Below are 121,817 nucleotides of genomic sequence, written 5' to 3'. Positions count from 1 at the left end.
TACCTTGTCTTCAGTAAGTGTTATAATGTGTTTGTATACTGTATGTATATATATATATATATATATATATATATATATATATATATATATATATATATATATATATATATATATATATATATATCTCCAGTGGAATTTAGATTGCCTGCTTACTACCTAATCAGAATTTTTCACCATAGAAAATTCCATAGACGTTTAATTGTTTTATAGTTTGGTTAATATTGTCCATCTTCCATGCTCAATGCTATCCTTTGAACTACTAGCATTTAGATGAATCTGAGCAGTTGAGATGCTTTGTAAAGTACTTTTCAGAATTGATCCAGTCATTCCGTCAGCCATATGTGTACCTAATCTACAGTATAGACAGTATGTTTGAGACCACAGGCTCTTTCTTTCTTTAGTAACCGCTTATCCTGGTCATGGCTGTATTTGATCTAAAGCCTGTTTCAGTAGAATTCCCATGATGGGATTATCAGATCAAGTAGCCTACACATACATGTTTGCATACTCATTCTACAGGCAATATAGAGCAGCATCAATATTTTACAATGGGAAGGAACCTCAAGGAAATGCTAACCACTGTACCACCATGGTTTATTCAGTAGGCATATAAATTCACTCAAACTTGATTGATATTCTTTTGTTTCAAACAAACCCAATTGTCCAGCATGCCAATTACTATAGCTTCTTTAAACTAAACAAAAGCTTTTAAAAGCTCTCTTAATTTTCTTATTAATAACTTTGGTGATTTTGAGGAATACGTGAATTACCCAAAATGAGGAATGCATATAAATTATGATTTAGCAACACCAGCCCAGGACCTCCACATCCAACATCTTCACCTCCAAGATTGTCTAAAACCAGCCACCCAGACAGCTGCTGCAACAAGTGGTTTGCATAACCAAAGAATTTCTGCTCAAACTGTCAGAAACTGTCTCAGGGAAGCTCATCTGAATGGGATCTCGACCTGACAGCAGTTCGTCGTCGTAACCGACTTGAGTAGGCAAATGCGCACATTCGCTGGCATCTGGCACTTTGGAGAGGTGTTCTCTTTACGGATGAATCCCGGTTTTCACTGTACAGGGCAAAATATGTGAGGCAAATGGTGGTCACACCAGATACTGACTGTTTTATAGACCAACCCCAGATCCCAAATACAGTAAAACTGCACATTTTAGAGTGCCCTTTTATTCTGGCCAGCCTAGGGCACACCGTGCAATAATCATGCTGTCTAATCAGCACTTTGATATGCCACACCTGTGAGGTGGATGGATTATCTCTGCAAAGGAGAAGTGCTCCTTTTTAGATTTAGACAGATTTGTGAACAATATTTGAGAGAAATAGGCCTTTTGTGTACATAGAAAAAGTCTTGGATCTTTGAGTTCAGCTCATGAGAAATGGGGGCAAAAACAAAAGTGTTGCGTTTATAATTTTGTTCAGTATTGTTTACTACTATAATTTTATTCTCCTTCAAATACATTGAAAAATCTGAAAGGTTTCGGATTTCATAAATCAATAAATCATATAATACACAAGACAAGCTACATGATAAGCTAAATGAGGTATCATCCCCTGAGGATGTACAGGTATGAATAGAGGAAATATGATATCATACATATACAAAATACAATCCAGTGCCATAAATAATCAACTACACCTGGGTTTAATGCAGATTATGTTCTGGGACCTGAGTGACATGAGAAAACCCCACAGGCTAAAAGACTGAGAGGTGTTGTCTAACACAAACATACAAAGAAGTAACATAACGTTTTACCACTCCTAGCACATCTCTGGTGTACTTTTTTTTAAGATGCACTTCTTGGTGAAGCCAATACAATATTAAACTCAGATATCTTTTGCTCAGATTTCATTAATCCTTCCTGAGTGTAAAGGAATCGTTTTAACTTTTACAAGTTCTTTGGAGCTGATAGTATTAAGACAAATATTGTTTATTCACAGCCGTCAGAGGATAGGGATAGGAGCTTAGGTTTCTTTGTGTGTTATACAATTAAATAACCATATTAAAAAAACTAAATCATAGTTAAAGATATTAAATTAAATTAAATAATTTTGCTCATATGAATGTTTCAGTAGAGATACAATGGGTAAAATATTACTTCAGTAAAAGTAAAAGTGCTCCTTTTAAACTTTTTTTTTAAGCCAAAATACTTGCCTTTAAATGTACTTAAGTATCCAAAGTACTATGGCTTATTATGGCTATAATTTCCTATTATTAATTTTGTCACAAGACTCTTGTTTAATCAACTTAATTTATGTGAAAAGACTTGAATGTTGCTCTTAGTGCACCAATCTATTAATAGAATGATATTTATTAGTAAAACACTGATTGATATCTAATAAAATTATAATGAACCCAAAACCTTATTCTCAACTACTTAAATAAATTGTGCGCAGGTGTTGTGACAAGTTAGAGTCAGGAGATTCTTACATCATTTATTCTTCTCCAAATGTTCTGCTTGCTGTTTAACTGATGATGAACTGTATGATTGTGCCAAATAGATACCACTAAGCGGCAATCAAAAAAAGTCCATAAAAAAGCACGAGCTCTGCCCTAATTGGTGGCTTGCTGTGTGCTTGACCAGTTTCACAAGACTTTTACAAGTCTTTATACACTTGTAAAAACAAAAAAAGCGAAACGACTGATTTCACAAAATGTAAAAATGTAATGAAGTTAAAGAAAAAGTCTCCTCAAATAGATATACTTCAAGAAAGTAACCCATATATTTATATATAGACGTAGATAAAACTGTGAATACCTCTCCATTAAAGAAAGAAAAACCCACAATGGTCACTGAAATAACTTGAAACTGACAAAAATAATAATAAAGATTTACTGAAAATTAACTGATGAAAATCAGATGTTGCTTAAAAAAAAAAAAAAAAAAGCTAATGAAACTAGCCTGGACAAAAATGTTGGTATTCTTAATATTTAATTGCACAACCTTTTGAGGTAATCACTGCAATCAAGCAATTTCTGTAACTCTCAGTGAGACTTCTGCACCCGTTGAACGGTATTTTGTCCCATTTCTCTGGAGCAAACTGCTCCAGCTGTCTCTGGTTTGAAGGGTGCCTTTTCCAGACTGCAGGTTTCAGCTCTTACCACAAATGTACAATAGGATTTCAATCAGGGCCCAAAGAAGGCCACTTTAAATGTTCCTTTCAGGAACTCAAACTGCGTCGAAATGCTTTGGGAACACGCATTTGGGAGTGTTCATGTTCTGAAATAATGTGTGTAATCAGTCAAAAATTGGACGCTGGCCGTCACCGGCGAGGTGATGTCACGACCAGGAAGTATAAAACGCATTTTGAGTTAAGGTTCTACAGCCCGTACTTCATAGTTCCCAGAAAGGACGTTGTTGCATCTTATTTTGGATCTACGTCAGCTGAACCGCTCACGTGTGAGACTTAGGTTCAGGATGCTGCCCCTCAAGCAGGTTGTGCTTCAAATCAGATCCGAGGACTGGTTTATCATGGTAGATCTAAAGGATGCGTACTTTCATGTATCCATCCAACCTCCTCACAGGAAGTTCCTGAGGTTTGCTTTTGGGGCCGAAGCTTACCAATACCGGGTTCTTTCGTTTGGCCTTGATTTTCACCCTGTACCTTCACAAAATGTGTGGATGTGGCTTTGGTTCCCCTGAGGTATCAGGGCATCCTCAACTACATCGACAATTGGTTAATTAGATCAGTTGGCGGTCCGGCATCGAGATGTCGTTCTCGCCCACACGAAGGCGTTGGAGTTTTGTCTGAACACCGGGAAGAGTGTGCTTCTCCATTACAGAGAACCACCTATCTCAGTGTCTTATGGAATTTAACTACTTTGCGCTTGCAGCTTTCCCCTGCCCGCATTGTGGTCATCCTTACAGCTGTCAGGTAGGTCAGAGAAGGGCAGCCTTCTCTTTAGTGGTGGCTCAGGACCCGTGGGTTCTCACAGAGGGGCATCCCCTTTGCACCATCAAAGGCAATGCCTACGTGCCTTAGATGTTTGGTGAGATCCCCGGTTCCTATCTCTAGGCCCCATGCTGGGAGTCCCCGGTCATCAATTAACGCTAACGACGGATGCATTTCTCACGGGTTGAGGAGCGATGATGAGTGATCTCTCCGCCCAAGGTCTGTGGGAAGAGCCCCATCTACGCTGGCACATCAATTGCCTAGAGATGCTGACCGTGCTTCTAGCACTGAAGCATTTCCTCACACACCTCAGGAGCCATGCCTGTACGCCTTTCCCGGCGCTGCTTCCGGGAGTTCTGGAGAGAGTTCGCCGGGACGGAGTCCATCTCCTCCTGGTAGCCCCATGGTGGCCGGGCCGACCATGGCTCACAGACCTAGTGGCCCTCCTCGAGAAGCTTCCGTGGGAGATCAGGTGGCACAATAGTTCACCCCCGACCAGAGCTATGGAGGCCTCTCCGAGGTTCAAGGTGGTAGAGACCATTCTCCAGTCCAGAGCTCCCTCGATGAGGAGGTTGTATGCCAAGAGATGGCATCTGTTTACTGTATGGTGCGCTCAGCATTAATTTGGCCCAGTCCACTGTCCGGTTGGTTCAGTGCTGGAGCTCCTGCAGGAACAGTTCGCAAAAGGGTTGGCTCTGTCCACCCATAAAGTCATCACTGGGCAGAGACCCGCTCCTGGTGGCTGAGGCCTCCGGCGCGACCAAGAGTGTCTGGGTGGGACCTGGCCGTTGTGCTGGAGGCTCTGTCTGAGCCCCCTTTCAAGCCTTTGGCCGAGGCTTCATGGAAGCACTTGTTAATAAGACTGGCTATCTGCTGAGAAGAGTAGGTGATCTACAGGCCCTCCTTTCTAAAGTTTACTCCAGGCATGGCCAGTGCTTTCCTGCACCCTAGAGCAAGTTACGTCCCCAAGGTGCCCTAAGTTGTCCCACATTCAATTCTTCTCCATTTCAGACCCCAGACCAGGAGAAGCTAAACCAAGCACTGGACTGCTAGGTCTGCAGGACAAGTCCCTGGAGAAAGTCAGAACAATTATTCATCTGTTACAGCCCTCCGAGGATTAACAGTGGAGTCCTCCGTTAAAGTCCACTTCGGCTTAAACAGCAACAGATGGTGTGATCTAACAGTGATGTACTCTGACATTGGAGTTCACCTCTAATATCTTTGCACGTTGTTTTGGGCTCTTGTGGCCACATCCAGGGAGGTTGGCTACAGCCTTGAGGATCTTAATCTCCTGAATAATATGTGCAACTGTAATGACAGGAACATCAAGCTGCTTGGAGATGGTCTTATAGCCTCTACCTTTAACATGCTTGTCAATAATTTTCTTTCTAATTTCCTGAGACAAATCTCTACTTAGCTTTCTGTGGTCCATGTTCAATGTGGTGCACAGTGGTGCACATGTTCACAGCACAGTGATTACTTTTCAGCCTTTAAATAGGCAGACTGACTGATTAAATGTTTGAGGACACCTTTGATGCTAATTACAGGGCACACTTTAACATGTCCCTATGGTCAAATTATTATTCTCAATCTTTTCTAAGCATACCATCATTTTTGTGCAGGCCAAATTCATTAGTTGTTAAATGCTTCTGTTGAACCACAATTCAACAGCAAAATCTAATTTCCTTAGTTAATCTTCAGTAAATTTTTATTTATTAATACTTTTGTTATTTGTTTGTTATTATTTTAGTGACCATTGTGGGGTTTTATTTCGTTAATGAAGGGTACCAACAATACTGTCCACAGGTATATACTGTTTATGGTACTGTCAAAGCTTTGTAATGGTTTCTATGCAGGTTAATCACATCCTACATTTTTGTTATTCCATTTTAACAAATAAATTTACTAAAGCTTCTTAAAAACAGTATTTACATTGAAAACACATCAAAGCCCATGTAATGATCTCAGTTTAGTTTTTATAGTAGCTTAAATCTGCACATAAAAACCTGCTAGATTTCATACTATGACTTCTATTGTAGTCACATATTTCATTAGTAACCACCATGTAGATATAAAGCCACTTGTGTATATTTAAGAATTGTATGTTTTTTTTTATCTGCCCCATAATTAAAACAGTTAAAAGATTATAATAAAAGTCAGAAAATACATGATTCATCCAGTCTACGATCAGTTAGGGGAATTTTAAACCCAAAACATACTCTTTATACAGACAGGATTATGAAAGAGAGAGAACAACTTGTTCAAAATGTTATTCATATGCACCAACAATTGCATGATCACATTTCTTGAAGGACCTGTGGCCATCAAACTTATGTATGATACCAGTCTAACAGTGTAAAGAGAAACCGCTAAGCCCTGGGAATTGTTAAACCAGAGAGGGAAATGTAAAACTAGATAGACAATCCACTGAGACTTCAGTCTGATGCTATGCCATTAAAGAAGTCAATGATTCTGTGACTACATGGCTCTGAAAGAGAATTCAGGCATGGACAGAGAATTTGGTGTCCTAATTTACTGTCAGTCAACTGCCGTTTGAAGCTTACACTTTGTTTTAGACTCAGGCACCAGCAAAAAACGTCAAAGAAAGCTTTGAAAGGCAAAATATCGAAGTAATTATCATATTTTTTAAAAGACACAGTTAGAAGCAAAATGGAAATCTGCAGGCAGTGTTTAAATTGTGGAAATCTGCAGGCTGTGTTTTAAGTTTTGCTCTCTCAACAAAAAGTGACATCAAGAAATGGTTTAATTTGGAGACAACACAATAGTTATAATTAATCAACTGATCCCTTATGCAACATAATAGCCAGTTTACAAAATGTAAAAAGTATTATCTTTTACATGAAAAATTAATTAAAAAAGTATTCAGATCAGTTTTTTTTCACATTTTTAATGATGCAGTCATATACTAAAATTCTGCATTGCTTTTCTTCTATTAATTTACACTCCATACCCCATAATGATAAAGCAAAAAACAAACTTATAACAAATTAACAAAACAAAGCAAATTTAATTAAACAAAACGAAATATCACATTGACATAAGTATTCAGACCATTTAAGACGGCACTTATATATATATATATATATATATATATATATATATATATATATATATATATATATATATATATATATATATATAGAGAGAGAGAGAGAGAGAGAGAGAGAGAGAGAGAGAGAGAGAGAGAGAGAGAGAGAGAGAGAGAACTCAGATGCATTCTATTTCTCATTTTGAGATGCTTTAGCACTTTCATTGGAGTTCACCAGTGGTAAATTCCAATGACTGAACATGTATAAGAGGCATACACCAGTCTATATAATGTCTAACAGCTGGAAAATAAAGGAATGGAGTAAAAACCTTGTCATGAGGTCAAAGGAACTGGTTGCAGAACTCAGAGACCAGATCTGGAGAAGGCTATAAAATATTACTGCTGCATTTAAAGAACATAAGAGCAAAGTGGCCTCCTGAATTTTTAAACAGAAGAATTTAGCCAGTGGTTAAGGTATTGGACTCTGGTCATGAGTTCTAATCCCAGCACCACCGAGCTGCCACTGCTAAGCCCTTGAGCAAGGCTCTTAACCCTCCACTGCTCAGTTATAAATTGCTCTGGATAAGGGCATCTGCCAAATGCCATAAATGTAAAAATTTTGAAACAGACAGAATTATTCCCACAGCTTAACACCTGTTCCAACTGAGCATTCGGATAGAAGGGCCTTGGTAAAAGAAATGATTACAAAGCTAGTGCTTACTTTGGTTGAGCTCCAGAAATCAGGTGTGGAGAGACAAGAAACTTGCAGAATATCAAATAGCATTGCAAAACTCCACTGATCTGGGCTTTTCTCTTCTTAAACTCTTATTTTAAGTGAGCATTTATGTGTCTTGCACTGTATTATTCAAGTTTTGGAGAAAGGAGTTGAATCTTATGTTACTTTAACTAATGTCAACTTGATTTATTCAGAATTCCTATTCACTAAGTGCTTTATTGTCAAATTTGTAACAGACTCTTCTGGGAACACAGAGTTTGATGCAGAGATACACCAGGGCATCTCACACAAAAAAAGCATTTGCATATTAATTCATATATAGGGACAATGTAAATTTGGCAGTCATGACATGGGTATGGTTATGGGTCGGAGGAAACCAAATGAAACTCACAGGGACATGGGGAAAACTACACACGTTCTACAACAGTAGCCTGAGTTTAGGATCAAATGATGGACCCTGAAGCTGTGAAGCAGAAACAGGTGCCACTGTGTCTCAATAGCTGACACTTTTTGTCTTTTAATGTGCTTTATAAATAAAGCTGACCCAAATTGATCTAATTAATAAAGTCGAATTAACTTACCAGGAAAGTCAAACTAATTGTTTTTTTGTTTAATCCAGACCTTCCAGAGGGGGGATGTAGAATATAATTTGTAGTTTATTCATTTTAAAACTGTAATAAAAACAGATATTTTCTTTTTCTGTTGAGATCAGAACAGAAATTTAATCCATATGGAAGAAGGTGGTCAAGAAATGTGCAGGCTGCCAACTTTCATATACAAATGGAAGAAGGTGGTCAAGAAATGTGCAGGCTGCCAACTTTCATATACAGTAGGTGTCCAATAATTGATAAATAAATATTTGATGAATATTGTACCCTAATAAAAGTAGCTGTTTAGTAGGATCATGATTTTGCATACCATTGAATGAATGACTGCCTGACACATATTATTATATTTATGATGAGCAATCAAATAATGAATTATTTAGAAACAATTTGCTATGAATACAGGTGCCATCAGTTGTCATTGAGTCAGTATTGCTGATGGTGTTTGGTAGCCCTTCGTCTGAATTAGGATACAATCATGTCATTCAAAAACTGTTAAACATTAAACTGTTGGTTACTTTAAAACTAATCTTCATCTGGGAGATCACAGGGATGTGTATGTGAATATTTGATCTGTTAACTGGTTGCATATATCAGATTTATTGAATGTCTTTGCCAGAGAAAAGCTGTTTCTATTAAACATTGTTTACTTAATCAACTGAATCAGGTTAATGGAGAAGGGATAGATAGAAGGTGCAAAATGTATTAAAAAATATCAATCCATTTTAATCTATCTTCACCCTGGTTCTACCAACTTATGCATTAATGCAGAATTAACAAGCACCTTGTATCCACTTTCCTGACAGAACAAGCAAGGGGGAAGAGGCCCAAAACTCTGAGGTCAAGGTTACAGTCAGAGCAGATATTTATGCTTTGCAAGGAAATGAGCAAACAGGAACACAATCTCTGAAGGAAACTAATCTGGTGGTCTGGGAAAAAAAAACCAACAAAGTAGAACAGTTGTAATTTTGCATAACTTTTTCTACATACTGGTGAAATAAGAGTGGTATCTTATAATAAAACATCATCTACTAATTCATTTCTTTTATATACAATATCTTTAACAATTTGATTTAGAAGACTGCTTTTTTATTTGAAATAACTGCACATTGAGGCTGTTCAGCAATGTGGCCTAAAATACCAAATAACATTTTGTACATTTTTCCAGGGGGGGACATTTTTAAAATATTGTTTCAAAAACTGTAAAAAAGGGTTTTTGAGACACTGTTTTCCTCTCAAATGAATTTGATATAAATATATAAATATTATAATCGATAATATATAATTATAATAATATATAATTAATAATAGTAATGTTTGCTTCACACCGTTGAATCTTGGGGTTTAAAATAATGCCTCTACCATATTCTCCCCATGATTCAGGGGCGTTGGGGGAGTTTTTTCCCCAGTTCAAAGACATGCTTTGTATGCTGATTTTCATTTCCAAATTTTCTATAGTGTGTTAATGGATGTGTGATATGTGCTTTGTGATGGGTAGTTGTCATGTCCAGGGAACTCCATGTAAGATGAGTGGTATACAAAATTAATGGTTGTATAAAACCCCATATTTAAAAACGGCCCTCTGAACAATGCCAGAGAGATATATGGAAAATGCAATTTTAAATGTTTTACTCATACCATATCTGTATTTAAAAATAAAGGTTGGCTTTCGAAAAAAAAATTTCCTTAGTTATTCAGAGAGGTCAAGGGACCAATAGTTGATTGCTGGAACTATTGGTTATTGGTAAAATCCATACCAATAGTTTTTTCGGGCCTCCGATCCGGTGTCATTACCAAATCATCCTCTAGATGCAAATTAATTAAATTTAATAATGAATAGATTTACATTTATTTTCTTCAGCACATTTTCATAAATCAGTACTGTTTCTTTAATTTGTAATAAAGTTCAGTAATATTTTACATGAAGTGGTATGTTCATTTGTTTCCATAAAAAAAAAAAGGATGATTAATTAGTTATCGGCAAGTACCAACCTAATTATTTTTATCTGTAAAATCCGCTATTGGTCGACCTGTAGTTATTAACATAATCTTATTATTTGTTTGATTCACACGTCAACCATATGCATATGCATAAGTAAGTAAATGTTTTGATTTTAATAGCAGTGAATATATAAAAAAATTTCATTATGATAGTAATAATGCTTCTTAAATAGGCTATATATATATATATATATATATATATATATATATATATATATATATATATATATATATATATATATATATATATATATATATATATCTTAAAAAGTAAAGCTCATTTGTCTGTATGGTGCATAACAATATAATTAATTAATCTTCCATTAGAAGGCATAAAGAAAGAAAATATTATGTGGTACTCACAGGAAAAGGTTTTGGGGACCTCTGTATAATAGTAATGGTGGTTATAATATAGAAAATTAACTATCAAATATTAATTACAGGTGATCAACTTTTATATTATTTTCCTAATTAATACCCACATCTGTGCACAGTATCACAACACTGTACTTCCAGATTTTACACAGCTGTCTGGTTGTTTGCTTCTTTTTTCAGAGCTTGCTGGAAACATGACACATTTCAAACTTACAAGCGAGTGTAAACCACTGGTAAGCTAAAAGCAATGCTTCCATCTAGTGGATAACTTCCATGGATTTGTTTGTTTAGATTTCTGGCCATTTGTGCATCTGATTCCGGCAACTAATGCAATAGAATGACATAAATATTTGGGTCGTTTTGTTGAAGATTCCGATTAGGGCATTTTGATGAAGTAGATGAGTGGGTTGGTTATTTGAATGTTCCTGTATGTGAATGTATTTTTAAAGAATACAGCAACTGAAGTGAAATTGATTGTTTTGTCTTTGTCCTTTGATGCACTGAGGTACATCAGATGTCAATCTAACAATCAGTAGACTGGTCCATCTGTTTCCACAGAAGTGGTCAGCACACAGGAGGCCAAACTAGGCCACTCTCCAGGACAAAGCGCAGATCACAGGGCAGATCAAAGTGCAGAGGGTGATCTAAGGTCCTTCCCACATATATATGATATTTTTGAAAGAATATTTTTTTTTCTGTCCACTGTCGTAAACTATGATGGCAAAAAATACCTCATGAATAACATAAAGAGTGTGTATAAGCAGTGGTAGAGAAGGCAAACTGCAGATACCAACATGGAGAATACAGTTTCAAAGGCAGAAACTGAACAGTAGAGAACATAGGCTGTTTATTAAGCAGTGACACGGTTCAAAACCTATACCTATACTTATTAAAACTGAGCTCTTGCGAATAAAGGGTAAGGGAAGAAAAACTGGACTGGTGTCAAAGTACAGAGGTTTTTATCATTGTAATGACTTATTAGTATTATAACATGAGTGATCCAGCGAAAGGTTGTTGGAAATAACAGAAAAAGAGGCACACTGACTGTAAGTGCCTGTACTTCTTAAAGATGTGATGATGGACACTTACGAGACCTTATGCAGGGCTTCATGGCATCCTTAGAAAACCTTTCCAATTTTGCACTGCAATGATCCAGTGAATGATGGACTGATAATCAATTGGGCTGTTTTAAATCTTTGGACTCACATTTTTAGTCAGTGATCTCTCTGATCAAGCATTCCTAGGTACCGTTTATTAGATAAGCAGATATGTTTGTATGACAATTCTGACATAAGCCCTAAACTGATCAAATATCTGTACCACTGAATATGCTTTGAGAGACAACAGAAAGGAAATGTTAGTAAACTCTAATCCAATCCAGTCCAATCCTTTGAAGAAAAATGATCCTAGGGGGATAAATCAGGTAGACTTAGTTATTTATGCAAAATGGATGGACACATAAGAGGTAGCAAAATGCTGTACCATACTTTAACATTTCTCTGGGCAGACAGTATAGAGAAAGAGGAAACTAGTGGTAAGTGGGCAGACTGATTTCGTTCAAGCCCAGACTATAGATTACTGCAGATGGTGACAACTTGTGACAATGGTGACAAGTTGTGTCATGTTATTACACAAAGTTATGACCACATTTTTCCCGTTAAAATGCCTACTGGCCCCAACTTTCCAAAGAAAGTGTAGAGGGGTCTTCATGATACACATGGGCTTTCTGCAGTCTGCTGTGTTTAGCCATGCTGAAGTTTGCCCAGAAAACTGATGCTCAGCCCATTGGTGCAGCGTAACAAGAGCGAGTTCAATTAGGATGTGCTAAGACAGTAACAGTAATGTGAATATTTTATAAAATTATCTCAAAGTATTCTAATCAGACACTGTTTGGATCATGTTAATCATTTAATTACATAAATAAAAAAAATATTATTTGCAAACTATTAAATAATTTTGTCATGTGGTTGAATGACACAGACCATACAATTATGCTAGAAAAACTTGTATGAATGCCTTTCTAGAAGAGTGGAGGGGGTCTGGAGTTCTGGAATTCCAGTCTGGAATTGGATGGAATTGGATGTTTAACAAGTGCATATTAGTGTGATACTTAGGTGTCCACAAACATTTGTTTAAAATTTTAATAGTGTACTTTTAAAAAGCAGAAAGAGAGAGAGAGAGAGAGAGAGAGAGAGAGAGAGAGAGAGAGAGAGAGAGAGAGAGAGAGAGAAAAGAGAGAGAGAGAGAGAGAGAGAGAGAGAGAGAGAGAGAGAGAGAGAGAGAGAGAGAGAGAGAGAGTATTGCATGAGATCAAGCTCAAATGACTTTGTAAAAACAATTTTTTAGAGGGAACACACATGGGTGTGATTGTTAGGTGCCAACATATTTTATGCCAGGGGTCCCCAAACTGTTTTCTGTGAAGGCCACATAATTATTCCTTTCTTTATTGGGGTCCAGGTTGGTTTGTAACAGAAGATTCCATGAACAGTTACCCTGGTAGTGTTCAGTGGGTTGTTCCAAATGTGGGGGCGGGCCTTATTTAGCCTGCGGACCGTAGTTTGGGGACCCCTGCTTTTGGTCATAACGGGTTGCATTGGAGTGATAGTAAATGAGACACGTTAGCTGCGCGCAGCATTTAAAATATATTTAAGTAAGCCAGAATTTAGGTTTGCATATGCAAATCTCACCTTTAAATTTTTATAAAAAACAGACAGATGCACATCATAACCAGACAATAGTCTGAGGAATAGCTTACCAGGTTCACTCGGTTGACTCATTTTGTAATATTTAGATTCATGAATAATTGATGTCGACTTGGTGGAACAAATAAAACATGAATGAATATTTTATTTGAAAAACATGATAAGAGGTTATACTGATTTTTAAATATACATTTAAATGTTAATTATCCTTTTTTTTTTTTTCTTTTTTTTGAACAATGGTATTTTCCCCAGCAGCAATGGCTTCAAAACTCTGTTTATTTGCTTTGTCAGCTTTAGGCTGAGAATGAACAGGACTAAAATAAACATTAAAAGTAAAAAGGATACAGACTTTATTTTTATTTTTTTCAAACCTTTTTCCTTCCTCTCCAATTTCCTTTGCTCATCTGGCTCTGTTCACTATGAGCACAAGTCACAAGACATTTATGATTCACTTTACTGCTTTGATTCTTAATAATTGGCCATTAGGTGATTCAAAAAATTTTTATCGGTTTATTTCATTTGTTTGTTTTCACGATTCTTTAATTTCCAAACTGTTGGTATGATGCAGCTCATCATTCAACAACCAATAAATTAAAGGACATTTCACACTATTACTGTCTCTATAAGCACATTATGTTAGAATTCTAACAATAAAGTACACATATGGTATGTTTTTTCACAGTCAGGACTACAGGTCAAGCAGGGCAAAATAACCCCCCCCCCCCCCCCCCAATGTATCATATTTTATCAGAGTCAATTGACTTTTCTGGATGTCAAAGCTATGTGTCGTTATTTTACCAGACTATATCTGTTATATTACAAATGCATGATTGGCTATCTAGTTTTTCATGTAATTTTAAATGTTCCTTAAATTAGAAAATTAGTTCAATGACACCAACACCAACATCTATATATATATATGCTGCATATATAAAACATAGCAACTCCAACAACAGCTGCATTCAAATGTCAAAATATAAATATGCACTTTCATCTAAAAGTTAAAAATCTCTATTGATGAGATGAAGTAAATATGAAGGTGGAGATTATTCTATAATTTAGGAGCAATTTAAGAGAACGTGCAATTACAAATTGACGATCCAACAACCTTTGATTTGTAGCCCTCAGAAGCCAAATTGCAAAGGTTTAGAACATCTGTAATATAAATTTACTGTTGATCACATGTTGGTTATTTAATGGATTAATACATTAGGACATCGCTAAGTATCCAGAATCCAAGTTTCTATAATAGTTTGATCATTTAATGATATACACAAACACTAATGAAAACCGCTTGGTGATAGCTTTAATGGCTGATAGTTTGTACTGAAAAACATTTTGTTCAGTGGGAATCTGAAAGGGACAATAATCCTGTAATCCATATATTGTACATTCATTTGTGGCACCAAGAGGAATTTTCTCCCAGCATTCCCATCTGAAGATTAAAAAAAGGCTTCAATCCTGCAAGTGTTCCTTCAACCACACAATTTCTAGGCCTTTTTTTTTTTTACTTTCATATCAGAATCAGAATCAGGTTTATTGGCCAAGTGTGTTAACACACAAGGAATTTGGTTTCAGCCGTTAGTCCATATTATTCTAGTATCCAGGAATTTTGGGAAAATTCAAAGAAATATGTACAAAATACTGTGTATTTAAGAAGACCATATCGTCATAAGGACTACATTTGAAAGGTAAAACAGAGGAAGGAGTGTATTCTCCTGCTGGTGTGCTGAAGTTGGCATACTTCTCCCACACGCTACACTACTTAGTATTCTAGTATGCAGTGCGGGAAATGAGGAGGTCTGCAGGACTTTTCTGCACCGTCACACTCTTCACTCTTTCTTCTTGTTGGACAGCGTGAAGGTGTGTTTGGACAAAAGCAGAGCGCCGAACTGCAGTCTGATGTCAAGAAATATGTGGACATGGAGTTCATGAAGCTGATCGGAACCGTTTTGGCTGTTTGTTGTCATCCAGGCTGCGCACTCAAAGGCTTCACCAGTAAGTAAGCGGATGTGTTGTAGACCGTGTGTGTTTGTGCGCGCGTGCGTGCGTGCGCGCGCGCGTGGAAAAAGAACTACGCTTAATAGGCCTGTTCACACATCACGACTGTCATGTGAGAGTGCCCGGATGTTTTTCACACAGTTAAAGGAAAAATTAAATGATCAGGGAAAAAAGTTTGTGCTGGGCTACATTGTAACTAAAAGTCCTCCAAAGTAACTTCACGTAGTCGTGGAGTAGAAGTTGTGTTTACAATGTGTGGGAGTGAAGTTTCCTTTACGGTTTGCTCAAGATTGGATTTGTATTTAATCAATCTTGAGGTCTATACTAACCCCTAAAATGTGTATCTCCTTCCATGTGCTCATGTGTACATTAATAACTACAGCTACAGCTTCCTTTGTGTAGAATTGTGGTGTGGGAAAAAATGCACAGGCTTTTGGACATCACATAATGATGCCAGATGTTCTGGGAAAGGATTGATTTTGAATCCACTTTGATTTAATAATCCGAATTGTACATCGATCTGATTTACTGAGTGATTACCTATAGGGTTGATTCTGAATCCATTCAGTACAGAAACGTGATTCCGAATCCGATCTGATTTCCTAAACAGATCAGCCATTAGATTGATTTTTGAATCTGATCTGTAAAGTAATTGATTGAGACACTGGGGTAATTTCCTAAACTCATCTCTACATGGATTGATTCTGAATTCAGTCAGAACTAGCAAACTCTTCTGAATCCTATCTAAGTTCCTGGTCTGTTAAGGAACCAGATCCGAATCTGACGTGACTATTTTGACACAATCGCTACACAATTTCTTCAAGGAGGCCATTCTGAATTGGATCTAGTTTGTTGATCCAATCTGAACTGACCCTGCTCCCATTTTCTGATCTGATCTGCATAAGATGAGAATTTGAATCCGATTTCATTTCCTGTACTTTCATGTAAGGGGGGCGAGGATATTTTTCACACAGTTAAAAAAATTACCGGGAAAAAGGTTTTTCTGGAAGATGTGCTATATTATAAGTCAAAGTCTTCCCTACTATAAGTAGTTGTGGAGTAGATGTGTGTTTGTAACAAATGGGAATAAACTTTCCTTTAGGGTTCTCCTATAATTCAGTTGGTATTTTATGAACTGTTTCCAAATAGGCAAAATAAATCCTGAGGTCTATACTCAACCCCAAAATAAAGCTCCTGCCAAGTGCTCATGTGTACCCTATTAACTACAGCTACAGCTTTCTTTGTGTAGAAAAGTTCACGTCACACATCAGGGTTAGGGTATAAATAATCTATTACATGAAATAAAAACATACAATTGGGAAGATCAAGTCCATAATTAATGCACATGTTTTTGGACACACCTCTTCATATAATAATGACCGATGATACTGAATCCGATCTAATTTCGATTTCTGTACCGGGGTTAATTCTGAATCCAATCTGAATTGCACAGGGATCAATCTGATTTAATGATCGATTTTCTCTAGAATTGATTCTGAATCCATTCGGTACAGAAATGTGCTCCCCAATTTGATCTGATTTCCGAGCAGTTCTGGAATTGATATTTGTAAAGGAATTGATTGAGCTACCTGGTTGATTTCCTAAATTGATACAGAAAACGCTTTTGTATCCTATTTAAGTTCCTGGTCCATTATGTACAGGAATCAGTCCTGAATCTGATCTTACTATTTAGCTACATTCTTTACAGAAGTCTGATCTAGTTTGTTGATCCAATGTATACAGGAAGTAACTCCCAATTCCTGATCATATTTGCATAGAAAGTAATTTTGAATTCGATTTAATTTCCTGAACCGATCTGTAAATTGCTTTCTAGGCAGATCTTTTTAGGAGATGGGAGTTGAGAAATCTAATGATCTAATCTCTAAAGAAACCAATTATATATATAATTTTACTTGATTTCTGATTTTTCCAGGAATGCTTTTAGTTTGCAAGGGATTTGGCAGTGAGTTTGTATTGAATCTATGTATATGCATTGTATTGTTCTATGATTCTGGTGTATACTATGGGCTTCAGTGAATGCATGATTAGGGTTCTCCACACAACCTGGAAAACCTGGACGTTTAGACATTTTTTTGTTATGCAATCGTCTGGAAAAAAAAAAAGAAAATAGATGAATGGCCCTATAAATAGTCAATGAGATCTCGCGCTACTGAAATAGCAGCATCTCAGGAGGAACTGTACACAAAATATTTGAGTAAATCTTGGTTAAGTCACCATAAAGTGTATTATTCTCTGAATGAATAATTCATAGTAGTTACTAAACAATTCACTTTAAGATGACTCAAACAAAGTAAAAGGAATTGCAGGACCAGCTCATGTGAGTGTTTAAAGATGTTGGCAGATGTGAGTCATTTTAATATTACTTTCCTTTGTGCAACAGATGTTATGTGTATAAGTCATGGGAAAAGATTTTCAACAAACAATCGAAAACAGCTGATATTTACATTTTTGTCTGCCTTTTCACTACAATTTTGACAACAGTCAAACTGTATATACACTATATTGCCAAAAGTATTGGGTCACCTGCTCATAAGTACAGTATGTGATTTTTGAGCATTGCATTCCACATTTAGTCTCAATTTGCTCTTATTATTCCCTCCACTCCTCTGGGAAGATGTTCCACAAAATTTTGGAGTGTGCTTATGGATATTTGTGTTCATCAGCCACAAGGGTATTAAAAAATGGCAGGTACTGATGTAGGTGAGGAGACCTGGGGTGCAGTCAGTGTTCCAATTCATCCCAAAGGTGTTCAGTAGGGATGAGATCAGAGCTCTATAGCAGACCACTCAAGATCTTCCTTTTAAAAGCATGTAAACCAGATCTTCAAGGAGCTCACTTTGTGCACAGGAGCATTGCCATGCTGGAACAGGTTTGAGTTTCCAAGTTCAAGTCAACGCAAAATTGTATTGTAACTGTTTGGAAAAGCACCACATATAGCAGTAAAGGTCAGGTGACCCAATACTTTTGGCAATATAGTGTATGTCCTGCAATTATAAAACACTGTGGATATTTCTTTGTGAAAATTGTGCTGTTTAGGTCAGCGGATATGCCGTCGGGGTACTGAGAAGCCGTGCTATAAGATTGCGTACCACCAGGACAGCAGGTACAGGGTGAACTTTGAGGAAGCCAGGCGGGCGTGCAGGGACGATGACGGCGAGCTGCTGAGTATCGAAACAGAAAGCGAGCAGAGGCTAATGGAGATGTTCGTCCGAGGCGCTCCGGATGCTAGAGGTGACTTCTGGATCGGAATGCGAAGGAATCAAGGCAACAAAGAGTCTGCAGAGTGCTCATCACAGTATTACTGGCTAGATCACAGAAAGGCCACCTACAGGTATGCATTAAGCTGCATGCCTTACTTTTTAAGTCTAGAGCTCTCAGCTTCATAGTCTGAGTACATCTGGGATTATTATTCAAAATAATTTTAAATAAACAGAAAATATTTTAAATAACTCAAGTAAATGTTCAGTATCTTGAGCATTTATTGATCAAGATGTCCCGGCCTAAATATAAGCAACTTTGTGATATTTGTCACGTGAAAAAGCAAAACCAGATGCAAGTGCAGATAATGTAATTCTTTCAAAACACTAATTTCCATGAAATATAACAATAAAAGCATAACCTGAACTATAAATTTCAATGATGGAGAGACAAAAGCAGGACAATGAGGAACACAGAATCTAGCGACACTAATGTTTAAGGAACATGGTTTGGGTGATAAGTGAAGCTTATGACTAATAATAACATGGATGAGCAGTGGCTGATAATTTAAATTGTAATACAATTTTTAAATAACATTGTCACTAGTACTTTTATCCTTTTGGACCCCAGTGTGTGGCCCAGGGTGTAGTTAAAGGTTGTAATGAAATCCCATGGTACAAATAAAAAATTGTTTTGTGAAATATGATGGAATTGAAAGATTAAGGTCTCTGGTTTCCCACTAAGGGCAGAATAAAGCAATGCAGTCAGGACCATCAGCTCAGATACTGACATAATGCATGAATGATTTATAATTAAATGTTTATTTATTTTTTATTTTCTAGTACCATTTGCCAATGTTGACGTCTTTTATCCAAAGAACTCATTTTGATTCTAATCACTTCAATATGATGGCCAATATTATATTCTGTTTTATGTAGATACCTGACATACACCATAAGCTCCACGAAAAGTTTGTGCTAAAATTTTGAAATCTTTCATTCACTTAAAAAATCAAAAATTATTTAGTAACCTGTAACGTTACAAATGACATGTAATGTGTAATGTAGCACATTAAACCAAAACGAGTTTGACACCCCTGGTGTAGCATGGCGGTAGGAGACGTAGGAGTTGTATGGACTTTGTATCTGAAGGTCATAAGTTCAAGTCCCAGCCACACCAAGCTCCTTGGGCCCTGAGCATGGCCTTTAACCCCACAGCTGCTCAGTTGTATGCATGAGATAAATGTATATCACTCTGCATAAGTGCAGCTGCCAAATGTACAGTATATCGCAAAATATATATACTAAAGAAATGAAACTTGGACATATTTTTATCAATGTGCAGCTTGTATAGCAGTACAGATTCACTGTCCTCTGAAAATAACTCAACATACAGCCATTATTGTTAAAATAGCTGGCAACAGAAGTGAGTGCACCCTAAGTGATAACAGCTGTATGTCATGTAACCATGCAAAGCCACATGTCCTATTCATCATGTTCATGTTTTTGTCTACTTTTACTGACCACTGGATGTTTCTATGTGGAGTTATTTTTAATAGAGGGTAAATTTAACGTGCCTCCGGAAAGTATTTACAGCGGATATTTTTATAGTATTGTCCCTTGATTATTATTAATTAATAAATTATACTATAATGGTTGCTGAAATGTGAGAGTTGTACTCATTTTTGTGAGATACTGCAAATGTCCCTTAAAGGAGTAGTATACAATTATTAAGCCCTCTGCTGGCTGTAAGGTGAACTGCATTTACAATGGATAAATCCACAAGACTTCACTTTTTCCAAACTATTGCCAACTTCTCTGCTGAGACTATATGTACCCTCTGATTTGTTAGGAAGTATACTGGGAAGAGCTGAGCAGCTCTTTTCCAACTGCTGGTGTAAGAAAGTGCAAAAATAGAAGTCAACTAAAACTTTTTTCATGGTAAGATTGTGAGTCGGTTTTATATAAGTATACTATATGGATAAAAGTTTGTGTTTCTGTTAGGGAAAGAACTAAATATGACTAGAAAGCAAAAGAATCATTCTTGATGTTCCATCACTTTTGAAGGGGGCTGTATATGTGATTTGTAACAATAAAATAAACAGATGTGACTTTGTCGGCTTGGTCTACTTATACTAGAAACCACAGTAACTTTAGGGACTTCAGATAAAAGTTTCAGACTTAAATCAATGCTCGCCCACAAACCATAAATCCCAATGTGTTTTGGAGAATTGGGTGTTGAACACAAAGGAAACTTCATTTTAAGACACGATGGTTGGTGTAATTATCTTCTAGGAGCTTACAATAGCAGCAGTTATTCACTGTGTTGTCTATTGCAGAAACTGGATGTTGAATGAGCCTTCATGCGGTTTTGAACAGTGTGTGGCCCTGTACTACAGACCCGATGCTTCTACTTCTCCGAAAGACCGCCATATGTTAAAATGGAGTGATATCGGATGCAACATCAAAAATAACTTCATATGCAAATATGCAGAAGGTGTGTTACATGTTACACAGATATTATTTATATCAGGGGGTCCTCGAGCACCAGTCAAGAGCCGCGCAAAAACAATACAACTTTTTTATTTTTTATTTTATTTCCACTTTATCGCATATATTGAGAAATTACCACTTCCACCTATGCCAATTTCTTGCACTTGTTTCAGTGATTTTATTTTATTTTTTTAATGCATTTGTAAATGAAGCTCCCACCAATTTTGTATTATGGTGAGTTGGGTTACATTATCATTATATAAGTAAAAATTACATTTGTATAATAGTAATACAATATGCAAAAAATGTCTTGCGTAAAACTGGTCCATGGTGCAAAAAAGGTTTGTATGATTTGTTTTTTAATGCAGGACTGTTAAGATATTCTATGAACTTATGTCAAAAAGATCCATTGTCCCTGTCTGTTTATCTTTTAGAAATATATCTGGTTTCTACTCCTGCTGGAAATTCCACTGCTCATTCAGGTAAAAAAAAAAAAAAAAAAAACAATAGTCAGAACTCAATATGAATGGTCTATTGTTGTTGTTTTTCTATTAATTTCTGCAATTGGAGTCAGTTAATCACAAAATCTAATCATCCCATCTTTAAAATATAGACCCTTTTGTATATTCCCGTGGTTTCCAAATTGTTTAGAATAAAAGAAAATAGGACTGCACTGAATCAACACTGCGCCGCTGCTCCCTACCCAAACCAAGGTTCAATGCAGTTATTTTTCTGTTCTAAAATTAGGTTCATTAGGTGTCATTCTCTGTCCAATTCTTTTTGCCTTTTACCAAGTTTGTTGCATAGAAACGAAAAAAACGTATTGTCTCAAAAACAATAAGCCTAGGTGTTTCCAAAACCTTTGACAAACACTGTACTTAAGTATTATTTTGTATCCTTTGGTAGCAAGTCAAAATCTCACAAATATAGGTAGGTATTGCTTATTTATGAGTGATTCTACTTCTGAATAATGGTTGATTAAAATTGTTAAAATTTGAATTCAAATTGTGCATAGTTTATCAAAACTAGCGGAGACTTAATGCTGCTTTCAGAACGGTTTAGTTTCCTTTTAAAATGAAAACCACCAAATAGTTTTAAAGCAGCGAGTAATAAAAAGTAGTAAAATTGACATCGACTTTTGATATTTTAGTGCATTTAAAACGAGCAACTTTGTTTACGGTCCACTTTTCAATTTGTTTAAAACACTAGCTATCGTTTCATATTTTACTTCTATTTCAACCCTGGACAAACAAGGTACAAAAATGCACCATGTGTGGGCAGGGACAAATTAACAATCAATAAAATCGAACGGAAAATAGAACCTTCGGGGAAATAGGTGTTGCAGTCGGGAAGATTTTGTGACCCATTATCAATAAGTAAAATTGCTTGCAAACATTCGATAAGAATAAAAAACCTCCTCAATCATCGCTTCTGTTGTTGTACCCAAAGCATGTTTGTTTTCGCAGGTTCGAGCTTATCTATTTACTAATGCATTTGTCACACAGAGCACAGCTGTTTAACCAATGGCTTAAACATTCACGTGGAAAACATTTTGCCGGTAGAGTGAGAACACCATTTGGAAATGGTTCATATACAATTAGCACCATTAAGATTTTATACAATTTATACCAACGTACTCTTTTGATGGATTACTGATTGATTTATATACAGTGCATGTTAATGTTACAATTAATAGAATTTACACTCGCCGTCCACACCTACATCATTCGTTCTAATCAGATCTCGTGGCAACTGTGCTGTGCATATATCATGCAGATACAGGTCAAAGAGCTTCATTTAATGTTCTTATCAAGCATAAGAATTTGAAACAAAAAACACATCTCTGTGGCTCTGTGGGCATGGCATGGTTGTTTTTGTGCTTGAGTTCGATTTGAGTTTTGCACAGTGTGCATGCTGAAACAGCTTGTTGATGAAAGACATCAGAGGAGAATGACCTGTCATGTCTGAGCTGGCAGGTATTTTATAGTAACTCAAATAGGCACTCTTTAAATCGTGGTAAATATAGAAGCATCTCAGCTTTCACAAAACATTGAGCCTGCAATAAAATGCTTGTAAAAGCAAAATACATCAGGTTCCATTCATATCATTCAAGAACAAGTTTATTATAAGCACAGGTTTATGCTTTTTCCTGTTAAAAACGAGATTGGAAATCTGGCTATTTTTGTCAGGCTGCAGACGCGGAAGCCGATATAATCCGATCATTGTCCTTTTATTTCAGGTCCCCTGGTGGTCTAGTGGTTAAGATGCAGCGCTCTCACCGCTGCGACCCGGGTTCGATTCCCGGTCAGGGAACCATCCCCAGCCACTCTCAGTGCCGGTCCCAAGCCCGGATAAATTGGGGAGGGTTGCGTTAGGAAGGGCATCCAGCGTAAAACATATGCCAAATCAAACGTGCGGAGGATCCGCTGTGGCGACCCCTAACGGGAGAAGCCGAAAGAAACTTTTATTGTCCTTTTATTTCAAAAAACCGTACAACACAAAAACACTCATAAGCCGTTGAAAACAACAAACAAAGACATCCGCTCGATATGCGTTGCCCGCTATGAGTTTGAATGTCCCAAGCATAATCCATAAAGCCTTCGGCAATGAGTAATCCAAGTCGGAAGTGGAATTCGCATATACAGCCGGCGGTCGAGCAGCCACGCGATTGTCCAGCTTGACAATATAACGACCGACAGCCTGTGACTCAAGAACGTGAGTTTATGTAGTCTGATCTTTCATGAGCCACAGCTGTCGGTAATCTTGGGAAGCAGCGTGACTGCTATCGAGGGGGGCGTGGCAGGGTGGATCTCTGACAGCTACAGATGGGGGCGTGGCAGGGTGAATCCCTGACAGCTACAGAGGGGGGCGTGGCAGGGTGAATCCCTGACAATTTTAATCCAACCTCTCATTTAGTATTGACAACTCTGTGTTTTTGTTTTTGTCAAATTCTCTGTAGAAACTGGTGTGTGTGTGTGTGTGTGTGTGTGTGTGTGTGTGTGTGTGTGTGTGTGTGTGTGTGTGTGTGTGTGTGTGTGTGTGTGTGTGTGTGTGTGTGAAAGTCTCAGGAGATCATCCCTTTCTTAAATATTCAAGCCAGCCTGATACCTACATTTATACCACAGCTAAAATAAAAGACCACCAGATCTTTCTTTATTCTAATGTTCTCTGTGAACATTATCTAAAGTCCTTGACCTATATTCTCATTGGTTTTTGCATTGCGCTGCTGCCACATGATTGGTTGAACTGCATAAATGTGCAGATGTTCCTAGTGTTCAATGTGCATATTTAACACAACTGTATATAACAACATTTCACAAAATCTAAATGAATGGGATCTAAAATGCACAAATATCTGCGTGTAATTGTTTCTTCATTTTCTTCATTTCCAGCAGTAACTCTCAAGCAACATCCTATCACACTGAGTGATGAAACGATAAAGACAGGATTTTCTGAATCAGGTGATTTAGTTGATTTTAACATTGTTTTTATTTATTTATTTATTTATTGTATTTTTTTCTGTATTGCCTGAATGAGTACTAGATAGTATTGCTGATGCAATTCTTTGCCGTTGTCTCTTCCAGATGAAACAATCAATGTTTCCTACATCCTCCTGGCTACTGTACCACTGCTCCTTGTAATTATACTAGTGGTCTCTGGGATCCTCTGTTATAGAGTCATGACTAGGAAGTGAGTGAAAACTTCAATACAATTTGTGTGACTTTTAGTTTACTGAGTGAGTACTGGCTGTAAGCCAAGTCGACTGAAGAAATCTTCAGATGGACATTTCTATAGTCTTCAAAAGATTTCTACTTCTTTCTGCAGTACCTAAATACGCACTCATCTTTTTAAAAAACCCATCGAAAATTTTTCTATTCCAACTGATAGTCGGTGTTCTAATGATTCCCACTTCATAGCACTTCTGTAAGTCATGCTGGATAAGAGTGTCCGCCAAATGCCATAAATATAAATGTAAATGTTGTGTGTAAAGGAAGCTCAATGGTTGAGGTGGTAATTTCTGATCAGAAGTTCTTCAGTTCGAATCCCAGTACCCCAACTGCCACTGCTGTGCCCTTTAGCATGGGACTTAACCGTAAATATTTATAAGTCGCTCTGGATAAGTGCTGAAGTCTCTGAAAAGAATTGGAAGCCCACACTTTACGTAGCCCACTAGGGCCATGTTACCAGCATGAAATTGATTGGGCATGTTGGGGACCCAAAGTGGGGCTCACTGGGGGCTCACACTACTTAATCTGAACCCCACACTCAGCCCATACTTTAAGATAGCATACTAGGGCCCCATCTGGGCGCTATAATGTGGCCATTTCACACCCATAACAGGGCCTACAGTGTGCTGTCCTCAGTGGTCCCACAAGAGACCTAAAGCGGCATGTTTTCTGGGCCTTTCCTTTGTGTTACATAAACAAATTAGAGAAATCAAGAGTCGTTGGGTGTAAGAGAAGGCCATCTTTAGCCCCAAAGCAGTGTGTAAAATACAGTAATACAGCTGACCTAACAGCCTCCGCTGTGGTGTGGAGAGGGAAAATCACTTAAGTACTCTAGCGACATAGGCCTGCTAGACATCTAGATAGCAGCAGGTATAGAATACTCAGAGGAGATAATGCTGAGGGAGGAAACCGACTCACTAGGGAGGATGAAATGCAAATGCTGCTTACAACGTGGAGTGAGGTAATATTGACACACCAGCACAAGTTCCTACAGTAATATATATTGATTAGTATGTGATAGCTAGTATGGTCCCCTGGTGGTCTAGTGGTTAAGATGCAGCGCTCCCACCGCTGCGACCCGGGTTCGATCCCCGGTCAGGGAACCATCCCCAGCCACTCTCAGTGCCGGTCCCAAGCCCGGATAAATTGGGGAGGGTTGCGTTAGGAAGGGCATCCAGCGTAAAACATGTGCCAAATCAAACGTGCGGAGGATCCGCTGTGGCGACCCCTAATGGGAGAAGCCGAAAGAAAGTTTTTAGTATGTGATAGCTAGTGAGGCTAGTATTCAGAGCTGAAGGCCAACTTGAAGCTGGAGTTCTGTAGTGTTCCTTAGGATAATAGCTGCTTGTATTGTTTAAAGATATGATGAAAGATGGCTGTGGTTTTTATTATAAGCACTGAATGATATGTCACTTTGATTATTCTGTTTGGTGAGTTTAAATACGTGAATATAGAATATTTGAGTTTGCATTTATGTGCTTGCAGACCTTAATGCTTAAATGAAATATCATGGCTGAGTGGTGAGCCGATACTGTACCATATGTCCAGTCACTCTGCCCTAGAAGAAGTAGACGTAGTTTCCCTGAAAATCTTTCACAGAGTTTTAAATGTGAGATTAATAACTATATCTTTCCAGGAGAAAGGAACAAAATGAAATCTACGCTGTGCCTGGTCAGTGGGTGTCTACCGGTGCCCTGAAAAACAGCCGAAGTCCGGCCCCCAAGTGCCGGAATGGGGCCCAGCTAGAATACATGAGCTCAGAAATCAACAGAACATTCAGTTCAACGGACTACGAGAACATTCCCACTAATGCAGCTGGATTTGTCACCAACGACATCTATGAGACCTGCCGCACTCCAGCTGCCGCAGAGGCAGGATGGGTGGATAACGACATTTATGGATACTGATCCTGTCCAGTACTGGGATCAAATATGAATTAATTTTAACCCACAGGGTTCGAGTTTATCACAACCGTGTCTGTGCTTAGACTTTTATGTTATCTATAGTAACCCGTTGTGAAAGGACATGGGGTCCTGGGGGTCCTGTGAATTTTCATACTTATGGCGGACAGTAAGCACACTTCTCTGAAATGGGCAGTACAAAGAAACACAAAGGTGTCATCACTTCATAGCCATTTCCCTTTGTGCACGCTGGTGTCCGCATAGAAGACAGTGCACACGGAAACTTTCACAATCTCCCTGACCTTTCTGCTCATCCGAACATTATCTTGTCCTGTCTCTTCTATTGATTCTGCCTTGGCATACCAGTTCAAAGGCACAAGAGCAGCAGTTTTGCTTAGCCTGGATATTTTAAAGTGCTAAAAAAAAGCATGCAAAAAGCGTAAAACTGTCAATGTTTTATTCTTTTCCTGTTGTGTTCGAAATGATATTGAAAGAAATATCGTCAATAATTCTGTCAACTCGTTTTTTTTATCACAAATAAGATAAGGATTTTCAGGACTTCTGCAAATAGTATGTGGACATATATACCATTGATTATTTTTAATAACTTCTACACCATGATCAGTGTTTACCTTTTAAAAATCTAACAAGTCAGGCATCTTCATCATGAACAGTGTTTACAAGTATCATCTTTTTAAGAGAAAGACTTGTGGCAAACTTTTAATGATGCACTATTACACATACATACTGTATATATATATATATATATATATATATATATATATATATATATATATATATATATATATATATATATATATATATATATATATATATATATATAGTGCATTCAGAAAGTCTTCAGACCTCCTTCATGTTTTCAGTACCTGATTTCCTCCAGACATAACGTTTAGAATTGAGGCCAAACAGTCTTGGTTTCACCAGACCAGAGAATCTTGTTCCACACAGCCTTCATTTGCCTGCTGGCACACTCCAAACAGGCTACCGTGGGTTTTGCTAGATGGTTGTCCTTTCACAACGTTGTCCCATCTCCACACAGGATCTCTTGTTCTCAGTCAGCGTGACCATCGGGTTCTTGGCCACCTCTCTTAGGCCCTTAGGCCCTTCTAATCCAATTTCTCAGTTTACCCACATGACCAGCTCTTGGATGAGTTTCGGTTGTGCCACATTTCTTCCATCTGAGAATTACGGAAGCCATTGTGCTATTTGAATCTGTAGTGCAGCAGCAATCGTTTTTATTTTTTTCTGTGTCTTGCAGCAATCCTGTCTCTGAGCTCTGCTAGTTCCTTTGACCTTATGTTTTTGCTCTGATCTGCATTGTGAGCTGTGAGACCTTTTAAAGAGAGGTGTGTGCTATTCCAAATCATGTTCAATCAATAAACTTTTTCACAGGTAGACTCCTGTCAAGGTGTAGAAACATCTAAAAACCAATCAAGAGAACTGGGAGGCGCCTGAGCTCATTTTAAAGTGCCAACGGTCTGAATAGTAATGTTATATTTCTTTTTTTATTTAAAGAAATTTCAGTTTGTCATTATGAGGTACTGAATGTAGATTAATAAGAAAAAAAAATTATTTGAATAATTATAATATCAGGATGCAACCTAAAATTGAGGGGGGTCTAAATACTTTCTGAATGCACTGTATGTGTGTGTATATAGTGCCTGGCAAAAGGCATTTTATCAAACACCTAGTCTTTGATGTTTTTTGAGATACACATGCATGTTCCTTTTGTTTATATGCTTAAAACTATGTAATTTAATGGTATGCAGATTTACTTTGACAAAAAAAATATATAATTGTACAAATTACATTTTATCCTCCCTCAGCATGAATAGCAGCGTTACACACTCTTGGCATTCAGATAGTTCGTTTCTCCAAACATTTAGCCGAAATTCATTGCCATTCCTCTTGTTAAACATGCCAGAGATGTTCTTCAGTGGTTAGATATTTCTTTCTGCAATCCAGTTCATCCCAGAACAGTTCAGTGGGATTTAGGTGTGTTTATCGGGCAGGCCATTTCATGATAGAGAACACTCCATGGTGCAGTTAGCTGCAGTCCAAACAGAATTGCATGGTGTTGAGTTACAGTATGGAATTGTAGCCTTCAATAAGTCTTAATAAATAGCCTTCAATAAGTCTTCAACCTTCCCTGCTTTAAAACAACTCTTTCCTGTTATCTGGCTGTTAGACCCTAAAATCCACAAACATTCTTCCAGTCATTTACCCTCCATTTCTTGTGTTTTTGCCTTTGATTTCATTTGTTGTAAACAAAAGGAAAATTGATGTCACAAAACCATAAAAGACGTGTTTTCAAACTTTTGACTGGCACTAATAATGAAGTTCTTTGTGATTTTAGTTTTTAGTAGTTCTGTCTTGTCAAACATACTAATAATGTATTTTTTTTTTGTAAAATACTGTTTAAAAATACTGAAGAAAAAAAAAACAATAAAGAAAAAACATTTGAACTAACAGGTTCCTTGGTAGGAATGTAATACCGACCATTTCCAGCAGATGTCCCTGTTTAATCATGTCAGTTTGTAGGTTGTGTCTATTGAGTAGGTCATGACTTTTGTTGTATTAGATGAAGCCTCTCCTGCAGGTGCATGCCAACCTCACAATACTTAACACAAAATTTTCTAGAATTAGCTTCTCAGTTATTATTCTGTCTGCTATTCAGTGTGGTATCATGCATCTTCAGACCTGATTGTGCTATTATATTGCACAATTGAACTAAAGTGAAAAGTATTTGTTGGAAGCAACTGTGGAGGAATGACAAATTTAGCACTGAGAATGTCTTGTATTTAAAGGAAAGGTCCATCCCAAAACAGTGCTTATATCTATATTCTGGGTTGTCGATCGCACGCCACACTGATGTGTTGCTGCTTATGCAGTTAAAATGCAAATGGTCCTGGTTTCTCCACTGTCTTTTTTATAGCAGCGTTAAATGTTATTCGAAAGCAGAGAAGTAATGGCAAGAGCTGGACTTTGTTCCAGCAGACACAGAAACACGGCTCAGCCACGAGACGATGGTGGTGTAAATGGTATCCAAGGTATTAAAGGTATCGCAGACGTAGCTCGATTTGCAGAGCGTGCACATGAGACGAGGTTGACAAGTTGCAATGTGGGTGTTTGGGGTGGATTTGTTTTTTTGTTGTTTTTTTTTGCTTGAGGCCACCAAGCAGGTTTTCATTCGGAGATTGCATGCACTGAGGCCTATTGTTGAGGCTGCATTACTATGATGTAAGACAGGGGGTTCTGGGAAGTGTGTTTGAGTGCACGGTGATTGTGGTTCAGTGATACATTTTGCAGATGCAAACCTGAGTTCCTGCAGTTCTAACTAAGAAACTGAGACCAAACCATCTGGGATCATGCTGGAGAAATGGAAATGAATAGAAGGTTATGGACGACACCGCTTTCCAACTCGAAAGCAAACATTTTAATTTTTTTTTTTTGCTGCCCTTTGACGTCAGCGGTGGCTCTGGTCGCCAAGGAGACCATTTTGGCACTGAAGTGTGGAAGCGCTTTAAAACCCCGCCCCTCTCCACTACAAATACCCCCCCTTCGGCTCTGACGTCAATGCACGTCAGCAGAGACAACACGATGCCTCCTGCGAGTCAGCTCGCGCACTGGCGCTCATGAGAGCTGCAATATTATAGCGCTATTGTATCGGTGTGTGTGTGTGTGTGGGGGGGAGAAAGAGACTTGCAGAAGGTGTGTGCGTGTTAGACGTTTTTTTTTGGCCTGACACGTCGCACTTTTCCCCCCTAAAAAAAAAAACAATTGTTTGTAAGGTTGTAAACAATTGTAAAAAACAATTGTTTTTTTTTTACCCCCAAACAATTTCTCTCGCGCTTTAGTTCGGCTACGGCGGCTGACCGCGGTCAAAAGTGCGCTCGCGACTTGATCCTGCTCCTAAAGGCATGCGTCTGGGTTTCACGGCTGGCGGCTCGGTGCGTTGCGTCCTCGCCGGCGTTCCGACTCGTGGCTGAAAGTCCGTGGCGTCCCTCCGGAAAGAAAGCATGGTCATGGCTGACAGCGAGCCGAAAGCGGCGCTCCGCGGGCCGGTGCGTGTGGGTTTCTACGACATCGAGCGTACGCTCGGCAAGGGAAACTTCGCCGTGGTCAAACTGGCCAGGCACCGGATCACCAAAAGTGAGGTGAGTGCACGAGCTCGAGCGCGCGCGGCGACTCCGCTGCAACAGCTGCAGCACCCGAAAACACCTGTTTATACCTGTGCAAAACTTCATGCATTACTCCTTTTTTTCTACACCACTCGGTCAATGTCACCTCATCTAACCTACGTGTCCTGTAATAACATCATCCAGAGCATCACAGTGCAGGGTTTTTGTGAGGGGGGAACTCTCGCATGCACGCGCTTGTTCTGGGCTTCTCTTTTTTTTCCCTCCATTGCAACTTCTCCAAAACACACTCATCAAGTGAACAGCAGTGAGAAAAACCCTCACACTCACCATATTTCCTGCACGCTTCTTCTATCTGAAATATACTCAACCTTACATACATACTGCCCAGTCAACAGTTTCTGTGAAATCCAGCATAATCCCTGAAAAAGATCTGGTCCCTGATCTGCTCTCCGAATCCAGTCAGTGAATGGACCGACCCTTTGCAAGCTTTTACTGGTCTGTGTTCCTGAACTTGATCCTGAGTGGTGTGTTTCTGGAATGTGTTTTTGTGTTTGTTCTTGAGTGTGATTCCGAGTATCAGCAGTCAATTGCAATTGATTTACCTGAAAAATGGGTTCAATCCACTCGAAAAGTGTCAAATCTACAAACCTGCTATTTATTGTTTATGAATTTGGGGGCTTTTCCCATAATCCCTGTCAACCGCTTGACCGGATTCTGCTCTTAAAAGGAGACTTGACCCTTTCCGAGCTTTTGCTGGAAGATTAAATGAACGTCGCACGGCCTGTGATACTGAGCGTGCGATCTAGAGTATGTTCCTGAGTGTGATCTTGAGAATGTTCCTGAGCGTGTGATCCCTGTGAGTGATCCCGAGTATGATCTCGGTCGATCGGTTGACTTGTGGGGGGGGGGAACGTATTCAACTAAAGAGTCGAAAAGCTTCTCACCTCTGCAATTTATTGTTGGTTAATTGGGCGACTGTTGCGTAAGTGTGATTTGGAGATAAAGCTGTCATTTACATCTACATTCATAAACAAACTCTTACTGCTAGCTTTTTTTTAGATCTCCATTTATTTGATAAGAGCAAAGCGCTCTTGATATCCGTTCGAAATCTTTTCTACATCAATCACGGCAGCTGTAGAGAAAGAGAGATGTAAAGAAGGAAAGAAAGAAAAAGCAGTTTGTCATGGACACGTAGCGAACTGTTGTACGCAATCTGCGTATTTCTGCGATGTTACGTGAACGCCTGTTCATGGTTCAGTCTGTCGCTCCGTGCAAGGCGTCAGCTTTGTCCATGAACCCCCGAGGTCACTCGGTGGTCAGTTGTACAAGTCACCTAACGTGGCACCGGTGATGACGACATCAACATGCTGAGAGATTTGGTGAAATGTGATTAGGTCAGGTGACCAATTTTTTTTTGCTATAATGAGGTCACAAGCTCCTTCTTTTCCTTTTTCTGTGATGAATTAATCGCTCATTAATCAACCTCAGAGCATTGCAAAAGAGTGTGTTTATGGAGCCATGTCTTTTATTTAATCTGCAGCGTTTAGCCTGAGGAAATGATTCCAAACATCAAAGCTATTTCATTAGGCATGGCAGAGAGAGGTGTCTGTCATCGCCTCTTTGTCATGTGATCTGACTTTGAGCTTCACGAGGGCATGTGTGGACTGGATCTGAACCTTTTTTACGGACAGTTCAAAAGCCACTCGTACTCACACACACACACACACACACACACACACACACACTCAGACCTCAACCCTGGGCGTTAGACTGTTTACTAACTATAGGGTACTGCTGTGTTTTTTAATAGGTGGCCATAAAGATCATAGACAAGACCCAGCTGGACTCGGTAAACCTGGAGAAGATCTACCGCGAGGTGAAGATCATGAAAATGCTGGACCACCCACATATCATCAAGCTGTATCAGGTAATTGGTATTTATTTTAACATTTTTTTTCCGTACTTTTATTTATTTATTATACACGACACGGCTGATGTTTAACGTCCCAGCACGGAGTTAACGGCTAATCCTTCACTCGGCATGACCTCACAGCCCCCTTATTTAAGATCGCGGTCGCGTGAGTCGTCAGAAATGCGTTTCGTTTTTGTACAACCTGTCCAAATGTGGCCACGTAATCGCTGTGTATCATTATTTCCAACAGCTCTTCCATTCAGGCTGCATGGGTCAATTAGTCATTTCCTCTCGGGCCACATAAACAGAGGGCAGCTCGGCAGGCCCGCTCTGTGTCATCTTAAACCCCTAGCTTCCCACAGCCCTGAAACCAGGATCCACACACACACACACACACACACACACACACACACATACATACCAGGAAGTGCGTTCATATATATATATATATATATATATACACTGTAGTTATCTAGCCAGCTTTTATTTAGACAGTCTGTTCTGTTTTCTGTTGATCTGTGATGTAATGGTGATGTAATGAGGCCACATTTATAATTGTTATGCCTTTTTAAATTTTCACTGATTTGCCTAAACATTGACTTTAGTGGTTTGTCACGTAAAACACCAGCAGGACAATTGTGTAATCTAATTTTCCTGAGATTATTCAAGTGGTTACCAGGGATTTGCATATTTGGCAGCTGACTTGGATCAGAAGTACTTTGTGGTCAGCATGTTATGAATATCTCAGAAACACAACTAGGCAAGAAAGGGCAGCAGAAGAGAATGATGCATGTGTTGGATGTTCAAAGGAAAACTTGTGTGTGCTGAACGCACACAGTGCAAGATGCACTAATGGGGCCCCTGAGCAAGGCCCTTAAGCCTCATCTGCCCAATTATAAGTTTCTCTGGATAAGGGCATCTGCCAAATGCTGTAAATGTGAGTTGACTGTTTTCCAAGGATGGCGCATTGTGAACGGTTTATTTATTCATATCATTTTGTCATTAAAAAAAAGAAATTGTACACATAATACTTCTAGGGTTATATGGGTATTGGCTCATGTGGCGTGTGTATCGTTCCAGTCATCACTCGCATTAAACCAGGTACACCTACCAGGCATAACGTTATCACATTATAACATTATGACAGGTGAAGTGAATAACACTGAGTATCTCTACATCGTGGCACCTGTTAGTGGGCGGGATATTATTAGACAGCAAGTGAACATTTTGTCCTCAAAGTTGATGTGTTAAAAGCAGGAAAATGGGCATGTGTAAGGATTCGAGATGTCTAGACGACTGAATAAGAGCATCTCCAAAACTGCAGCTCTTGTGTGGTGTTCCTGGTCTGCAGTGGTCAGTGTCTATCAAAAGTGCTCCAAAGAAGGAACAGTGGTGAACCGGCGACAGGGTCGTAGGCGGACGAGGTTCAACAATGCACGTTGGGAACGAAGGCTGGTCCGTGTGGTCCGATCCAACAGAAGAGCAACCTTCTAGCTTAAGAAGTTAATGCTGTTAATGATCGACGTGCGAGGAGCAAAAGGGGGACTAACACAATATTAGGCAGGTGGTCATAATGTTATGCCTGATCGGTGCATATACGTTATCTCACCATCAGAGCTCGTCATGTCAGAAACCCCTTCATTCCTAAGACTTTTCTATGTTTTAAAAAATACTTTTAATGCCGAACAGAAAGTTGTACAGAAATCCCTGACAGTTCAAACGGATGCGCATCAGCAGTGTGTCTGATCATCTTTGCTCATCATATTGATGATAGCCCACGTTTCTCGCCTCCTATATTTTTAGCCCTGCATTCATCTCTCGTGTTCTGCAGCTAACTTCGGAGTCCTCCCACACGTCTCGGTCACGGTCACGCCGATGTGAATGAAGCTCACGATATGGAGCAGAGTATCGAGCAGCCAGTCTGATTCATGCCTCAGCGTATAGCTAACGGAGAGACGCCCGAATCCTGCTATAGAGAGAACAACAGGCCCTAAACTGCCCATTTGTTGCATTAAATTTGTTTGTCTTTTCTTTTTTTTTTTCTTATTCAACCAGTCCTGCTAGTGGCATAAGTATAGAGTGACGAAGAGTCGGAATATTAAGTGTTATTTATTGTTTCACAGGTCATGGAGACCAAGAATATGCTCTACTTGGTGACAGAGTATGCCAAAAATGGGGAAATTTTTGGTAAGTAGCTCTTTCGCTTGATTGTTATAAATTATGCAACATTTCCTTTATTAAAGATTTCCAAATCCAGAAGTATTTTTTTTTTCTCATCTCAAAATAGCAGTAAGATTTGTATTTTTTGTTTTTTTTTGTCTAAAAACTCCCCTTGTTTGTAAAGGGGAAAGTGAAAGTAGTGCAGACGGATAAAACTAGATGCAAAACTAAATGTTCAGTTTCTGTCAAAAGAAAGCACTTGTGCTAGGTTCCCGAAAAAGCAAGAAAAAAAATCCCGTCAATCTCGACAGACTCGAGCCCAAGCATGGCTCCAGCACGTGTCATCTTTTCACGTGGCAGCGCGTTTCTCGTAGACGATAATGTCCGAGGTCAGAACGGAGCAAACGCGAAAAGCGTCGAGACTAAACACGGAGAGTGCGAACAGCCGTCACGGCCAAACAAGCAATCAGCTTCGTGTCTGCTCCATGTGCGCTCATTACTCATGGCTTTCGTGACAGACTGAATACAATTACGTTACGCAACCTCTTGAAAAAAAAGACACGGACCGTGTTCTCCCGCAGGATCGAACGAACGCTTTACATTTCCAGCGTTACGCAGATGTCGTTATGCAAAAGAATTCTTACACTGGAGTCTCAGTCTAGTACGGATAAGTCAGGGTTTAGGAATAGGACCAGTGAAATGAGTTCGTACAACAGCTAAAGTATGGGTCGTTTTTTTTTTTTTTTTTTTTTTTTTTTTTTCCTGCTCATTTCAATACTTGCGTCAGTATGGTATTGACCATGGGGAATTTAAGAAAGCAAAGATTTTCTGGGTGAACCATTCTGAATATGCAAATACACGTTTATTTCACGACTCGGAGTTTGCCAGATTTCCTTCAGTAGAAACATCAGAGGTTTCTACTGAAGAGGCTTTTTTTCTTTCAGTCTATTGACTTTAAACCCAAGCACTAGCATTTAAACCTGGAAGAAAAAAAAAAGCAAATGAAAATACGCACTAAAGAAGGAAATACAGTTTTGTTTTTGTTTTGTTTTTTGTCATCAAATGTATTAATGCAAAGACTAATAATGAAATTGGTAGTGCATTGGTGCTGCTGATCCGATGGTTGATAGTTCAAATACCGCAATCACAAAGCTGCCACTGCTTTGGCTCTCAACCCTCGTATGCTCAGCTGTATATAAATAAGTCGCTTTGGATAAGGGTCTCTGCGAAAGTGTAAGATGATGATATTGGCAAAAGAGCATGGAAGACCTGATTATCACACCCAGAAATGTGGCATCCAGTTCCAAAAAAAACCAAACATATGGAGTTGGTTGTTTTTCCACTGTGAAGGGTTTTTTTTTTTTTTTTTTTTTTTTTTTTTGCACGATTTTGGAGCGTGTCTGTGGGGATTTGTGTTTATTCAGTGGCAAGAACATTTCTAAGGTCAGGCACCGATGGCCGATGAGAAGGCCTGTGGCACAGTCAGCTTTTTAGGTCATCCCAGTGGGCTTAAGGTCAAGACTTTTGAGTTCTTCCACAACAGCATGACTCACTGGAGCTCAGTTTGTACACAGGAGCATTGGCATGCTGGAACAGGTTTGATCTGAGTTCCACTGAAAGCATATTCAGATTCTAGTAACCCATCAAGATATTCTAGATGATTGTGCTTCCAACTTTGTGGTACAGTATGGAGAAGAACCGCGTTTGGATGAAATGGTGAGGTGTCGCACATGAATGAGTCCTATAGTGTTGAGTTTGTATTTTATTTAGTGGTTCGGTTGAAACGATACAGTTTCCACTCTGGAACGAGTAGAATCGGAAAACGCACTTGACGCAGCTCATCCTCTCATTCCGCACTGATCTCTTCACGTCCCGAGTACCCGTATTAGGAAAGGGTCTAGATGTATGTCTTCCTTGTATCTGGAGTGATTATGAATCAATTCAGGCTGCAATAACTGCTCAAAGTGCGCATGCTGCAGTGTTCGACCTCTTCCAGTTAAAACTTGCTGTCAGCATAGATCTCCTTACGTAATGTTGTTTTCGTGTTCGTCGTGCGCGATCTTCAGTGGCTGTGCAGCACTTTATTCGCAGTGAAGCAATGTGGCATAGCGGAATCCCTTGTTATTTATTTATTTATATTTTTTTTTTGGTTGTTGGATTTTTCTGATAGGGGTTGTATTCACAACAACCAGAGATTTCACTCGCTGACAGTCAGAGGAAAAAATGGAAGTCAGCTTTCATGTAATGGGGGGGAGCATGTACCAATTTATCATTCACTATTAGCAGTACATCAGCCAGGTATTACATCAGAAGAATCTATCTCATCTATTCTATCTATCTATCTGTCTGTCTGGACAAAAGTATTGGGACACCTCACTTTCCCAGCCATTTGTGGTTCTTTCTCAAACTGTTATATTGGAGTGGAAGAGCTTCTGCAATAGAGCGCTGACTCAACCCTATTGAATGCCTTTTGGATGAATTGGACTGTAAGAAAGAACATTACTCATAATCTTACATTCCAGTGCTCATGTTGGTTCTCTCTCCAGTGTTCTGTATTGTTTAAAGACTATAATCACACTCTTTGATGTCACCCAAATGAGGATGGGTTCCCCTTTTGAGTCTGGTTCCTCTCAAGGTTTTTTCTAAGAGAGTTTTTCCCTGCCACAGTCACCCTGGCTGCTCATCAGGGATAAATACACGTCGTTCACCTTAACTGTTAAAATTCTGTAAAGCTGTTTTGAGACAATATCTGTTGTGAAAAGCGCTATAGAAATAAACTTGACTTGACATCAGTATCTGACTTGACTAACACCCTCGTAGCAGAATGAGCACAAATAAGATGCTCTTTACAACTTCAGGTTGATTGCAGCATTAATGCTTTTATAAAACACAGGGGTGTGAGGACCTCATAGGGGTCAAGTTAAAATTCAGGTACAAGCAAGCTAAACATAAAATCAATACAGTGCAGTCAGATGTCTAGAAGGGGTTGAAATCCCAGGTGGAGAAGCCATTGATGTTTAAAATGTGGAATTCCACCATGTTTTCGTGTTTTAAACTACAAAGCATATTGAAGCATATCAATGGCATCATTGACTCTACTAGAACACAGTTAAGCACTTCGAAGATGTCTCCGAAAATTGCTTATGATAAACAAATTCAAGATTCTAAAACCCAGCCAGAACCTTGTAACACTGAGGTAAAGAAAAGTTTGACACTTGGACTGGAAATTTTGGCAGCAGCCCTTGTTTTCATAGAGCAGGATAAAGAACAGTGTCAGGGGTTGCACTGACTGATTGTTTGCTTCGCTTGTACAGTGAGGAAAATAAGTATTTGAACACCCTGCTATTTTGCAAGTTCTCCCACTTAGAAATCATGGAGGGGTCTGAATTTGTCATCGTAGGATGTCCACTGTGAGAGACATAATCTAAAAAAAAAAATCCAGAAATCACTATATGATTTTTTAACTATTTATTTGTATGATACAGCTGCAAAATATTTAAACACCTGAGAAAGTCAATGTTAATATTTGGTACAGTAGCCTTTGTTTGCAATTACAGAGGTCAAACGTTTCCTGTAGTTTCTCACCAGGTTTGCACACACTGCAGGAGGGATTTTGGCCCACTGCTCCACACAGATCTTCTCGAGATCAGTCAGGTTTCTGGCCTGTCACTGAGAAACACGGAGTTTGAGCTCCCTCTAAAGATTCTCTATTGGGTTTAGGTCTGGAGACTGGCTAGGCCATGCCAGAACCTTGATATGCTTCTTACAGAGCCACTCCTTGGTTTTCCTGGCTGTGTGCTTTGGGTCATTGTCATGTTGGAAGACCCAGCCTCGACCCATCATCAATGCTCTAACTGAGGAAAGGAGGTTGTTCCCCAAAATCTCGCAATACATGGCCCCGGTCATCCTCTCCTAAATACAGTGCAGTCGCCCTGTCCCATGTGCAGAAAAACACCCCCAAAGCATAATGCTACCACCCCCATGCTTCACTGTAGGGATGGTGTTCTTGGGATGTTACTCATCGTTCTTCTTCCTCCAAACATGTTTAGTGGAATTATGACCCAAAAGTTCTATTTTGGTCTCATCTGACCACATGACTTTCTCTCATGACTCCTCTGGATCATCCAAATGGTCATTGGCAAACTTAAGACGTGCATGGACATGTGCTGGTTTAAGCAGGGGAACCTTCCGTGCCATGCATGATTTCAAACCATGACGTCTTAGTGTATTACCAACAGTAACCTTGGAAACGGTGGTCCCAGCTCCTTTTAGGTCATTGAACAGCTTCTCCCGTGTAGTTCTGGGCTGATTTCTCACCTTCCTTAGGATCATTGAGACCCCACGAGGTGAGATCTTGCATGGAGCCCCAGTCCGAGGGAGATTGACAGTCATGTTTAGCTTCTTCCATTTTCTAATGATTGCTCCAACAGTGGACCTTTTTTCACCAAGGCTGCTTGGCAATTTCCCCGTAGCCCTTTCCAGCCTTGTGGAGGTGTACAATTTTGTCTCTAGTGTCTTTGGACAGCTCTTTGGTCTTGGCCATGTTAGTAGTTGGATTCTTACTGATTGTATGGGGTGGACAGGTGTCTTTATGCAGCTAACGACCTCAAACAGGTGCATCTAATTTAGGATAATAAATGTAGTGGAGGTGGACATTTTAAAGGCAGACTAACAGGTCTTTGAGGGTCAGAATTCTAGCTGATAGACAGGTGTTCAAATACTTATTTGCAGCTGTATCATACAAATAAATAGTTTAACAATCATATATTGTGATTTCTGGATTTTTTTTTTAGATTATGTCTCTTGCAGTGGACATGCACCTACGATGAAAATTTCAGACCCCTCCATGATTTTTAAGTGGGAGAACTTGCAAAATAGCAGGGTGTTCAAATACTTATTTTTCTCACTGTATGTGTGGATTATGATTGAAACCGACATTCAGTAGACCCCCGATGTGATGAAGTCGCCTAGAAACTTTCACTTTTGTAACATGCGAAAAGTTTTATAATTATTGTATATACTCAGGTTTATAACATCTACGTGATTTTATAAGAGTCAACAGAGAGAGAAACAGAACGACTGTTTTCTTTACACCTTTACACTGGAATATTAAGTCCGAAAATAAAGATCAAGGGAATAAATATTATGCACCGTAATGATTTAGGGCCATTTTCTTACATGCTAAGGGTTACATGGCTGGAAGCTTTTCAGTGGAGCTTCTCGATCAGTGACTGGAAGTAGCACATGATATCCTGAGCATTTGAATGTGGATTTTCCTCTCTTCAAATATGGAAATCTTATTATATAGTATTCAAAGACTGAAATAAATTTTTCCAACTTATGGAAATACATCAAGCCATCATGCGTTTGAGTTGCGATCAAAGCAGCGAGAGGTTCAACTGAAGGAATAAAAAAAAAACACGATCCAGATTATAAAAGTGTAGAAATTGCGATATGATTGCAAATACAAGAAGAATTGGATCATGGGTGGATCATGGCTGCCTTACATATAAAGAGGTGGATAGCTTTTATAGTAGATAGTAGCTCAAGATTTGTGCATTAATGACTGAGGCTCTGAGGAATAAAAGCAAAAGTATTATATGCAAGATATTATATTTAGACTAAAAGATGGTGTTGGGAGAATATTTAATAGTATCGTATAATATATTTATATTTTGGGCTCATTTTGCTTTGAGAGATTTTAAATAGAAATGTGTTATGAGGGCTTATTTTATTTGCCTTTTGGTTTATGTTTAATTTATGTCTTGGAGGTTTCTGAGTGGGTTCCTTTCCAGGTTTTCCAGTTTTTGCCCATTTCCCTAAAACATTCCAGTCTGGAAAATGGCCCATAGAACAGGTTTGTTTATGGGCTAGACCTCAACAAACCTGGCTAAGATAAACGTTTACCATAGAGTAAAAAATGCAGTAAATAAGTGAATGACTATCAATTAAAATTTTTTTATTTTATTTTATTTTTTATGTTTTGACATGGATAGCAGAAAGGGTCAGAAATGTGGCAAAACTTTACCATTACCCAATGCTTACTGGAGACTTTGTACAATTAGTTTAAGAGCAAACTATGTTTTAAAGGTCATAAACTTGATCAATTTGGAATTTTCAGCTTTTTGTTGCATAACCTTAAAAATCGTGTTTAACTTTCCATCATGTTTTTGTATTGCGTGGTTTTCAGATTCATTCATTCATTCATTTTCTCCCGCTTATCCGTAATTCGGGTCGCGGGGGCAGCAGTCTAAGCAGGCCCCCGCCTTCGACTGCTGGCCAATCCTCACAGCACCGTCCCTTACGGTCCCTCCTGCAGGTGGTGAGCCCACGGGAAGGCGGCCCCACGTCACTCCGACGTCACGGACCTTGATATTTCCCTCGTAAGGGACCCCCGGAGCATAGAGGGTTAAGGGCCTTGCTCAAGGGCCCAAGAGTGGCAGCTTGGCGATACCGGGGCTTGAACCCCAGACCTTCCGATCGGCAACCCAGCGCCTTAACCGCTGGGTTGGCGATACCGGGGCTTGAACCCCAGACCTTCCGATCGGCAACCCAGCGCCTTAACCGCTGGAGCCACCACTCCCCCGGTTTTCAGATATGAAGCGATAATAATAAAACAAAAAATGGAGAAAAAGAAGCTTCAATTGGTTTTTAAATTGAACGCCAGCAAGTGCGCCATCATCGGGAGGCAATGGAAAACTACTAATGACTGTCTATTCGATGTGGACACAGTTTTTATCTGCTGTAAATATGTTCAGACTGAAGCAGATAATCTTGACTCCCAGGTAAGATATGAAGAAAGGGTCCTATTTCTATGTGGAAGGTGAGGTCAGGTGTGCAAGATCGTGTAAAACCCGACTGTGAAAGAAAAGTGTGCCAGGAAAGCTTTGTCAGACCGAGCTGCTACAAAACCAGCTGAGCTGCTGCAGAAGAGGAAACCTGGAAATTGGGTCAAGCCTCGAATAATGAGTTGTGCCAAGAGACAGAGAGAGGGAGAGAGAGAGTGAGAGCTCAAATACATGGTGAAGGTTTGAAGCTGAAATCAAGACTGGAATGTAGGCCATGCATATTTTAGAAATGCAGAATCCTGGAGCTCAGCATAAGGAAGTGCATGTCATCTGAAACAGATCAATCACGACATTCGCGTCATGCCTGCAGCTAATCTCCTCCGCCCTCCATCTCACCATCCCGTTCTAGTTTCTAATTAAGCCAGAAGTTCACGCTGTAGCTGAATGCTGGGACTGGGCTGGGAAATTAAATACATTTTTTGTTATTAATAATAATAATAATAATAATAATAATAGCAACCAGTTGTTGTTGGGTTTTTTGTTTGTTTTTTGTTTTTTTTATTTTTTTATTATAAATGAGTCCTTTTGAGTCTGGTTCCTCTCAAGGTTTCTTTCTCATAACATCTAAGGGAGTTTTTCCCTGCCACAGTCACCATGGCTGCTCATCAGGGATAAATACACATCGTTCACCTTAACTGTTAAATTCTGTAAAGCTGCTTTGAGATGTCTGTTGTGAAAAGCGCTATAGAAATAAACTTCACTTGACTCAACCGATTATTGTCAAAATAACTGGCAACAAAAGTAAGTACACCCTAAGTGATAATAGCTGTATGTCGTGTAACCATGCAAAGCCACATGTCCTATTCATCATGTTTATGTTTTTGTCCTCGAACCATACAAATCTTGTATTAGAGCAGTTAAATTTGGTGCTTTGAGTACAATTCTCTCGTAATAGTTGAACTGGAGGTTCAACATGGCACCTCATGGCAAAGAACTTTCTGAAGATTTGGGAATTAGAATTGTTGCTCTACACAAATCTGGCCTTCAGCTATCAGAAGATATGTAACAATCTGAAACTAAGTTACTGTACAGTGGCCAGGGTCATACAGAGGTTTTCCAAGATGGTTCCACTTGGAACAGACTTCGCAAGGAACCATCAAAGAAGTTGGTGTGTGTCAGGAGTGTGTGGTGAAGAAACTTTAAAGGATGCAGAAAAAAAAAAAGTAGACGCATGAGTGCTGCAGCATTGCTTTAGAGGATGTAGAAGCGGAAGGTCTGCTTGTCAGTGGTCAAACCATAAGCAACACACTGCAACAAGTCAGTTTGCATGGCCATCGTCCCAGAAGGAAGAGACTTCTAAGGCTTGCTCACCAGAAAGTCTTTAAACAGCCTGTCTTCAGACAGCCTGTCAAAGAACATGAATTACTGGAACCATGTCCTTTGGTCTGGTAAGACTAAGATGTGTAGTGATGCCCTGGTAAGGAGTGCCAAGAAAAGATTGTGTTTTGCCTGCAGTCAAGCATGGTGGTGGTAGCATTATGGTCTGGGGCTGCATGAGTGCTGCTGGTACTGGAGAACAGCAGTTCTTTGAGGGGAAACATGGATTCCAACATGTACTGTTACATTCTGAAGCAGAACATGATGCCCTCCCTTCAGAAATTGGGCCGAACGGCAGTTTTCCAAAATAAAAACAACACCAAACACACTGCCAAGCTGACAGCTGCCTTGCTGAGGAAGGTGAAGTTAATGGAGTGGCCATTATGTCTCCAAGCCTGAACCCTATTAATCACCTGTTGGTCATCCTCAAGCAGAAGGTGGAGAAGCACCATGTTTTTAACATCCAACAGCTCTGTGATGTTATTATGGAGGCATGGATGAGGATCCCAGCAACAATCTGTGCAGCTCTGGTGAATTCCACTGCCCAGGAGAATTAAGGCAGTGCTTTATAACTGTGGTGTTCACACAAAGTATTGACACTTTGGGCACATTTTTGACATGTTCTATAAGGGTGTATACACTTTTGTTGCCAGTTATTTAGACAATAATGGCTACATGTCAAGTTATTTTTAGAGGACTGTTAATCTGTACTGCTGTACAAGCTGCACGTTGTCTACTCTACTTTAGGAATAAAATGGTTGCTGAAATGCAAGGGGTGTACTTACTTTTGTGAGATACTGTTATTGAGTGATTACTGTTAAAAAAAAAAAATAAAAAAAAAAGCCTACTTGGTAAAATATTTTTTTATATTTTATACAAATTAACACTTTATTATCTTGATTAAATTGAAAAATAGTTTACATTTGTTTGACCCCATTTGGTCAAACAATACAGATCAGATTTCAACATACTTTTTCCATTCTTCATGCGATCACTCCTTCTACTGTATATTCAGAATTGTCAGTATTTTCTCCTTTTAAGAGAAATTCTTGAAGTTTGACATAAAACCAGGAAGTGGCTAGCGGCTAAAGCTAGCTATATGGATTCTTTAACGCAAAACAAATCTTATTTCTGGTACGGAGTGAGTAGACACTCTAGTTTCTTTTTTTATACCCCTGACATTGTTGTGCATGTTTTTAAGTAATTTTTAAAAAATGCATTTAAAGAACGAGGCGGAAACTAAACAAACTTACGGTCCGAGACTTAATATGTTCCTGAGGGAACTCAGATTTGAACTATGTTCCGCATGTAAAAAAAAAAGAAAGAAAAGAAAAAGCTCTGTACCAAAATGTTTTGGTACAAATACGTGTACCATTACATAAATATGTGTGTGTGCGTCACAAAATTGCTTCCTATTCACTATATATGCATAACACATAGGGTTTAAGTGGCACTGTAACATGCTTTAAAAAACACTCAGTCACTCTGTCATATTTAACATAACATTTAAATGTGGAATGGGATGTTCAATAAGCACATCTTATGGTTAGGTGACTAAAAACCTTTACTATGGAGAGTAGCTAGCTAGAACTAGCATACCTGATAACACCTCGCCAGCAACAACGACCTCTATCATCAGTAATAGAAATGTGGCGGAAAGAGTGTTCACAAAAAAGATGTTCGCTAGCATTGTTAGAGCTGATAAAGCCTTTCAGCACCAAACGTGCCGTTATGTTTGGAAAAACATCTCCTCTGTTCTCCGCCAGGAATTCAGTCTATAGCCAATATAGCAGATGAGCATTAGAGCTGTGCAAATCTGTAGCCTGCGTGTCACACTGCTATTGTTTTGCGCTTCCACTCTAGTTTTTTCACTCACATGCGTAAAATCCTGACAGGGCAAGCAGGCAGGCAGTTATTTTCCAAGTTGCTTTCCATAATATATGGACTAAATTGATTAATACATGCTGATGTGTTGTGTTTTTTTCTTCTAATAATAATCCTTGAGCTAGTAGCCATGTTTTAGGATTGTTTCCTTTCCAACCAGCACTTAGGTGATCTACCAGCTTTATTGTTCAAGTAAATCTTGCAAAAAAAATTTTCCAGTTTGGGTCACACCCCATCTGATATGGAATCTAATTACAAATGCAGCTGGAGCAGAGTTACAGATCGTGTTAAACCTTTTATATACACCGTTGAGTTACACAGAGGATACGTTGGACTTTATTTCAAAATGAATTTAAACGCCATCTGGAAAGTCTGCTGGCGGTGGACATTTCTCTCGCCCTTGGTGACAGCGAGACGGTGCTGCAGTGCAGCGGTGGAACATTTATTTTTTTTTTTTTTTAGGTCAACTTAATGACGTGAATGTGGTAACTTTGACTAAGAGATCCCTTGCGTTTACCCATGGAGTTCACTTAATCCCTGAGAGTAAATACACTTAAGATTAAGAAGCAGTGCAGCTTTACACAAGCCCGTACACCCTAGACACTAATGTGAAACTGATATTCGGCACTGCCGGCCAAAGGGCAGAGCGTTTGCTAAATCGGTAGCGAGTAGCGCTTTTTGAAAGAGAAAGGGAGAGAAGGAACCCTGAGGGTTGAGTGTAGTACTTTTTAAAAAGGCTCTGCTTGCCAGTTCAGAGGAGAACGAAACATTCCTGGGACCTGTGTGTTTTTTGATTATCGTGATCCTTTCGGTAGAGACACTTGGCAGAATGTTGCACCCTCTTTCTAATCAGTCTCATGTTAGTTAGAATTCCATGGAATTTCCCTTCTTAGCCTTTGGGCTTTATATTTGCTGAAACCGGTTGACATCAGGTTGAAATCAAGTGGCTTATCAAGTTTGATGATAACTATAATCATGCAATACAATTTTATGAGCGCTTATAATGGTGGATTATGATTTGTACCACTTATTATAAACCATATCATACAACCCACTTTTAGAACCAGTATGGATGGTAAAGGGAAATTCTGGTCTGTTGTCCGTAATAGTATATAATAGAAAATTTTTGTAATTATTAATCAAAGGTTATTAGCTGTTTGATAGCAAACTTGGCTACTGTTTTTATTTATTTTATTTTTTTTATCTGCACAAACAGTAGCATAATATTGGCTAGCTTTCTAGGCAACCTAGCCAGATAATAAGGTTGAATATGATTTACCTCACAAATGAAGTGAAGAATAACATGGATACCTCCATGCTCCCCCCCCCCCCCAGAACAAGCTAGTCAACTTACTGTGATGAATAATAAGTGTTCACTCAAAACAGCAACTTGATTAGTCATTGTCATAGATTTAACATGCAGACATATCTGTATGTTAAAAATCTCCACTCTGGGAAGATCCTGCACTAGATTTTGGATTGTGGTAGTGGTGATTTTGCTCGTTCAGCTACATTGGTGTTAGAAAGGTCAGATACTGACGTAGGGTGAGGACCTGGGGTGCAGTCAGCCTTCCAGTTTATCCTTTAACCCATTTAAACCATATCTTGATCAAGCTTGCTTTGTGCACAAGGGCGTTGTCATACTGTAGCTGCTTTGCGTTTTCTAGTTCAAATGAAAGGACAATGTAATGCTTCCACAGGCAACTGTGTGCCTCCAACTTTGTGGTAACAGTTTGGGGATCATTAGCTACATGTAAGCTAGCTGACATTTCCACAGTTCTGCTAGCTTAGTTGGCTTAGCTTGTTGATGAACGTTTAAGTTTTTTGTTAGTTGTCCAGGTTTCCAACAGCATTGCAAAAACATGCCGATCCCCAAACCATGTCTCTGATCTCCAGTGTGGGGGTTTGATACGCAAAAACCATTTCTCCAAAAAAAAAAAAAAAAAAAAAACTTTTGTAACCGTAACCGTGCTAAAAACATTTTTTGGAAGATGAATGAAGAAATTGAGCTTTTATTTAAGCTGGAGAAAACTCTAAGCCAACAAAGTGGGAAAAAAACAAAAATTCTAGCGATGTCACACGATCAAGTTTGAGTTTCTTATTAAATATAGCTCTTGTTGTGCGTGTTTAATGTACAAATAGCTGTAGGCTGTATCTGTAGAGCTGTTTTGCCAGAATAACTGACTCCTTAGCACTGTAAGCACTTTATAGATCATGAGATGTAGATGAGGATTGTTTTCTGCTTTGTCATCTTTGCCCTGTTGTCTTGTGGCAGGAAAAGGCCGTGACATGTTGCGAGCAGGTGGTGTGGTGCGCATACCGCCGAGCCACACGCACTGTAAACACGCTCTGTCTTCATCCTTACCCACTTCCACTCAGGCTAAGGTGGGATTTACAGCTCACAGAGGGTAAATATTATGAGCGAAGTCAGGCGATGCAGGCCTGCGCCACACTTATTGTGCCCACCATAAGTATTGTTTGTGAAACAGTTCGCATGGAGAATGGTGCCCGGTGCTGCCAGGGCTGACTCAGAGCTGGAATGTTTGAGTGCTGCGGGTTTTAGCCTCGCCTAGCACTCCTGAACGTGAGCACAGTGTGGTTGTGCCATTGAGTCTCCAATGACGGCTTTGTAACAGTATGTTTTCATGATGTCTTCAAAGGGAGAATATAAAATGAAAATTGTATGATGATTAGAGGATCTAACTGGATATTACTTCAGTGCATGCACAATATTTTATGTTTTGAGTCTTACATTGGTGAAATTCTTTATTATAGAACTTTTTACATGAATTTATTGTATTGTTGACATGCTTGGAATCTTTTTTAGGAACATAAAAAATAAAAAGAAAATTTGAAATATAATTTGAATGGCAACAATGCTACATCTGTTTGTAGCCATTGGTCAGAGAGAATAATAAAGGATTTGGGAGAAATACTGTTTCCCCACCATCACTTTCAGGGACACTTGCCAAACTGTGAGTTCATGTATGTGGAGGGTAGATAACATCACTAAAAACACAGATACTGTATTTTGCAGCTCAGTTTGAAAAGCTGTGAAGGTCAACTTCATGTGTCTCGGAAGAAGCGAATGTTTGCCTTCACCTTGCCAGTGATTGTGGCTTGATAGGGGAGGGCGGGCTTAGCTGACCTTAAACGGTGTGGTTAAAATGACACCGCTCTTATCATTGAGCATCACTGACATTTTCAGCTTGTTCAATGTTCTTGAGATCTTCCCCTGAGCTGAACAATTGACTAGAGCTGGTAGTTCATTGCAGACCTTATGGGCAGAAATAAGGATTTAAATGGGACTTTTATTAATTGGATAAGATCTGGGCTTCCAGTCTGGCCACATTGGCTGAACCAGATAGTCATACAGAAAAAAACATCACATTGTGTACTTACTAATTACCTCAGTTTTGTGTAATTTCTTTGACTACTAAGCTAATGCAATGTAACCATCACTGCACAATATTACACTGCCATGATATGCAGCTGAAGTGCTCATTTATATGCATTTTATATTTTGAGTAGAAGTTAACACTCAACAGTATGCTAAAAGCAGTTTTTTGGGGTTTTTTTTAACCAATAAGTGTGGGAGATGAGCCACTTAGCCAATGATTTGTGCAGGCATTATACATTCTTCAGTATTAATTATCATGGCCTTGGAGTTCTCGATCATGTGGACTCCCTTTCTAATTAGTTAACTAATGTAAATTAAAACCAAAACTATACAGTAAGTACACTTTTGCTTACATTTGACAAGTATATAGGTAACAGAAGTTAGATATATTTAATATGAATCAAAAATGTATATTTAAAATGTATATTAATCTAAAATGATTCAATAATGATAAATAAATGTTCTATATCTCTATATCGCAACCTCGATACTCACAGGGGTTACGTTCTATGACCCCTCGCGAATAACAAAAAATGGCGAGGGTTTTGACTCCCTTCTTTTGATGGTTCCTTTTTCCAGGGGAATTGTACATGTACTTTACTGTAAACTCAACAAAAATTGCGAATTACTTGTCAAAAATGTTTTATTTATTACTTTAAATGAATAATACAATAATAAAATAGTTTTTCAAACATTTTTATGTCATCTATTAGTACAAACTTTTGAAATTTTGAAATGTTAATCCGAACTTTCGAGCCACTCTCGCGGCTTCTCGCGAATCAGATTTTTCACGAGTTACTCTCAGTCCGGTTCCAAATGAAAAGTCGCAAACTATTGAGGTCGCGTGTGTCAAGGTCACGAGCATCGAGGTATATGCCAGTTTGTCAAAAGGCAATGCTAAAATATTTCTCTTTTCAAGCAATTTGTTCTGGACTATTAAATAGTTTTTCATGTTTTTTTACAAAAGAAAGTGTTTACGAGAATCTATGATCATCCCACTTCCCCGACCATTCATTTCCATGTAAGTTAGAGCAGAACGTAGTGAGGTAAGCTGTGGACTTCGAGAGGAAAGGACTGATTGACTGTTACAGCGTTTATATAGCGGAAATGATTAGAAAATCTAAAAGTCTCATGGATGTAACTTCAGGGAATTTTACAGGCAAGCTGTGGACATCAATTGCTAATTGCTTTGCTAATTTCATCAACATTCTTTTCAAGTCACAATTGCTTTCCTTTTTGAAAGGTTTGGAATTTTCGACCTGGTTAGTATTGTTCTGTAGTAAATAATAAATAGGGCAGTAGTATTTACGCGTGTGTGTGTGTTTGTGTGAGCTATAAATTAGACACAATCTCTGAAACTAGTGTAAACAGCAGCCTGCCAAACGAAAGGAAAAACTCAGGTGACTTGAGGCCAAACAGAAACTCCAGCACCGTAACCAATAAGAGTCAGCTATTGTGTAAAGCTGGTAAACACACCACAGTGAGCTGGAAAAACACACAATCAGGCATAAGGACAAACACACACACACACACATAATGCACACTGAAACTGAACTTCTGTCTCGAAGCACATAATATGTGACAAATAATTTTTCTCAGTTTTACTGGAAATATTCTTGAGCCGGTCTTAAAAAACCTAAGAAATTAGTGTTATGGCTTTTCAAACACTGTCTGTCTCTCCGTCGCATTGTTTTGTTATTAAAAGGCTAGTCAAACTCAAGCTCAAGGGCCACATCAAATTTTTTTGTCCTATCGCAAGACACCATTCAAGCCGAACAACTTGCTGCCTGATCTGCGTCCGCTGTGGCTGATTTGCATCGAGCTCATGCCCCATTTTCACACGAGTAAAGCACATGTAAAACAGCGGCTCACGACAATGCTAGCCTAGCCGGCTCTTGTCTTTTGCAGTGCTAGGTTACTATTTTTTTTCTAGTAATGAGAGAATGATCAGGGTCGATCCTTATCGTTTTTTTTTAAGCTTGTGCTTTTTCAAGTATGTGTCGTTAAATTAAAAATTAATAGAACTTGATTTGTAGTTGAAGCCTGTCTGTTTGTCTTGAATTTATAAAAAAATCTTCTGTGAATTATTATATTTTATTTTTGTATTTATTTTTAAACACACACACACACACACACACACACACCTGTATGTATTTTCTCTTAGACAGACTATGCCCTTATTTATTGTTAACCATGTCTCGTCTCCTTGGAGTTGAGGTTAAGGTTGCAGACACACAACTTTTTTGGCATCAGTTATTATGTTATGGACTACAAACTAAAAAGCACGAATCAGGTAATGGATATAAAAGCAATAGATGAGCTCCAATTAGGGTCATTAAGAAAAAAGTTTCAATATGCAAGAAACGGTTCGAAATTTCCCAGAAATCAGACCCATTAGTGCACTGTTCACCCACACAGGGAAATAAGAGCCTGAAGGGAAATAAGAGCTCAGTTTAGCTGAATCTTGAGTTTCAAAATCTTGCTGTTTAACAACAGGCTGCTTGGAATCATTACATTTTTTTCTCCAACCGTTTTTTGATCATCGGTTCTGGTTGGATGAGACCCGAGTCTGATTTTTTGTTTTTGTTTTTATTTCCTCCCATGCACGTCATCAGCATTTTCGCCAACAAATAAATGACCCACAAACACGATACCCGATATTAGACTTGACGAAATCTCACTAATGCTTTAGGGCTGTTATGTACTAAGCTGTATGATGCACCTAGATTGCAAATATCAGGAAATTAAAGCTGAAATGCGGACCTGTTCTCGCAAATTCATCGCACGATCCCGACCTCGCTGTTCCGATACTTTTGGCAGGGTGTGTACATCACGCGTTTTAGATACGACTAAGTTTAATCCTCGCTTTTATCTTTCAGACTACCTGGCCAAGCACGGACGGCTGAGTGAGCCTGAAGCTCGTCGCAAGTTCTGGCAGATCCTGTCTGCAGTGGAATATTGCCACAACGGCAACGTTGTACACCGGGACCTGAAAGCTGAGAACCTGCTGCTAGACGGACACATGAACATCAAGATCGCAGGTAAAAACAGGACCGTCTGTGTTTTAGAAGCAGACAAATGAGAAATCGAGTGCGATTCTTTATTGTAATATTGAACTAATTGTACACAACTTATGTAAGGTAAAATCTTTTTTTATTATTATTAATAAATACAATAGTATTAGGTTTGCTATAATAGGAATATAATGATATAATGATTGGTGAACTGATGACATACTGTGACCAACCCAAAGTTGAATTTTATTTTAATTTTATTTTTATTATTAAATTTTTTTTTTAAATAAAAGCACATTGCCTTGTGCGGTTTATTTATTTTATTTTACAGCAGTCGGTTTCTAAATTTTTAAATTTTTAAAATAATTTTAACAATAAAAAAAAACAAAAAAAAAACACATAATTTGACCTAAAACTAGAGATTCCTTCCATACATATTCAATCAGTGCTTCCCTAGTTTATGTTTGTGCAGATTGAATTCATTTGTTAGCATTATTTACTTTCTTTTTACATTCACTTATATATACATTAATATGCAAAATATGTGGTGCTATGACTATACAAGCCCCTGTGAATTGAATGTTACCATGGAAACAATCTCTTAGAACCAGCCCATTAATATAAACCTGGGATTTGATTCATGACCAAAAGTATTTAACAGCACTGTGTTAAATAAAACTTTTTTTTTTTTTTTTATGACTAAAATTTATTGTAAAAAAAAAAAAAAAACATTAAACTATAAACCTGACCTAATGAAAGTGTAAAGCGCTCCACACCCACATGTACCATATCCCATAGTCACGGTCATTTCATCCTGCTTCGTCCATGATGTACGTGCATGAGTACTGTAATCTGAGCCCTTCCCTGGTTATAATTTTTCCGCTGACTTTCTTCCAAGGCAGTGTATCCTGTGACTTCAACCAATCTCCAGGATTTCTGGCTCAGATCTTCGGGTTCCTCCAAGAACATTCGCATTTAGTAAACACATCCCGCTGTTATTAATACGGTGCATGCAAAATGATATTTATGGAGAGGGATAATGACACGGCGGGGGGGGGGACTTAAACACACACGCAGGCCAGACGTGTCTGGTTCATGGTCTTGAACAAGAGCCAGATTTGAGTGAAGCGACATTAGTGAGATACGTCCCCTGTGAGATGAACCCTGATGTGTAGCTGTGCTTTGACTAGGAAGTGGAGCTCTGAGAAAATGGATCTGATATTCTGGAGGTAATGGAGTCGGCAAGCTGGAACGGGCACATCCTATGCCGACCAGACGGATACACGCAGCCGTCCGCAAAACGGTATTTACTGTGGGCTACACGGTATTAAAGGCCAGCAGTCTAGATTGGGTACTGTTCCCAAGATGACCGCTATATGAACTATCCAGCCAAGTGGAAAAGAAAGCCTGAGAGACGGACTGAGAGACGGAAAGACTTGTGCACGATAGCACGAAGCTACAACTATACACGCACACAAACACTACTTGTTGTGAACTTGCTCAATACATTACATTAAATAAAAAGCAATTAGCTTTTTTTTTTTTTCTCTCTACAGCATTATTAGTATTGTCTTACAAGTCTCATTTTATTCTTTAACCCAGTGATTAACTGTTTCGAAAAGCTCATCATATCCGTGAATAGCCAATCGGATTGCAACCTTAAAGGATTTTTGAAGCTCATGTCCAGCTAAGTGTACAAAACTCATAATAGGCATATGAAAAGAGCATCAGAGGTGAAGATTAATACTATATCGGTCATTCTAGCGCTCTTGTCGGCTCTCTGTTTACTGCTTTGGCAAACCTTCAGAAGCCACCCACATCTGCAGGCTCTCAGAGAAAGGTCACAGCATTAAGGTAGTCTTTTATCTGCAGCTCGAAAAAGCAACATGTCCGAGCTTAATTGAAGTTCATGCCTAGCGCCGGACGCTCAAATCGGTCAGGCTCGTACGTTTGGACCTTGAAAAGTAGCGTGAATCAGATGTGCCCCGGTTTACCTCATGTGTCCTATGATCGAATTGACTTTTTACGTCAGTTTATGATCTTCTTAAGCAAACGGGTAGGAGTGGACGACTCGTCACGGACATGGGCCAGTTGTGAAACGGCATGTCACAACCGAGTCCCCGGAGACTTGCGCAAGGCCACTGTGCTCACGCTATGAGAGTTGTCGTGATCCTTCGGGTCCACCGGAGGGTTCCGTTATGAAAGAGCTCACTGACCTCTGTACAAGCCTTTTTTTTTTTTTTTTTTTTTTTTTTTTTACACCACTGAAACCAAGCTGTTACGTGTTCCCGCTTCAATAACAGCTGCAGGCCAAGCGGCTGGATAAGAACGAGCGATTGCAGTATGGAGCACCGAGGGACTCACCTCTGCAATTTCAGCCGGGGCAGCATTGACGTCAATCTCTAGCGCTCGGCATTCTGCTTGTAAAGTGGGTCAGCTCTTCTCAGGAGTCTTTACCGTCATTGCCTCGCACATTTCAGATGTTTTTTCTTCCACCTCCTCTCTGTACCTCTCAACTTCCCTTCATATTAATCCCTTCATCATTTTGTCTCCTGGCTTCAGTCTCTCTCTCTCTCTCTCTCTCTCTTCTCTCTCTCTCTCCCCATTGCTCACAGGAATTGAGACAAAATTGCAGTACTGACACACACCATTCATCTTTTGACCCTCCTCTGATTAAATCTACCTTTATAAATCACGCATCCTGCACTAGTCAGAGGAGCTCCTTCTGTTTGCACTTGTAATAGGTATTTCAAAAAGTGCCTCCGTAAAGGTAAAGAAGACGGCACGTTAAATTTTTTATCCCGGAACAAATTGTAACAGCCCAAATCGGTCTCGCCGCAGAACGACTCTGCAGCACGAGAAAGTAAAGGGCACAGATTAGGAAATCATTAGAGTACTGGAGCAGTCAGTGGTTTGTCAGGTAAGATTTTATTAGAGATGGCAAAAGTGCACACATCCCTCACTCAAGTAGAAGTGCAGATACTCATGTTATTAAAAGACTCTGGTAAAAGTTGAAGTACTGATTACATTTTTTTTCACTCAAGTTAAAGTAAAGAAGTTTGGGCTCTGACATGTACGTGAAAGTGTAAGTGAAAAGTAGCCTTTGCTACCATGTTTAAGTGTCATAAGTAACTTGACCTCACATCATATTAATATATTAATACAAAATAATTTCAAATTTTGTTAAATAATGACTGTATCCAGGCTGAACAACCGCCATAGAGAACACAAGCAGAGAAAGGATGATGATCAGTTGATCACCAGGAACGTCCTGTCATGTTTGCATCACTGACTCCCTCTGTCTCATCCACGTTAACCCCATACTTCTTGTTGCTTTTTTCCTTGCTCGTTGTTAGCTTCATAAACTAGCCTACGCCTTGCGCCGTGTGAGAGCCAGGAAATGATACACCAGTGGTAGGTTGAAAAAAGGCACACAATAACAAGAAATAAGTTGATGGGCTGAAAACTGCGCACTGAGAAGGAAAAAATATGGATAGTCACCGAATAGATTAAAACTAAAGTAACGAGCTGGTTGAAAATGTAAGAAGTAGAAAGTACAGATATTTGTGTAAAAAAAAATAATGTAACGAATGAATAATAGATACAAATCAAATAGTCAAATACCAGAAAAATCTACATTAGTACAGTAACGTAATTTGTACTTCATTACTTCCCATCTCTGGATTTTATAGGCTTGATTAGGCTTTTTGTGCCAGCCAGTAAATAAAAGTATATTTGTACCACTTATTTAAATTCTTAAAGGGGCGAATGCATTTCTAAATGAAATACTTAATTTCTGTCTTTGTAAGCTGGGCCTAGTTTTGTTCATTGTGAGGAGAAGCTTCTGGACATTGGCATCTCTTCCTGTCGGTCTCGTTTTAAAAGCGTTACTGTTCATATAAGAGTTTGTATGTTTTAAATGTCTGCTGAGCAACTTGGAAAACCTCCATTATGGCAGTTTGAAGTAAATGCACTATACGGACAAAAAGTTTGTGGACACCTAATTTATAATTTCGATGTATGTGCTTTTTAAACATCCCATTCCACATTTAGTCCCCATTTCCTGGTATAATAACTTCCACATTTTTGGGAAGATGTTCCACTAGATCTTGGAGTGTGTTTGTGGAGATTTGTGCTCATTCAGCCGCAAAGGCCTGTGGCGCAGTCATCGTTACAAATTCACCCGAAAGGACCTGAATAGGAATGAGTTGAGTGCTCTATAGCAGGCCACTCAAGATCTTCCACTCCAAACATATTTTCATGGAGCTTGCATTGTAAACAGGGGTATTGGGCCTGGAACAGGAACAGGTTTGAGTCTTCTCGTTTAAACGAATGGAAAATGTAATGCCACTGCATCCAGAGATATGTTTTAGGGACATTTTCCAAAATTCTAATCGCGATAACTGCACACTCGAATCGATGTACAGTACGAACATTAGTTTGGTAGCTTATCTCAAATTCCCCCTTTCAGCACAAAACGGCTCGTCATGAATTTCGTTTTTCCAAAAACAAGAATTACTTCAGACATCATGCTGGGAACTTGCATTTATTAATGCATTTTATGCTTTTTTGGAAGAAGCCTTATTTTTGTCACATATACATTACAGAACAGTGAGATTCTTTCCCTCACATATCTCCGTGTGTTAGTTTGCGTCAAAGCACAGGCTCCTGAAGCCAAGAGGATTAAGGGCCTTGCTCAGGGGCCTAGCAGCTTGGCAGCTTGGTGGTGTTGGAGCTTAAACCCCTGACCTTTTATGTACAGTAAACCGTTGTTGCTATATTCCAAGCTTAATGGTTGTGACCTGGCTTGCTTGTGTTTTAGATTATTCTGGTTTAATTCAGTCTGCTTGTGATTGGAATGTCATTATGGACAGTTTTTGGATCACTCCAAATAATTAGCAGATTATGTGACCAATTCCTAGATTCTTGCATCCTTCCTTCCCGAACCCCACAGTAGATAGTTGTGATTTTGCTTGTGCCACATGGGTAACCCAAGGTTATGTTTTTTTTTTTTTTAGATTGTGTTTTTCATTTTATAGACATAAGTCAAAGCAACAAAAGGTCATCATTTCAAACACAACACTAATCCGGTTACGGTTCTCCAGTGCTCATTTAGGTTTTTTTAGAATTGCATGGTCTTTATAGACTTTATAGATGATGCCTATGAAGTCTTATGTATTAGGCTTGGCACCACACAACATCTGCTCCAGTTAACCTTCTGTGTCATTTTACGTCTGGATGCAGCGTTTGCATTTAATTAACAGCGTGCGCGTGTTCTACACATGTGGCCATGGATTTGTTGTGCTGTTATTCTATTCCCCTTTTAGGTCGATCCATTGTCCTGTGGTGACACTATGGGAATTTTCCCTTTGCGCAGGGGCGGGAATTAGATTAGCCTTTGCTCTGTTTGCATGCCATATTTGGCGACCTTGCACCATTGTTTTGCCACGAACAGACTCTCTATCTAATCTGTAAGCACTTTGCCCAGCATGTCTGACATATACAAAGCGGAAAAAAATAAAAAAATAAAACTTGGCTGCTTTTCTGTGCCTTTACTGTACCAGTGTCTAGTCTCGAACATTCAGGCTTGTTATGCAGTTTAGAGTGTTATCGAGATGCTGATATACCGGCGTGGTGCGATACATACATATCACAGAGTAAAGCATCCAGATGAAGTGGCTTTATGCAACGAGGCCTTTTTTTTGTAGCAGGTTGTCAGTTTTTGCTTCAAGTCAATGCTGTATGAAAGGCCAAAGCTTCTTGCTGCTTGGGTTTCCACATAATACTTCGTAATGCCCTCAATTAGTGTTTGTATTACAGGTCATAACCTAGCCCAGGATGTTAATGACTGGGTTAATGACAAAAATGGAGATTTACACTCAATCACGATGGGTCACGAGCTCTGATCGTGGAGACAAGAGAACCGTAATGACATCAGAGATCATTTATTATTCTCTGTAGCTCTGATTGAAAATAGCTCGGTACTGGAGCAGGACCTTCTCCATGCACTTGGTGTCCAAAGCCAAGTACACTGTCTCGCCTGAGGGTTAATGAGCATATGTCTCGCCGTCATTATCTCTCCCACCTCCTCATGACCTGATTCACACAAACGCTGCTGTAATTCAGGCTGCTGTCAGTCACCACATGCCTCCCATGAGCCAGGCTTCTAATCCCCCTCTGATTTGTGTGCCACTGCAGGAGAGAATGATCTCGCTCTTTTCACTCATCTCCTTTCCTCCTGTCCACCCCCTCATCCAAAACAGCGCAATCTGTCATGCTCATCATCCACCCTTAAATTCACATCTTGCTTTTCCTTCTTTCTCTCTCTCTCTCTCTCGCTCTCTCTCTCTCTCTCTCTCTTTCTCTCTCTCTCTCTCTCTCTCTCTCTCTCTCTCTCTCTCTCTCTCATCTGTCTGTCTTTACTACAGATTTTGGCTTTGCAAACTTCTTCCAGCCAGGAAAGCCTTTGGCCACATGGTGTGGCAGCCCCCCATATGCTGCCCCTGAAGTGTTTGAAGGACAGCAGTATGAAGGACCACAGCTAGACATCTGGGTAAGTCTTTTGTGCATGAGGGTTTTTTTTTTTTTTTTGACCGATTCAACAGGAAATGCCCCAGTGATGAAATCACGTCACATCTTACCTCAGTAAATTCCCCTACAGCTTTGTAAAAAAGTACAATTGAAAAAGAATGGCTTTATGTGAGGAAAAAAACTGCTTAAAATGTTAAAACAATTGTTCTGGTGCCTGTATAGAGGATGAGCCACTGTGGATATGTTGTCCTTCTATAATGGCAAAATGAAGACAGTAGTAATCACGGGGGTGTCAATACTTACTCACTTTACCGTTCAGACTATAAATATTCATGTTTGAAATCTGAATTTTAAATGATCTATGTTCATTTGTAAGCATTTTTTAATAGTGTAATTTATCCCTTATGTATTGAGCATAGATAATAGGAATAGGAAGCCATTTTGTGACACACACCAAATATATATATATATATATATATATATATATATATATATATATATATATATATATATATATATATATATATATATATATTTGGCTGTAACAGGTTCCCTCTGACCAACCTCTCACACTTTAGCAACCATTTTAGTATATCTTCTTAGTATATCTTCTACAATAATATAGAAATAAAACTGAAAAACCCTAAAAAAAAAAAAAAAAAGTGTCAAGTGTGAATATTTTGTGTGAGCACCATTGTTCTCTAGCTCTAGAATTCACCATAGCACAGGTTGTTGCTGGGATTCTCTTTCACTCCTCTATAATGACATTTACGGAGCTGCTGGATGGCAGATGCATGGTGCTTCTCCACATTCTGCTTGAAGATGCCCCCCAGATGCTCAATAGGGTTCAGGTCTGGGGACATACTTGGCCACTTTATCACCTTCAGCTTCCTCAGCAAAGCCCTTGTCATCTTGGCGGTGTGTTTGGGGTCGTTATTAGTTTGGAGAACTGCCGTTCGGCCCAATTTCTAAATAGAGGGCAACATGTTCTGCTTCAGAATATCACAGTACATCCATGTTTCTCTTATTAAACTGCAGTTCCCCAGTACAAGGAGCACATATGCAGCCCCAGACCGTGACGCTACCACCACCATGCGTGACTGTAGGCAAGATACATTTTTCTTGGTGCTCTTCACCAGGGAGTTGCCAAACATCCTGGATACAATCTAAACCAAACAAGTTTATTTAGTCTCATCAGACCTCATGACATGGTTCCAAGTAATTCGTGCTTTGGACAGGTTTTCTTCAGCAAACAGTTTGCGGGCTTTCTTGTTAACCAGCTTCAGAAGAAGCATCCTTCTGGGAAGACAGCCATTCAAAGGGACTCGTTGCAGTATGTTGCGTATGGTCTGAGCACCGACAAGCAAACCTTCTGTTTCTGCAAGCTCTAAAGCAATATTGCAGTATTCATGCGTCTGTTTTTCGAAGCAGCTTCTGCACCTGACGCACAGCACGATGACTCAACTTCTTTGATGGACCCTTGCGAGGGCTGCGTTGAGTGGAACCCGTCTTGGAAAACCTCTGTATGACACTGGCCACTGTACTGTAACTTGGTTTCAGGGTGTTACTGATTTTACAGCCTAGGCCTTCTTTGTGGAGAGCAACAATTCTAATTCTCAAATCCTCAGAGAGTTTTTGCCATGAGGTGCCATGTTGAACATTCAGTGGTCAGTATGAAAGAATTGTACTCGTATTTCCATAGAGCTGGCATTGCCAGCTGGAACAGGTTTGGGTCTCCTAGTTCACGTGAAGGGAAAATGTATTCCAAAGTCAGTCTATACATTTGTGTGCCTTCAAGTTTGTGTATCTGAATGTCATGTTCATCTTATAATGGCCTTTAAATCACACAAATATTCAAACATACCTACTAACAAACTACTAACTAACATACTTGTCATGATCTGTGTTTCTTATCGAGGTTTGAGAATTGAGTTTTTATCCATTTTTGGATGTGTCACCACTGCCTTTCCTCTAAAGTATGTATTTAGATGACACCCGAGCAGCTAATTAGTCATGCGACAGGCTGTTTGCATGACCTCTTGTGCTCATCTGATGTCAGCGTGTAAACCGAACAAGGTCTACAGCACATGAGAGATAGTCATGTGAGAGCACCTGTACTTTGACACCTAATGCGTAGTGTGTATCTGCTGCGTTATCTAGTTATGCACTGTTAATGATTGTGTTGTGTGTGTGTGTGTGTGTGTGTGTGTGTGTTGCAGAGTTTAGGGGTGGTCCTTTACGTGCTGGTGTGTGGCGCCCTGCCTTTTGATGGTCCCTCCCTGCCTGTGTTAAGGCAGCGCGTGTTAGAAGGCCGCTTCCGAATCCCATACTTCATGACTGAAGGTGAGCAACTTCAAATTTATTTTTCCTCACTGAGGACGAGACGAAGGAAACAATAAAAACTTGGCATTCATACACGCATCTGTAGAATCTCCGTGACGGGAACAAAGGGGCGTGCGGAGTGTGTTATTGAAAGGCCAAGAAACAAAAACGACACTTGACTTGAAATTGAATCGAGTTTAGTTTCCGAATTCCACGAATGCTTTCCCTGAAACCTAATCCCATTCAAGAGTGTTCCACAGTGTTCCTACTGCAAAAACCTACACACCAGCTGCTTCCTGGATGGGTTCTCGTGTATATGGGTGGAGCTCCAGCCCTCACACCGCCTACTAGTCGAGCAATTCGAGCCGTTCCTCTGAACGCGAAGGGAAGAACATTGTGTGCTTTTTACTTTACATTTCCTCCCTGCTGCATGTCCTCATCGCACAGGACTGCATCCCCACAGAGCAAGCACATTCCATCACTCTCTCTCACTCACTCACACGTCCACACATCTACACACTGCTCCTCTAGTGCAGGCTTCACTACTGCTCACGCAACATACCCAGAGAATCCTTTCCAGTTTTTTCCCCCCTTTACAGCTCATAAGTGTGTACAAGAAAATGTAAAAAAAAAAAATAATAATAACTTGAAAACTTTCAACCTCGGCAAGATCTTTTAGGACCAGAAATACCCTCGATTCTAAATAAGAAACGTTTGCATGAAACACATTTGGAGCCCCTACACTAACGCTACTCTTCCATAGTTGACTCTTTTGCAATAACAGCATATCCTGGAGTGCTTTATTCCTCTTATACCACAACAGTCGACATGCACGTCATATTAATGCGAAACAAGTTAATTCCTGTTATTACCTACATTATAACACAAATATTTTCCTCATGAACCTAAAAAAAATATAAAATTCTATGTACTTTTTAGCTCAAATTTTCAACTTAATCTCCTCTATAGCATCTATAGGACTGGAATTTAAACATTTCCACATACAGTGGTGAACTATATTGGGGGGGGGTATTGGGACACCTGATGTTTCCAGCCATGTGAGCTTCTTCCCCAAACTGCTACCACAAAGTCGGACACACGCAATTCTATAGGATGTCTTTCAACGTGGTAGAAATTAATTTCCCCTTCACTTTAACTAGGAGACTTAGACCTGTTCCAGCACCATGATGCCCCTCTGCCCAAAGCCAGCTTCATAAAGATATGGTTTACATGGGTTGGAGTGAAGATCTGACCCTAAACCCTATTAAACACCTTTGAGATGAATTTGAGAACTGACTGCAGCCCCAGGCTTCCTTATTCTACATCAGTTACCTGCCTTTACTAAAACCCTTGTGCCCAATCTAATCTAGTGGAACTTCTTCCCAGAAGAGTGGAGGATATTGTACCAGCAAAATCTCCCTATTAGATTATGGACTGCTCCAACAGCTGCACTTGCCTTCCAAGAAAAGCTAGTTATAAGTAAACGTATATTTATTTTATTGTTATGCGTAAAAGAAAGTAATGTGTTGATCCGTGATAATCAGACACATGCTACAGGTTTGGAAAATTAGCTTGAAAACAGCACTGGTGTTTGTTTTCCTTTAATCTCCATCCAGGCTTCTGTCCTTAAAGGGGCTTCTGTCAGACTTCATGAGTATGAACTTTGGAAGGCCGTAAGCCTTTCACATTTTTTGAGAACATTAAGAGGACAATCGGTCCGTCAATCAAGGAGACGGGGGTGATACGGCAAAGAAAACTTTATTTTTTTCCTTCTTTTTTTTAATAAGTGCGTTCAATAAGAGAGAATGTCAGCAGTTTGACCGAGACGAATATGTCGATGTTTTTATTCCCGGCTTCATATGAGAGAGATTATACAGAGTCGCACTGTCTAATGGAAAACATCATTTGCGGCTTTTGAACTCTCCTAAGCGCTTGATTAAAGCACAACGCTCCTACGACTCTTTTCCAACGTCTCGTCTCCTGTTATGATTTAAACCAAAGTGGACACCTTAATTTTAAAATGGACTTAGCTGGTAAGTCTTTAAACATGGGGAACCATAGAAATCGCTCCACTGTGATGACTCAAAGGAATAAAGCAGCTCGATCAAACTGAAGCGCAATTAAGCAGAGAATTAAGCACACATTGTTGAGGGAAATAATAATAATGGGTAGAATTCTCAAATCTGATTGGTCAGGACGGCTCGGACAGTCGTTCCAGCTATAATAAATCCAAATGTGAACTTACACTATAAGAACAACTTATACACTTGTGGACACCTAAATATCAGATTCATACATGCTTTTTAAACCACATACTACATGTATTCCCCTTTTCCTGTTAACCCCCAGTCTTTCGGAATGATGTTCCACTAGATTTTGGAGTGTGCTTATGGAGATTTCTACTCCTTTAACCACAACGGTGTTAGCAAAGTCGGGTAGTGATGTAGGATACGTGAGGAGGCCTGTGGTGCAATCAGTGTTCCAATTCATCCCAAAGGTATTCAATTGGGTTAAGGCCAGAGCTCTAAAGCACGCCACTCAAGATCTTCCACTCCAACCCCATGTAAGCCATATCTTCAAGGAGCTGGATTTGTGCAAAGGGACATTGTCATCTTGGAACAGTTTTGGGTCTCCTAGTTCAAGTAAAGGGAAAATGTAATCAATAGGCATCATATACAATGTCGGGTCACGTCAGGTGTCTCAATACTTTTGTCCAGATTTCCAAAAAAAAATGTCGCCAATGAAACAACGTATTATCGAATACCGGTTTCAAGACAGCTGTGCTATAAAGCCCATTCAAAAAAATCAACAAGACTAGTTTAACTGTTTTGCATGCATTTGATCGGTCTGTAAAGAAATTCCCTGCTCTCAAAGTTTATTTTTAAAAAGGGCTTCACTAAAACTTGGAAACGAAGTTAAACTGATGGATTTATGATGACCGATGCTTTCTGCTGTAGATGTGTTTAGTGTGTGTGAGACGTGAGACAGTCAGACCTCGTACCAGTTTCCAAGGTGGTAGGACAGTGGTTAAGGCTCTTGGTTACTGACCGGAAGGTCGGCGGTTCAAACCCGAGTATCGCCGATCTGCCACTCTTGGGCCTCTCAGTGAGAACCTTTAACCCTCTGTGCTCCAGGAGGAATCCATCATGTATCCCTGCGCTCTGAACCCAATTTCCGAACATCGTTGGAATCTTAGAAGAAAGAATTAAACTCTGCTGTAATGTACATTTTGACAAGTATAAGCACATTTTCTTTTTTTTTTTTTTTTTTTAATTCATTGCCTTTTCAACGTTTCAAAGGTGCTGATGCGAGTTTTTTTTGGCACTCCTCATTCATCGTTAAAATAAAGGAGGTGGAATAAAGTATAGATGTTTAGGAACTCGCGAAGAGAAGGGGAGACATACTCGAGAAAGAGCAGCACATTTTCCCGCATTAACGTCAGGTTCATGAGTCATGTGAAGTCCGACGACACACTATGTCTCTGTAACATTCACGAATGAGATAATGTACAACATACACCCAACCCACACACACACACACACACACACACACACAGCTGCTTTTCACATCTACCGCATATTCCAGAGACGGTACGTGCCGTCACTGCTTCTGTGTGCTTCCTCAGTGTACATAACGGCTACACTGCTTACTCCATGCTTCTGACTGTGCCCTTTTGCTCACTGTCCTATAAGATACTTTGTGTTCTTTTTTTTTTTTTTTTTTTTCATTTCTATCAGTCAAATGGAAGGAGAAGGAAGAGCATCAGTCACTGGTGTCTCTTTTTATTGCGCTAATAAAGTCAGCAGTGTGGATTAATTCAAGGTTTTTGTTTTTTTTTTGTTTTTTTTATAAGCCCCAGAAGTCAGGACATAAAACTGTTATTGATGCCGGACAGCTCTTATGACTCTCTCAGTTTTCTGTATAGTGGATGTGTGATTTACTACTGACAGTCATTTTGAATTTTCACAAAGAATTCCCCCCTACTGAGAAATGAATAATCGGTTTATTCCATGGGTAGTCAATAAAGTTTTTTTTTTTTTTTTTTTTTTTTTTTTTTTTTTTTAAACATGTTAGTAAAGGTATAAGGAGAAGACATGAATATTATTGGTTATATCAAAACTTTTCCGCATAATCCACACATCTACAGCCTATTAGTAACCTGTGAGCGGAAATTGTACCGATTTTATACCCCAATGCTACCGAATTCTGCCATTTGTCAGATTTGTGGATGTTGATTGCCATGTGTTGATTTCACTTTTCAACAAAAATTCAATCTGTGACTTTAAATTTCCCCTTTATATTATTGTACATCTTCTATGACTATATGCAGTCAGTTCTATAGTAACAAGGATTTGCACGACAAACACGCCACAACTTTAAAGTATAGCAGATAGGAAAAACATCATCCAGTGACCAGATCAAAGGTTCTCCGAATTTTATTTGGATTCATTGATTGATTTATTTAATTCAATTCTTTTTATTCTTTATTCACTTTAATTCAAAGAGAGGAGGAAGAAAGACCGGTGAGGGAACTACTTTTTTTCTGTAACTGTTGCAACTTGTAACTGGATTTAAATAGTTTGGAATAGTCAACAATTTGGAAGTAAAAGTCATTTTTGATTGCTAATTAGTTTGTATTATAAATCCGCTCGTCTCGTACTGGTTTATTAATCAGTTGCTCATGTAGAATTCCTGAAATTGTTTTACAAAAAGAAAACATGAATAATTATTATTACTTCAGTACAGCAGTTTCTCTGCTGCCCGTGATCTAAAATGAACTTATCTTTTCCCACCTCCTTTTTAGACTGTGAGCATCTGATCCGAAGGATGCTGGTGTTGGACCCATCCAAGCGTCTTTCGGTGGCTCAGATTAAGGAGCACAAGTGGATGGTGCTTGAGGTTCCCATACAAAGACCCCTCCTCTACCAGCAGTCCAGCTCGAACGAGGACTACGCCGGACTGGGAGTGTACAGCGAGCAGGTGCTGAGGCTCATGCACAGCCTCGGCATCGACCAGCACAAGACTGTAGAGGTGATTTAGAGGCCAGATTTGCTTTTCTGTTGCTGACCATCCATAACCATGCACGTGTTTGTCATGTTTCATTGCTCAGATTCTCTCTCAGGGTCACGTGTTGGTCAGTAGATCTATGTATTTTTTGTAAAACAAAATGCAGATTTAACCCTGAAAATTGTTCCTTTATTTTATAACCTCTAAAGTCCCAGTTTTGTGGGTGTGTGAGTGTGTGTGTATATAAGTAAGTTTTTTTTTTTAAACAACGAAGCGGCTAATTTATGCATTTTTCCTGGGTTTCACAAACTTCAAGCCAAAAAACTGAACCTAATAACATTAGCCCAATGAAATTTCCCAACGGAAACGAAAAAACGCACCTCACCTGTGTTCTGAGCTGCACGGCATCGGGAGAAAAACTTCCATCGGGTGATTTTTAAACGCACAACAATACCAAAAGATAAACTCCCGAGAGAAATAGTTGTGAAAGGAAGGAGGAAGACAGTGAACAATGACTTTCTTGGTAGGCTACTGTTTAGAAATAAGGCCGTTGTAACGCGTTGAGTCTGGGTGAAGGGAGAGCTCGCTAACTCCAGTTGCAACAGAATTCATATAAGCACAGACAGGTTTACAAAACTCCTGCTTTTTTATTTTTCTTGACAACAGCGTTGTGGGTTAGTCAAAGAAACTTAGAAATGAGCATCAGAAAATAATAAGGACATATTCCTCGGTCTTACACACACGCAGTAATAGTGGAATGTTCCTAAAGGAAGCGCAACATATTGCATTTAGTGTCTTTCGTTAAAGCCTGTGTAAAGTTAATTAGTTTCAATGTAGACACCTGCGGCTTATAGATAGTAGTCCGGAAATTACGGTAGTTTTTTTGCTAGTTTATCAGATGAGTGTGGTGGTGGTATAAGAAAAGGAACTTTGCTATGTGTTCGGTTGACTGATAATTTTTTATTATTTTTTTTATTTCTTATAACTTATTTTCTTTTTTTTACGTGTTACATTCCTTATATAGATGGAGCTTGACCAATAATGATCATTTCTGTACTCTAAATATTTTGTTAGTCTGTAAAAGTTTAGAATGTATTTTTTCCTGCTAGGTTTTGACAGTCTTGCTAAAACAGTTGAACTACAATTCCAAAAAAATTCACTCTAAACTCAATTGCACATTTACCCAGTGCCAATATTTCATTGCTAGTTTTACTGATACGTTACAGTGTGGCTGAATGAGCTTGGATGGTAACTTGGAGAGGTCCGTTTCTATTAGCATGAGCTGGCGAAGTCGGGAATTGGCTGGCGTTTGACGAGGGAAAGAGGAAGGGCACATTTCCCATTTAGAGATCAGGGCCAGTTATACCGTCTTGGACTCGCGCCCAGTGGCATTGTCCGATCCAAACACAACACTCCCAACAATAGGCTGAACGCTTCGGCTAGTGCCGGGGTCAAAGTTCTGTATTCGAGGGCCGGATTTCAGCTCAGTTTGGTTATTTTCCTGCAAAAACTCTTCAGTGGGAGTGTTGTGGAAGTGAAATCTCCAACTGGCACCTGATTTAAGCACAGAATTTGCACTAAACAAATACAAGGACGTGAGATTTCTTGCTATGTTTTGCAGTCTCTCCAGAACAAAAGCTATAACCACTTTGCTGCAATTTACTACCTGCTGGTGGAGAGACTACGAGCACACCGATCCAGTTTCCCCGTGGAGCCCCGTCTGGACGCTCGCCAGCGCAGACCCAGCACCATCGCCGATCAGACCATGGTGAAGGTAAGCCTCTCTTCACCACTCGTATTTGAAGTTGTTGTATTTTTTTTGGGCGTTTTATTTTATAAGCTCATGTTCCGTCTCTCTGTGATTCCAGTCGGGCAGCGGCGCTCCCCAGGTGAGCCTGATGCCCCAGAATGTGCATCTGCTGCGCTCGCTGGCTGTGCCTCAGGCCGGCGCTGACTCCTACGCCTACCCACAATCCTCCTGTGCGCCTGATCACAGCCTCATGGAGGAGGAGGTGGGAACTCCCAAAGTGAGTGCGGGCTGTTTTATCTCTTCATCGCACTGCGGGACAGAAACTTTCAACACTTTTGTCTAGGCTTTTATTTTAATTTTTTTCCTTCCTCCTTAAGGGCTCTTTTATCATATGTTGCAAAACACAACATGGCGCTGCTCAGTGCTCATAGTTCACCCGAGTCATTGCAGCTTGTTGGAGGCAGAAACTGAGACGCCATCAGTGTGTGTGTGTGTGTGTGTGTGTGTGGCACAGGCATCACCCAGACTCAGTTTTGGTCCGGCCATGTAGCAACTACCAGTTTTGCCAAAAATGTGCTCCAGAAGCCTTTTTGTCTTTGGTGGGTCTTTTGAAGGCTGTTTGATGTCCACTGCTTTCATCTGTCTGTCTCTCTCTCTCTCTCTCTCTCTCTCTCTCTCTCTCTCTCTCTCTCTTTCCCAACTCTTCCCTTTTTCTCGCCACTTGAGGCTAGAAGCAGGGTGAGAGATATAGAGACGTTACAATTCCCAAACCGGCCTTCAATCCACACACAGCTGCCAGACTCGCACAAGAGACACATTGCTGGCTTCGTCACACGTCGGACGTGACAGCTGACCATTCGTCCCAGCCCAGGCATCCTCCCCTGTCTTCCAATTTACACACACACACACACACACACACACACACACACACAAATACTCAGCGTGTCCATGCGACTTACCACACAAAGAGACTCTGTCTCACTCAGCAGTGGATACAAACAGACAGACACACAGAAGGTGGCCGGTGTTGTTGATTACTGCTGTTGTGTTAAAGCTTTTATGTGTAAGGAGGCGCGATCGTGTGATTTCAAGCTGCGATTCGATGTCCGTGCCGAGGAAACGTTATTCGTATTGAAGAAATAATGCGTCCTCAGTGAATATAAATACAGGTATGAAATATAGTTTGTAGTTTTTTTGCACCTTTTTTTGTGTTTTTATTTATTTTCTCAGGCTTATACCACAGTCCTGCTAAAATGCATTCAAGACCTTCCACTCGAACCCATGTGAAGCATATCTTTATGGAGATGGCTTTGTGTTCAAGGGCATTGTCAAGTATGACCAATCTAAATGTTTTTTCCCCCACCAGTACAGCTCTGATAGTAATGCACTATACAGGCAAAAGTATTGGAACACCTGACTTTTTTTAATCATATTCGGTTCTTCCCCAAACTGTTACCACGAAGTTGGTAGCATTCCGTTTTCTAGGAGACCCAAACCTGTTTCAGCATTTCAATGCCCTTGAACACAAAGCCATCTTCATGCAGATATGCTTCACATGGGTTGGAGTGGAAGGTCTTGAATGACCTGCTATAGAGCTCTGCCCTCAACCCTATTGGGAACACTGGCTGCACCCCAGGCCTCTTCACCTCATCTACATCAGTACCTGCTTTTACTGACACCCTGGTGGCTATATGAGCACAAACCTCCACAAGCACACACTATAATCTAGTGGAGCATCTTCCCAGAGGAGTGGAGGTTGTTATAACAGCAAATGGGGGTTAAATGGAATTAGGTGTTCAATTAATCTTATAGTCAGGTGTCCACAAACTTGTCTAGATTTAGATTGATTCACTTATTTTAACGCGTTCTCTGTATTGTAGCAGCAGACACATGGCCCTGTATGCCGGATGCTTCACAGATGCTTGTGATCCTGTGTGGAGACTTTTATTGCCATTTTCAGAAGAAGTTTTGTATCCCTCAGAAAGTGAAGCTGTTCTGTAGAGTTTTCGGACACAGGAGGTGTGTGTTTGTGGACATTCCACAATACAAACTGCAACTATAAATTATAAAAAAAAAAAAGAATGGTTTGTTGGCTGTGGTACCGTACAAGAGGAATCAAATATCTTCAGGGCATTTTGTTATAGTACAGTATAAACCGAATCACACTACACGCTCGTTAAAGTGGTTTAATTTTTTTGTTTTTAATCTTCAGATTATTTGTAATAAATATTGAAAGCACTAAATAACTCCTCAGACCTAACAATGAGTCCCTAATGGCAAAGAATTGCATAATTTGTCCCATGACAACGATAATGATGACTGATCACGGATACCTCATGATGCATTCGTGGAGGGCGAGAGGGAGGGTCAGTGACTCGCCCTGTACTCGTTTTCCTCATTCATGTGTTGGGTAACAGCATTCCTGACCCAGTATGCTGCAGGAAACTGTGATCAGGAATCCTACAAAGCTGCTTTCGCGCTCTCTCTCTCTCTCTCTCTCTCTCTCTCTCACTCTCTCTCTTAACCAGCTTCAGGGCTTTGGTTTCCTTGGCAACACAGCCAGATGATCCATGGCAGTTACGTGTGTGTGTGTGTGTGTGTGTGTGTGTGTGTGTGTGTGTGTGTGTGTGTGTGTGTGTGTGTGTGTGTGTGTGTGTGTGTGTGTGTGTGTGTGTGTGTGTGTGTGTGTGTGTGTGTGTGTGTGTGTGTGTGTGCACGCAAGCAAAAGATTGCATGTCTTGGTTGATTCTGGCCTGAATAGACTTCTGACTGGCCTTTCAGCCAAAACACACTTCCTGTCCCTGCATTCCAGACTTCCACCCCACCCCCACTCCCACATTCAAATAAATGGAGAGAGAGAGAGAGGGAGAGAGAGAGGGAGAGGGAGAGGGAGAGAGAGAGGGAGAGGGAGAGCGAGAAAGGAAGAAGGGCTTCCAGACATTTGTTTCCTTACTCAACCCCACAACAATGCATTAGCTCATGTCTTCCCAAATCTTCGGCTGTCAGCTCTAAACTCATAAATCCACATAAATCGTGATATGTGATTGGCCGGTGGGTGGGTGGGTGGGTGGGTGTGTGTGTGTGTGTGATGGACAAGGACTAATGGTTATAATGAGTACGTTTTAAACTAGACATTTTTACAGCGATGTGGGTGAAACATCACAACTTCCGGGTTTTCAAAAGCTACAGCTGAAGAAAATGGGTATAATTCTTTAAAACATATATATGATGCAATACAATATAAAATATTGCCTGTAGATACTAAGAAATGTTTTCGGATGCATGAAAAGTTTGTTTTGCTTTGCTGAAATTGAAGCTGAGTCAAGTAGGATAAGGCGGTAGTAGTAACGTGTAGTATTTGGTGATGTGATCCATCAAAATACTGAGCAACTCAATGAACAGTTTTGCATTTAAGCGCCCATCATTGCACACCTTAACAATGATGGAACTGCAATAAATGGACATTCGGTGCCACCCAGATCAGAATGGGTTCCATTTTGAGTCTGGTTCCTCTGAAGGTTTCTTCCTTATGCCATCTCAGGGAGTTTTTCTTTGCCACAGTCGCCACCGGCTCCCTCATTAGGAACAAACGTATAGGCACTAAACGTATAAATGCATTGATACTATTTTATGAACTTTATCTCTAAAGCTGCTTTGAGACGATTTACATTGTTAAAAACAATGAAAGGTAAACTTACAAAAAAAAATCAATGTTCATGGCTAATTAGATACATGTTCTATAAATGCAAACTGCAGCCTTTATGCTTTCTGTCATATCGCGTTTCAAGCCAAATCCATGTCGCAAATCCCATCACCAGACACTTGTTCACGTTTTAATCTCGTTGCCTTCAGGTGGACGGCTGCATGCTGGACCCTCTGCCTCCGGTGGTTGTGCGGAAATCCAGCACGTCATCCCCTAGTAACATGATGGAGACGTCTATAGATGAAGGCATCGAGACGGAGGACCCAGACGCCGAAGAAGAAGCCGCGCACGCTTTCAACGCTTACCAGACGGCCCGCTTTGGCCAGCGCAGACACACGCTGTCCGAGGTCACCAACCAACCCGGAGCGCTGAGCAGCGCAGGTCAGCTGATGTTCTGTATAACATGATTCAAATGTGGCTCTGAAGTGTCTTCTGTTTAGCCAGAATACTTGACTTTTTTATTTTTTTTACAATATGACCAAAAATGTATACAGCAGATAATGGAATAGGAAAGAATTTACTTTTGGTAGTTTACATGTAACCATAGATATAAGTATTGGGACACCCGAATGTTATTTGATTCTTGTCTGAACTGTTACCCCAAAGTGGAAGTCACACAACTGTATCGAATGTTTTTGGATGTGGTAGCATTAAATTATAACAGTAAATGGGAACTAAATGTGGACTGGAATGTTCATTAAGAGCATGCTTCAAAATAAAATAAAAAAAAAACTAATTTTAATACAAAAAACAAAAAATCCCCCACACTAATGGCGGAATATATATTTTATATTTATATTATTCTTCCCCTGGGCTCACCACCTGCAGGAGGGACCGTAAGGGACGGTGCTGTGAGGATTGGGCAGCAGTCGAAGGCGGGGGTCTGCTTAGACTGCTGCCCCCGCGACCCGAATTACGGATAAGCGGGAGAAAATGAATGAATGAATGAATGAATATTTATATTATATATATTATATATATTTTTTTTTTTAAATAATGGGATAATGTGATATGTTGTGTAATTGGAAATGGGCCAAAAGTGTTTTATTTATATTTACTCTGTAAATCCACCAGATGTTGAAGCATGGCTTTATATTGTATATTGTGAATGTTTTCTAGGGAAGCTGTTCTCATTGGGCAGCATGGACTCCGAGTACGACACGGGCTCGATGCACAGTGACCTGAGCCTGCTGGATGACGCGTCCCCCAATAACAAAGCGGTTCTAGCCAATGCTTCCATCAGCCGCGTGAATCCCCCCTTCATCAGCCGCGTGACACTGCCCAACCCGGCCATGCACATGCTGAGCTCACAGAGGAGAGAAACTCACAACCGCTCACCCGTCAGCTTCCGCGAGGGACGTCGAGCGTCCGATACCTCACTCACACAAGGTTGCCATTCCTACCTTTGTTCCCTCTTTCACTTGTTTTTACTTCTGTACACCACGGGGGAAAATATCCTGCCTTCAGGACCTCTAATACTACTCACATGTCATATATTGTAAAGCAACCCCCTTGATTTATACGTTTTCTAGATTCACACCTGATGCAGGAAACGACATCATTTCCTGCATACATTCCAGCCAGATGTGGTTCTTCCCCAAACTGACACCACAAAGTTGGAGGCACCCGATTGTATAGAATGTCTTAGGATGCAGACCCGAACCTGTTGCGACATGAGAATGCTGAGAACGCCAGCTTTATAAAGATTTAGTTTACATAAGTGGAAGTGGAAGATCTTAAATGGCCTGCTATAGAGCACTTAACACTTCTGAACACCTTCTGGATGAATTGAAATGCTGACTGCACCCCAGGCCTCTTCTCCTCACCTACATCAGTACCTGACATTACTAACACCCTTTTGGCTAAATGAGCACAAACCTTCCCAACCAAATAACATCACATGGGGATTAAATGGAATAGGATGTTGAAAATGCACATACGAATCTTATGGCCCACAAATGTTTGTGCACGCAATGTATTTTAAGAATATAAATACAACCCGCTAACGTGTCTCTTATAGTTTCTCTTATAGTTGGCCGACTTGACCATTTAAGACTTACTCATGGGTGTCTGCTGATGGGTGAAACTCCTCCCCCTTTATGTCTCTCATGTCAAGTTCCTTTGACTATTAAACACATCTTGTTGGACAGTAACTTTTACAATTCTGCTAGGAAACGATTTTACTTAAAACATGTTTACAAGGAATCTTTCATAATGTATCACCTGAAAATGTATTGTCTTCTGTGAAGCTCAAATTTCTTATATACCGTATTTTCCGGACTATAAGCTGCTACTTTTTTCCCACTCTTTGAACCCCGCGGCTTAAACAATGAAGCGGCTAATTTATGGATTTTTACGGGGTTTTTCCCGGTTTCACAAACTTCAAGACAAAAAACTGAGCCCCGTAACATTAGACCAATGAAATTGCGGAACGGGTTCAGGTGAACCAATGAAACTCTTTATATTAAATCAGATGCGCTTCCACTGAATCGGGCCGCACCACATCATAAATATGGATGATGTTCCTCTGACGTTTAACCTGCCGCTCACTCGGACTGTCAACAGGAAATGCGAATCATTCGTCATGCTGAAAACAACCGGGCATGAAAAAACACACTTCGCCTGTGTTCTGAGCTGCACGGCATCGGGAGAAAAACTTCACCGATGGTGATTTTTAAACACACGACGATGCCAAAAGAAAAACTCCCGAGAGAAATTGTTGTGAAAGGAAGGAGGAAGACCGTGAACAATGACTTTCTTGGAAGGCTACTGTTTAGATACAAGCCGTGTAACAGACTCTGTCTTTCGTTAAAGCCTGTGTAAAGTTTATTGGTTTCAGTGTAGACGGCTTATTTATGTTAAAAATATAAATCTTCGTCAAATTCAGTGGGTGCAGCTTATATATGGGTGCGCTTAATAGTCCAGAAATTACGGTATTAGTCCCCCGTTTATTGCAGTCGTTACGTGGCATAAACCGTGATTTCGTACACAACCCAACGCGTTCTTAGTCTCGTGTAAATGTATGATGCGCACACCGTACGGTATTTTAGGTTCACTTTTACTTCATTTTACAATGAATAATTAATTTTTTTTTAAAAAATTACCCTATTTCAACATAAAACTCAATAGCAAACAATTCACTACGTAGATTTTTGCCACGCTTTCGTAAAAACAACACGACGTGTTCTTTGTCTCGGGTAAATATACGATGCGCTGTAGGGTATTTTAGGTACACTTTTACTTGATTTTACAATTTTTTATATTTTTTTATTAATAAATGACCTTATTTCGACATAAAACTCAATAACAACAATGCCCTAGAAGTTTAGATTTTTTTCACGATAAATCGGGATCATTCGCGAAGCAAAATATTCGTGCGGCAAATTGAAAACCGGGATAAATCGAGGGACGACTGTACAGTCATTAAAATGTAATAGATTTGATGATGACGCATGTCCGTCGTGTTTATAGCCCTTATGCTAACATGGCGTTAAATCTCAATAAACAAACAATACAACCAGCTAACATCAGGCACGCTGAATATCAGTGTTTCTCTGTTATCTGCACCCTTCAACAAGAGTAGTGAATAATGAATAAGAAGATATTCGGGATCTTTTACCGTACGCCGTTCAAATGAAAATATTTGAATGAGCGCATGTAGGAGTGACGGCTAAACCTCATGTGCAATCGCGTGTGGATCTTTTACGACTTGCCTCAAGGACCGGTGCGCTGTTAAAAGGCAATCCAGCACTTTGTAGAGAGTAAATATTGCGTTCGTCATGAACGCTGGGAGCAGGTCTGAACTGGAGCGCCGTCGTACAGAAGGCACTTTTCAACACATGATTTGTCCGACTCAGCCCCCCACACCCCCCGAAGCCCATTCTGATCCTTATCTAAATAAAGGTGTTTAGTAGCACTTATATTCTCCTGCTTCCTCTCCTTGCCCCGCCACACCCTCCCCCTCCATTCTCCTAGATGGGTTGATGATTCATTGAGTGAATCAGAGGCAGTGCTCAAGCCTGGTCCCGTGTTGTCCCATTAAGACCGCCTGTATAATTATCCTCGATCACTTTGCCGGGCAAAAATAACCGGAGAATATATTATCGAGTGCGCGTGCTGCTTCGTTTTAAAACCGTGGAGCAGTGAACACACTCCGGAGCGGAGGCGCCGCGTGAACGCAGGACATCCTGAAATAACCCGGTTACCACTGCGACTCGGGTCACATGATCGAGCACTGACAAGTTGGCATAGGCTCGTGATCTGTACATGAAATCCTGACCTTCTGTTCTCTTTTCCAGCCCCACCTTGTAAATCAAAAATAAAGATAGTGACTCATGTGATCCGCGATGCTCGTTTTGTCTCATCTTGCCTTCCTCTCTCCCTGTTTCGTTCCCTCCGCCTTTAGGTATGGTGGCATTTCGGCAGCATCTACAAAACCTGGCTCGCGCAAAAGGCATCCTGGAGCTCAACAAGGTTTATGAGCAGATGGGCTCCGGGGAGAATCCCTCACTAGGACCGTTCAGCCCTCAGACACACCCACACAACCCTCTGGATCCCTTACTGCAGGTCAGCACTCACTCTTTTACACTTGCATTGAAAGGTTTAAGGACTCGGACGTCAGTGGTGAAGGATAATAAGCCGCTGGTATGGCTCGAGTCTTTCTCACCGTTTTCCAGCTCTCTCACTTTCTCGCTCTCCTCACACACACTTACGTAAGAGCCAAAGTAGAAGCAGCCAACTGCCGGTTGTTTACTGTCCGTCCCGAGCGCCCGGTGAATGCCGTCATTGTTGGTGTAAGAGGCTTCATACTGGAGGCCAGTGCCCACTGCTCCTAAAGCTATTCACTCCACACAGGGGTTGTTGGTTTGAGATTTTGTAGGAAATAAAAATAACAAGCAAACGTGTTTACTAATCCGACTGGGGGAAAGTCTACACGTGCGTGCCGCAACGCTTTCCCAAGGGAGGAAGGAAAGAAAGCGTCAAATCCAGGAATCCTTCAGTCAGAGGTTTTTTTTTTTTTTTTTTATGCTGATTTCTTTTAATATGCTGAATCGTACAAAAGGTTGCACAAGATCACAATGAGATAATGTTGGCTATCCACCATGATGCACAATTTATTTTAGTTTTGCTTTTTTTTTGCATGTTGATTGTGCCATAAGCACTGCTGTGTAATTATAAGGACTGTCATGCTGCCCCCAAATATCAGTTATTAGGGGTGTAACGGTATACAAATTCATGGTTTGGGACGTACCTCGGTTTTTAAGCCACGGTTTGGTTAAATTTCAAAAGAATTTAAAGTATAAAACTGTTTGTCGATTTTTTTTCATTATTTACTTTTTTTTTTTTACATCGTTTATTGTTATTACCATTTGTGAACATCAACAGTTTACATTTTTTTAAACCATTATAAAGAAAAAATCTATAATTTTTTTTAATTGAGCAATCGATTAAATAGGCACCGATCAAATTTAACGCTGTCAAAATCGACGCTTTAATAAAGCGTTATTGCATTACGTTTTTTTTTTTTATAAAATGTTAATGTGTAAATAATGCAGCATGCGTCTCTGTTTGACCATTTTAATTAAAAATAGAAAAAAATAAATACGAGGCGAAATTAAAACCTTCAACGCAACACACGTTTATTCATGACGTCCTTTCTTTACTCAGATATAAAAAAAAAAATTATTCGAATAAACTCCCCTGAAAAATCTTTTTTTTTTATCACTAAACTTTGTTTTACTGCTGCGCCAAGTCTCAAATCAAGCACCAAAATCCGGCAATTAAAACCGTCCGTGTGGAAACGTAGCGAAAGTTCCGATTGGTGTCCTGATGATTTACGTCATTTAAAACACCATCATTACTTTAAAACATTTACAAGTACATTTTGTCTTCATGCTCTATGTTGAGTCTGGTTTCACTACTAATAATAAACAAACATTTGCATAAAGCATCCATTTTTGTCCATGCCCATGTTGATTAGAGTATCAAAAACCTGAAAAGTATTAATTTAATGTACAGATAAACTGATGGAACAGATAAAAATGTGCGATAGAGTTGTTTCCGGTACGGATCGAGTAGCTACAGTGACACTGCACTCAAAGTGCGAGGGTGAGACTAAACAACCTTTCGGTCCGGCAGTTCATATGTTTATAAGGGAACTCGTATTTGAACCATGTTCCGCACCTAAAACTACTATTGCATTCGGTACACGTGTGAATTTGATACAGCGTTTTAAGTCATCGAAGATTTACTGCGGTTCTAAGTGCAGCACCCCTCGATATCTATCTATCTATCTATCTATCTATCTATCTATCTATCTATCTATCTATCTATCTATCTATCTCTCTCTCTCTCTCTCTCTCTCTCTCTCTCTCTCTCTCTCTCTCTCTCTCTCTCTCTCTCTGTCTCTCTCTCTCTCTCTCTCTCTCTCTCTTTCTCTCTCTATACCTACCTACCTACCTACCTACCTACCTAGACAGACAGACAGACAGACAGACAGACTCATGTGAAAGTTTAAAGGGAGCACTTTTACCTTCTGTATCTCTACTTTTACTCAAGTACGAGTTGTTATAATAATATAATCAGTGGCATCCTGATGAGGATCCCTTTTGAGTTCAAGGTTTCTTTCTCCTGTCGTCTCAGGAAGGTTTGCGTGTAATTTTACATCCCAATTCCTGTGAATCCGCTGTGTCACATATGCTGAGGTATGCAAATAGAACTGAACTGAATTAAATGTGTGTGTGTGTGTGTGTGTGTGTGTTTTGTGTGTATGGATGCAGGGAGGTGGATGTCATCAGCATGACATGGCGTTGTACTCAGGTGGCCCTTCAATGTCTAGGAGACAGAGTCTGGAGCCACAATATCCCTCACACAGGATACCGGTAATGCTGCAATATTTTACCACCATATGGACAATTTTTTATTGTGGGTTTTTTTTGTTTGTTTTGTTTTTTTCTCCCCCCAAAGTAATTTCCTGTTCGAGACAAACCGAAAACCTGTTTTGTTTTGTCTTTATTAGTGTGTAATAAAAGCTTAAAGGCATTTCTTGAACTAATATACATGGCTATGTAATGCAGATCTTACCACAGATGTTCATATATCAGGTTTTCCTCAGTAAAAAAGTAAGCAATTTTCTTTTTATAGGGTCACGATAAATCATTGTGACTGGTCTATTGCGTAGTCTATCGAAACACACGTTTTTATACACTCGTCCTCACACGTTCAGTTGCATCCATTGGCAGTTTAAAAGAGCTTATAAGCCTACACACATGTTTCAATAAGGTGGGAAACCAGAGACCCAGAGAAGAACCCTGAGATCATGCAATACTCCACATGGAGAGTAAGCTGTGTTCAGAACCGAGCCAATGTAATGCAGTAAACCTGTAATTAATGCTTCAAAAACTGTTTTGTACAAATAGGCTTTTTTTTGTTCTTTTCTCAACACAGTCTAAATACTTATTTATACATTACATATTAATTTGATATATAAAAAATAAAAATAATAATAAAAATGGTTCCTCTAAAGCTTCTCGCTCCTCAACAGAAAGCGAACCTGATGGCAAGCCCCGGGAGCTGCCATATGTTCTGTAAAGAGACGCCTCGCAGCCTGGAACAGCAGCTGGCCGAGCACAGGTATGCACACTTTTCCACTTCAATCATGCATTTGGTGCGTTAGACCACTTTCTCTGGAACATTCATGCAATTAATTGGTGTTCAACCGAATCGTGAGGCAGCAGCCGAATGAATAAAATTGTGCACAAAAACCAGATCACCAGGCTTTTTTTCAGTTTCGAGTCGAGTGTAGCAACAGATTAAGTGTCGATGGCCATCGTGAGATCATCACAGATGTAAAGAGTGGTTGTTTTGATCTACTAAAGCCTTCCAGGCTGGACATTCTCTATGACCCTCTATTTTTTTTTTTACTTCGAATTGCATGAATGATCAGGTGTACACATGTTGCTAACAGACTGGTGAGTGAGTGTATAATAAAGTCTAATAGTCTGTGTCCCCCCAGGTTGCAGCAGAAGAGACTGTATCTTCAGAAGCAGTCTCAAATGCAGGCATATTTTAACCAGATGCACATAGTGGACGGGTCGTATGCATCTTGCACACCAATAAGCCACCAGGACTCTCAGGCTCAGAGCTCGATATCACACCAGCAGCTAAATACACAGCCTTATAATCCCATGATGGAGCCTGGCAGCGACGCCCTGACATATGATCCCTACCTGTGTCATTACCCCCACCTGCAGCACTCCGCTCTTGCCCCTGGTATACCCACCCAGCTGCAGAGTCAGCAGCCCTACAGCTTCCAATCGCATGAGCCAGGCCTTTGCCAGCTGGGTGAGGTTCTGTATCAGAAACCCCACGAACCCCCGCTAGAACCCGGTCAGCCTCCTCCTCTATGCGCAGAAGCAGGGGTGCCAAATCCAGTACCGGGATACGAAGGCCTCAAGGTGGCGGACGCTTTTGCAGACAGTGAGATGATGGAGACGGTGGACTCGCAGCATGGCTTCGTGCTGGTCAAGTAGACCCAATCGATTGCGAGCGGTACACAGTATTACCTGATGATTTTGGAGAATGGAGAAAAAAGGATCAAGGTGACCAAGTAAAAAAATTGAACTTTTCCGGTCGTTATTCTTTCGTTTTTTTTCCAACCTGAATCCTTCCAGAACTCCGCGGCGTCCACCCAAGAAAAAAGTGATGGGAGCTGGAAGCTGGTGGAACTGTGAAGGCTCTCTCGTTATCCTGGACTGACGGACGGCCACGTGGGAGGTTTTATGTAGCGATACCCGGCAGAGATACACCGAGTGAAGCCCGGGCGAGAACTCCAGCCATGTTTGGTATTGACATAGAACCGTTTCGCTCTCGTCACCTTTTTAGTTTTGTGGACCGTCTAAGAGGACGAAACCCGATACGCACGCTTGAAAAGTGCAGTGTTAGAACTCCTACAGCAATACCGAAGCAATAGAATCATGCTGGATCGAACAAAGCCATACTTCGGGGGAACAAGGGTGCAGTTCAGACATTGGGTCGGCAAGTTAAACGACTCGCCCGGTGTCGCAGCACGCTTTTGGTTTCATCCTGCGATCCGTCAGTAGACGTTCTATGTATCCTGTAGTATCATTACTTGCTGGTAGCAACGGCGCAAAAATGAACTCGCCACTGTTTCATTACAGCAAAGATGCAACAGCAGATGAATCACAAGATATCCTTCTTATGCTGTCGATTAACAGGGAGGAGCCGCAGGACGTTACCTTCTGGCTATGAGCGCAGTGTTTTCCATTGAACTCCTCCATTTGCGATCGACACTACACGGAGATCAGAAGGACGGTGTTTGTAGAAAAGGTTTCAGTGGAAAATTGTAGTCATTTAACACTGGATTGTGGCCAACAGATCATTCATTCTGTTTTTTCAGCACTCAGCAAATCTACTTGAATAGGATACGTAATTACCGCAATCTGTTATATAGGAAAAAGAAGAAGAACTGTTCTTTCCATCATGATCATGAAGCACTTTTTTTGTGATTTTTGTGGGGGGGGGTTCCCTCCCAAGGAAGCAAAAGGAAATGTAGCGAATGTGGATGTAGCAGTCCAACCTGCTCGTTTAGTCCTGTCAACCAAAACGCAATAGACTTCCAATCCCGCTCTAGCCAGGAATCTGACGCTTCACTCAGTGCTTCGTTGTACGCTTTGTGTATGAATTAGAGGCAATGGCGCCGTTGAAGAGCTTTCATGACAATAAGGATTCCTTTTTAGCGCTTTAGTGTTCGGTGTGCCTATTTCTTTATTATTATAAAATTGAGAATTTAAATTTTTTTTTTGCAGGTCTGGTAGAAATAAAAGGATTTAAATAGAACCATTTTTTTTTTTTTTTTTTTTAAAGGTACAAAAAAAAATTCAATAAAAAAAAATTTATAATAAAAATACAAAGTCCCCTAAGTTTCCCTCTACAAGGCCACCCTGTGAAAGTTTTGGCGCTTTTTTTGTTATTAGACAGTGATTTTATTTGTCAATCAGTATACACATTGGGGGCGGTCCCCTGGTGGTCTAGTGGTTAAGATGCAGCACTCCCAGCGCTGCGACCCGGGTTCGATTCCCGGTCAGGGAACCATCCCCGGTCAGGGAACCATCCCCAGCCACTCTTAGTGCCGGTCCCAAGCCCGGATAAATTGGGGAGGGTTGCGTTAGGAAGGGCATCCAGCGTAAAACATGTGCCAAATCAAACGTGCGGAGGATCCGCTGTGGCGACCCCTAACGGGAGAAGCCGAAAAGAAAGTTTAGTTTAGTATACACATTGGGGGGGGCAGAATTAAAGAGCAATATTTGTTATGAATAATTATTAAAGAAATATAAATGTGTTACAGTATCTTAATCACATTTTTCCAAGTACCATATACCATTCTTTAGAGATCCAGCTCTACATCGTTGTGACCACACATAAGCTAACTTGCGGCTGAGATTAAAAAGAAAAAAGTTTGTGAACAAGTGTTGTGTGTGTTTAAATATTAAAGCGCGATCCGACGATCCAAAGATGAGTCTGGGAACGATTTTTAAATTCGCTCATTCGTCAGGCAAAGGAATTAGATCTCCATTATTTAGCTTCATTGATGCTTCTTTAATGCATCTTTTCGAAATGATTTTATTTGAAGGACCATGCGGGCAGTACGTTTTGGAGACGAGGTGAGAGAGGAGCGATTGAGATGGTTGGGTCATGAGGAAGAGGAAGTCCAAGGAGAGGAGGTTTATGGATGTGATGAGGGAAGACATGCAGGTAGTTGAACTTTTAATACTTCAGTCAAAAGCAAGTACTTGGGCTCAGTTAGAACTGTAAAGGGAGTCTGCAGTTATATTGAAGTGGTAGATGAGTGGGCCACCAGTGTGAGGGTTTAAATCCCCTCACAATAGGACAGGTTTTTTTTTTTTCCCTATACCCAATTTGTTTTATATTTTAGGTTAAACCATATTGTCTTTGTCTAACCTTTAGTTACTACTAATTCCCGGATAATAAACAAACTACTGTTTAAGCCACTGTTACCGTAAGCACGATTGAATGAATCTAGTAAATGCAATGCTAAAACAAAAAAAAACAATCCAGTACACTCCCATGTTATAGTTTTTCTCAGTTGCTTTGGAGCGTTTCTCAGATCAGATATGAAATTCTCAAACGACTCGATTGTGTACGATTGTCTGCTGTTTCCTACATTATTAAATGTCTTGTCATGTTGATGGAAAGATATTATACTGGTTCTCACCTGAATATTCTTAACCCCTAAAACATCCAGGCATTCATTTAGTGCATAAGCTGTTGAATGGTTAAACCAGTTTTTAATAATCTGTCGAGTTTAAACTTTTTTGTAAATGTGTCTTGAATCGATGAATCGTGCAGATTTCACAAACGAAGGGCGAGTGTACGGAGTCGGATCGACCGCTGATCAACTAGTTCTCTAATACGGGTAAAAGGCGAATCTTGTGAACCTTCAATCGACGAGTACATACGACCTGAACAAAACGCCCAATTACAGTGTCTGAAAATGGATGAACAACCAGGAAACGAACGAATGAACACCAGCGCAGTAGAGGAAAGGTGCGACTCCTGTATGGTTTCTTGCAAACCAACATTCCACAAAGAGTAATGTGTACATTTGCGCTGTTCAAAATTAGATTTTCAGTCGACGAAATCCAAACTGTAGTTTCCATCAGAAAATACCGGAAGCGCGCGGTCATACCTACGACGTGACGAAACATTCTGACCATCTTGTTTTTACACAATAACAGGAGGACACGTCATTCCGATGCCGTCAATTTGTTTGTTGTCGAAAAAAATAACTTTCGAGAGATGAACTGAGGATTTTGAGGAAAGTACGGGTTTTGCTTCAGAAATGCAATAATCCCCCGTTTAACGCGGCGGTTACTTCCAAAACCGGAATGCCACCCCAAAAATGCTTTTTTTTTTTTTTATTGTTTAAGCTGTAAATCATCCCCCCACACACTTTAAACACATAGAAAACTTTTGCAAGAATATAGCGAGATGAATGTTGTGTAAAAATATTGTGTAAAAAAAAGTATATGTATGTATGTATGTGGATAGATAGATAGATAGATAGATAGATAGATAGATAGATAGATAGATAGATAGATAGATAGATAGATAGATAGATAGATAGATAGATATACTGTACAGTATACAGTTGCAGTAGCCTATGCGTAGATTCTCTGCTTGTTTATAAGTTGACGTGTGTATGACGTCAAAAAAAGCGGCCAAGTTAGTTTACTTTCTTGACTGTATTAATTTACTTCATTTTATAATTCATAATTATACCTGTATTAATAAACGTCATTATTTCAACATAAAACTCCATAAAAACGCTTCTCTGTAAGTTACTTGGTCTACCGTGCTTCCGCCATAACCAAACTAAGAAGTTATGTGGAAAACGCAATTCCGCGATAAACCGGGGGGCGCCAGATTCGAACCGCGGTAAAGCGGGGGGAAATGTTAAGGATGATCAGAGAAATGCTCCATAGCAACTGAAACAAACTGTTGGCGCTCAAGTTCAAGCAGACCACCAATGTTAGGGTTTTAAATCTCCACACAACAGGGCGATTTTTCACATTGTGGCTGGTCCCTGCTCACTTACACAGTCTGATATATTTAGTTTGAACCATCCTGCTCTATTTGTTTAACATTTAGTTGGTTGTAATTCACAAATGATAAACTAACCACTCTGACCCCGACTACGATTGAATAAATCTTGCTAAAAAGCCGGTACACTCCCATGTTAATGAACATCTTTCTTTGTTTTGTTTTGTTTTGTTTTTTTTTGGGGGGGGGGGGGTGTTTCCCTCAGCAACTCTTGACTGCTAGTGTAAAAAAAAATAAAAAAATAAAAACCAAGCCACTCCTGCAGCTCTTGTTTCTATTCCACAGGGTCCCTGATCTATTTCACAAATCACAACATCAATCCAGCATGAATTCATCGGGACGTTCAGAAATGATGGCAAAGGTTTTAGTGCATTACTGAGATAGTCAGTGAGCAGTGAGGCAAAAGTCACATCTCTGGGCTGTGTTCCAGATGAGCCCCCCCCCCCCCCCCCCAAAAAAAAAAAGAAAGAAAACACAAACCGAAGATGAGAAACATGTTATTCGTTGTCTTTTTATTGCCTTTATTTTGAACATCTTGCACTCTGAGGTCAAATCGATGTTCAGTAGCGCTGAAGCGAGTGCTTCTGTACCGGCGAATACATCGAGATTTTTGAGCTCATGTTTGTACTGCGTGTCTTCGCGAGTCCTCGTGAGAACGGTTTGATATGTTGTCCTGCCTGTGAGCAGAACTGTGCGAAAGTCCTAAGAGGTCATGGATTCCAAGTTTGTTTTTTTCTTTCTTTGTTTTCTCATTATTGCAACCTAATTTTCTTGTGATCTCGACATTAGAAAGATGTTTTCCCGATTTCGTTTTCTCCACGCGCCTGTCGATGTTTCTGCGTCTAGAACGTTCCTCGTGATCAGTAGTTAAGAACTTGCTCTTATGTCGCCCACACCCAAAAATTTAAGCACCGATCACGAGGAAACAATGTTTGTCAAGATCGCAGGAAAATCAAGTCGTGATCACGAGAAAACGAGAAAGAAATATAATTCTGCCATAGAACTGTAACTGTTTACTCCTGGAGTACTGAGGTCTCAGCGCGGTTATTGAGGCACCGATCAACGTTTTAAAGGTGTTTGTTTACTCAAGATTTGACTCTTGGAAGAGAGGGACTAGTTTTCCAATGAAAAGATTCATGAATTAATCACCTCTTATATATGAGGAAACATTTCGATCTGGATGGGCATGGGCTCTTCTAGGACTTGCTGAATGAAAGTTGAAACTGATTGAAATAGACAATGTCCTTTATAGCCCGGTTGCCAGATCTCGACCCACTGAACAGTTATGGGAGAGTTCATTTGGAATAAAACATGGAAATTGCTGCCTATGGTCATTCCACATACACAAACACATGACAAAGAAAAGCACATTACGCCTTGGTAATGCAAAGCTCCAACGATGATTCATTCAAATGTTCATCTATAATAAGGTTTATCACTGGCATGGTTACGGCGGAATAACTGGACTGAATTAAGGTGAGTCCAGGGTTTATTTTGGGTGCATACAACACTGGACCAACACTGGCAAAGAAGCACTAGGGATATGCGATACCAATCTTTTTTTTATTATTGCCGATATCGATACTTCTATGAAATATGTATAAAACATTTTAAGAATTTTTTTTTTTTTTTTAAGTCCAGTTGAAATATTTATACTCTAATGCAGTGTAATATTCTGTCCCACATGTAATACTGTAATATCTTCATATCTGAAACAACCTGTATGGTATAAAGTACCAGCTTTATATATATTTTGGTTCAGCGGAAGAAGATATAGTTCCCGCCGACGTTCTTATTTAAATATTATAAATATTTATATACTATACGGCATGAAAATATTAAAATAGTCTAAAATATATTCTAATTAACATGCGTGGCCAGGTCGATTTACTCTACATACGTTTGGCAAGAAGCACTTTTTGCAATCCGATTAACAATAGACATAGACCCAAAGCAGTTTTACAGAAATAAATAGAAATTACGAATATACAGAGTCAAAAACTAGTCCCTATCACTTTATCCCTGAGGATCAAGCTGGTGGTGACAAGGGCATACAAAAACTCCCTGAATTTGTACAAGAAAGAAACCTTTCCCATCCAAATCTGGGTGAAACCAAATGTCCATTCGTTACAGTTCCATTATTATGTATGTAGGTGTATGGTAATTTTATGGTAATTGTAATCCTAAGCCATTGTAGCAGTGTGTTCAAAATAAATACAGTCAAAATCCATTGTCGTAGTTCTTGAGTAACCTCCTCATCGATCTTCAGGCTGTTCATGTGCAATCATTCTAATGATCTTGAATTGAAGATCCTCCCAGAGGCAGAGCATCAGGACGAATAACGAGGGTCCTGAACGAAGAACCCCGTAACGACCCTGCCAATGAAATCTGGGCCCACATTCACACCAATCTTTACCGACTAAACGATTGGCATTGGGCGGTAAGTGGATTTAAAGGCGGCTGGAATTTTAGTGGCTCGCTCATTAGAGACAATCTTACAACTATAAAGAACAAGTTTCTTTATTACAGAATTATCTGTGTAAAGCTGCATTGAGACAATGTCCATTATTCAAAGCTGGACTGAATAGTGGCCCAACATTGCCCCAGCTGTATGTATTCGGGGGGAAGAAAAAGCCTGGCAGAATTGTTTATTTGAAACCTCAGCCACTGTTCTGTAGGTAACAGTGAAGTTGTGATCTCCCTTGAGCTTTCATCTTGCTTGATGTGCTCAGCGATCAGCACTGCGGGGGTTCAATAACTACAACCGTTGTTCCCAAAACAAATCACTTGCAGCCCAATGAATAGCCTCCACCCCCCAGGCCCAAGCTATTCCTGGCTACTCCAGTGGCACCCAGTGGTATATTCTAATTAAACAAGCAAATGATCTTGAATCCGAAGAGCCTTATAGAAATTTTGGTGCCGTTCATTAACACTACTCTGATTTAACGTCCCACTGAGTCCCAACTGCACCATGTCCAAAGCAGCATTTCACTATACGAAGTATTTAACACAAGCACGATTCCATTTGCTGGTTTACATGCTTAAGCTGCAAGAAGCTTTATCTCTCTGTCTTTCTCTCTCTGTCCCTCATCGACCTCCACACGCCATTCTCCAGCCACACCGGTAATTAATCTTACATCAGCTGTCTCACCATGGCAACAGGCCAGCATGTAACCAAACCAGCTGGCACACTTTTACCATGGCACGAAAGAAGCCTGTCAGCCGGATCGTGCCAGCTGTACGACGAGATGAGCTCCAAACCTTAATGTCAACCTCAAAGAAATAGGAAAGGATATGACATCACCGGGATGAACTCTATGTAAAAGCCAATTGAATGAGAGTTTCAGAAAGGAATAAGTGATGGGAGGTGGCATGTCCATGTTACAAGACGCTTGGGACAGGGGGAAGCTGGGAAACGTTGGAATGTGTAGACAGAACTGTCTTTATTGCATCAGATTAATGACAGGAAGGAGGGAGAAACCTGGATAAATACATTGTCCTGTCATTTATCATACTGTGAGCAGCAAAGAGAGACAATTCCAAAGAGAGTTAACATTCTGGCACAATAAATGGTTGTCCAATCAATCCTTAGACGCATCCTTCAGCGTTCATGAAGATTTAACATCAAAACATAAGATTTTATCACGACACAGTCCACAACTAGCACAATGCGGAAAGGGTGAATAACCGTGTGACACAAAGTGGAGCGTCGCTGCTCTTCCAAGTGCATTAAACTGGTATAATGCTGAGTTAACCATCGATCAAGTGCTTCAATCATGATTATTTCCATGGATGGATAAAAAAAAAAACAAAGGTTCATTTTGTAGGTTATTTTGCATATTAGGGCATAAAAGTTAATGCGATTCATCGATTAAAAAGTGTGCATTGAACACAAGTTGGCATTTGTATAGCAATGCATCGTTTACATATTTGCATCAGTAAAGCTGATGGATATATAAATAGTATATGTGCAATTCTTATATGATTTCTCTTCATTCAATTGTTTCTCGAGCGTGTTCTCTCAGCACCACTGTGAATCACTGTTGTGAGTATGACGCGTCAACACTATGGAGAGTTCATAGAATAGAGATTAACATGGCAGAGGTAGAGCTGCATCTTCCTGGAGACAGAACAGGAAAAGACAATCTTTTTTTGGGGGTGTGTTTGTGGAAGGGCCATGCGTTAGAAGTCAGAAGGCGCTTAAGTAAATCTACGATTTGCTGTCTGTCTGAACCGAAGAAAATAAAAGCGAACTTTCTGTACCATATTAAATCTATTCTAAATCTAAAATTTATTCCGTTGTATCCTATTGCATTGGATCACAAAAAAAAACGGATCACACTGCACTGTAATAGGGGGTGACTCGTATCGTAGGCTATGCTATTTGTTAAAACTCATTCAAATACATCGTGTGTTTGTGTAAGATTCGAATCTCGAACTAGAATCTACTAAATAATAAGGCTGTTTATGTTCAAATCTTGTGTTAACATTTAATCTTTTCTCCAGTTATTCAAATTCCTCTTCAGCCCTGGGACATTTACCACAATCACCATAATCAGTGCCACGACACAATCGTTTATCTCATGCGACTGCATCTTCATGTTACTATAATTACAGTTGCTCATTATGATTATTAATTATTAATATATAACAGTGATTAAACTGACCTTGTTCAGCGGGTTAAACACACCGTTCAGCCAATCAGAATTGAGCATTCATGCAGACCATGGTATAAGAAAGAAAGCATTATAAATCAAAGTTTTGCCACAACTATTGCGACCGTGTCACACTTCAGCAAGCACAATATTATTCAGAGGCACCTAATCCCAATACGCTTGCAGTCGACACCAAGACCTTCTTGCCCAAAATACTTGGACATATTTACCCTTTAATACAGGACATATCCTAGTTTTTCTTTTTTCTTTTCACCAAAACCAATTCATTCTTATTGTAAGGTTATTCAACAGGAACCAACTGGATCTGCATTGCTTTTCTATCCAACATCAGCAAGGTTTTAAACGTCTGAAAATAGTGACTGGCTGAACATTCCCAGTAGACACGTTAGTGGGGAGGCAGTGACCTTCTCCTTGCATATAATAGATCATTTCTCACAAACATTATACCAAAACACAGTGCAATAAATGAGTATTCCCAAAAGCACAGCAAGAAAAAGGGCCGGTACTTGTATGGTATTCGGAACACTGGGGGAGAGAGGGAGAGAGAGCTGTTAATCTTTCTCTATTTATTTGGTGATCTGGTATGAAGTCAGTATACAATAGCAAACTGCATTTCTGACTATGTGTCACATCTTGATATGTTTAATGGCAGTCTAATAACATTCCTCCCAGAAATTTTGTCATGGTCATATTTCACGTTCCTGCTCCATCCGCTTCGCAAAAGATCAGATCATTTGCTTAATGTTGATATATCGTAGAATAAAATCCGAGTTCTAAAAAAAAATATTAGAAAAATATTTTAAAAGGAGAGAGAGAAAGATGTGTCTCAACTAAATAAAGCGGTTGTTCTTTATATTTATTGTGTATACACATACATCAGTCTTCAGTAATTTATATATTATTTTTTATATATAAAATATATAAATTTTTTACTGCTCAAAAAAAAAAAATTTTAATCTTGTGCTTTGGCCTATTTATATAAAAAAAAAAAAAAATCACCATATTCACAAAATCGGTTACGTCACTCAAAAATGTTAATTATCTTTTACCGAGGAAGACAATCTGAATGAGCTCAAATGAAAATTTTGCGAAACATTAAAAAAAAAAAAGGCGTCAAAACTTATCTTCAACTGCTTAAAAAAGTCTGAGGAAATTTATACTTAACCTGTAGTTTATCAAACGTCATCAGACGTTTGTTAAATAGATCATATGTCCTGTAAATACCTGCATGAGCCCAGACTTTTGCAAGCCATACTGGTGTCATGGAAATTTAAATTGCCAGTCAGCGTAGCTAGGATGCTTATGGAACTGTTTCCATAAGACCTTTGATCCATGACTAACAAAATTTTTTTTATAATTATTATTCCTCTTATACCACAGTAATTTAACCAGCGAGTACAATTGACTACTTTTCAAGGCGGCTTTGCTGATCATTGCTCGGAAAGTTTCTAAATTCTTTTTAAATTCAAATGAATGAATAAAAATCTCACTTGATTTCAGTAAAGTCCACGGTATGATAATGCAGCAAGGTGAAGTTCTCTCCTCGAAATATTTTGATCAGAAAAAAGGAAGAGGTTGGAAAATGCTGTACTTTTTTGGGTAGCTATGATTGTAATAGCTTTGTGTATAAACAGTGACACCCTATATATGTGACGATGCACACCGAAGATCACTTTCACCTCTTTGCTAGCAGATATAGATGTACATCTAGCACTCGTAATCAGTGCGTAATGCTGCAGTATACAGAAACATCTGAAAAGAAAAAAAATGCAGACAGGAAGCAGAAGGCCACACTGCTGCTTTTGAAATGGCGAGTCGTTTAAAAACACAGGAACTCTTTCCACACTCCTACACAACTTGCACTTAGGCTTCACCAGTGCACAGATGTTACAACATACAATTTCTAGTAACTGAAAATGTCAGCTTTCGTAAAAGAAAGTTAGAAATCCGATCGGTGCAGGCCGTGACGAAATTCACTGACGTTAAAATCCTTCACTGTAACAGTATCAGGATAACAAGCGCATAACCGTCAATCGATCTTTAACAAGAATATTGAATATCAAATCAGCGACGTGAATGTTGGCAAGAGATCATTCAAGTGTGTACGAATGCAAAGACTCGAATTGAAGAGGATCCATGTTTATTGATTTTTATTTGGTTCCAAAAGTACAGTAAATAGTTTAAAAAGGGGCTCCTCATGATACTTATTGAGAAAAAAAAAAAAAAAAGTTTACTCAGGATCTGATGCGACGGTCGTTTAAACTGGTAAAATAGCACATCTGTTTCCCACTGTCCCCTTTAAAAGAACTTAACAGCCTTCCAGAGGTTGCGCTTAAGCTATTTTTATGACCCGCTGTTTAATCAGAGTGCTGATGTTGGACAGGGATTTTCGCCTCGCATTCTGAAGATCGTTGGTACTCAGTGCGGGCACAAGGGAGAAAGCTTTCTCGTCTGCTTACTGCGATACGGGAGGTACATTTCACATTACACTGAAACCCAACGGTCATTTCCACCGAAGGAAAAGAACATTTTAAACCTAAACAAAACTAAAAACTACATACATTCCTAGGCATCACTGTCACGTAAGAATCAGACGGCTGAAAGAAAGAGCACCGAAACAAAAACACGAATTTAACTAGCGAAACTGATGAGGAGGAAGTCTGTCCCAGAAGAAATCACACAATGCAATGGTCCCAAGTTGAAACGTGGAGCACCATGCGCAGAGAGAAAAAGACAAACCAGCTGGAATTCCACATCAAGGAGAAAGCGTGGCTTCAAAGTGGACGTGTCCTGGATTTTAGCTAAGAAACGGCTCTTAAAAGAGGACAGAGGTAGCTGGGAGGATTTTACTCACAGAGAATTAATTTACTACAGAACATGCGAGACTAAATTACTAAAATGGCCAGTAGGTTTTTTTTTTTTGTTTTTTAATCAGATTACTGACCACGTTACTGAAAATGCATGAGTGTGTTCCTGTGCTAAATGCTTTATCTAATCCTGGTCCTTAAATCGTTCTGCTCTGCACATTTTTGAGTTCTCCTCGCTGCAGCCACGCCCACTTAGAACTTTCTTTTTTTTTTTTTACGAGAGGCGAGGAGAACGCAAACATGTGGTGCAGTTGTAATCCAGAACACGCTATCCATCATGCATTACCTAAATCCAGTGTCACTGTGGTGGAAGCAGAGATTTACAGCACGAACATGGGTGCACCCTTTGATCATTCAACATCTTCGAGAGTAAATACGAGCTACACAGACGTTAATACACAACCATTCAAAAAAAATCACCAATAAATAGAATGCGACAAGTTTTGCTTCGTCGTGGTTGTTACGGTGAAACCGAGGAGAGATCATCAGGCCAGGGCAAGAACTGGGGAGAAAAGCAGAAAGAAGTGAGTTTACAGGGGGGAAAGTAGTGGTGGGAATAGTTTAGCTTTAATACTATAATACAGAAAACATACCACTTAAAGCTTCCTGAGCAAAGTACTTCACATCCATATCCTGGTCCGTGGCAAGCTTCTCTAAAACTGGCTTCACTTCTGTCTGCAGGGAGCTGAGAGGAACACAGCAACACAATCAGTGTTAATGCACCTACCACTTTACCTCCCTTTTTTTTTTTGGGTGGGGGGGTGGGAAGTCACAATCAACTTACTTGCTGTCTACAACTGGTCCGATTTTCTGTAGGCATTTGGCTACGTTGAAGCGCACGTTGGCAACCTGGTCGTTGGACATTTTTAAGACAATTGGCAGCATGTGCTTGGTGGTGATCTCCTGCCCACATGCCTCAGAAAGGGCCTAGCAGACACAAAGGAGATAAAACAATGTTTACTTAAAAAAAATGACTTGCTGCACAAACACTTATTTGTATTGAAATGCTTTCAACCTGCATAAACATTACAGCTGATGTTTGCAATAATTTTCCACAAAAGGGCCAGTGTGGGTGCAGGTTTTCAATCCAACCAAACAATGGCCACACCTGATAGTCCATTGAAAATGCAGATCTAAAACACTGGTGTGGCTTTGGTAGAATGAAAACCTGTGCCCACATCAGCCCTTTTGTGGAAAAGGTTTGACTGGGGCTTCCTCTACTAACTTGAGCAATTTGTTTAGTCCGTTAAACAAAACACGGAGCACTGCGTTTCCTGGAACGCTCTGGACAGAGCGCAGTGGCATGATTTAAAAAAAAGTGGAGAAGAGCAAGGGGAAGTTTCAGGCCAAAGCAAACGGCAGAAAGTTTCCAAAGTTTGGGATCATTTCAAACTACAATAAACAAAGCACCGTACCGTGTGTTTACCGTTTATAAAGTACTGTATTTTCCGGACTATAAGCTGCTACCCCCCCCCACACACACACACACTTTGAACCCCCGCAGCTTAAACAATGAGGCGGCTAATTTCTGTATTTTTTCTGGGTTTTTCCCGGTTTCACAAGCTTCGAGCCAAAAAACTGAGCACCAAAACATTATACTAATGAAATTGCCAAACCGGTTCAGGTGTACCAATGACACTCTTTATATTAAAAATCACATGCGCGCCCACTGAATCGGGCCGCACCACATCATAAATACGGATGAGGTTCCTCTGACGTTTGACCTGCCGCTCACTCGGACGATCAATCGTCATTCGTCACGCTGAAAACAACCGGGCATGAAAAAACACGCTTCACGGCATCGGGAGAAAAGCTTCACCGATGGCGATTTTTAAACGCACGATGATGCCAAAAGATAAACTCGAAAGAGAAATTGTTGTGAAAGAAAAGTATTTGTATTTTGATGCAACATGCTAATTAAATGCACTAAATGGGTTTTCACCGATAGTCTGGTAGGCGATTTCAGCAATAAAAACTAACATTTTTATAAAAACAAAAATTACTTGTTCGCTTAAAGAGACCCATCTTGTTTTCTCTCTCTTATTTAGTATTGGTCTTTAATAAAGAAAAAGTATTTATCAGATTACTCGATGGAATAAATCAGTAAAATACTCAAAGTACTAAATAGCAGATAGCAGCAGCATTAGACTCGACACCATTGAATTACAGCCTTTGCATCACTCATTTCAGGTCTCAAACTGTTCCACATACATGACCTCTGGGGGAAAAAAAAAAAAAAAACAACTCTGCACGGAGCTGACCGGTAAGAAGGCACAAGACATGACAGACATGAAAGTAATGACTGATGTCGATTTGGATTCAATTTTCCTTTTGGTGTCCATCATAAAACATTTAAAAACTGTAAAATCCATTATGTACAATGTATGACAAAGGTTGTAGAAACCTGACCGTCAAACCAATGTGTGGTTCTTCACCCATAATGCTGCAGCGGATTTGAAAGCACACGGCTGTTCTAAAATGCCCATGAATGCGGTAGCACATTTCTCTTCACTTGAATCAAGAGGCCCACAGTTAGACTGAAAGAACTAGACTGTCCTGCGGCGTTCTGACCTCAACCCCACAAAACACCTTTGGCACGAACTAAATTGACAAAAGCCCCTTAGGGCTCCTCTACCCAACATTATTGCTAGACCTCAATAATAATCTTGTGGCTGAATGAAAAATACCCACAGTCACGTGCCAAAATGAAGAGAAACCTTTCCAGAAAAGGAAAGATTATACTAACAGCAAGGTGGAACTAATTAAACAGTATATGATGTTTTAATAAAAATATTTAATTGATTGGCATGATGGTCAGGTGTCTACAAACCTATATCATTTATCAAGTAATTAAAAATAAATTTCTTATTTTGCTTTTAGTTAAGGAGAGAAAGGAAATTCATAATCAGAACTCCTTTGGATACGCCCCGGTCCTGAAGAAACATCAACTCACGTTAATGCAAAAGAGAGTGGTCATCCTGTGCAGGTAGTTGGGGTCATTAGCCATGCCGAGCACTTTGGGCACGATGGTGTTCTGAGCCCATTCTGCTCCAAACTTCTCCACCAGCTTCATCAGGTTACAGGTGGCCGCCTCCCGGATTGCGTAAACTGCAGAGTGTTAAACCAGAAACACACGGACATGAGAGAGTGTGCTTTTAACTGTGGTATAAGGCAAGCAAAAACAAATTGTGGCCCAGTCTTCTGTGCTTATGCAAGAGGTCTGGCCTGCTGCGCCCGACAGACAAACATTCCTGTGATGTAACCCATCTGGTTCTATGTGGATACCCACAGAAAACGGGTTGTTTTTCAGATACAAGCAACATAAATCTGTGAAATGGTAACCAGACCACTGAATTATACACGAAGGAAAGCAATGTGCACAATAATAATGGAGTATGAGAATCGATCCATTAACATGACCTTAAACAAAAGTTTGAAACAAGACAGCAAACATTAGTCTCTGTTTGGTGACTCAAACAACTCTGAACAGAAATAACTGTCACATACCAACACCATTGTCAATTTCTAGGGGTTTGTTTTCCACTGCTTATACACCATCCATAACCCATCACTGCACTGCTGTATATTCCACCCATTTTTATTCTGTATATACTGTATCATACAACATTCATAACAATGTCATTAGAGCATGTCATCTTCTGACATCTATGCACAATCTTTGCAAGGTACATTGTATATTACTATACATACACACACACACACACACATGCGCACACACACACACACTACCTACTGCACCTTCTGTTCACCCACACCCCTGTACATATGGACCCCATACCCTTATTTATTTATTGTAAATAGGCCACTTATGCACGTCTGGTTAGATGCTAACTGCATTTCATTGGCTCCGCACACGTACCTTACACAATGACAAAGTGAAATCTAATCTAATCTTAATTTGGCCTTGATTCCCATCTATGCTGTAAAAGTGCCTGCGATGGAGCCAATGCAGCTCTTCAAAGCCACTATAGCAGACAAGCCTAGCTGGGCCAGTGGGCTGACCTACATACTGAGCAGTGACTTTTCCTGTGGGCTGATCACACAGCAGCCAGGAAAGCGGTAAGGGGAAGGGGTATGGTGCAGTGTCAGAGACGGAAAGGGGGAAACCAGAAGAGGGAAATAAAAAAAAACAAAAAAAAAACAAAAAGGGAAAGCAAAACAGGATGAGAAAATTAACAAGAGAGCAATACAGCCAGATCTGTCATTTCCTGGGTGCTACAGGATTCTTATCAGTCTCGCACAGTGAGTAGAGCGAGAGCTGCCAAAATGCACGTCTCCCTCTTTCTCCTCTTTTGGAAGGAGGAGGAGCCAGGCAGAAGCAAAAACAGCTCTCTTTAGTAATTCAATAAGTAATGTGCCAAGTATGCTAGTGTGTGAGAAATGTGTCTACTATGGGGCTGTGGTTTTAATTCACTCTTTCTACAAAATAAGTGAGCAAGACGAGGCATTTTTTACTGGACTACTTAAAATTGATAAATATATTACAATTATAAGCCATCAAAGCACATCCAGCACCTGACTGTGGGGAAAAAAAAAAATCCAGAAATGACATTGCAATCTTTATTTTAAATACCGTCATTGGTGACAAGACACTTTGGGCAGGAAGTGGTTAAAAGAGCCATTAGAAGCAGGAAGTTCCAGTCTGCACCGTTCCACACAGTAGAAAGTTTCCCCTACTCATACAATGCGCCTTCACCTAGCACAGACTTTTACCAAAGTACAATGCAAACATACTTACCATGGTCTACCAGCCATGCCATGCACAGAGAATTCAGCTTCTCATCAAAGAACTCCACTCCCTATGTGAATATAGAAGAGGGGGTAGAAAAAATTACACAACTTGCCATTTAAGTTACGCTAACATTATAATAAAACGGACACCAATCAATATCGAACATGCTATAGATATTACAAAGTTCAAAGGAAAGCTGCTTTTGTGGAGAAGAAAAAAAAAAAGTTTTACTGCCATGAATTTTTTGAGGAAGTACAGATCGACAAACTAAACATTACGAAGAAAATCTGTCAGTGTCCTTAGCAATATCGAGTTCATGATCTACATAAACTACCGCTTTACCGGCACATAAGAGGAATAGATATAAACCAAATCGGTTCTCCAATTCAGGAATTCGGTGTGAAACAACCTGAAATAAAAACTACATTTTGGCTCTTGATCAACAACTGCAGCACAGGTGTGAAACATTGGGTGAACTCACCAGCTGGCCTGCCAGCAGCGGCATGTATTCGATGATGGCCAGACGGACCCTCCATTTGGCATCTTCCGCTAATTCCACAATAGCAGGCAGAAGGGACTGAGAAAGCTGGCGAATGCCTATCACCTCGTTCACACAGTCCAGGTTGGAGATGATATTCAGACGCACTTCAGGACACTGCAAGGTGTGCACACAAAAATTTTACATCATTTGAAACAGCTTGGTATCCTAACAAAGATCCTGTATGCAGGCACGACTATATACAGATCTTGAGCTATTGCTGGTCAAAGTACAACTAAACATATGGGTACCAATTTATTAAATACCCCACTTTTAAGCCAAAATGACAAAATGCATGCGGTGTCAAAGAAAAACAAAAAAGGCTTAAATATTTCCTTAAAAGGCTGTTTCGAGGACTCGACTCCCAATTTTGCTGCAGCGCTTGAACGTATTTGCCAGACCTCGGATGACTTGCTACCAAACGTGATATTGCGATGAGTGACTCAAGCCCAGACATCATTCCGGTTTGCCAAACATGAGGTTGGACACGAGCAGCCAATGGAAACATGCAGAAGAAAATGTTGTGGACTCTAGGTCTAAACATTTTTAGAGCAAATGTTTGACATTCAAGAGTAAGCCAATAAAACAGAGGAGAACACAAACACGGGAGGCTGGCTTTTGAAAACAAGCTCAAATAAATGTTTGGATTTTGGCAATTAACCAACTTCTTAACAGGGTCAAAGGTCACGGTGTCAAAAGGAAGGGGGGGGGGATAATCTCACTGTGTCTTGTGTGCAAAATGTTTTTTTAGCCGGTTCTTATTAATTAATGTATGATGGTTTTCACAGTAGCCTATAAACAATTATGGTTACATGAATTGGGAGCAGTAGGCATGAGATAAAACCACTGAAAGACATTTTTTACATTTATACCGCTTTCTGAGTCTGCTGGTGTCTTTTACAAATGGGCTCCATACTGCGCTTTTTATTCAATTTTTTTTTGTCTTTCCCCGTTTTACAGATCATGCAATTCTATAATAACTAATCAATCATAATGTGAGAAATGTCAAACTGTCCACTTGTCACATGAATAAACTGTCACAAAAAAACAGTTCCTTTACTGAAAATTTGCCACCTTAATCATCTGAGAACTTCATTGCACAGGCTTCATTTTAATTACTGTTAAATTACTAGATACCGAGGCTTATAGAGGGTAAACAGCCTGCGTGTGCTCGTAATGCATGTGGAGGGAGACAGAGTGCGGGCAGAGGGCCCAGTGTACTACCTCGTCCTTCAGCTGGGCCAAAAAAAGAGGGAGCAGATGCTCAACGGTGTTGTCCTTGCCCAGGATAGTAGAGAGGCCCATGATGACAGAGGCCAGGGCAGACTTCACATGCTGATTTGTGTCTGACACCAGCTCCTGTTGGACAAGCATAAAAAGCGAGATGAGGAGAAAACAAATTAGCCAATTCATTCTCAAGTGGCTCTAATCAGGAGACATGGTGATTACCTAGCAGCTGAAGAGCACATCCTGACAAAACACTCAACAACCTTTCATTATAAATCACAACATTACTTGGAAAACATGCAAGAGCAGAATTGCACACAGAAGGAAAATCAATCTCCATTAACCTAGTGCTGAAAAGAGAAAAAACAATCAGGGGTTTAGACCACAGAACCTGGCCTGCTGGTCATATTTCACCAAGCCACAGAGGGGTTTATTGTTGACTGCATATCGGATTTGTTGATAAGCCACGCTGCAAACTGTTTAGAACAGGAAAGACCAACTGTTACATAAGCAAACTAATAGATAAAGATCAGGCAGCTGAGCCTCATCTCAGGCTGATCTTGGGTGTACTGACTTAGGCTGGAGATATGGGACACATTCTATATCTTCAACAAAACACAATGCTGGAAAGAGGAGCAGTACTAGAACACAACTAGCTTAAATGTCGATAATAAATACATTCAATAATATTTCTTTACATTTTTATTTATTTATATCTCTCTCTCATTGGAGGCATGCAGGTCAAACACTGTTTCTATCAGTTACACAATTTATGATGAATAAACATCTGAGGGGGAATCATGAATCAACTAATATAACATGACTAGTGTCTAAAGGCGCCTTAAATTTCGCAAAATTTAAACTTTGCGATTCACACGACATTGTGGAAAAGCGCATTTAATTTTTATGTCATGCGGCAGTGGACACTGCATTAAGGCAGTCGAATGAAACACCATCATAAGCCCTGAAGCTTTTTAGTCTTTAAAGGCAGTTAGAGAAATCCTTCCAACAAGGGCTTGTTGTGAAAGGACATGCTGTAATTGTGCATTTAAATAAAAGCATTTCACCTCATATTAGGGTGTTTTTACTAGGATTTTTACTTGCTGAAATTGTCTTCATGGGCAGCTTCAGAGTATTACTTGTATAACATGGTGCAAAAATGGGTGCTAACCAGATAAATGTAAAATATTTGAGAAAAAAAAAACTAAGCACCGACATCACACGCCAGGCAAGTTTTTTAAGCTGATTTTATTTTATATAATATCTGTGTTGTAAAAAAAATGATGCTCTAACATGGCAAAAACTCATCATCTTGTATTTTCTATAGCAGTCACAATATGAATCAACGATCTCCTATAGCTTGCCTAGCCAAAGATTCTCACTGGTATCAGATGCAGTATCAACAGTGACCCCTGCTGCCCATGAACTCAAGAGAACCTGAAAACTTAGCCACATAACTAGCTCATCTCTAACTGGGCAGATATGGAAAATAGTAAAAGTGTAGCAAACTAATTCTAAAAGGAAGAGTAACCATCAAAGTACAAAAAACAGGAACATAAATCAGGGATTTCACCACACATATAGGTTTTTTTTCATGCAGTGACATACAGCGACATTTTGTAGGCTTTGATGGTTAAATCAGTTACATCATGCAGCCCATCTGGCACTATTACATTAAAAAGAAGGCACAGAGAGCAGCTTACCTTCACACAAGGCAGGACATGATTCATGATTATATTCTCCCGGCTGTCTTCTGGCAAATTTTCACAGAATTCTGTGCGGGAGGGAGGAGGAAAAATAAATAAATAAACTCAGACATGCTATATGCCTTATTACTTTTGCTTTTTGTTAAAGTAAAGGGGCTCACTTACCTTTCACCTTATTAGCAGCTGCTGCCCGCACCTCTGCCTCACAATCTTTCAGTAAACTCTGAAATGCTGGGACGAGGTCGTTCTTGGTGATTTCTGGACCCACTGCTTTTTGCAACTTTTTTTTGCATCAGAGGGGGAAAAAAAAAAAAAAACTTTGCTAACAATAAATAATATTGGTAAGGCAGCACAAACCTGGATAACCACATCACAAACATGTATTTGAATCCATATTATAAATGTATGCAGTTTCTAATTTATATAACTGCAAAATAAACATTTCCACAATTTTACGTAACTAAAAGACTCAATTCTCAGTAGTCAGTCATCCATCTGAAAGGCATCTGAAAAGTATAACCTAAATAAACTAACCATACTTGCCACCCACCTAAATATTTTAAATAAATAATGTCTAAAAATGATAATCCACATACTAAAAGACAATATTAAATTATGAGAAACCAACTGATGCCTTCATACAGAAGACAATGCAGGATCCTCTAAAATATTTTAAGACAAAGAAATAAGCCATTACAATTTCCTCCACTCAGATCCTGACAGATTTTTCAGCAGCATGCTGACTGATCACATGAAAGCAGTCAATTGCATGCAACAGCCCCAAAAAAATAATAAAAATAAAAAAAAAGTCTGGGGTAAAGTCTGTTGGAACCACTTGTAATAACCATTAGTTACTTACAGTAACAACAAGACAAATTACATGCAAAGTTTTAAGAACCTACCTCAGAGAACTTATCTGCTACCATGTAGCGCACCCTCCATGACTTATCCTCGGCAGCCTGGCGCAGGGTGGGCATCACAAGACCCTCCAAGTCTTCCTGGGGCAGCAGTGTGGCGATGCTAACGCAAGCTTCAACTGCTAGGAGCCGCACAGAGTCCTAAAGCATAGCAGAAGAGGCAACACTTATAAACACATCTTATGACCGTAAATTATATTAATGATCCTGAGACATAAGTTACACAGTGCTTTTGTAAGACACTGGAGATATCAGAACTTTGATTAAACAAAAATGTTATTAAAAAATAGCAACGTTTGTATCATATAACATGATGCATTGTGCATGATGACAAAAACAAAAGGATTGCTTCAGGTATTGCTGAGAATTTGACGTTTATGCCCATCTGCCCATTCAAAAAAAGCGTTCGAGCATGCGCGTTTACCTGCTCATCAGACGCCAGCGCTGTAAAAAGTGGGATGATGTCATTCTTTACATAGTCCAGTTCCAACACCTTGGCAAACTCTCCCAGTTTGGAAGCAGCAGCACGTCTCACCATGGGCGTATCATCAGAGCAAAGGGTGCGGAAGTACCTAAAAATATATTTTATGACCTTCAATTGTACTGAAAAATGAAAACTGTTGTAATAAAGCAATGACTTTGTAATTGATTAATGCAATGACAGAAAATGTGCTGTGCTCACTGGCGAATCTCGGCCTTGACGGTGCTGGAGACACGTGGGTAGCAGACACTGAACAGGCCGCATGCGGAGGTGCGGGAGGTGAACCAGTCGCCGCTGGCCAGTCGTTTCACCAGTGGCTCAAAGTGCACCTCTAGGTCTACAGGCGAGTGCTCCTGAGAGATCTTGCGCAGTGACTCTACAGCTTTGTCTCGAACCACCGTCTCCTCCACAGTGGCCAGGCTTTCCAGCGGTGGCTGAGGAAATTCAAGCAGTGCAAGATTTCTTGTTTACTCATTTTTGACAAACTGTTAGAAAAACTCTAGAAGTTAAAGATCGAATGCCAGACCATTAATTATTATACAGTTGAATCATTTTACTAAATTATTCTTTTGCCTTCTACTAATTAAAAGTCTTACCAGGAGGCAGTGCACATATTCTGGCCCTCCGACCAGCATGGTGAAGTTCCCCAGCTGCTCAGCCAGGGCAAGAAGTACCTCGTCCTCATCATAAATAGTGTCTGCATGAGAACAGAAGAAAGTTCTAGATTGCCAGGGAACTAAGTACTATTGAGTTTTTGAAGGATCATATTAGCATATTTAATTAGTTATGTTTTTATTTAAGTTTTTAGTTCATACTGTATGCAAGTAATGATAAAACCGAAATAGATTACCAGTAAGGAATGGTAGGAGCTCTGTGCGTGTCCTTTCGACGCCCAGGGCCAAGGCAATAGTCGACAGCTTTTTGATGCTGTTCAAACGCAACTGCAAAAAACATGGAAATGTAAATCACAAGACTCCATACAAACTTTCAAAACAACAAATATAGACATCCTTTTGTCCAAATACTGTTCTATAAATAAAAGAAAAAAGATTGAACAAAGTGTGACATTGCCTTGTCAGTGCGAGTGTTTGACGTTGAAAAATTTAAAATAAATCAAGGGTGACTGGTAGACAGATAGATGGCAAATAATTCAAGGGTTAGAAAAAGAATATGGCGAGAATGTGCGCTACAAGCAAACTGAGATGGATATAGAATGTGGTAGTGATTGAGATGAACTGTGTGCTACAGGTATAGTGACAATGCAAAAGGATGTGAAGCAGGGCTTCAAGCCATGTGCAAACAGGTGTGTGTGTTTTATATAATCTCTGGACTTTCAGTCAATGTAGGTGAACTGAACATTTCTGGGATTTTGATCACGTTTATCCAGGATTCCCCCACCTTTTACAGCTGATCTGAAACACTCCAGAACAGATTCTGTGGTTGTGTACTTGCCCGTTTCCAACCCACCTGATTCAACTACTTAGCTAATACACAAGCTATTCTAAACTGAAGTGGGCGTGTAAGATCAGAGAAAAACAGACATGTGCGGCTGAGGGGAACTCTGACTCGGGGAAACCTGTGCAATCAAACAGCAGCCGAGATGACTTTTTGATCTGATTACATTGTCCGGTATGAACACACACTTGGTATTCACCTATGCAACATACATAGAAAAAAAATAATTGCTGACAAGGCAATCTAACATGACAACTGTTGCATGTAGAGTCTCGTCTTAATTATTTGTAGGTGAAACTTGGACTGACTTTAGCATATAATCTGAATCTTAATAACAGACAATTCAAGAGAGACAAAGAAGGAAAAAAAATTTAATAAATACTGTTGAGACTTTCCTACATAGACCTTAGTGTTAGGACAAACAGAGCGGCAGTGTGGTAAAGTGGGTCCCCCTTATACGATTCCAAATCCAGTCTGTGCAGGGTGTCTCCCACCTGGCTAAAATAAATTACCCCAAGTGACTAAAGTCATGATAGCAAAAGGGCAGCTCAATGGTTGAGGCTGGTGGTTACTGATTGGAAGGTCAGGGGGTTTAAGCCCCAGTGGTGCTGCAGACGACTCTGTCCTCTGATGTACAAAGAAAACTAAATTTCACTGCACAAACAAAAAGATCACCTTTTTATGATTCCAACTCAGCGTTATCAAGACCTCAAGATGTGTGCAAGTTGTGACGACACTTCATCGCGTTCCAGGAATCATGAACGGTCGAACGTGAGAAAGAATGAATGAAGTGCGTATTACAGCATCCCAACCATAATCCAAGAGCACAAACTGTCCATTGTTTGTGTTTTCCCTTCTTATTTAATTAATGTAAGTTATATTTACATCAATTAATGTGTATATATTCAAGTGGTTAACCTGTGCCCTAAGGTACATGTGTGTATGAATGAATGATGGTCTGTGTTGAAGGGTGGTGCTGGTACTTGTTAGTGCTAAATCATATTTCGTAATCCTAATCTCCATAGGAACGGGCAAAAGGAAGTATGAGGAATTAAAGTATCCTATCTGAAACCACATACATTATTTTTATGGTACTGTTTATTCAGATTAGATCCAACCTCTGACTAGCTCGGGAAGCCAATTGGCTGTATAACTGGTGAAATGTGTTGCTAGCATACTAGCAAAGCTCTCACACGGAAACATAAGCGGACTAGCTAAATGGCTAATCATTTTGACCCAAAAACGGAAAGTTGGAATATTACAAACTCCAAATTAAAGTGTTAACATAAAAAATAGAAATTCCCAATACGGTCCAGGTTTTATAACCATAGCGCTATGGATATTATTCGAAATAAACTATCAGACAGACGCCGGTCTTTTGGATGCTACCCAACTAGCATTAGCAGCGTTAGCTAGCAAATATTAGTAGTCGTTATATCAACTTAAAATACAACTTTCCGAAGCACATTTGGTCCTTTGAGTTATTAAACAAGTTTACATATGTGTTTCTGATATACCTGGACATCTTCATTCCTTAATTCGTCGATTAAAACAGCAATAGGATACAGAGAATCGTCTCCTTCGGCTCCGGCCATTTTGGATTTTAGGCTTGGTTCCGCGTCTACTGCGCATGCGCAACTTTAACCCTGTATAGCAGTGGTCTGAGTGAAAAATCCCGCCAAATTAAAAGAGTTTGACAGCGCTGCAGAGAGGACTCATCACTATATCATTATACAGTATTAAAAAACATATTAATCATTTGTTTCTATACATGTCAATATAGTTATTTCTTTCCCAGAACAATTCATTAATTGCTCATGATCCCATACATCAGTGCGGGCGGTCAGGGCGAGCAAAGCCTTCTCTGCTGGCCTCTGCAGGCTCTGGGTTACTGATCATAAGATTGGGGGGTTCAAGCCCCAGCACTGCCAAGCCAAGTGCCCTTGAGCATGGCACTTAAACCCTATCTGCTCCACATGTGCTGTACCATTGCTGACCCTAGCTTCCTGACAAGTGGGGATATGTGAAAACTATTGCATTTCATTGCCTCTATACATGTACCTTGCACAATGAAAATAAAGTCTAATCTAATGGCCAGCTTTTCTTTAAAAGTCCATCTTGTAAAAGTGTCCAAATCAATTTCTTCTCCTCTGTTAGCCACTGTGAAATGAAAAACAGCTATTCAATCCACAAGCTTGTGCAGTTTGCTAACAATGAGGTTTGCGAGCTCTGATCATCCAATCAAATGACGCAAAAATGTCAACATGATCAGACGTTTTCTAGAGGGTGTGGCAATCTGATCGGTTAAAGCAACAGCTTCATGGATTGTATGCTAAAGTACATCTGCAGTGCTCACTCTCAAGGCCTTATGGCAATTCCCTTTGACTCCAAAGGGTACTCAAAAAGGAAGAAAATCCAACCAAACCTAGAGAATAATTTAATACATATTCATAGGCAAAAAAATATAATAACAGTGAAAAGTCAGTGATTCTGATAGAGTTAAGGGCAGCAGAAAAGGCCTTGCCACTGATAAAATACAAATAGTTAGCAACATACCTAACATCAGTATACAACACAATTCAATTCAAATGCACAAATAATAAATAAACAAACAGTATTTTTCCTCACCTGTCAGGTTCATCCATGATAAAGACAGTTGAGGGCCTTAACCAGTGAACTGCCACTTTCCTAGAAAAAAGAAACTGCAAACAATATAATTACATCATCAGTGTTGAGCAAATACTTGTGTGGTTTAACCCTGAAATCTCTCTGAATGTGTATAAACTTACCACGGACACCTTTGAAAATTCAAAATTCAATCGTTTTTCTTGATTAAATCCAGTTTGCCATAAATCCTAGTTGTTACTTGAAGGAACCACAAAGTGCAGTGACAGGAATTCATCATTTGCAATGAGTTGTGTGTTGTCATCAGATAAGACCAAAAACAATATAGGGCTTGAAAAAAAGAAAATATATCACTATGAATTCTATTAAACAACACCACCATATTTTTTTTGTAGAACTTTGTCAGAATCAGTTAGTTCCTGTTAGCTTGTAGAATCTAACCAGCCTTTAGAAGACAAGATATGACAAAAAAAAATCTTATCATGTTTCTCAGGAAATGGAAAATCTTAAAAACTCCTCCATCCAGAACACTCAGATTTCAGGAAACTGTTATGCTATGATACAGGAGACTCCATCCATTAATATTAAATCAAGTTTCTTTACTTTCACCATATCAACAAATTACATGCTTTTACTTTCCTAAATAATGTTTAATTAATTAATTTATTTATTAGTCTTATTAGATCATACAGAAACCCTTACATTCACGTTCCTTCGAATCGGGTGTTACTATAGAAACAGTCATTTGTTAGAAGAAGTGCATTGATATAAACATTCCATCTGACACTATAGTAAAAGCTTCTGTTATAGAATATTAATTATCACCTTCTGACCAATCAGAAAACTTGGTGTTCAGCTAAGTGGATATTTAAAAAATTAAAAGGGTACTCTGTCTGGTTATTAAACAATATGCAGTAAAATGCTTTTCACAACTTCCTGGATAAATTGATAAAATTGCCTGCAGAAGGAAGCGCCTTTGTTATCTCTATTTTGGCCTTAAGGAAGTAAAAACCTTTTTTTAGCTGCAACAAAGCAGTTTTTTGTTTGAAATGCTCATGGTGCCACCCACTGGTGGTCCTGCTTGGTGTTGTACACAAACCGGGTGAACCCTCTTGACAGGGCTTCGTCAACAGAGTGTTCACGTGATATGACCTTGTTAACACCAAGGTACTGTCCACTCTCTTCAATAGGGTACTGTTGATCTTCAGAGCTCAACAGTGTGGCTTTTAATCTTGTCCAAGGAGCCCTCTCGTACAACAGGTGACTCAATACACATTCCTGGGGGGTTCCATTGCTGATGGTAAGGAAGGATGAGATGTGTCTGAAAACCCTTACTGGTTAAGGGTCAGCTGTCACAGATACAGGTCCAAGGTCCAAGAGGAGTTCCAGGTCTTCCAACTTTGTGTTGAGTTTGGAATTATTTGTGTAGAAAAGCCAGGTGTGTGTGTACACCAGCATTGGATTGTGTGATAGGCCAGATTAAGAAGGGCAGGAAGTCTGGCACAGCAGATGCCCAGCCAGCCCTGACTTGCCCACCTCATCTGCCACCCTCATGTAGGCATTTGTAGTATGTTTCCAGGTATGTGGATATTCGTGAAAGTAAGGCAGATGTCTGCATGCCAGCATTTGAAATGTGTGATAAATAAGGCTGTTGGGCCTGAAAACCTCCCTCTGCAACTGGATTCTGAACTTTTTGACTGAGAGAGCTCCGGCTGTCTGGACCAGAAAATGCACCACCAGCACCATCACACTGAGCACTGGGCTGCGTGCTCAGTCCCCTGTTGTTCACACAGCTGACTCACAACTGAGTTCGCAGTTGACACAACACTAGTGGGTCTCATCAGCTACAATGAGGAGTCAGCATACAGAGATGAAGTGCAGAGGTTAACAGACTGGTGCAAAGTCAACAACCTGTCTCTGAATGTGGATAAAATAAAGGAGAACATTTTACAGAGGGACTATAATATGCATCCTGAGCAGCTGCATCATTGCTTGGTTTGGGAAATGCAGTGTTTTGGACCGCAAGACCATACAGTAAGCAGTGAGAATGGCTGAGAAGATCATTGGGGTCTCTCTCTATTTTTCTTCATGGACTTTACAGAACGAGCTGCAACCACAAAGAAACCAGCATTGTGGCATATCACAACAATTCTCACACACACTCTTCACTCTTTTTGCTGTCTGGGAATTTGCACCAGAGCTTCCAGGCCTTCAAGTTCATACTGTGTAACAGTTTATTTCTTTAAGCCAATCGACTTCTCAATACAAAGTGACAGGATTCACACACACACACACACACACACACACACACACACACACACACACACACACACACACACACACACACACACACACATGCTGTTTTGCAGTGTTAACATGTACAGTATTTACTATTTTATGGACAAATAATGTGCACTATCACTAATCTACTTTACTGATCAGAGCTGCAGTGTCTCTGTGTTTACTATCGCATTGTCTTGTGATGTTTTGTTGCACTCAATGTCCCACATGTGCTCTTTATGTTATGCCCCAGTTAGGTTTGTGTAGTTCTCTGTTTTGTGTTACTTTTTGTTAATTTATGTTGTGTTAGGTAGCACCTTGGTCCTGGATTTAACAGTGAAAGAGTACAATACACACATTAGATAATTGGCAGTAATATCCAGGGATGGAAAAATTCTTGCATGATTTATTTGATGTAATGCAAGAGACAGCGTGACTAAACAAAAACACATTAATGAGGCTGATTTGATGGATTGTGGAAGTACATTCTGATAGGGTTTTTAAAACTGACAGGATGTGCTACCCCTAATTTGACCCGATGTATTAAGGTACCTTCTGATAAGTATTTTAAGGCTGTCAGGATGCACTACCACAACTGGAACTATTTATTTGGTTGGTAGCACATTCTAATGAGCATTCTGGAGCTGACAGGAGCTGCTACTGACTGACTGACCTAATTTATTAAGTATATGTTTGGACCAAAAACTGAGCTTTGTGCATCAATGATCTTTTAAGAAGTTAATAACCACCAAGCAATTCTCTCTCTCACTGTCTCTGTCTCTCTTTTTATATTTTTGACCCCTTCTATGCTTGCCTGATCCTTCCTGATGTCCTAGTTTTCTTGAAGTTTAATATTTCGTCACTTGAAAACCACTCGCTGTGCTGAGGCTGGCCCCATTTATTACCCTGAAGAACATACTGTAGAGAATCCTGACTAAAATACCATAGATAGTACCTCTTAGAAGTAACCTGGCTTAGTATAGGTTAATTTTTCAGTCTGGTTCCATCTAAAGTTTCTTTCTCCTGTGGTTTCAGTTTTTTATTTTACCTCATCACTGTTACATCAGGCTTACTCATAAGTGATAAACGTATATATTTTATATTTATATCCAATATTTGTGTATTTCTCGAAAGCTGCATTGCCACAAAATTCATTGTTAAAAGTGCTACACAAATCAAATTACTACAACAACAACAAATGCAAATGCAAATGCAAATCTGACCTTAAAAAATAAATTCCACAAACACAAACTAAGAATACAAAGCATCATGAAATGCTCTGCACTGAGGAGTGGACCAAATGATCTATGAACTAAATGAATCAGGATTTAATCTCATTACTATGTGTGATTAATCATTCCCATGACCATATTAAAGAAGCCCATTCTCTAATCCATGTTAAATGTTTTCGGTTATGCTGGTATGCTATAATTTGCTCTCTTCAACTGCTTTGCCTCTGCACTTCATGGAATGAATGTTTTGCAAGGAGACTAGAAGGGGACATGCTGAGAAGAGGAGGAGGGGGGCTGTCAGCTGTAAATAATCAAGGAGCTGGAGGCCAGTGTGAGTGACGTCAAGCATTCCCGTCTCACAACACGCTCCCTCTGATCCGCCCGCGCCACCAATGAACCATGCATTTCTCTTCACATGCCTCCCTCATACTTTCCATCCGGAGCTTATTAATGTCAGTGTGCAATTCCGTTACACTCGTCCTCCCCGAGGTCAAGGTGTACTAAGGCCACCACACCCTTGTGTTTGTGTAATGTCCAGCTAGTTCTTTTATCTTCTCTTCCCTTCTGGGGATCAAAATAAAGCAGCTGGAAAGGTCTCCAAAAATGTTTGAAGGGTTAAGGCTTTGCACTTGGCTTGCAAATTTTACTGTATCACATGTCAGATTTAATGGTTAAAAATATCTAATGTGCAGTTAAAATACAGTAATGACTGTAAAATGAAAAGAGGAAATTCTATTCCATTTGGTTAATTATAATGTGTTAAATAGATCAAGCATTACAATGCCATTAGATAAGAGATTTCGTTTCATTAGTGTCTTTATTTTTTGATTTATTGACTTTTATAAGATTGTGGATTTTTACAGATCTGTCTGTTAGAGATTATCCCCCTTACACCCAGCATTACGGAAAACAAGCTAGCTTGCGGTGCTAGCACGCTTATACTTTTCATTCTCTTTTTTCATAGCCACTGTGCTTATTTTCATATATGTAATGAATGACCTCAGCAGCCAAGCTCTTTGACATGACTACTAAGATGACCAACCTGAGATCAACCTGGCGACCTCAAATGCTTAGTTTACTGATGGGGCTGATTTGCCAGCCACCCAAGCACAAGGCTGTCTACCGGACCTCCAAAGTCTAGTCCACACCGAGGTGACCCGCTTAAGCCATGCTCAAGTCAGAAGTAAATGATGGGGCAATTCAGTCCCTGCCAGAGATCAACAGGGTGGCCTCTGCAACCATGTTCCTGTAAGGGAGTCATGAGGGGGCTTCTCAATGTGCTAATACCAGAGGGTGACAGCAAGTTCTGTTCACACCAGGGGTCAATGGTGTGGTCTGGTTCTATGACCTGCCTATGCCAGGGGCCAACAGCTTGGCCTCCTTCCATGACATGCCCAAGCAAAAGCTCGCAGCATGGCCACCTTCCCAGTACACCAGTAGTATATAACAGTACATCTTTCTATCGGTCGGTCGGTCGGTCTGTCTGTCTGTCTGTTATTGTTATTACAGCACTGTTCTTTGCTCCTGTGGCCACACTCTTCTGTGTCAATGTTCTTCAATGTTCCAGCAATAAAGAGTTACAATGATTACTTCATAATGTCCAAGTAGATGAATCCTGCCTCCCCTACTCTGCATGCCTCATTAACTAGAAAAGAACATTTGCTCTCCATATTAGTCTGTTTGTTGTCTCTCCCTCCCCCTGTGCACTGACTCAAAAAATATGAAAAGCCCCTGAAGAGCAATTTTGTCCAATTTTACAATGTCATTTTCTCAGCATAATCAAGTGACTTTTACTTTTGCAAATGCGATGTAGCACTTGGAATACTACAAACAAGTAGTCGAGGTGGCGGTGGTGTGTGTGTGTGTGTGTGTGTGTGTGTGTGTGTGTGTGTAATAATGTAAATATATTATTATATTTTATATAATAATTTTATTTTATTAAATAATCTGGCTTTGAGATCATGCCATGACAGACAAGACTGATCATTGAAAAAACTTCTCTAGAATTCAGATAGCTGTCAATTTAATTGCCCCATTTTGTGGCTGCTCAAGATTAACAAGCATTAGTTACTAGTTTCAAAAATGGCTAGCTTCAGCTAACTTTTGCTGCCTACAGTCAAACAACAAACAAGGTGCAGAGGTAAAAAACCTGAAGAACATGCAGAACTTTAAATTATTGAGCTGATCAAATGACAGAACTCCTACTGATTCCATTGCACCATCAGTCCTGCAACAGAGCAACAAAGGATTTCAAGTAGAACACTTTCAGAGGAACCCTGAAGTTTCATTATCCATAGTCACAAATGTGAAATATGTGAACATCTTTGGCAGATCAAATTCATATTCTCTTAATGGCTCAAGATTTCAAGAACGTTCCTCACAACAGAGTAGTACTGTTCTTTTACTTTTTCTCACCAATAGCTGTACAATTGGAGTGAATTTGCTTTTATTTGCTTGTCCTTTATCATCTCGCAATATATGAGAAACTGAAAAGCCACCACAGATTTGCACGTAACCTAGCATCCTGAGACAGCCACCTGTTACCACCTATAAACAACCTCCAGCATCGTATGTTTGGTCTTTTAACCCAGATTACATAGAACACTTAAGGGCCTGAATCCTGAATCTACATGGCTACAACTTTGTGTCACCACCATAACAGTTTGGTTAAATGAATCTGGTTAAACTTACAGTTGTTTAAATGTGGCATCACTATGTTTTTTTTTTTTACCATATTACTCACCCATGGTTGCTTGTCCCTTAGGGGGCAGGTGGGCAAGATATTTACAACTACCTTATTTCCAGCAGGTTACAATCTTCATCAGCCATTAAATACATTTTAAAATGTTATTAGATTCCCCATAAACAACTCCATCTGTCTAGCCATCTATTTTCTATGATGCTTATTCTACACTGGGTCATGGAGCCTAGAGCCAATCCACAGGAACTCGGGGCACGAGGTGTGTTACACCCTCAATTTCATACATATTAGATACTGTTGAAATACTACTTACCTTTTGAATAACCTGCAGTTCTGGTTATTTGCTTGTAGTTCCAGGTGTGCACTCATTAGAACACAGGTTCACTGCAAAATTTAGATCCACTGAATTATTATTGCAGTCAGACAGAGAAACTACAATATGTGCGTTTAAAATGTCAGCAGCACATGAAACATGCTGCCTCATGCTAGGTAAAGGAGTAGTAGACAGGATCAGTCATTTATTGTATTCATTTCACGATACTTTATTGATCCCACAATGAAAATGATATTTCTTCAGATATCCCAACAATGTAGAGAGCTAAGGTCAGAGCGCAGGGTCAGCCATGTTACACACCCCTGGAGCACAGAGGGTTAAGGGCTTGCTAAAGTGGCATCTTGTGACAGGGTTAACACCTCAGTTAAAATTAAGTATACAAGTAATAGTAAATAAATCAGCAAACTGAAAGTGCAGACAGTGTGTCTATAATGCAAGACCATTTCTGGTTTAAGGTGGATTATGCGAAGGATAATGTCCACACATGAGAAATACGTGTGCACCACAATGACCTACTTTTCCACATGGAAGCAAGGCAGAGAGAAATGCAAGATCTGTCCTGCAATGCCTGATTGCTGGAATAAGGTTCATGTCTGTTTTTTTATGAGATTAGCTCTTGGGAACAGCTCTCTCCTGGTTTAGGTCTTATTTGACTGATTTATTGATGTAAACGGTGAGTTCTCCACACTCTCTGAGGTAAAGTTTGGTGTTCTGCAAGGATCTGTCTTAGGCCCACTGCTTTTCTCTTTATATATTCTGCCTTTGGGTGAAATTATACATAAACATGGTATTCACTTCCATTGCTATGCTAATGATACACAGCTGTATATTTCAGCAAAGCCAGATGAGAGAGATCAGCTTAAAAAGTTGGAGTGTGTAAAGGACATTAGACAGTGGATGCTTGATAACTTCCTTCTGCTCAACTCAGAATAGACGGAAGTATTTTTACTAGGACCACATGTAGCTAGAAGTAAACTTTCCGATTACGTAGCATCTCTGGATGGTGTTTCTATCTCAGTGGGTACAGCAGTCAAAGACCTTGGTGGGATTATTGACGCTAGTCTTTCCTTTGGGGCACACGTGAATAATATTACCAGGATTGCCTTCTTTCACCTCAGAAATATGATTTCGTTACAGGATGCAAAAAAACTAGCTCATGCTTCTGTTGCATCTAGATTAGACTACTTTAATGCTTTACTGTCTGGGTGTTCAAATAAGTGCATAAATAAGCTTCAGTTAGTTCAGAATGCAGCAGCAAGTGTCCTCACTAGATCTAGAAAATATGACCACATCACTCCTGTTTTAATCAGTCTACACTGGCTCCCAATTAAATTTCGCATTGATTATAAAATACTACTACTGACGTATAAATCACTTAATGGTCTCGCACCACAGTATCTGAGTGAACTTTTGTACCAATATGATCCTCCATTCCACACTTAGATCAAAAGGTGCAGGCTATTTGTTGGCACCTCAAATAATGAAGACTACAGCAGGGGGGCAGAACTTTCCCTTATAAAGCCCCACAGTTATTCAACAGCCTTCCAATCAGTTTTCGGGACTCAGACACAGTTTCAGTGTTCAAGTCATGGCTGTGAAACATATTTATTTAGTCAAGTCTTTTATCAGTAGATTTTTCTTAGGTAAAGAAACAGATCTGGAGGGATCATAGATATAGAGTGTTCGGTGAACTGGAATATTTGTTGTTGACGGACGAGGTCAGATAGGAGTCTCCATGGACTATGATGTTTGCGGATGATATTGTTATTTGTGGTGAGAGTAGGAAGCAGGTTGAGAAGAACCTGGAGAGGTGGAGGTATGTGCTGGAGAGAAGGGTAATGAAAGTCAATAGGAGTAAGAGAGAGTAAATGTGTGTGAATGAGAGGGAGGGCAGTGGAGTGGTGCGGTTGCAGGGAGAAAAGGTGGAGAAGGTGGTGGAGTTTATGTACCTGGGGTCAACAGTGAAGAGTAATGGAGAGTGTGTTAGAGAAGTGAAGAAAAGAGTGCAGGCAGGGTGGAGTGGGTGGAGAAGATTGGCAGGAGTGATTTGTGATAGAAGGATATCTGTAAGTGTGAAAGGGAAAGTTTATAGGACTGTGGTGAGACCTGCAATGTTGTATGGTTTAGAGACAGTGGCATTGAGTAAAAGACAGGAGGTGGAGCTGGAGGTAGCAGAGCTGAAGATGTTAAGATTTTCGTTATGAGTGACGAGGAACGACAAGATTAGAAATTAGTTTATTAGAGGGACAGAGCATTTAGGACGTTTTGGAGACAAGGTGAGGGAGGTGAGATTGAGATGGTTTGGACATGTGCAGAGGAGGGACATAAGTTATATCGGTAGGAGAATGCTGAGGATGGAGCCACCAGGTAGGAGAAAAAGAGGAAGGCCAAGGAGGAGGTTCATGGATGTGGTGAGGGAAGACATGCAGGTAGTTGGTGTAAAAGAGGCAGATGTAGAAGGCAGGGGGTTGTGGAGACGGATGATCCGCTGTGGCGACCCCTAATAGAAGAAGCCGAAAGAAGAAGAAAAAGAAGAGGTGAACTGGGGTATTTGTATGCTGTCTGCCCCTCATTCTCACACATTCACTCAGGTTTGTTGACGGTGGTGTGGTGGGTCGTCTCTTATCCCAGAGATCCCTCATGTCTGTGTTACCTTTTGGTTCTCCCTTTTAGTTATGCTGTCATAGGGAGTATTGTCGGGGTCCCCAACTGCACAGTGTCCTTAACTTTCATACAACAATAAAGACACATAATAATCCATATCCTTCTATACAAATAAACATGAATTGAATTGAATTGAATTGTCTGCTAATGACAGGAAACACACCTTCTATTTTGAACACATCTGAAAGAAGCTGTCTAAAACCACATGAAATGAGCTGTTAGATTATTGGCTGGATGCCTGTTATAGGATTCAATTCAATTCAATTCAATTCATGTTTATTTGTATAGTGCTTTTAACAATGTACATTGTCTCAAAGCAGCTTTACACAGATGTGGTGCTAAAAATGAATAAGATGGTCTTTATAAGTGTGAGTTTGTCCCTGATGAGCAAGCCGGTGGAGACTGTGGCAAGGAAAAACTCCATGAGATGGCATAAGGAAACCGGACTCAAGAGGGAACACATCCTCATCTGGGTTGCACCGAACGTCCATTTATTACAAATTAACGATGTTGCGGGGTGCAGTGATGGTGATCAGATGCAAACTGTATTTTCTGAGTCAGTGTAGCTTCATCCTCAAAGCTCCTGTTCTTACTCCAAAATCTAGTGGAACATCTTCCCAGAAGAGTGGAGATTATTAGAACCGCAAATAGAGACTAGATGTGGAATCGGATCTTTTGATCAGGTGTCTAGAAAGATTTGGCCCAGTAGTGTATGCGTTTATAATACTAGGATTAGAAAACACACAACACTCACACTCACACAAAGACAAAATACTAACCTTTAGCCTCTTGACATAATCAAAGCTATTCCATAATTAATGTCGTACTGCCTCTCCAAAATCTATGGTGTGCACACATTTCTCAAGAACACAAGAAGCTTATTTTCTTATGCAAGCCTTCCTTCATGATAGTCTTTATCCCTTATGAAACAGCATAACAGTTTGTCCTACCCAAAGGTCAGTGCTGTGGCGTTACAAAAGCCTCCTCTGAATACACCATTTTCAATAGCAGTTCTTTCCCGAATCATTAATCAAAACCTTTATCTGCTACCTTTGTCGGCCTGTTCATCATGTACTTCTCTTTCACGTGTGCTGAACCTCGGTCCCTTATGTGAGAACAAACTTTCTGTGCCCTTTCCCTTTAATTCCACTACATCTTAAAAAGATTCCCCCCCAATCCATTAACACTGAGCACTGTGTGCACCGCATCATGTGCAAATCACCAGGCTGTGAAACCACTGACGTCTAAGCTTGTGTCACCCCGTGTTCCCATGGTAACCAGCTGGACTTCGCTTTGATGGTTCATTAAGGGAAAAGCATCTTTGATCGTTTACCAGGTGCAGAAATGGGGTTTATCAAAGAATAAATGAGCAGAGCAATCAGACGTATATACAAATCAGTATCGAGTGATTGTATATTGAGAATAGAATTTTAATTTGTGCAAATTGCTCCAGGCACAAGATAAAATAAGCAGGAAATTGTTTGGTCAGTTGGAAACAGGGGTAAGGCAAAGGATTTCCAATCAAATTAAACACAACAGCATCAATCTGATCTACTCTTGTCTTAATATTATCCATCCCCTAACTAATCATATAGTTATTGCAATTTCAAACAAACTCAATGGGACAAACAAAGATGACAATAAGAGAAAAAGAGTACAAAAAGTATATCATTATAACAGATATTTCATTATAATGTATCATTTTTATGCCAAACCATTAGATTGACATTTGATTTACTAATGACTGAATGTGTGTTTATAAGAACCTACATTTATTAATCTTTACATTTGAAATGATTTTCAGTAAGTATTAGCATAATAGAAAAACATGCTTCTGTAAAATATGGTACATGTTTGGGGAATTTTGATTATAAAAAGTTTACAAAGAGGAAGTTCAGAAGATTTCCCAATATATGTAAATTTCCCCCCACATGCCCTATAGGAAATGAACACTGATCCTTTGTTTACATTTGCCACTTCATCTGGTGGGGAAAAAAAACTACACTGTGGAATGGTGTCAATGATATCGTTTGTATCTGGGTTGCCAAACATTCACAATTGGCCTGAAATTAAAACAGCACACATAAACTGTTGCCTTCGGGCCATTTTAAACTTGCTCTGATGTGCTATATTTGGGTAAATTCCATAACATTTACATAATGATTACACAATGTTTACATAAAGATTTAAAATTTTAACAATTTCTTTTATATTTTGTTATTTTTCTGCCTTGCTACAACAATATATAATCCATACCACTTAATGACAAATGTGGTTGCAGATGTGTGTGTGTGTGTGTGTGTGTATGTGTATATACAGTATATATATATATATATATATATATATATATATATATATATATATATATATATATAAACTAAAATAAACTAATAAAATAAAATATTCATACCATTTGCTATTACACCTGTCTGGATTTCTACACTTTCATTGGAGTTCACTGACTGGACGTGAATTGGAAATGCAGGAAAGAGCAAAACCCAACCCATGGGGTCTGCCTGCAAAGCTCAAAGACAGAATTGTTGTAGCACACATCAGGGACAGGATAAGAAAAAATAAATAATGTTGCTTTGAAGGTTTATAAGAGCACAGTGGCCTCTATAACTGAAATGGAAGAACTTTGGAACAACAAGAACTCTTCCTGGAGCTGGCAGCATGGCCAAACTAAGCAATCGGGGGAGAAGGATCTTGGTAAGAGAGGTGATCAAGAACTTGGTGATCACTCTGGATAAGCTCTAGAAATGATGTGTGTAAATGGGAGAAACTTGCAAAAGATCAAGCATTATTACAACACATCATTAATTTGGGCTTTACAGCCCTGGGATCTGGGAAACCTTGTGCATCCCTGGAAAGCACAGGAAACAAAATGAATAAATGAATAAATAAATAAATAAATAAATAAACAAGCATTTCAAAAAAGCATTTACGATCTTTTGACTATGGCGTTGTATCATTTTCCGGTACCAAATACCTTTATAATGATATTTGCACAAAATATGTTGTTTCCAAATACGTTTTCCACACAAGTTTCACTATTAAGCCCGTTGTTGTTTATGATTAGGTATACATCCAGTGCTTTTGCCTCTTTTCTCTCACTGTATCCATTTAGGACCATTTCCCCTTCCATAAGAACATGTGATTTCAATTACTTTTACTATTTCACTTTACTCAGGGTAGTACTATTCAGTTTTACACAGATTATGCCCTAATAAAGAATGAATAAGATTGTTCTTTATAATTGCAAGTTTGTCCCAATAAGCTAGTGACTCCCTGAGGTGGCATAGGGAAGAAACCTTGAGGGAACCCGTCTTAATCTAGGGTCATTTTAGCAGAGTGCTGACATTAAGTACAGTCCAAATCCATCCTCAAAGCTCCTAAGTTGCTCCTTAATTTCATGGATCCCCAGCTGAAAAAAGTGTACGCCAATCGAAAAGAACCTCATCCGGAGGTGGGCTGGGATGAAACGGGCAGATCCGAGGAGAGGAGACGGGCAGGAACACTGAACACTGGTACCTCAGGAGCATGTTTAACTCGTGCTTACTACTACTATAAAAATAAGAATAAAGGTTGTTGTACTCAGGCTCTGACCAACAGCAGAAGTGTTTCACTTGTAGGCCTGCTGTCAGGATGTGTCACACTTCCTAACATTGGCTCACCATCATTACTCAGCATCCGATGTCCATTTTCCAATTCAGTGCACCAGAACAGTACATCTCTACATCCCAAAAAACAGCTCGCACTAATGCACCCAAAATATGACTCATTGGCCCTTACGTGAGCTCAAAGGCTGAACTGTTTCAATGAAAGAAACTCCTGTCATTTTACAGTTTCTTTACACCTTCACTAAAAGCTGTTGCTACTGATTGGTGGTTTAAAAAAATATATATTTGCAGTAACAAATTCAAGAAGTGAACAAGAAATGAAAACTAAGAAAATAAATTATCAGACAGATGGATAGAACCAATCAAAGAGCCCGGCTCCTCCCACAGAGCAGCGATGCCTGTTAAGTGCATTTTGCAAAAAAATACACAAAAAACACAAAGAACATAATGATCACACTCCATTAAAGCTGGCTGTGTTTCAACTGATTTGTTTCCATCTTCGGATCATGTGATAACTTGATGACTTTTCTCTGCCAGACACTGGAGAAATGGCCAGTGTTCCTTACCATGGACACACAATGTTCTCTAGCCTAGATGCAGCGTGTTTACACGTGAAAGCGGTGACCAGTGATCCGGATAATGAACCTGAGACCACACGTAGCCATGGCATGTACGACATTCTGTTGACGCGAGATCCCAAAAACTAAAACGGGAAATATGCTACGAAAAAATACTCTAATGAACATTTCTGTTCAAAAAGCCATAGCAATAAGGAAATAAGCAAAAATAAATAAACAATTGTCATAAAAAGTACATTTAACAAAAACCTCATGCACACACTAAATCACAGTCTTATCACTGTATACACAATGCAACAGCGCCCCCTTCTGGATATCTTTTATAGGCCAAATTAGCATGTATTCCTCTCATGATTGGATGCCAGTTTATTGTAGGCTACACACACACAGAGGAGTATCAGACACAAGCTCAAGATCGAACCCAGGATCCTTGAAGCTATAAAATACACAATAAAAAGCACACAACACACCGGTTCATTGTCCCAATGTACTCGGGAGTTTCTTTATCATCCATCTTCAATATTGTTATATACCATAATATCATAAAATACCTGAGTTTTTGGTTTAAAGAAATTGTTCCAGCAAAAATGTATATAAAAACGTTAAACGGTGACGTGTCTGATTCAGTAAAACGATATAAAACCAAGTTTACAGCATGAGTAAAAATAACAATAAGTTCCATCAAGTATTGAGGTATGAAGATCAGACTGCACACTAATGAAGGGCATCTGATAAAATGATCATGGTGGAGCGAGTCATTCCTCAGAGCTCTCCTCCGATTTCTCTTCATTCGCCGCTTTCCAGTTCTTCCTTTTCTTCCTTCCCGGCTCTGTTTGCGTGTCTGTTACGGGTCTGTGTCTTTTCCTCTTTGTCTTTTCTCGCCCTTTGTCCAATTCGATGTCCTCTGTGCTGCTGTCCTCATCGGTCGCTTTGCGTTTGTGGGCCTTTTTCCTGCGGTGTTTGCTTTTGCCGCATTTCCTCTTACTTTTGGCGCCGTCGCTCGCGCAGCTCTCGGACTCCGAGTCCGACCCTTCGGTCCTCTGCTTCTTTTTCTTTTTCTTTTTCTTTCGCTTAGAGGATTTCTTATTCTTCTTTTGTTTCTGAGCATCTTTGTGTTTAGCTTCGCGTGATTCCCTGGATTAAGAGGAAAGCACAGGTTTAAGACGTGTAATAAATAAAAAGTTTTTTAATAAAGTTTTTTTTTAGTACTTTTTAATAAATAAAAAGTAGAGAAGAGCTAAAATTGCGCTTTTGCACAAAAAAAAATAAAATAAAAATACGCACTCGCAACTGAACTCTGTCGACCGCTGGTGAGAGTAAGGCATCTAACAAGGCGAGAGATGCGTACATCCTAGCAGCGTCCCGACGTATCGTACAAAAAAAATTATACGCTGTGCGAAAAAGTGCAATTTATTTCTTTATTTTTACAATTTGTCCGTATCGCCAAAGTCAAACCAACGTAACTTGGAGACCTGTATTCAAATCAAACATTATAATTTGACAAATTATATTACATTTTTTTTTAACAAATTAAAAAACAATATATATAGAGATTTTTTTGTAAAAGTTTTGTTAAATATATATCATAATATTTTTTATACAGTTTTTTATTTTATTGTAATTTTTTATTTTAATTTTTGCAAAAAATTGTCTTGCAGGAGCTAAACATCAATTTTGTATGCAAAAATATTCTGCCCCAGATTCATCATTATAAATAAACATACTAAAGAAACACTCCTGCAATCCTTTTTTGATCAAGAACAATGAGCTAGATGTCCTAATGGTTGTCCATATAGTCCGTCCGTCCGTCCGTCCGTCCAAGAGAGAGAGCGCTATCTTTCTCTCTCTCTCTCTCTCTCTCTCTCTCTCTCTCTCTCTCTCATATATATGAGAGATAAAGATAGATAGATAGATAGATAGATAGATAGATAGATAGATAGATAGATAGATAGATAGATAGATAGATAGATCTCTCTCTCTCTCTCTCATATATATATATGTGCATGTATGTGTGTGCGTGTGTGTGCGTGTGCGTGTGCAAGAAAAAAAAAAAGAAAGAAAATGTTTATTAGATAATTGAATTTAAATGACTTGCCTGTCTGACTGAAACTCATCTGGGTAAAGCTCCTTAAACCCACTATGACCCCATCTGTAAAATCAAAACAAAATGAGTAATTTACATTTTAATTCTAGAATTCCAACAATTATTAAACTGATTGTTAAAAACACTGACCGGTCCGGATCATTGGCATTAAATTCATAAAGTTTCCGTGTCCAGTAACGAGCCTCTCGTTCTTCCCCCTCAGACAGACACGCGCTTTTGCCATGCGCAGATCCTCCCGACTCTTTCAAATATCGGTCACAGTGCATGCTTCAATCGAGAAAAGAAAAAAAGGTGAGTGTCAGGTATGAGCTGAAAATTACAGTGTGTAGTGAGAAACAAGAAGAACTTGAACCTTGTGCTCCAGCTGTGCTTTGACTCATGAGGAGACGGAGTATGTAGTTGCATGTCCCTCAGCTTCCACATCTCCGACTCTTCCTGGATCTGCAATTATACAGTTATACAATATTTGAAAAATGGGATTGATAAATCTATATTTTAAATCAGGAATTAAGGGTTCATGACGAACCTTGTTGTGGGCGTCTGTGTGCCGGATGACATTACGAAGCAGCACTTTTCCCAAAGGAACCTTCGCCATGTTCACCTACAACAACACAACAAACAAGCACACATTCACTGGGTCAGTTTTCAATGACAAACTCAAGGACACGTCACTGGGATGTTTTGATTGTCAGCTATTTCATATACACAGAACATTTTCAACACTTTTCCAACATCTGCCTTGGTTTTGCATTCGAAAAGAAAGGTTTCTAAGTAACCAGGAGGGAGAAAGCTAGAGTTTTGAAGCTCATGTAACGTGGAGATATTTGAGGCTGAATCCTAAATGACTGCTGCTCACTATAAAGGGTGAAGGAACAGGAAAATACAGAGCTCAGCACTAACACTAGCTGCTGTTCTGCTCATTTCTCCACATGCTAACAAGCCTTTCATATGCCTTTATGTCTAACTGAACTCCACAATACACAATATCAAATGTTTGTATAATACATAATTTATTAAAGACACACAAATATATCCAGCTGTGTGTGTATTTACCTGGACAAGTTGCAAACCACCGAGCTTTTACGTTTCGATACAAACTTCCGTCTTTTTAATGTCGAGTAATAAACGACGCTTGTGGTGATATACCGCCATCTGCTGTCCTGGAGTAGATCTTTATTTCTTTATTTGAATTGTTTTGTTTTGACGGGTTTAAGAACGTAGTGCAGAAAACCTATTGTTTATGTAGAGATTATTATTATTATTATTATTATTATTATTATTATTATTATTATTATTATTATTATTATTATTATGCCATAGAAAGAGTCCCTTGGCCAGATTGTAGAGCTCAATTTGGGGAGAGTTTGACACGTTCTCAAAAAAGCGATTTAAAAGAAACTAGTTTTACTATTATAAAAAAATACATTAACTCAAAATAAAGTATGAAGTAACATGTTGAGTAAATGTGTTGTGCATGAGTGAAGAACAAAGCACTTCATTTTGGCTATTACATGTTTTAAAGAGCAATTGGGGAAATAGTATTTTACTATTATTGAGAAAATTAAATGTGAATAATAATTTTATATAGCCCCAAAAACAACTCAAAATAAAAAAATATATATATATCTAAGTGCGTGTGAAGATGAAAGAACAAAAAAAAAATTTAATTGCTTTTAAACTACTTA

The 121,817-nt window shown here is 39.6% G+C and overlaps 4 protein-coding genes and 2 long non-coding RNA genes across 13 annotated transcripts; 3 read left to right on the top strand and 3 right to left on the bottom strand.

The window, feature by feature from the left end:
* The first annotated feature begins 15,148 nt into the window (after window positions 1–15,148).
* On the top strand, window positions 15,149–27,485 carry laynb (layilin b). 2 transcript variants are annotated; one of them, XM_083549506.1, is made up of 7 exons: window positions 15,149–15,378; window positions 18,439–18,733; window positions 20,939–21,096; window positions 21,527–21,574; window positions 24,485–24,553; window positions 24,677–24,782; window positions 26,457–27,485. In XM_083549506.1, the coding sequence occupies exons 1-7, from the start codon at window positions 15,303–15,305 to the stop codon at window positions 26,725–26,727; spliced, it is 1,023 nt and encodes a 340-aa protein (XP_083405632.1). In that variant the 5' UTR covers window positions 15,149–15,302; the 3' UTR covers window positions 26,728–27,485. The 2 variants fall into 2 exon arrangements, with proteins under 2 accessions (XP_083405632.1, XP_083405633.1); XM_083549507.1 differs by having other exon boundaries at window positions 24,488–24,553; window positions 26,457–27,062.
* A 117-nt stretch (window positions 27,486–27,602) lies between these two features.
* Window positions 27,603–30,676, bottom strand: LOC310730448. Its single transcript, XR_014534835.1, has 2 exons — window positions 30,543–30,676; window positions 27,603–30,506 (listed from the first exon to the last, which is right to left on the bottom strand). It is a non-coding gene; the product is annotated as an uncharacterized lncRNA (long non-coding RNA).
* On the top strand, window positions 30,500–81,219 carry sik2b (salt-inducible kinase 2b). Of its 2 annotated transcripts, none has more exons than XM_083549401.1 (16): window positions 30,500–30,899; window positions 32,695–32,811; window positions 34,920–34,983; window positions 51,285–51,446; window positions 57,848–57,972; window positions 60,170–60,293; window positions 65,077–65,303; window positions 66,901–67,053; window positions 67,148–67,306; window positions 70,882–71,113; window positions 71,852–72,121; window positions 75,138–75,298; window positions 77,512–77,613; window positions 78,276–78,364; window positions 78,747–80,750; window positions 81,021–81,219. In XM_083549401.1, the coding sequence occupies exons 1-15, from the start codon at window positions 30,762–30,764 to the stop codon at window positions 79,261–79,263; spliced, it is 2,640 nt and encodes an 879-aa protein (XP_083405527.1). In that variant the 5' UTR covers window positions 30,500–30,761; the 3' UTR covers window positions 79,264–80,750; window positions 81,021–81,219. The 2 variants fall into 2 exon arrangements, with proteins under 2 accessions (XP_083405527.1, XP_083405526.1); XM_083549400.1 differs by having other exon boundaries at window positions 78,732–80,750.
* A 1,628-nt stretch (window positions 81,220–82,847) lies between these two features.
* LOC310730453 lies at window positions 82,848–88,834 on the top strand. Its single transcript, XR_014534840.1, has 2 exons — window positions 82,848–85,593; window positions 86,039–88,834. It is a non-coding gene; the product is annotated as an uncharacterized lncRNA (long non-coding RNA).
* Window positions 88,835–90,173: 1,339 nt separating this feature from the next.
* On the bottom strand, window positions 90,174–115,076 carry ppp2r1bb (protein phosphatase 2, regulatory subunit A, beta b). 4 transcript variants are annotated; one of them, XM_083549439.1, is made up of 19 exons: window positions 114,610–115,076; window positions 111,146–111,216; window positions 104,784–104,949; window positions 104,623–104,696; window positions 103,512–103,655; window positions 101,390–101,480; window positions 101,136–101,236; window positions 100,741–100,973; window positions 100,483–100,630; window positions 100,044–100,199; window positions 99,307–99,421; window positions 99,139–99,209; window positions 97,433–97,567; window positions 96,152–96,325; window positions 95,677–95,737; window positions 93,871–94,025; window positions 91,702–91,844; window positions 91,511–91,602; window positions 90,174–91,419 (listed from the first exon to the last, which is right to left on the bottom strand). In XM_083549439.1, exons 5-19 carry the CDS (start codon window positions 103,587–103,589, stop codon window positions 91,403–91,405), a joined length of 1,770 nt encoding a protein of 589 aa, XP_083405565.1. In that variant the 5' UTR covers window positions 103,590–103,655; window positions 104,623–104,696; window positions 104,784–104,949; window positions 111,146–111,216; window positions 114,610–115,076; the 3' UTR covers window positions 90,174–91,402. The 4 variants fall into 4 exon arrangements, 3 of the variants coding, with proteins under 3 accessions (XP_083405565.1, XP_083405564.1, XP_083405566.1); XM_083549438.1 differs by having other exon boundaries at window positions 114,881–115,015; XR_014534833.1 differs by lacking the exons at window positions 104,623–104,696; window positions 104,784–104,949; window positions 111,146–111,216; window positions 114,610–115,076 and having other exon boundaries at window positions 90,174–91,119; window positions 91,158–91,419; window positions 103,512–103,658.
* A 3,300-nt stretch (window positions 115,077–118,376) lies between these two features.
* Window positions 118,377–121,287, bottom strand: nkapd1 (NKAP domain containing 1). 3 transcript variants are annotated; one of them, XM_083549468.1, is made up of 6 exons: window positions 121,186–121,287; window positions 120,659–120,733; window positions 120,486–120,573; window positions 120,262–120,403; window positions 120,124–120,177; window positions 118,377–119,162 (listed from the first exon to the last, which is right to left on the bottom strand). In XM_083549468.1, exons 2-6 carry the CDS (start codon window positions 120,725–120,727, stop codon window positions 118,784–118,786), a joined length of 732 nt encoding a protein of 243 aa, XP_083405594.1. In that variant the 5' UTR covers window positions 120,728–120,733; window positions 121,186–121,287; the 3' UTR covers window positions 118,377–118,783. The 3 variants fall into 3 exon arrangements, with proteins under 3 accessions (XP_083405594.1, XP_083405592.1, XP_083405593.1); XM_083549466.1 differs by lacking the exon at window positions 121,186–121,287 and adding an exon at window positions 120,838–120,965; XM_083549467.1 differs by lacking the exon at window positions 121,186–121,287 and adding an exon at window positions 120,838–120,961 and having other exon boundaries at window positions 120,262–120,399; window positions 120,485–120,573.
* Between the last annotated feature and the right edge of the window lie 530 nt (window positions 121,288–121,817).

This window comes from Silurus aristotelis (genome assembly GCF_946808225.1).
Source record: "Silurus aristotelis genome assembly, chromosome: 8".
Taxonomy (NCBI): domain Eukaryota; kingdom Metazoa; phylum Chordata; class Actinopteri; order Siluriformes; family Siluridae; genus Silurus; species Silurus aristotelis.
Note: the sequence above shows the minus strand (reverse complement) of the source record. Positions and strands in the feature narration are given on the sequence as shown.

Excerpts from the sequence above, each read along its gene's own strand:
- laynb (XM_083549506.1), top strand. The coding sequence starts at position 15,303 with ATGGAGTTCATGAAGCTGATCGGAACCGTTTTGGCTGTTTGTTGTCAT. Across the intron at positions 18,734-20,938 it reads CACAGAAAGGCCACCTACAG|AAACTGGATGTTGAATGAGC; the intron begins GTATGCATTAAG and ends TGTCTATTGCAG. Across the intron at positions 21,575-24,484 it reads AAATTCCACTGCTCATTCAG|CAGTAACTCTCAAGCAACAT; the intron begins GTAAAAAAAAAA and ends CTTCATTTCCAG.
- sik2b (XM_083549400.1), top strand. The coding sequence starts at position 30,762 with ATGGTCATGGCTGACAGCGAGCCGAAAGCGGCGCTCCGCGGGCCGGTG. Across the intron at positions 32,812-34,919 it reads ATATCATCAAGCTGTATCAG|GTCATGGAGACCAAGAATAT; the intron begins GTAATTGGTATT and ends ATTGTTTCACAG. Across the intron at positions 77,614-78,275 it reads ATCCCTCACACAGGATACCG|AAAGCGAACCTGATGGCAAG; the intron begins GTAATGCTGCAA and ends GCTCCTCAACAG.
- ppp2r1bb (XM_083549439.1), bottom strand. The coding sequence starts at position 103,589 with ATGGCCGGAGCCGAAGGAGACGATTCTCTGTATCCTATTGCTGTTTTA. Across the intron at positions 101,237-101,389 it reads GCTCCTACCATTCCTTACTG|ACACTATTTATGATGAGGAC; the intron begins GTAATCTATTTC and ends GTTCTCATGCAG. Across the intron at positions 100,974-101,135 it reads AATATGTGCACTGCCTCCTG|CCACCGCTGGAAAGCCTGGC; the intron begins GTAAGACTTTTA and ends GAATTTCCTCAG.
- nkapd1 (XM_083549466.1), bottom strand. Across the intron at positions 120,574-120,658 it reads ACACAGACGCCCACAACAAG|ATCCAGGAAGAGTCGGAGAT; the intron begins GTTCGTCATGAA and ends GTATAATTGCAG. Across the intron at positions 120,404-120,485 it reads AAAGCACAGCTGGAGCACAA|GAAGCATGCACTGTGACCGA; the intron begins GGTTCAAGTTCT and ends CTTTTCTCGATT.